General features: G+C 37.5%; 3 protein-coding genes and 1 long non-coding RNA gene across 4 annotated transcripts; all 4 read left to right on the top strand.

Annotated features, from left to right (window-relative positions):
• Nucleotides 1–45,020: 45,020 nt before the first annotated feature.
• On the top strand, nt 45,021–67,524 carry LOC139743746 (uncharacterized). The gene is made up of 10 exons (XM_071654201.1): nt 45,021–45,096; nt 54,329–54,454; nt 60,629–60,730; nt 61,217–61,357; nt 62,846–62,953; nt 64,034–64,324; nt 64,618–64,644; nt 65,569–65,753; nt 66,746–66,901; nt 67,507–67,524. Exons 1-10 carry the CDS (start codon nt 45,021–45,023, stop codon nt 67,522–67,524), a joined length of 1,230 nt encoding a protein of 409 aa, XP_071510302.1.
• A 5,100-nt stretch (nt 67,525–72,624) lies between these two features.
• On the top strand, nt 72,625–78,059 carry LOC139743745 (lactadherin-like). Its single transcript, XM_071654200.1, has 5 exons — nt 72,625–72,655; nt 73,272–73,439; nt 73,972–74,153; nt 75,852–75,999; nt 77,827–78,059. Exons 1-5 carry the CDS (start codon nt 72,625–72,627, stop codon nt 78,057–78,059), a joined length of 762 nt encoding a protein of 253 aa, XP_071510301.1.
• Nucleotides 78,060–78,571: 512 nt separating this feature from the next.
• LOC139743757 (uncharacterized) lies at nt 78,572–79,700 on the top strand. Its single transcript, XR_011711783.1, has 3 exons — nt 78,572–78,647; nt 79,173–79,292; nt 79,606–79,700. It is a non-coding gene; the product is annotated as an uncharacterized lncRNA (long non-coding RNA).
• A 1,161-nt stretch (nt 79,701–80,861) lies between these two features.
• On the top strand, nt 80,862–106,788 carry LOC139743744 (uncharacterized). Its single transcript, XM_071654199.1, has 21 exons — nt 80,862–80,988; nt 82,113–82,275; nt 82,878–83,110; nt 85,242–85,420; nt 86,262–86,457; nt 86,655–87,071; nt 87,985–88,212; nt 91,081–91,257; nt 92,649–92,810; nt 94,842–94,952; nt 96,321–96,431; nt 96,871–96,987; nt 98,053–98,205; nt 98,622–98,765; nt 99,403–99,522; nt 102,206–102,239; nt 102,524–102,595; nt 103,039–103,110; nt 104,877–104,954; nt 105,381–106,169; nt 106,494–106,788. The coding sequence occupies exons 1-21, from the start codon at nt 80,862–80,864 to the stop codon at nt 106,786–106,788; spliced, it is 3,978 nt and encodes a 1,325-aa protein (XP_071510300.1).
• The last annotated feature ends 394 nt before the right edge of the window (nt 106,789–107,182 follow it).

The raw sequence follows: 107,182 nt of genomic DNA, 5'->3' as shown, positions 1-107,182 counted from the left end.
TTTCTCTTTGTATTTTTTTTAACTTTATTTTCCATCCAGCCTTTGGCAGTTGGGGGGCAGATGAACTCCATGTCTTACCCCTGAGCTTCAAGACCCATTCCAACCATGTCATGTTTGGCCAGCTGACCGCTTGCCCACGGGCTGGACAGGAGCTCTCGCCTAACCTGCGCTTTCACATCCAGACCTCGCCACGGGTGAACGTGGTCCTCGTGAATGAAGCGGAAGGATACTTTGTGTACACGTGAGTATGATTGATCGGAGAGGAATATTCTTTTACCTCATCTCATTGAAACATGTATAAATTTATGTAAAAGGTATTGGAATTGCGTGTCAACATGATGACAAGGGTTATACTATAATTGATGTTTCAAGATGCTCAGATTCCGTCAGTGCACCTATAGCTGCGTAGAGATAAACTTTGAAATTTATTGTGTGTGTATTGCAGCTCGGATATGGTAATATGCATTTTTATTCTGATTGTTTATAGTCATGGTGCATGAATTTAAAATTGATGTCAGACTTTAAAGTAGCCATTCTGGAGTGTTGCTTGTATGCTAACTTTATTTGTTGTCATTTTTGCCTGAGCATCAAGCATCTGTTTTACATTCATAGAGAGCAGTTTGCTCAGAGTGGGCAAGCTGTGGATTGCTGCACCATTTTTCCATTATATGTACATTATGGTAGGGCCTACAGAAGACTTGCCAAAGATACATGTAGCTTAACAGTCTGTTGACTAAAGACTCTTCGTGTGAAGTTTACAGATATGTAGGCCTACGTAGCCATGAGCAGATATGGACAGAGCATTGGACCACAAATCAAACTTTGATGACTGTTTTCTCTGTTGCTTCTCATGCCAATCAGACCCCCCGAGGACTTCATTGGCATCGTCGATTTCACATACCAAGTGGACGACAAATTAGGAAGTAGCGATTTCAATACGGTCACCATCTCTGTGGAGCCAGAATCCAGGAGCCTGCCCTCGCTTGACGTCCGCAGCCATATCGTTGGCCTGGAGGCAGAGAACATCTCACTCGACATCGTCATCGATGGGCAGAATCAAGGTACTGGAGAGGACTTGTCGCTGGCCATCTGTAGCTGTGCCCACGACTTGATCTGCGACAGGTCTGATGGTCAGTAATCACACCAATTTTAGTGTTTGTTTGTTTGTGTGATTGTTTTTTCAGCTTCATTGAATTAATGGCCCTGTGCTTGCAAGCCGTAGACTTTCCCCAGCTATTAAGATCTAGCAATGAAAATGAAGAAAATCTTTGCCTCTTTCCTGCAGACTGTGTGAGAAAAAACTCTTTAGTACATATATATACCTCCCTTGGTCTTGTGGAGAATGTGTATTTGCTGCAGTCATTATGGAGCAAAATCAGCATGAAAGTCAAGGGTCAATTGTTTGATCAAAGTGTTTTTAAACATTAATGATATATGACATTTTAGATATGATATGACTATACATCAAACTGCGATACTTAGTTGTCAGTTTATCAGTGGTGCAATCAACTCAAGACATTTGATTTGAAATCTTTTAGAGCATGACCAATTAAAGATGCATGGTTGATCTAACACTTTGACTATTTAGGCAAGGGTATATTTGATGTAATGTCATCAAAATAAATGCATCAAGGTAGCCCAAGCTAATTGACTCGTCATATTTTTGGTCACCATGTGAGATATAAATAATAGCACCCGTAAAGATGCAAGCTTCATGTACAGTTTGGTATGTGCATATCAACCAATATCATGATGTCTTCACATTTTTTGTTTGTGGCTTCATTTCCAAGAAATTAAAGCCAACATGTTGGTCAAGTCAATTTTTCAAACTGGAGACTATTGTTAGTGTGAATCATGGATGTACATACATGTATATTGACATGGTTATTAAAATAGTTTCTCTATTTAAGATGCAACTAGTGATCTTAGTTTTGATTCATCTTTCTATAAAAAAAAAACCAACTTGTTTGATCCGCCAGGTGACTGTCATTGCCACCTCAATCTGCCCGATGGCTGGCAGATCTTTGACGGAGAGCGCCAGCTGTCATTCAATGAATTGCGCTCTTTTAATGTGGACAGAGCGCAGAACTTGATCTTGCGGTGAGTGCCTCATTTTGGCTATATCACATATCCATGTATACCTGAAGTGCAAGTGTTATAAACCTCTTTTTGCTGGATGTTCATAGAAATTTAACCTTAATTCTAGCTATTTGACCTCCCTGTTATTGTGTGGGTACTCGTTCTTGTTTTGTTTTGTTTTTTTGCCACATGGAGAAATGTCATAGAAACATTATAAGCTGTCATTCTAAGTGGCCATACCATTTACTAAAGCTGGGAAAAGTCAGCTGTTGTTATATATATCAGAACTTATTGTAACAGAGAGAAAAAAAGAAATCTTCTATTTGCATATTCAGCATTTGTATGATGTACATTGTACCTCATTGCTATGATCTTAATTGTGTCTGAGAACAATCATAGATTTTTCAGATATGATTTCATTGTCAAGCTCTGATTCAAACCACATTCCTATTCGATTCTTGGTGCTGAAATGTGATGAATATAGCAATCAAGATTTTTTTGTTGTATTATGTTTCTGTACACAATTATGTGTAAGTTATATTAACTGGACGTCCCAGTCAAGCTTTTCATAGCTTTAATATGATGATCCACAGATTATTATGACATATTCCATTTTAATACAAGCTATATGCATATTTGTGTATAATGTATGTATATGCATTTTGTGAATGAATCAAATCAAATCAAATCAAGATCATTTCTCCGTCATCACCACCATTGTCAGCAACATGTTTTCAGTTTTTATAAACATCACTGCCAGTGATCACCATCTCTGTTTTCTATATTACTGGGCAGCAATTATTGGAGGGCGATAATTCTGGTTAATGTTATTGTCTTTGCAGAGCTGCCCCTTCATCAGCTGCAGAGCACTGCCTCAACGTTCACTTGATAAAACCTGAGAGCCATGGCGAGCCAACAACTGTTAAGAAGACAGTTAACTTCCACATCCACCCCCTCCAGAGCGTCGTCATCAACAGGCCAGAGGAGGTCAAAGGGTCCGACACTGTTGGCTCTGAGCTTCCAACAAAACCCATCGTCGACCAAATCCCCAGCCACATCCCCATTGCTCTGAACACCACCCAGAATGCCCCCTTCGTGTTCCATGACCTCCGTGTGGTCGATGTTGATGGCGTCGAGGGGACCTATGTGGTCACTGTGCATTTGGACAAAGGTGGTCAGCTGTTCGTCCGACAAGACCTGACAGAGGATGTCGTCTTCATTCCGAGGGTAAAGTGGTTTCTTAGCCCAGAATCATGATATTTTGCACTACTTCTTTGTGCTTCCTGCTTTCTGTCCAGTTCTGTATAATTATTGTGTTTTACTCCAATTTTTTGGTGATAATGCTTTACGTGTGTATGAGATGGGTTTGAATGTACAGGGGTGCATATTTCTGTATAGATTTCGTCAAATCTGGCTGCAATTGTTGCACCCTTTCCCAGTACACATCTGCTCAGGAAATTTTTGAGGATATCTGTTGTACAAAAAATGCTCAATTTTCATTAATCTTTGCAGTCTGTGTGGTGTTATCCAGCTGGTTGCAGATTGATCACCTGTATCTTTCAGACAAAAAGCTTACAACAAAGAGTGTCTAGAGACAGATCAACAGGCTTAAAACTTCCTCATTTTCAGTTTTGTCAAGAATAACTTAATGTCAGTCAAAGGCAGTTTTTTGAGAACATCTTGTCTTTTTTCTCTCCTTTGCATTTTTCCACCAGACGGTTGAAATCATACCAAAGGACATATCTGCTGACAAAGTCTACAAGTTGCTGTACAGGTTTGGCACCTTCAAGATGCCACATCCTGTTGAGAATGAGGTGAATAACAATGGCGGTCAGCTCATCCAAATGATCGGTAAGTCAGAAAGTGATCTACCTCTCTCTCTCTCTGTCAGACTCATTCTTGTAAGACTTTCACAATGAAATATGTCTCTGTGGCAGAACATAGTGAGAAAAAGGAATAACAATGGATGAATTTTGACATAGCAAGATGGAAACCAAAGACTTTATTTGCTTTGGAATTCTTGCTCACTGGGATTCAGTTAATTGTGATGCTCTGTTGGTTTATTGTGTGTCATGCAGGCTCCCTACAGGGCATCAATCAAGTCCTCTCAACTTTGACCTTTGTGCCATGGTGTGCCGACTGGCCAACCCCGCCCGCCTGGCCCCTCCCAGCCAAGAGCTGGATGAACACCGCTGCCTTGGACCCCACCCTGGATGGGTATCACCCTAACATCTGGCCACAGTGGTAGGGATCATCATCCATCAGATTATTGTACTACTCCATCATTTCCTAGTCCCCTGACTACATTCATTTTGATTTATTATGGACTGATTCTAAATACTGAAGAGGACAGGCTATGTACAAACATTGATTTTGTTGCTTTTATGTAGAATTGATTATTTGTCTTCTTCAACATTGTACGTGTAAGTAGGTCTCCAAATAGCAACCATGTCCTGAATGGAATAAATACAAGCATTTGTTTTTTTTTAACATCAAGCATGCCACTGTACTGTAAAGCAGGCGGCACTATGAATGCAATCCCATAGTTCCCAGTTCATTTCTTGATCTCTCCCTCTCTCTCTCAATTCTGTCTCCTTCTTGTGTAGCACAAAATGATATGAAATCTAATCCTTATGATATCATAATCATACCATTCATACAATATATTTGTTGGCATTCTCATTCAAGGATTGCATTTTCTGTATTTCCCTCCTGCTCATCCAGTATTACATTGCATAGAACCATTCTCCGCTGTCAAAGTTTGCTCTTGACCAAAGGATAAAAAAAGAAGTAAATATAGCCAAAATAGGTTGGATGAGATGAGTGGAAATAGGGCAAGGATCACTGATATTGATATACAAATTACATGACTTACACCTGCACCTTGGCCGCAAACTCCTTGATTCTAGGTATCCTCGCTTCTGGTACCCGTTCCCCACCCATCACTGGTCCTGGTGGCCAAGGGTCATCCCTCCCTGGTGGATGAACACCATGTGCTCCAACTGGACCAGCATGGTCAACCTGACCATCCAGGAGGTTCCGGCCACGTCCTGTCAGCAGACGGAGAAGCAGACGAACGTCCAGTGGTCTGCCAACATCTCGGTCATCACCAGTGGCAAGACACCAGTCAGCCTAGTGACCAGGTGTGTAGACAGTTCATTTTTATCCAGCCATTCATTACAAGCATCTGAATGAAACAAGGAGAGCCAAATTGAATGATAAGAAAAGTATAGAGGCTCAGTGAATGATGATTTTGATGTAACCAATAACCTATTGTATGTATCTATCAATGTCATCAAAATATGCCATGAGAATTGATTGATATCAAGCGTTATCGAGAATGCTAAGAAGGTTAGCTTTACATTAAAGGTACATGAATATATCTAATGATTGTTAGCCATGAAACATAGACAGATATATCCTCTGATGTGAAAAAATCATTTCATTCTGTATGTAAAGTTGACTCTTCAAAATCTCTATTTTCATCCATCTCCACTTTAAAAAACATCTTCTTTTTTCAAATCTGTGTGTTACAACTAACAGCACATTACAAAGAATTTGTGTGATATAAGTTGAAATTGGTTTGCTCCATTACTTGCATGTAGTGTTTCCATGTGGCCTCCTATTCATACAATCAGACTGTTGCCAAAAGCCAGCATGTGCAATTGTGCTCTTGGTAATACAGCCATCTCCAACCGACAGGTTAATTGTAGAGCCACCATGTCTTCATGATTTTTTGGGGGTTCCCTGAAAACCTTGATATCTTGTCATGACTTGACAAGAAAATATATCTCTGTGATTTAGGATTCATTTTTACCCATACAGATGCAAGAACATACAAGTGTTTTCCTGATTTTGATGAGGGAATTGGACAACCCTGGCATTTCTGACTTTTTTCTCTGTCTTCTTCAGCAATTTTTATATTATTGTACACGTGAGATATTTCATGCATAAAGTTGCATAATTTCAGAAAAGTGGGAATGCTGTTGCAGAAAAATTTCCTAACATCTCAAAATTCCGAATCAATTAAACATTTGCTTGCGTACAGACTAAGTGATATGTCTCAATGTAAATAGCCTTAGAAACAGATAATTGTACATTGTAGGTCTTGGCAAATATCCAGGGTAACATCTTCAAACATTTCACAATGTTATGTAATGGAAGCTAAACAGTAGTGTAAATAATCATACACAATCAAGCATTCATTGATGTTTGCTTCATTACAGCTAATGTATTTTGTAGGTTTCAACATGATGCCATAAAGCTGTTAAAAACCCAGGCAATCTGAATGTTTGAAGGTTATTGATTAAGAGCATTGATTATCCAAATGTAAATTGTGGAAACCAAAGAGATAAAGTGAAATACACCAGGTTGTTAAAACCAACTGAAGGTTTCACCAACAGGACCCTATCTTTATAGATAACGCAACTTTACTGTTGTGAACAATCAACAAAAATGTGAGAATAAACATAAATGTGAACTTTTTCAAATAGCCTTCATTTTGAACCAAAGAATTTCAGCCTAAAAACTATTGGTCAATGCAAAAAAGGCAATGGAAGCTGATACTGCACAGTTTGTGTTCTCAGGGCAAATAAAGTTTAGGCAATTGCAGAAGCTTTCATGAGTGCTCCGAACTTTCCACTGAAGACAATGTTTGATATCACAGCATTTGTTGTTGAGTTTTTACTGTAAGTCACATCAGTTGAAAGAATAGTGGAGACAACATACATTATTTTCTCCTAACAGATCCCTGAGAAAATAAAAATCAACAAACCAAGCATAACAATGTTTTATGATCAAAGCTAGAAGTAAACAGCCATTGACAATCAGATATTATTGGCTGATGATGTTGAGACCAATGATTAGTGGGTTTTAATCTCTGGCCATGCCCTGTTTAAAGAAATCTAAGTGTTTATTGTTAAGAAGATTGACAAACCAAACACATATCACAAATTCTAGAAACCAGAGAGATAAAGTGAATTACACTAGGATATCAAAGAGAGGTGAAGGTTTAAACAACATTACCATATCTCATAGATAACACAAATTTGCTGTTGCAAGGAATCGGCATCAGTGTAAAACATGCATGTAAGTGAACTTTTTTAGATAGCCTTCACCCTAGACGGAAACACTTTTGTAAAAAAACAATAACAAAACAAAGAAAGAAAATGACCAAACAAAAACTATTGTTTGAATCTGAAAGCAATCATGGCTGGTAACACAATGCTTGCATTCTCAAGAGAAAGAAACTAAAAGCAAAAGTATTCACAAGCCCCCCCCCCCCCCACAAGTTTTTAGTGATTAGAAGATGACATTAGGTATCAGCAATTTTCACTGAATTCTAACTGAAAATACCATGTGCAGTTGAATGAAAATATGTAGCCGTACATCATTTTTTGTTCTTCACATATCCTCAAAAAGAAAAAGAAAGAAATTGACTACCCAATCCTACCCATTCTTAGGAGAAAGAAACTAAAAGCAGAAGTATTCACATGCTCCACCAAATCTTCAGTGATTTGAAAATGGCATTTTATACACATGTATCAGCATTTTTTTTGTGTGAAATTTTAGCTGAAATTACCATGTGCAGTTGAATGAAAATATGTGCCATACATCATTTTCTCTTCACATATCCTCAAAAAGAAACAGAAAGAAATTGATTACCCAGTCTTAACAACTTTAAATGAATGTTTACTCTTCCCCTCAGTAACCTGTTTACCTACATGGATCCCCAGGCTCGCACCGTGACCATTGACACTCTCCACCTGAGGTCTCTGAAGTACAAGTTTGGAAGGAGCTTCCGCATGAACCTGACCGTCACCGAACCTTCTGTGAGAGCTCTCACCAATCTATGCCTTCACACGTTACCCATACCTTTAACATTCCACAAGAGTGGAGATCGATGTGAATGTTTGTTTGTTTGTTTATTCTCTGATGTGTACGAATTATAGCCTGTGTTGGTATTTGATAGAAAATTATGAGTGCTTTGTATAAAACAGAGAACATGGTTTGGGGTGGGTTTTTTTCCCACTGGGATACTTATTATTCTACATATCTGTAAACACATAATACATCATGATATTTCAAATAAAATACTTTGAAAAACAGACAATGAAATATCGTGACTCAGACAATCATAATACATATCAAGAGAACAGGTGTCTAAACAGACATGCTGTTCATGTATGAACATGCCTGAGCACTAGGTATTCATAATGAAGCAGTGCTTTTAAAAAACAAAACAAAAAAACATACAGATATAAAACAAGAAAGAACAGTAACAGCTAAAAGGCTTTGTAAACAAAAGGTGGTATCATCATTATGCAATGTTGACATCTTACATGCCAAGGTCTCTACCAGATACGATGCCTCAGATAAAGTTAACAAGACAATGCAATGAAACGGGAATCTAAAAAAGGAGAAGAGTAAAGTAGAACCACTACTCGCAGAGCTGCCAAATCTTGCTGATTCTGCAGGAAGCACCCTGAAATCTTGACCATGTCTTTATGTCTTTGCAGGAGAATATAAGATCCTCTTTTGGCACAATTAATAGTAACATCACAATATAAAAAATCACAAATATTTTGATTCTACCATTTGCACTTGACCAAAAAAGTCATTTAATATATGATATTAATATAAATCATTTGGCAGCACTTGCACCAAAAATCATATATGAGTTTCCTGCAACATCAAAATGTTTTTTGTTATTACATGTAGCATGTGTGTGCAATCGCCCTCTCTTCAATTTTAAAATGCAGTACCAATTACAGAAAATAGTTTGAAAAGAAAAGTTATTTTCTCCATCGCTGTATTGCAGTTTCAAAGCCCTGAAGTAAACAGCTGTGGCTGTCCTAATTGTGTGTTCTGACAACAATAAAGGGAGATGATATGAAATGTTGACCATTAATATTATATATTGATGTGATGTTATAAAGAGCTCCACACAAACTTTTTTCTCTGATGGCCCATTCGAGTTACTAAAGTCTTATTCTTGATATTTTGGTTTCAGGAAGATGAAATGCAGTGGCCGGAAATAGAAAAAAGCTAACATAAAAATCCATTGTATCTCTTTATTTTGTACGTAGGAATGTTTTACAATTATATTGTATATCAATGGAAACTGTTACTTTGAATTAGTAATAGTAGATTATAAGGGTCACAAAATCATTGTTATTTGTTGTTTTGTTCACTGGAATCTTTCAGTTAGTTTCCTGATTAGGCTACCAAAAGATGATCTTTTTGGAAGTTTAGTGGCCCAGGGCCACGGGGTTTAAAATACCGCTAATATCAATCCCTACGTTATGACTTCGCTCTTACAGCTAGCCACTGCGAAGTTTGTGTCATCTGGACTGGACTCAGTCGTGTGCAGCACGATAGAGGAGTGTAACGAACAGCTACAACGTGTCAACGTCACCATCGGGGAAGGTGTCCGGGACGAGTGCCGCATTGCTGTCCAGGTGAGTGCAACTGCACTCTTAAAGGGATGGTATAGTTTCGGTTGAGATGGGGGTTAGGTTTTCAACTTTCGGGGAGAGATAATGAGAAACTTCTTATGAAATATGAAAGAGCATATAATTCTAAGAGGAATTCAAAGTTCATTTGGTGAAAATTGGTTTTGAAATGGCTAAGATAACGAAAACAAAGCGAATCTAATAAAAGGTGGGACCCATATTTTATTAGTAATCCTTTGTAATACTTTGCTTTTGGATATCTCAGCCATTACAATACCGATTTTCATCAAATAAACTTTGAATTCCTCTAGAATTGTATGCTCTTTCAACATTTCATTAAGTGGTTTCTCAGTGTCTTGCAGAAAGTTAAAAGCTGAATCCTCATCTCAACCAATACTATACCATTCCTTTAAAGCTTATTCTGAAACACCCAGAAATAGTGGGTGTTGAGATTGGATATTTGCAACTCAAAGCAAAAGTTTATCATTTTTGTGTGTGGACACAGAACACACACTAAAAAAGTCCAAAAACTATCAAGATCAGCATGATAATGCACAAATCAGTCCATCTTTTGTGTTTGTTTGGTGGGGTTTTTTTTCGTCCATGATACAACTTTCCACACTAGGCCCTAGATGAGGGCGCCTAAGGTTATGTCCCCAGGCATTGCTGCCAGTGGACTTGAACCAAGGACCCTCAAGACTATCAAGAGAGTGTGACCTTAACCAGGGCTCGACACTAACGGTGGCCCGGTGGCCCGGGGCCACCAAAATTTCAGAAATGAAGATTTTGGTGGCCCAATCGGGCCACCAAAAAGTCAGATAATTGCCTTTACTTTTGTAGATGGACAGCGGTAACAATCGGCTCCATAAGATGCTAAAATAAATGTCAGATGTTTGCTTTTTATTTTGGAAATGAATAACGGTAATATTCGACTCCGTATGATACTAAAAGAAGTGTTGGATGTTTGGTTTTGCGTTGGGAAATGAATAAGGATAACATTCGGCTCCAGAAGATGCTGAAATAAATGTGGAATGTTAGCTTTGACGTTCGGAAATGAATACTAATAATATTCAACTCCGTATGATGAGAAAATAAATGCCAGATGTTTGCTTTTACGTTGGAAAGTGAATAACAACAACATTCAGCTCCAGAAGATGCTAAAGTAAGTGTCGAATGATCCCTTTGACGTTCGGAAATTAATAAACATGATATTCAACTCCATATAGATAGTAAAATAAATACCGGATGTTCACGTTCAGGTGAATGATAAGAATAATGTCTCATGTTTGCTTTTATGTTCGAATGTACATAGCAACAACATTCAGCTCCGGAAGATGCTAAAATGGATGTCGGATATTAATTTTGCTCTGACGTTCGGAAATGAACAACAATAATATTCAACTCCATATAGATAGTAAAATAAATACCGGATGTTCACGTTCAGGTTTGAAGTAAATAGCAATAACAGATCAGCTGCGGAAGATGCTAAAATAAATGTCGAATGATCCCTTGCCCTTTGACGTTCGGAAATGAATAACAATGATATTCAACCCCGAATGATGATTAAATAAATGTCGGATGTTTGCTTTTACTTTCGAAAGTAAATAGCAATAACATTCGGCTAAGGAAGATGCTAAAATAAATGTCAGATGATTGCTTTTACGTTCGGAAGTGAATAGCAGTAATATTCTGCTCCATACGATGCTAAAATGAATGTCGGATATTTGCTATTACATTTCAAAATGAATAACAGTAACTTTCAGCTGCGTTTGATGGTAAAATATTTAATGTCTGATGTCTGCCTTGACGTTCAAAAATGAAAAACAGTAAAATTCGGCTCCGTACAATGCTAAATTGTCAGATAATTCATTTCACTTTCGGAAGTGGACAGCAGTAACATTCGGCTCTGTACGATAATAAAACAAATGTTGGATGTTTGCTTTTTTTAATTTCAAAATGAATAACGGTAATATTCTGCTCCGTACGATGCTAAAATGAATAACAGATTATTGCTTTTACATTTGGAAATGATTAACGGTATCAGTTGGCTCAGTAAGATGCTAAAATAAATTGGGGATGTTTGCTTTCACGTTCAGAAATGAATAAGGATAACATTCAGCTCCGTAAGATGCTAAAATGAATGTCAGTTCTTTGCTTTTACATTTGAAAAAAAAAAAAATTAATAGTAACATTCGGCTCCGTACGGTGTTAAAATATTAGTAAATGTTGGATAATTGCTTTTACAATCAGAAATGAATAACGGTAACTTCCAGCTCTTTATAATGCCAAAACAGATGTCGGATGTTCACAAATGTCTGCAAATGCTCCCACTCTATCGTTTCAAACGTAAGTTTTGACCACCTAAATAGGCATCAACTTTTAAAATAATCTATAAGCCTATTTGCTAAATCTTAGAACTCAGAATAACGGTAAGATAATTGAATTTTCTCTCATTTATCGTAGACATGGGTACATGTATCACTTCAGTAATACTTAATATTTCATTTTTTATGTTCAGTAGGACCGATTTAGTATTTCTTATGTTTTTCTTAATTTTTTTGCGGGCCACCAGATTTTACTTTGGGGCCACCAGATTTTACTTTGGGGCCACCAAAAAATAAAAATTAATGATTTTGGTGGCCCGATCGGGCCACCAAAAATAAAAGTTAGTGTCGAGCCCTGCCTTAACCACCAAGCCTCTGTAGTTCAGTAAGAATCTGGCCACAGTGTGGAGAGTAAGGTGCATTTTAGGGAGCGCGTGGCAGGTGAATACATTGGTCTGTGCACTCCTTGGTTTTAATTGACAGATTGATATGTACGAGAATGGCACGCAGACACTGGGCGACCGCATGACTGTGTGGGTACTCAACACCACGCGTGACTGCATCGACGTTACGGCATTGCATCCAGAATTCCAGCTTGAGACTGTGGAGGAGACTATTTTCATGGTTCAGGGCTCGGTAGACAATCCTCTCAACCTGATGCTACCCAGCAATGAAGAAATTCACCAAGGTATTTACTTTTTCACACCCCCTCCTTTATGTTTACTGTAATAATATGGATGATTTACATTGTCATATCCTTCAAGATGTTTTCCTCTGTCAATCCTGTTATTAAGCTAGACACCGATATATTCATTCCTTATGTGTATACGTGTATGGGACTGCATTGCATTAGGGCTCACATGCCTATGGGCAGCAGTAAAATTATTACTTTTGTGAGCCTCAGCTCATGTGTTGCTTCTCTTTTCATACTATTTGTGTTATACATCAACTGTGCTGTTTCCATGTGATTGTACATTATGTAACTGTTATTGTCATTTTCATTTGGCTGAAGAAATAGTAGTAGTAGTGATGATGATGATGATGATAATAATAATGATATTAATAATAACAATATATTAGAAATAATAATAATAATAACAATAATAATAATAATAATAATAATGATAATAATAACAACAACAATACTCCATCTACTACTACTACTACTACTACTACTACTACTACTATTACGAATAATAATAATAACTATTATTATAATGTTCTATTCATTCTCGTAAATCTATTATTGTTGTCAAAAAAGAAAAAGAAAAAAAAAAAGAAACCGGGTTTACTTGAATTCATAATGAATTTGACTCAAAGAAGTCAGTTGTTTCTTGCCTTGTAACCTGCAGGCATTCTGCATGTAAAGGTGTATGCGGAGCACGGACTGGTCACCATGAAGATTCCGGATGGTCTGCGAATCTACTCAGACCATATGGGTCAGCAGGAGGGTATCCCGACCTACCTGTGTGTGGCCGGTCCAGTGGACATGGTCGTTCGTGCCCTGGCCACCGCCCGCTTCACGCCATTCAAGCCACTGCTCGGAAGGACCAAGATCACAGTGGACTATGGCATTCCTTCCACAGCCAGCAGGCTCCTCTATGGACAAGGCAAGTTGGCTGAATCTTTGAGTATAACAATGAAATCAAACAAACAGTGAAGGTTGCATTGAAATTTGTGTCGGTGATTACAAAATTCCACAATTTTACATTTCTCATATATTTACGGGACAGAACGTATTCACTGACAAATACAGATTACATGTTAGCTAAGGTGATGAAGTCCTTGCAACATTCAAGAGTATCCCATTTGCTTGTGCTCAGATCTTCACTTCTTCTTGTGATGAAAATAAATTCAGCAGAAAAAATCATATTCCTTAACCAAATTAATTTGAAGTTATATTGATTAAAAGAGATTGTTGTATTTCTATGGAGATCCTTTTCACCTTTGTTTGTTGCCAAAATAATTACCTTTTATTTTGTATGTATGCATCAGTGCAGAAGGTATGAGGGAATGATGTCTTTGCATTATTCAAAATTTGCTTTACATAATATGGTATTGTGACAATTACTGCTCTCATGTGAAATCTTGAGAATCTTGACTAATCTATCTCGGTCAAATTACAATGAGACTTTCACTCTGCTTTAAATCAGTATAAGATCTTTAGTTTTGTTTTTGTGCTGATGAGTCGATGACCCCTTTCAGTGCAGATATGATTAGAAGTTGTATATCCAAGTTTTAACTCTTTATGTGCCACGTTTGCACCTCCGACTCAATCGACGGCGTGCCAACTTCGCATATTCTGCTCAACAAACAAAGCCGCCAAGACCGATCGATAAACCGCTAATTACTGCTAATCCCGCGGCACAATGAAAGCGTTTCTCGTACTTTTGTTCCTCTCATATACGGCTTGCATTCTATGTGGTGATCGACTATCAAGCGATGTTCCCAACTAGATTTGCTTGTACATTCTAACTTGTTTCTGTCACGGTTTAATGTGCAAAAGTCATGCCTTTACAGTAATGTACAGTAGCAACTGGTCATTCAAAAGAAAAATTGAAAATAGAGTGGTCATACAATTTATATCGAAACAAAGCTTGGCATTCCTCTTTAACTTTGCCTAATATTATGCCCATCTTAACAGAAATTTGTAGAAGTTATACAAATTGGAAAAACAGAATTCTTTCTCAAAGCATGACTACCTACGTGTCTCAGAATAACGTGGCACACAGGGGGTTTCCACCATGGCACATAAAGAGGTAATGGTTGAGATGTGTGAGTTGTGCATGACATGTAGCATCAAAGTGAGTGGAATTAGGTTCTCACCATGTGCAATCAAGAGTACTGATGTATTCATTTCAAAGTGTTTGATGGATTTTGGTGCATTCCTCATGCAAAAGATCGAATGTCTGTGTCTCACCTTGTCCTATAATACAGTCATGCCTCTGCGTCGCCTACACATCTACATTGCTGTGAGCCAGGGCGTGGCACCGTACATGCCCATTGTCTTCCGCCCTCAGGAGGTGTGCCTCAGGGACTCGTCCGTTCTCTCCATCAACATGACAACCCTCGTCCAGAGGTTCCAGCAAGACGAGATTGTCACGTTTTACATCAACGAACCGGAATTGGGGTCACTGAGGATCAACAAGGCGGATGAGTCACTCTGTGAGTAACCCTCATTCATGATTACATTGAAGGTGTTTAATCTTCATTTTCTTGACAGAAAATATGTTGCATCTCTGGTACAAATTTTGTGTTAAATTTCAAAATGTTCAGTGTTCAGTTTATGCAAGCTATCTGGAAAATAGTTGTTGATCACAATGTCTTATTTGTTTATGCGATGTTTTGGGCATTTTATTCTAATTGGAATGGAAATACGGTATATTTTGTCATTCTTATTTGATGATATCATGTCTCCTCACTTTGCTCCCTCAAAAGCTCATGCAGCATAATTAATAAGGCACAAATTCAGTGGTCACATATAAATATATCCTCTGATGCCTTTTATTAAAGGGATGTTAAGAAAAATCTGAGAATCTATGAAGACTTTGTTGTAAGTTCTAAATCTACAATATCCATTTCTCTTGTTGGCTGCATGTGTTTATGAATTATCAGCCCAAGACTAGATCAAAATAGAGAAAACAAACAACCACAAATATGACTTTATAACACAATACCGAAGTACATGGGTGAAGCATAAAGTGATGTAAGAAATGGAAGAGCCTGGAACTAATAACAAATAAGCTTCCTACATCTTACTTCTTGTAACTTTTGCTGTTGAATTTTGTAGCATTGTGTGTTTATGCTCCAGCTATTAACACATGCTATCTTTAGAGTTTATTTTCCTCATTATCCTGGTTATAATGCCTTTAAAAGATTAAATACATATACATGTATAATAATTTCACCAGACGAATGTCCAGAGGTCCCCAGTGGAATGGTTAGTATGTGTGCTGAGATGTGTGTCGATCATGACAGCTGCCCCGACACCCAACTGTGCTGCAGTAATGGATGTGGCCATACCTGCCTGGTGCCACAGCTGAGTAAGTGAGACACAAAGATGAGCTGCCTGTAGCATTGCTATAATAAATCAATTCCGTAAATGCTTCTTGAACTTGCTGCGCAATTGGATTGTGTGTATTCATGGTACAACACTGCCGTCAGTGAGCAAAGACATAACCAACCCTTAACCCGTTGAAGACTAGTCCCGAGAATAGTCGGGCAGATATGTCGATGGGAAATATGTATTATAGCAAAATCACCTTGTCCTCAACAGGTTCAGAGGCAACTTCTGTTGTACATTATCTTAGGATGGGTCAGAAATAGTCAAGTTTGGAAATTTATCTCATGTGAACCAAATGCATGCACTTTCTTAGTCATTCAGTTTTTATTGCAATCTCATGGACTTTAAAGTGGTGTGAAAAAATACTTGTGTTCGGAATCAGTATTAACCCGTTGAGGACGGACTGATTTTGATACAACACGCATTACCCATAGACACCTGCCCGAGTATACTCGGGACTTGTCCTCAATGGGTTAATGATCAGCACCCCATTGCGATAATCCTGACTGACTCTGTTGGAGCTGGCGTTAACACATCCATCATGTTTTGATCACTGTGTTGTTAAGAACTGCAGATACATAATCGTAGGCATGTGTGTAGCATTACTTTTTCATATAATACTTAATTACCTAACTAGTTAGGATGTCAAAATCACTAGGAGTTTGGATTCAATAGTTGATTTCTAGTAGACTTGACTGTATTCCACTCTTCTTGGTGCTATTGTTTGTCATGTAGTATTAATGATTTACAAAATGAAATCTATCCATGTGTTTCTGCTCATCATATCTAGAGAAAACCAAAGATAAGCTGGTTAGAGAAAGTGCTCATCTATTTCCCAAATTTGATACTGAGGAGAGCATTCATAATTATTTGTGATTTTGATGTGATAATCCACCCTCAGGGGCCCAGCTACAAAAGCTTACAGACAGCAATCAGCTGTACATGCATGGCTCCGTTTTCGACATCAACCAGGTCATTCTGCGTAACGCCATGGAGTACGTCCCAGAGCCTTGCCTCGACCCGCGTGAGAACTTCTACAACGATCTTCTCGAGATCAGGGTGGGTGTCTGCATGACGCTAAGTCTGTTAAAGAATTATGAACTCAAGAGAACAGAGAAGAATACCTGTGATCTCTCTCCAATGTTGTGATGATTGAGAGAGGGTTTCATGACACTCTTACAGAATAGATTATTTCGTTTTTTTTTAATAAGTTCTCCACAACATTTTAAAATGAGTAATAGACAGGAGTTTTGTTCTGAGAAAGAAAAAATCAATGTAACACAGATGACCTCAGAGAATAATATAATGCAACCCACAATTAAGTCAAAAGCCTGTTACCAAGTTTAAAACTGATTTATTGAAACTTAGTGTTTTTGCCTCTAACTAGGAGTAACCATGATCCTCTTTTTGTCTCCTGTAGGTGATTCCTAGCAGAAACCCCGAGGGAGATAGTGTCAGAGCTGATATTCCCATCCGTGTGACCTGCAACAATGCAATGCAACCAGGTATGTGGTCCCACAGATTAGTTTCTGTGTAGACATTTCGCCCTCTCCAATCAGATGTCTGCTGTGCTCGTCACCATACAGTTACTGGCAATCATGAACACATACAGACACAACCACAAACCATGTCTATCTTGAGATTACTCTCACAGAGGAGGACGAGGGGAAAATGTGTTGGATTTGGTTACAAGATTCACAGGTGGCATGGAGAAAAATGTTGACAACTATGTGGATATAGTTTACATTGCCAATTTCTATCGTAGTACAAACTTATAAAGTAACGACCAAGTCCAGTTACCACAAATTATTAACCCTGCTGCTGTCAAAAAGCATTGACGTGTGCAAACAGGTTGTCAGCAACAGCATGGGCATTAAGCATCAATAGGTAAACAGCAGTTTCTTGAATTCCTTTTTGCAGAAACTTGAAGTTTATGAGCCCCCATGCCTCCTCGTAAACTGAATGGCCAGTATTCACCAAGTGCTTTAAACTTTCTAGTCCATGGGTTATTTCCTGAATGTAATTGTGTGTGACAGATTGTGTACACCAACAAACATCCAATAATACCTGCAAATTGAAAACAAAGTTAACATGTATGAAAGGTACTAATAGTCCATGGACTAAATTCAAACTATGGTTTTGATTTAAACCACCCTTGTGAATACGGGCCTTTGAGTCTCTATTGTTGTATGTGCAACTCTTTGTGATGTTGTGATTGCCTCTTGTAGTTGCTGTGAGTACCGAGGGCTTGATGGATAACTGTATGAGGGAGGATTGGTCCACCTGCCGGTCAGTCGATATCGGTGTCTGTGGTCGGGGCATCCAGTACCGCCGCATGCTCTGTGACTCCGAGGTTACCAGGGAGGTCAGGCCCTGCATGAACTGCTGTAAGTGCTGAACATTGCTGGACATGTAAAATGATGAGGGGGTAATCAAAAGGATGCATTCACAAGAAAGGCTTTACTTGAATTTTTGCATGTAATCTTCTCCTGACTTTGAATGATGTATGCACTCACATGGTGGGGGATGATATCATCTCGAGGGAGTGGAGGGCCTTTTTAGTGTTTGTGGTTAAAGGAAGATAGTGGAGTGAATTGCATTCATCTTAATTATCTGTCCATTTCGTCGGCGTGGATACAGCCGTGTCAAGAGATTCTGCGGAAACCTTCTCTGTTCTCTATAAAACTTTGGAGGGTTTTTGAAAGCTTGTTTTGATCGTTTTGCTTTAATTTCCTCTTTTGGAGACACAAAAGTGTGTAAGAGAATATAAAACAAGATTAAAAAATTCACTCCGTTAATATGTATTTATAGCACTCGAAGGCCCACAAAATCCTTCTACTTCACACTCTCACATACACCCCCCCCCCACACACACACACTATCATTCTACGAAAAAGGCAGGTAAAATAGAAGAAGAACAACTAATATCACCATTGAGTTTGAGTCGCCTTGTGACTGTGTGCCTTTGTTCGTTTCTGTCGCCAGCCTGCCAGCCGGTCGTATCCACCATCCTTGATCCATTCCCCAACATGGGTGGCTGCGCCTCCGTGAACCAGTGGCCACAGTGCCCCGAAGGCTGCCAGCCCTCCACTTACCACACCGACACCGTGGAGTTCAGCTGCCAGCCACACGCTGGCCACGGTGATGCCACGCACATGGTCAGGCGTGAGGCCAACGTCCGCGTCCACGACTCCTGCGTCTGCAGCTCCTGTGTGACCAGCCACCATGACCACCACTAAATGGAGGATCGGTCCCATCTCTGCAGTACCATAACAAAGAAAAACTTCATTTACACCAACTGAGCAATGGATATCTTGATTTCTAAATGGTTCAAGTGAATGTGTGTTACCAAATGCCACATGAAGTAAATTATGGAGGTGTCTTAAGCCTGGAAATCTCAAGTATTAACATCATATGCAGTTTTTGCTGATTTTGTGTCATTTTGTGCTGATTTATTACAATCCATGAGAGGATACCACATTCCTCAGTGTAAATTGGACAAACACACACACACCACACACATACACAGGTACACTATGGTACATGTATATTCATACACCAGGGCTCAACACTTACTTTTTTCTCTAGTGGCCTGTACCATCACAGATCGAAAGTCACTAACATTGATTTTTGGTGGTTCAGACAAAAAACAACAACAATAACAACAACCAAAAACATGTATTTGCCCAAAATTAATTGAAACAAAGCAATTTATCTTGAATCTAAGTTGCCTGATAGGGCCACCAGAAAATAATCTTTTAGGAAAATTTGGTGGCCCAACATCCATCTTTTGTGGCCCAGGGCTACCGCTAATGTCTAGCCCTGTATACATACATGTTGGGAGTGATGCATGTGTTCAAAATGTTTTCTTTAGGGAGTTATGCAAACTTTGAGATAGCAGTCATATTCGAGACTTGATAATAAACAATTATCTCATTCATTGTCTGGCTTAAAGTTACACATGCACATGACACATACATCCATCAAACACCATGGATACACGGACGATCACTCAGACATGTGCTAAATCTTTCATTAAAAAAAAAAAATTGAATGTGATTATTTTTAAAATGTCATAAAGGGAGATTTCACAGCACAATGTTATACGTACATAAGCTATTTTTGATACGTAAAACTTCAATGATGTATTGTCAACCACATTTTAAAGACAAAAATGTGTAAAATGGAAAACAAGAAGGCCTAAAGTGGAGTTGATTGCAGTCAAAACATAATTTCCTGTTACTTGTTTGGTGTTTAACATGCTACCTTAAGTTTTCACACCATAGTCTGTTCAGTGTATTGCACAGTTAATGTTTGCTAGTTTTACCAGAATGAGTTCATATCCACCTTAGATGTAGAATTCTGAGTTACCTGTAAGACTCTTAGTGAATGGCAATGGAAACCAAAGAAGGAAAATCAGGTGTTACATGGAATATGTTTGATGAGACCATGTTTGAAAAACATGTGTATGATTAAATGTCATGTCATGTCAAAATTACAGCTCAGTTTGTCCATTCTGTATCTCTGTGTATGGAGTGATACTATCAGATAGGTTTGTGCAGCATAACCCTGACCAGTGTTGCGTAGTGCTTTGAGGCTTGATAACCAGACAAAATCTGATACTTCTTGCGCTCTTACACCCACCCACATAAAATAAAACACACAAACACACGCACACACACACACACACACATGCATGCATCCTCACACACACACATACATGTATATAGATATGAATATATCCAGACATATGAAATGTGTGTTTACCAGTATATCGATTTTTTATTCTACCTTTATTATTCACACATTTTTTCGTTTTTTGTTTAAAAGTTACGGCCAGACATATATTTCTGGTGGCTATTTTTCTGGCCACTGTTAGTATCGAGTCTTGTACATCTGTAGATTATATACATATGTATACGTATATATATATCTACAGTGCGAGAAGATAGGGCAGTCACGGACATAGCTAGTTCAACGTACATGTACTTTATTTCCAAGCTTTCGGTCTTTTTAAGGCTTCATCAAGGCTGTGAAGTGATACATAAAATGACTCACTGGTATAGCTGCACTCGTCAGCAGTATAAATCTAACTGGTTCTCACTGGTTCTGTACACGATCGGGACCCCTTCTCGCACTCCCTCTTTCTCTCTCTCTCTCTCTCTCTCTCTCTCCATGTATATATATATATATATATATATATATATATATATATATATATATATATACATATATATATATAGGTATATATATATATATATATATATATATATGTATATATATATATATATATATATATATATATACTCCTGGAAGAAACCTTAGGGAGACGTTCGTGAAATACATACCTTACAGCGACAATATGGTAAACCCTGAAAAGAGTGATTTTGTCGTAGTTTCTATTTTTGCATATTACGTTAAAACATTGGAAATGAAGATCTCTTTTTAATCCGAAATATAAATTGGAGCCAAGAAAATTCATTTCAGATATTTATTCTAAAAGTGATAATTTTGTCTCCTTTAGGTTTTCTAACCCAAGAGTCCACCTTAGGGAGACACTTTGAAAAACAAGTATCTCTGGGAGACCTGTTTCCATAATGTGCCAATATCACATTTCATATTTATGTATCACATATTAGGGAGACAGAGTTTAAGTACACACGTATTCATATACATATTGACAGCAATACGTACATTATTTTTTTCTTCCTTCTTTTTCTTATTATTTTAATAGCATTTCTGTTGCTACGCTATTGCTATTGTTCACAAGGAAATATTCAATTCTTATGTTGTTTTAATAATTAAGTACTGGTAACTTAAAGTTTCATACCCTTCCCCATAAGCTTAACCCTTTAAAGCCCATTAAGGGGAGGGGGGCACTGAGCCCGTTCCAGATTTTCATTTGCCTTTCCTTTGCCCTCTATCCAATTTCAACCAGATTTAGTGACTTATCCTAACATCTTATTGCAAACATTTCGATATACATTTAGCTATATTTGATATTGCTGGCTACCATGGCAACCATAAACTGATAACCATGTCAGTCAGATTCATTTTTTTTTTCTGTTCCACTTTCAATTAACAAAATTACAATGAATGGAATGGGCGTTTCTGGGCTGAAATTTGCTGGAGAAGCAACATGTGAAGTGATTATGGTCCTAAAAATGTTTTTCTTATCATGTCCATTGTTTGTATGTGACAAAAGCATCAAACGTTGATAGCGAAAATAAAAAAACCCGCTTTTTACAACGATTGCCCTTCTATAATGAATCATTTTGATTCCTTCACTCTAGTTATGCCTGTAATATCATTACATTATCATAATCAATTATTATCTATCTACAAACTCAAAATTCCAATATCATGCAAATGTGAAATGTGATAACTATACATGTACGCCTACCTATCCCAGGTCACAGGTCTCAAAATGTATTTTTTATGTCATATGAATAGCGCTCCATGTGATGATCTTGAGAAATTTCCACCATAGCCAATAACGAGATTCTACTTACTTATCATTTGTGGCAAATATGAGAATGATTGGTCTATAATAAGACATGTATACCGGGATGAAGATATTACACAGGAAAATCATGTTTTTAGCATATTTCCTATGTATTTCTTTATCGTTTCTCGTAAATAGCGCCCTCCATGGGTGACCATGAGAAAATTCAAATGTACGGTCATGCAGCATGTGAGTTGCTCTATCCATGTGCCAAATATGACGGTGATACATTAAATGATTTAAAAAGTTAGCCCCCCCCCCCCCCCCCCCGTGCTTGGGAAGGGTCAAAATAGCTTGGGCTTTTTTTTTTCTTTTTTTTTTTTGGGGGGGGGGGGGGGGGCTAAATCCTAACAAATCCTAAAATCTGTCAGATGTTGCCACAGACTATAGGTGACCCTGCATCACAAAACGCACAGAAAGTCGCCAGACATGAAATTTTAGTTAAGAGCATAGTCTAAAATAGCAGACTTTAAGTTTTAAAATGATGTATAACTCAAATCAAATGGACTCTCCTAACATATTTTTATCTGAATATTGAAATGAAAACACACACTCAGGAAAAGTGTGAACTGAGAAAAGAGGCTCTGAAGTGCAGTGTCTATTCAAGCGCTAACTAAATCTTTACCAAGCCGCGCTGGCTGTGCAATGAATGGGACAAAAACAGGATGTGAACCACAAAAGTAACAATAATGAAGAGATTATCAGATTAAACTGAAATTGAGCGTGCCTTATCAACATATTTTGTTCATAATTGATGCTAACTTTCAAAGCAGTAGCATCATCCTTTAAAAAGTTATCAGAGTTGAAAGTGAAGAGTACGCACAAGGTTCGTAAGAAATGAAAAAGGGACTCTAAAAACACACCTGATAACACTATTCTACCAAAACATGTTCAAGATAAACTGCTAAAAAACACACTTTTCTACTCGTTTTATGATCCCAAATTTTAGCATAATGTAGAAGAAAACTTGCTCTGTCAGAAAATATGAAAAACTCAAGATCGGTTAAGTTGGCCCATTTCACTTATTTTCAGTCCTCACACAAAATCAGTTTGTACGACTTTTTGTTCGTTTTGTGGTGCACGGTCACATAGTGTCATGGGTGTCAATCGTAAGAAAAAAAAAGCTCGCACATTTGTATTTGTAGTATTTTTTTTTACTATTCTTCCATGATCAGTACGCAAGCTTATACAATTTGCAAAATATCACGATTCAATGTTGCAGAATTTAAGTAGCATGACAATGACCCTACCACGAGTACAAGGCATGGGCGTAAATACTAGGGGATGGGGGTATGAATCCCTCCCCCCCCCCCCCGAAATACAGGTAACAGAACTTAACAGTATTCTATCTTGTAGGATGTTGTGTAAATACATATTTTTCTCAAGCGCTGAAGAAAGTAATAATCGACATACACTGTAAGGAATGGCCCAGACGTTAACAACGTCAATAGATATAGACCTACATGTAAACGTGCTATGACGCGAGCAACTCGGGACCATCTGCAAAATATGTACGAAAAACAAACAAACAAACAATAACAAAAACTATACCGCCATAATTGAACCCTCTCCATTAATTCCTGAATCATTCCTGAGAAACGATGATGACTCTGCTGACTCAGTCAGGATACATCTATGGGTATACTAAGGGATGCAGGGGCGTCGAATCTATCTGGGGGGAGGCAAAGGGGCATTTGCCCCGCCCCTATGGGAGTGTTTGGGCAGACAAATCATCTGTCCCCCACGAATTTTCAAGATGAGGACAAATCTCGAACTTTCTTCATGGAAAATTGACCAAATGCCGCCAGAGCTATGACCCAGATCGTTGAATTGCACTCATAAACCTGCAAAAGCTCCGCTATATACTGGATCCCTTACAATATACTTTGTACACTTTTGAGATTGACGTATATTTCCAAATAATTTATCACAGAGTGTGCAGCAGATCTTTCACTTACAAAGCTCCCTCATATGCAGAGGCGTCGGTGGGGGGGGGGGGGGGGGGGTTCCCCAATAAAAGTATCGTGGACAAACATATCATTTTGCTCCTCCTCGTAACTCCCGAGATGTGGAAATGTTCTTACCTTTTTTTTTCAAAATAGAAAACTGTTTTAATATTTCACCAAAAGATGGCGGAATTTCAATTCTTAAAATACAAAATCTCCTTCGAGTAAGAGGGGGATAGGCCTAGGCCTACCCCCTCCCATACCCTCCCCGTACACTTCAGATTGACAGATTTTAAAATGTTTCATCTAAAGTGTGCACCAGGTCTGTTACTTCAATTAAAAGAAAATGCAAAAGTTCAGTGGGTGGGAGGAGATATCTAGATGCTTTCAATTTTTGAAGGGTCCCCCCCCCCTCAAAAATAAAATATACACTTCTGGGATTGAAATTTTCCCAGATTACCTTATAAATGTGTTTGCGACATATTTTCATCTGAATTCTAAAAATGCAAGGGGGTACCAAACATATAATTTTGATCCCCAATGATTCCCGAAATGAGGAAACTTTTCTTGCGTTTTTGGATAGAAAACTGTCCAAACATCTTATCCAAAGTGTGCAACACATTGCAGAATTTCAATTCTGAAAATGCGAAAAAAAAAATATCTCGCGTGGGAGGGGGATACCCCCTCCCCTTTCGGTCCTTTTCTTTTTTTCTTTTTAGATTACAAGATTCCCAAAAGTTTTATCTTAAGAGTGCACCAGGTCTCTCACTTCAGTTACAAGAGAGAACACGACAGATCCATCGCGGTGGGAGGGGATATCTTCTTTGAATCCATCTTTTCCCCACTTTGTTTCCCATTAAAAACCTTATAGTACATTCTGGGGGTTGACAGCTTTCCAAATTTGCCATCAAAATTTTTTTCATTTGTATCTGTATTCTAAGAACGCAAAAGCCCAGTTCGTATGCAGGGACGTAGATTCTGGACGACGGGGGGGGGGGGGGGGTGGGGGTAAACATGTCATTTTGTCGCCAAATAATTCCCGAAATGAGGAAAATTTTCTTGCGTTTGTCTAAATATCTTTTCCAAAGTATGCACCAGAATGCATGCAATGTAAAATCTCTTGTGCTTACGAGGGGATCGTACCTCTCCTAAACCCTCCCGCTCTGTGTCCCTTTCTTGAGCCTTATAATATGTGACAAAAAAAAAAACTCATTCAAAAATGTTTCATCCAGTAAAACAAACTGGTGACAGAACATTGAGAAATATATTTTTGGAATGCATGTGCAGCTTATCATAATCCTTTCCATATTAGTTCCGACTTCCAGTTGTTTTGCTGGTTAGGAAACATTGATGTGTACACTATACGTAAAAGATTACAGCCGAAATAATTTATGAAATCATCGTGATGTCCATTATTATTTCACACTGTATCTTTACAAATGAATAATTTCATTCTTTCAGAATGGTCCGTTATAATGAGGAAGAGATAGGCGTAAAAAGGATCACGAATTCAACCATGTCGTCTACCTTTCCAGAACGCATGTATAAAATGCGAATAGATTTTGGGGAGAAAAATACAAAACGCATTTTCAACCCCTGCTGATGCAGACATGGAATACAGCATAAATATTTAATGTAATCATCGCGATCCCGCTGGGCGCACACAGCGTAAAATGATTGTGAATAATGCATGTTACTCTGCTTGCACCCATGTTCAGAAAAAAAGTAACAAACGTTTTTAATACAATAATGATTTTGTTTGTTAAAATTTTATACTATGTTTCACAAACGATATTTCTATTCTTTCAGAATGGTTCAAAACAAGAGGAAGAGATAGGTGTCAGTGTAGAAAGGATTACGAGTTCAACCCTGCCGTGCACTTTTCAAGAACGCATACACAACACACGCGAAGAGATTTTTCGGAAGAAAAACAAAGAACGCGTTTTCAACCCCTTCTTTTTTATTCTTTTGGTATCAACTCACAAATGATTCCTTCTTATTCTTTCTCAATAATAATGATACATTTACTTGTGTAATGTAATAACGCAAAGTGCAGACATGGAATACTAAGTGCAGCATAAATAATTAATGTAATCATCGCGATCCCGCTGGGCGCACACAGCGTAAAATGATTTTGAATAATGCATGTTACTCTGCTTGCACCCATGTTCAGAAAAAAAAAAGTAACAAACGTTTTTAATACAATATGACTTTGCTTATTAAAATTTTATACTGTGTTTCACAAATGATATTTTCATTCTTTCAGAATGGTTCAAAACACGAGGAAGAGATAGGTGTAGAAAGGATTACGAATTCAACCCTGCCGTGCACTTTTCAAGAACGCATGCACAACACACGCGAAGAGATTTTTCGGAAGAAAAACAAAGAACACGTTTTCAACCCCTTCTTTTTTATTCTTTTGGCTACGGTATCAACTCACAAATGATTCCTTTTTATTCTTTCTCAATAATAATGATACATTTACTTGTGTAATAACAATACAAAGACTGCTCATAAGTTTGATTCCTTGGTATGCGACTCCACGCTTATGTTTTTCTTTGTTTTTAGTGCGTACGTTGATAACGAGGAACCAGTTACAATTCGGCGGTCCCACGGACCTCGTTATAACGGGGTTTCACTGTATATGTTTCTGGCGACTGGCCTGTCTTGCGAGTGTGACTGCGATATTGATTTCTAAGCTTGAGGAGACAGGTCAAATGATATTTTGCTTCCATTGTAATGACATCTCCTACGACTATTCTGGCCATTAGTAAGGTGTCATTGAGCTCTGTGATCATGTCAATGATATTTTTATCAGCGTCGGATGTTGACACTTCATGGAGGACATCCTCCACCCTCTGCTCCTTTCTCACAGAAGAAACATTTTTGAACATCTCTGCGCTTGGTGAGCCTTTTTTGGTCTTTATTTTGGGTGTGAACTCTCTTTTCTTTGGCTTCTCCACTTTAGATTTATTGAATTGCAAATGGTAAGCTCTGTGCCATTGAGCAGAGTTTAGTTGTAACAAAGCTTTCAACACTTTCTTCGTTCCAAAACAGAGTTAAACTGGAACAGCATTAATGACTCGGAACTGTTCGACATTCGACAGGAAAGACTTGTAGGGATCTGTCTTGTCACCACTTGCCCTTGAACTCTTCAAGGGACACTTCAAGGGTTCATCGGTGTCTTGCTGGCAAATCACGCAACGATCCCACTTTATTACCATGATGGATTACATTCTGAAAAGCAAAAGTATTGGAATTTAATCCAATTATCGTATAAACCTTTGAATTCCATTCAATCATTTCACTTAAGGTGGATTGGAGTAATATTGTCATGTATTTGGCAGCAAAGACATTTTCTGGTGAAAATTGATCTCTAGGTATGTACATTTATGATGCCTTGGGCTGTTACAGCAGAAAACACATGTACATGATAAAGGTAATCCTCTGGGGGGAAAAAGGACAAAGCGACTATGCCAGTCAGCTAGTTTCTTTCGTCTGATGAAACATTCTGCAAAACAAACCTCCCTCATCCCACAAAACTTCAAACATCTGTAAACACAAATATAGATTATGGCCAACACAACTATGACAAGACATCGTGTATATTTTTCTGTCCTCATTTGGTATGATTATCTGATTCAGTGAAATTCCTGGTAAAAGATAAAGTTCACCCATAATCTCAGAAGGGAAGTTTTCGGTTGCTGAGACACGTTTCGGTGGCACAAGAAGAATAATGCAGTAGCTGAATGTAGTCAAACATCCTCACCAGTGGTTTCTAAGATGTCTATCTTTGGCTGTTTCTAGATGAATAACTTATCTCAGCATGACCTTCCGTAGCACAACAGGAAGTTGTTCGTGGTTTAAGTAATTAGTTAATCGATGACCATTCAATTTCATGCAATTTAGACCTTGCTAGATTTACGATGGGAGTCAAAATAATGATGGGAGTCAAAATAATGTTTTCCAAAAGACTGCAGTACAATGCACCCCCATTATAACAAACGTCGTCGGGACCAGCAGTTTTCTTCCCGTAATATCGAAATTTCGTTACAACCGAACAGTAAAGTATTAATAGAAGGATATATGATAGCTTTGGGACCTGGTTTTTAACTTTAAACGAAAACGTTTATAATGACGAAAATTATTACCACGTTCGTTATTACAAGGGTGCACTGTACCTGAAAACAGTTCAAAATCTTACTGCACAATAATTTCAGTGTAAAATAAGTGTCAGATTATGGGAGAAGCAGGGACAGATGCAGGAATTCCACGAGGGGGAGGGGCGCCTTTACAAAAAAAAAAAAAAAAAAAAAGGGGGGGGGTACGTGCTCCCCCTCTATGTTTTTTTTTTTCTATTCATTTATTTTATTTCAACAAAGAAGAGGGGCCGGTGCGCCCCCACCTGGATCCACTATTGAGTATAGGAAAACCGCTTATGTCAGAAACTATTTTCTTTTTAAACTGTATACATATATTTGATTGGTATGTAATATATGTATATCATATTTGATCGGTAATTAATTCCACCAACTCCATGTTTCATATGGTTTGATGTTGATCATGGTTTCAAGTTTACGTTAAATATTTTCAATCCATGAAAACATAAATCAATTCACAACAGATCTGAACCTATATGTCACCATATTCCCCTATATATTACGCAAATACGGTATGTATCTATCATAAATTGAGAAATATTGAAATTCAGCATTTTCACCCTAAAAATCAAAAAAAAAAAAATCCAGAGGGCTCCTGCTCTAATATCAATGAGTAGGTCCTAGGGGATCACCTCTCCAAATTTGGTGATTGTATCCGCCCTGTAACGGTAAGCCCAAATTTTGACATTAAGCGACCTGATTATGGGGGCCGGGGACAATATTCCCCCCCCCCCCCAATATTTTCATTGCCAACTGCCCCCACCCTTCACGAGGAAAAATCAGGCGATTTATTAGGAACACATATATTTTACTATCTCTGAAACCTGCGGGGAATGATTGTGCATACCACCCCCCCCCCCCCCCTGCTATCTACGCCCCTGCTTGGTGGGGAGGGGTGCTCTGGGAGATGGGAACAATATGTTTGCGAAATATGATATTGCTGTAGAAGTAAAGGAACGACCATAATATACATAAATGACAGGTTTATGAACTGAGCTGCCTTCTCCCCCCCCCCCCCCACCTCCGTAAATCGATCTATAAGCTTGACTCTTGTATCTTTTTTTTTTCTAGTTCTTGCAGCTTGTCAAAAAAGTTAGTGCTAGTGGCCGTAGATAAAATCTATGCCCTCTCCCCATTCCGCCCTTGGTAAATCAATGCTATGTGTTGATATCACATTTTGTTGAGAAATGCTTATGATAATACTTGTGTCAATTGTCAACGCTTATTTAATGATTCTATTTTAAATTTCCAGAGTGAATGGCTCAATAGTCCATGTCTTTGATTTGGTTTTAATCCCAATTAGTTGCATAATTTATTTTCAGTTTTTCCACAAAATTTCAAAATGTCAAATGAAGAGGCTTATTTACTGTCGCAATTAATTCCTATAGTTTAATATAATTTCAGATAGTTTCAGATGTTTTAAAGAGCAAGTTGCTGCCTTCCGTCTGTCAAATACGTATTCCAGTACTATTCTTTCCATGATAACAATTCGTGGAATATGGCAAATAGCTTAAAAATCAGGAAGAATGTCAATTTTCCCAGATATTGCTGTCGTGTGGAAGAGAAACTCAGTATGCAAATCCACGACGCAATGAGGTTGCAAATGTCGCAAAGAAATATGTATATTGACTTGAAGAGTTTCAACAACACGGCTCCTTGTCCCCTTGTCCAAACAACTTGTCATCTTGTTTTCTTGTCCTAAACATGTCGACTTGGAGAGTTCCAACAGTTCATCATCTTGTCTTCTTATCCCCCAAAAGTCAAATTCCGAGTTTCAACAACTCGTTATCTTTTTCAACTCGGCCTCTTATCCCAAACAACTTGTTATCTTGAAATCTTGTCCCAAACAAGTCAACTTGCCGAGTTCCAACAACTCGGCTGCTTGTCTTCTTGACCCAAACAAGTCGACTTGCCGAGTTCCAACAACCCGTCATCTTGTATTTTTGTCCAAAGCAAGTCGACTTGCCGAGTTTCGACAGCTCATCATCTTGTCTATTCGTCCCAAACAAATCGACTCAACAACTCGGCTTCTTGTCTTCTTGATCCAAACAAGTCGACTTGCCGAGTTCCAATAACTCGGCTTCTCGGTATTTAACTTGTCTTCTCGTCTTCTTATCTCGTCATCTGGTTGGCGCTTATAAGCTTCCGTAGATCGCCAAACGAGCGTGAAGGTTCGGAAGCGTCGTTAATCGTTCGCGAATGTCGTTTTTACTTCAAACCGCAAACTGTTCGCGTACTTTCTGAGGCATTCTCACGCACGTTTAGCGCTTGTTTGGATGACCTACTTTTTCTACAAATCAGAATTGTAGCATATATCTGAACAACTATTAACAACTATATAGTAAAAAAGAAATTAAAGACCACCAAAGAGAAAGAAATGTTTGATGTACAAAAAATCGCAGAATCTAAAGTATGCCAAAACTACATCTGAAACTAGAGATTATGTGTTGAAGAAACTGCCAAAAAAAAAAAAAAAATCAAATGGTTTACTAGTGGAGATAGGTCCCATGAAAAAACTCTAGGCCAGCACACAATAGAGAAATGAGAGAAAAAGAAAGGAAAATTTCAGGAAAGAAAAAAAAAACTCAAGACAGCTCCCACCAACCCTTGGGTACATTAAATTCTCCCATGATTATTGAAAAATTTGGGTTGTTCGCATTTCCTTCGTGCGTTCTTCGTGCACGTAACATGCTGTACTTTATAGCAATTTCAAGTCGATAAAACACGCAAATATGCATAAAATTGCACAACTTACAACATTAAAATGCAAAAAGTTTTCACCGTGGGAGGAGGACACCCCTCTCCCTCCCACCCACCACCGCCCCCGCCCCCTCGCTCCCTCCGCTCGCTCGTGTTCATGATATTCAGTGTAACGCCCTCCCCACCCCCCACCCCCACCCACCTTCGCTCGCTTCCGCTCGCTCGGGCTCGGTTGCGTTCATGATATTCAGTTGAAGAATTAATACAAGAAGTTTATTTAAATGATGCTATTAAAGGTAAATTGTTCAATAATACTACATCAAAATTCATTGCCACCTTAAACAATTGGGACTATTTGAAGTCGATAAAACACGCAAAAACATGCATCAAATTGCACCATGTTCGAAATCAAAATGCAAAAAGTTCTCACCATGGAAGGGGAGATAGCCCCTCCCACGGTGATGATTAATACAAATGTACAAGAAGTTTATTCAAATGATACAATTTTATAGTTAAAGTTGTTCAATGATAATCTACATCAAAATGTACTGCTACCTTAAACAAAAATGCCTCAAATTGCACCATGCACAACATCATAATGCAAAAAGTTCTCATCGTGGGAGGGGACCCCTCCCCCCCCCCCCCCCCCCCTCGCTCCCTTCGCTCGCTCGGGCTCGGTCGTGTTCATGATATTCAGTGTAATAATTAGTACAAGATGTTTATAAATCATAATATTTTATAGGCAAAAACTTTCAATGATAATCTATATCACAATTAAGTGCTACCTTAATGATGTGGGACTGTTTCAAATCGATAAAACACGCAAAAATTGCATCAAATTGCACCATTTACAGATTGAAAATGCAAAAAGTTCTCACCGTGGGAAGCGGAAGGCCTCCCTACACCCTCCCCCTCGCTCGCTTCGCTCCCTCGCATCCCCCGGCTACGCCGGTGATAGGCCTTCACAGTTATGTCGCACAGGCGGAGCAAGAGCTGAAATACCCCGATTTAGTCATTCAATTATATTCATTTTCTTTTCTTATTTGTATTTTTTTGACAGAAAAATGCACAATTTCACCAAAAGTGTGCACCATATCGCTGGAATTCGGGTCTGAAAATGCAAAATCTTCCTCTTGTGGGATACCCCCCTCCCACACCCTCCTCCCGCTTGGTCGCTCCTCTTCCTCGCACAGATATTACAAACACAGAAAAGGTCTTCATACTTTTAAGGTCTGATTTTCCGCCGAAAGTCATCTGACAAGCAAAAAAAAAAAAAAAAAAAAAACCCAACAACAACAACAACAACAAAAGTATTCATATTTTTGCTGCCACTTTCCTCCCACTTTTTATTTCATACAAAAGAGTGGGACATTCAATCCCTGTAAAGTGTGTGTGTATGGGAGGGGGGCACCAAGCTTCTCTCTCTCTCTCTCTCTCTTTCTCTCTCCCCTCTCTCCCCCCCCCCCCCCTCACTCGTCAGTACAGATTTACGCCGTTGGTACAATGTACAGAATAACGTTAGTAACTGTCTATATTTTAGGTGTTTTCTTTCTTTCTTTCTTTTCTTCTTCACACGTTCTGGGTGCAAGTGTTTTGGTACTGCCGCGACATTATCATGCAACGGCGCGCGCGGGGGAGGCGTACGTAGCGCGCAAGCGGACGAAAAGCCGATCGAAAGCGAACAGTGCGTAAGGGTCAAAACGTGCAATTCCGGGGGCCGTTTTTCAATTAAGTGCATGTTTAATGAACAACTCGGAAGTATATTTGATGATACCAGTACCAGAATGTATAGAAAAGATATATTTGTTGCTGCCACCTTTGTAATGAAGATATAAAGTTTCCTCTTCCCACAATAGGCCAAAAACTAAAAGTCTCCTTTATGTCGCTTTATAACCCCTACAGATATACACGATGAGAACAACTAACCTATCCCGTCTTCCACCTTTAAATCATAACACAAGACCGAGTGGTATTGCAGACTTAGGTTGGTTCCCTCTAAACGAAAAAGAGTGCAAAAGACGCCAACATCCTTTCAGCAAGATGGTACAAGGTGTAAAATCGTTAAGGAGACAGCAAATTGTCTCCTTTGAGAAATTGTCTCCTTAATATCCACATTATAACCCCCATTTGTCTCCCTATTGTGGGCTTCAGGCAAATATATATAATCATATATATATATATATATATATATATATATAATCATATATATATATATATATATATAATCATATATATATATATAATTATATATATATTGAGTAGGTTGTCCACATGTTGGCAAGAAAATAAGATAAAAAACAAAATTGGAACAAAGTTCATGCTGTATTCACCAACGGTTTACTTCTGCACACAAATTTTCGAGCGACTCGCTCGAAAAGCATTGGTAAATACAGCATGAATTTTGTTCCAGTTTTGTTCTGTATCTTATATACATATATATACACACATTTATATGTGTATATATATATATATATATATATATATATGTGTGTGTGTGTGTGTGTGTGTGTATATATATATATATATATTTATATATACATAGTCACATATATATATATATATATATATATGTGTGTGTGTGTATATATATATATATATATTTATATATACATAGTCACACATACATACATACTTACATACATCTAAATGCATGCCCTGAACATGGACAAATATTTGCATGCTATTTCATTACTGCAACTGCTGATTTCTCAAAGAGAGCCCACTATTTTTAATTTTGTGTTTTGTGGTTGGTTTGTGCCTTCTTCTTTTTAGGGGGGGGGGGGGAATTGTGAACTTTCTTATGAACATAGAGACAGAAACCTAGGAAGGCCTTTTAGCTTTTAAGTCAGTCAGCCATTTCTACAACTGCTCGACTAAAATAAAAACAAGTAATCACAGTGAAATACACACACACACACGAATATTCAGACGATAATTACTGTAGATTTCCCGTTCACTCTTTACTCACAGAAACCAAATTAATCTGTAATTAGAAGGTTGGTTCTTTCATAACGAGGTTACATGATTGATGAATGTTTGTATTTCATCATGTGCAAATAAAGGGAGGCGAACTCTCATTTGTGGATATATCAATTTATAGACTTCGCCTAATGGCGCTCTTAGGATATTAAGTGTTCATCAGCAGAAGTCACAAACGTCAAACTATATGATTATTTCTCGAGTTTCACATACGACTGGATGGACTTATGCATGATGTGACAAGGCAAATTATTTGACAAGTCTATACTATGAATCATAATGATACTGTAATAGCAATATGCAGAAATTTTTCGAGGGACGGGGTGGCAAGAATATGCTCAATATTTCGTGTGGGGTGGGGGTGGGGAGGAGACACGCAAACGAGGGAGCGCAGGGGGGGGGGTTATTTGAGAAGGGTTATCCCACCCCATCACACACACACACACACACACACACACACACACATGATAGCTTTTGCATCTTTACAATTAAAATTCAACGATGTGATGCACACTTTTTCTTTTGAAAGTATCTAATACAAAGTAGAAAAATTGAATATTCAGGTTCATGTGAATGGCTACTTTTCGCGCGTGCGTCTTTTACTGTGTATAAAGCCTATGAAAATGGGCTGAGGGTTGGAAGCGGAGCGTGCCCCATCCAACATAAGGAAGCTTTTGCATTTTCACAATAAAAAAAATAAAACGATTTGGTTTACAATTTTTGTGGAATAGCTGGAAAAATTTTAAACAAAAATGTCTAAAAAATACATGTTCAGGGACAATATTAATGTCTAAATTTGGGTATCTGTCACCTCTTTATAGAAACAAAAGGAAACGATTTGATATACACTTTAAGGTTAATGTAAAAGCCTATGCCAATTGAGGGCAGGGGATGCCTCCTTCCACTTGAAGGAGCTTTTGCATTTTGGGAATTAAGATTCAACGATCTGGTACATAAGTTTTGTGGAATATGTTCTGGATAATTTTGAAGAAAACAGTAAGAAAAAGAAACATATTCAGGGATAATTTGAATGGCTAAATCCTGATATCTGCAACCACTTATTCCGCGTGTGAGTCGTTTTACTGTGTACAGTATGATATTAATGGAGGAGTATCGAGCTTGGTGAAACCTTGGGGTATCTCCTCTCCGCTCGAGGGAGTTATGGCATTTCTAGAATTGAAATTCAACGATCTCGTGTACACCCTTGGTGGAGTGCTTAAATAATGAAAAAAATAAATGAAGAATAAAAACTTATAGACAATGTGAATAGCTGAATTGTGGTATCTGTCACTTCTTCTTGCGTGTGTGTCTTCACGGGTCTGGGGCAATCACCCCCTGGGTAATTACCCCGGACCCTTCCCCTGGCCCTAATCCTAATCCTAATCCTGAACCCAATCCTAACCTAAACTCCTAACCCTTAACCTAACCCTAACCATAATCTAAATTCTAACCTTACCACTGACCAGTATTTAGCCGGGGGATAATTACCTTCTGGAGGGTAATACATTGCGGTCTTCATTCTGTACTACTGAGTCTATGGAGGTGAATAGCGTTTACCGGCAATGACAAAATAAACACTATTTCATTAAGTCGTGAAAGATATTAAGACAATGCCGTGTGTCACAACAGGATAACGAGATTCGATAAATGTAAGTTACCCACACAAGAAAATCAAAAGTTATTTCTTCAGTCACTTCGGTCATTTTCTTGTTTACTGTTCAATTATTTGAAAATCTTAAATCCGAGTGAAAATACAAACAAGCAAAAAAACAAACGGGGAGGGGGTTGGCAATTTCGAGGGAGTGCCCCTCTCGCCCCACCCTCCTCCCCCGCAACGTACTGTCATGCATACTGTGTAGACCAACACTGGTCATTCATATTGGTGATTTGATCACGATGATCCATCACGGGTCGATGCGACTGCTTCAGCTAACATGGGATAGATGTCTAATCGGCGTCTATCTTCTTCAAACAGATATAGTATCCGATAACCTTTACACGTTTAGCAGTGTTGCTCATACGTATTGAGCACAGGTCTATCTATGCCTGCTTTAATACTCAGAGCTTCGTACGCCTATTGTATCGTGTGTTTTTGCATATGTATTTTCTGTTGTGGATTCAGCGAAAAGAGGAGACTGATTGTAATAACGTACTGTATTTCAAACAATTTCATGTTCGTATGTTCTCGTGCACGTTTGATTGCATCCAAAGGCTTTCAGCTCTTTCTTTTACAAAATGCTAACATTTAAAGGATACATTTCAAGACATCCAAGAGATCACGTGTCAAGTTTCTCATTATCTAACATTCCCGTAATTTTCCTTGCGTGTCATGCAGCTGCTCTTTTCTTCACTTTCGAAGTCAACAGTGAAGGGAGCGTCAAAATCTTAAAAAGGAAAGCAAACGATCATATTGAAAACAGTCACAGACATGAGTGAACAGTGAAATGTAATTATAGTTGAGGCTATCCCTTCTCTTGACAGATTAATTTCCCCGTCTCTTGAGCGGTCGACAAGCATGGTCAGAGAATCACAAGTCACTTCGCCATGCAGGCGAACAGCAGTTTTTGTCACCCTCTAAAACCTTCTTCAGTTCCGTTGATGATTCCGTTTGCCATTCGGCGGAGGAAATAAAGCCGGCCCAAAGTAAGCAAATAAGTGTCATGAGGCATTTTGAAAGGTATTAATTTGTTTGCTGCCACCATTTCGCTCGTTATGTCATCCAATTTAATAATCTTTTACACAGACGATGACCGAAACGCCTACGACTTTTTAAAGGTTGATGTCAGTGTACACAGTAGATGGTCATCACATTGTGTCAGATTGCACTTGCTCCCTCTCAAATTGTGAAAAATGATACATGCAGTGTGTTTCAGTTAAAAAGGGTCCAATTTCTTTTACTACAAGCCTTTATTACCAAAGTGAGAAACCGTAGTTGCACACCTTCTAATGTATCAATCATAAGACATCAGATTGACTTCAAAGTGACAGGAAAAGAAAAACATAAACGAGAAATGTATAGTCAAAGATTTTTAAATGGCCGCCTCGAAGTGAACGAACCAATAATAAATTTATTCCATTCTTGTTAACTTGATAACTTTGGCAGTATGAGAGAAAAATTGTCCCTCCCACAAAAAAAAAACCCACCCCAACATTGGGGAATTATATTTATATTCACAAGCTGAAGATGGAATATTTAGAAAGTGGTGTCATAGACACTAGATCAGAATGACTACATGATACAGATGCAACACAACATGTCTCTTGACATTAATGGGGTTGTCATTTCTTTGATATTCTTTATAAAGCAGATCTGTAAAGTCATGGATTACGACTGTTTATATCGATTGGATACATGAAGCATAAGTGAATGTCTATATAGGACATATTTTTACAGCATATTTATACTCACAGGTATTGTCATATACCATAAGGCATAACAATGATATATAACCTCAGATGTATCAGAAAAAAAAAACCTTGGTGAGGACAGTATCAAACTAATTTGTCCATGCAGCCATTAATACAATATTAATGTAGACATAATGACGGGTGTTTTATGGGTGACACGACATTTGCTCCTGCGACAGTATTGTTGCTCCGGTTTTATTTTCTCCAAGGACTTATTGTTAGGGTTAGGGTTGTGAGAGGGTAAATTTAGATTTCGTTTGATTTGAGAATAAGGATTAGGATTAGGCTTATATTTGCGGGTATAATTGATGTTTGGCTTAGCGTGCAGATATTCTATGGGAGCAATTGTCACAGGAGCAAATGTCATGGAACCGTTGTATGGAAGCCCTGCGTCGGGCGACTGCTGCGAGTCCGGAAAAAAAATTCTACAAGAATAGGTGAATCTGTAGTAGATCTTTATTATCGAGGATCACTCCTCTTTTGATTGGCATTCTCCCCCTGTCATTTTCCCCTAACATATTTTTACTCATGATGTATTTACCCTTGACATTTTCATCCTTGGCATTTTCCCCTAACATCTGTACCCCTGACACTTTTACCTGGCACAAGTGTATACAAGATGTGATAAATCTTGACCAGGAGGAAATCTCGTGCACTGACAGTTTTAGAAATTACTATTACAAAACACTAATCTGAAGGATGAACATGATAAAGAAATTCATCACCCCTTTCATCAAATTGATGTTGCCAACATTTCAAATATACAAGTATCGTATATTTGTTCAATGCTAATATTACTGCAATACATATAGATTAGATTGCATTTCATAAGCTGTCACTCAGTTCATAGTCAGTTATTTTATATTTTGGAGCTTTACTGCGTCAGATCAGGGAGGTGGAAGAGATAAGTCATTTACAAATTGTTGACGTTATCATATCTACATAGAGTCAAAACATTGACAGATGTGCGTTACTTTCATTAGAGTGGAAGAGGCGCATCTAATATGGTGGAGACAGCGATTGAGCCCTGGAGGAGTTGATTCAGGGATTAAGGGACACGTACAAGATACTTTCATTTAATAATATGAAATTATTCTCGCTTGGACAAATCAAAAGTTGATCTGTGATGATTACATACTGGTAATCGAGAAACTCTGCACCAACACGAGGCTTGAATATTACTTTATTTTCATGGGACTTGCCGTACAAACATCAGTTCGTCAAGAATTTGAACTTCTGAAGGCAGAAAACAGTAAAAGTATAAGTGTTGGTTCGAGGGTTGACAACAGATGCCAAAACCTTATATATCCTGTTGTAAAACAGTGTCGATTCAAATAAACATAAAAATTAATAAACTCTTCTCAATCGCTTTTCTGAAAACAATATCAAGTCATTTACCTATCTTTTCAATAAGATATTAAAATTGTGATGTCACAGTAGGGATAGTTTTACTTGTGCCATTGGACCATGGACTATAGATATAGGCAGGGGTGCCTGTTGGTAGGCCTTCAACAACTGAGTGCATCGGAAATTACCCGCGTCATTACCGAATTAAAAAGAGACACATTACATCTGAACATCCATCGGTCGTCATGGAAATTGATGGCCTGTCACAGTTCCTTGTCAGGGATATTGATCAATTAATTTCTCGAGGTGGATGATTATATATAATCATTGTAGGGAAGTGCTCCGTCCGGCCATTTTGCAGCGAAATGTATATTATTGATATCCAGGCAGAGAGGCCGTAATTAGAACGCATGTAATTAGTCTCAAGGTGTTATGCACTACTGATCCTGGCACAGATTTGCAAGGTCGCTCGGTAAACTACCATCTAGGTATATTAGATAGGATTCGATATATTCATTGCCCTTTCACATATTTTTTCATTTTTTTTAAACAACTGGATTCCAGAATCATATCACAGTAGACTAATATACATGTACAGTACATCAGTGTCATATGAGATAATTGTTAGAGTAAACATATTAATCACAAACATAAAAATGAGCAAAGAAAATGGGATTCCATGAGGATTAGAACCCGAGACATCCGGACGGCTTGACTAGTGCTCTTACTGACTGAGCCATAGAAAGCCCTGTATAGTACTAGTATACAGTGTTCTCTGAAACCCCTCAATTTTCATTGCTCGGTCAGATGCAAATACACGTACATGTAAATGTATTACGTATGTAATAACATAGGTCTAGCAGTCCGAAGGTCTAGGGTTCGAAATAATGATGGAATCCCATTTTCTCATTTTCATTCATACAATAGATTATTATTATTATTATTTCTGGTCAGTTTCCCATTTAGGTCCTAATATGACATTCTAAACAAATAAACTGCGAATAGATTATTTCATCAAAACACAAAATATAACATGTTAATGGAAATGTTCACTGTTTGATGATAAAAGGAGAGTTCCCCAATCCAGAAACAAACTCAGAACTTATCGTAATTTAAAACATTCTATGAATACTTCTAATTATGTTATTCAGTGTCAGAATAGATCTAACAGGCGAGCATTAGCTCTGTTCAGAAGTGGTTGTGCCCCTATTGCCCTTGAAACCGGACGTTATAAAAATGTCCCACACGATGAAAGATTTTGTAAAATCTGTAATTCTGGTGATGTAGAAGATGAGTTTCATTGTTTAATGATTTGTTCGGCATATGATGATATCAGATCACAATTATTCAGTATTATATCAGGGAGAGATCCTACCTTCCCTCAGTTACCTATTTACAATTCCTTTTTTTTTTAAGTCATCAGAGTCACTGTGCTGTCCAGTAGTCAGTTTTGCCAACCTTATTTTAACGTGCCGTAACAATTTATCATATTCCCACAACTGAATATCTCTCTTATGTATTATTTAGCCCACCATATTCTCTCTTTTGTTATGTTAAATTATTTTTTATTGTCTGTATGTCTTACATGATACATTTATATATTTTGTATTACTTATCATGTTTGATGTACATGTATCACTCATAGGCCTTTTTAGGCCGGCCGTCCGTGTGACGGGTGTGATTTTTAAAGAATAAACTACTACTACTACTACTACTGTTACCTTATTTACATATTCTTATGTACAGTGCCCTTCTGTGATACTGTTGTATAGTGTATGGGGTGTGTGCAATGTAACAAGTGAGTGTAAATGTGCGTGCGCTGTATAGGAATGGTTCCCTTACTTTTAATGAGATATAATCATGTTAAATGTCTTGTGTGTAAATATGAATTTAGGTAGGCCTATAGATATTTCTAAGTATGTCTATGTCTAAGTAGGCCTAATCAATTTCAATGAAACTGAAGTGCCGTGTATATTTGACAAGCTACAACTCTGTTAAATGAAGTTGATTTTTAAGGCGATTGTATTTCATCACCCAGTGCATAAGTGGGCGGAGACCTGGGGCGTATTTTCATGAAGCCTTCTGTCCGACAAATTTGTCGGACAAATTTGTCGGACAAATTTTCTCTCAGCCAGTCAGATGCAAAGATTTCAGTAGCTTATAACAGTTTGTCAGAAAAAAAATATAACAAAGCGCTCCATGAAGTGTAATGCCCCCCTCTCCCGATCTGTTTAAATTTGAAAGTGAGTGTGAGTGACGCTCTCCTACACGTGAATGGTACAAGTTCTCAGGAAATAATGAAACCCAAATATGTATGTCAAATGAGAAAATGCAGCAACATTAGTAAAAGACATCAGGCAGGAAAATCGGACAATCGGTTGAAAGTTGTGATTTTTTTTTTCTGGTGCCGCCATCACATGATGAGAAAACAACAAAATTGTGTGACGTCAGACATGGACAACAATATGAAGAATATAATGACGGACTTCAAGAACAGAACAGTTATACTAGCGCATTATCCATTTTTAGTGTCTTCCTATACAAAATAACTATTATCTTTGGTTTGCGTTATTCTGAATTGATTAAACAGTCATTGTCAACTTAAACCCATGAGTCACCTATTGTCGTTTCGACATTTTCCAAAGTAATAGCAGTCTTCTGCTTGTTCTTCTCCTGAACAAGACGTGGTTTGCATGTGCACAGCTGAACTTCGTCGAAAATCTGTAATTATAATTTTGGTTATTTTCCATTTCAGGAGTTGTTCGTCGCACTATCTGACTATACCGCTTATAGCACAAATTTTTGCAACTGTCGAATCTAGCGCATGAATAGCCATTTAAATCGGTAATGACGGTGTCGTCAGTGTATGTATTTATTAATTCAAAAGTCGCCTCGCATTGACACTACTGGCGAGAGAATAATCGCAACCCGTTGGTGCTTTGATATTTCAAATTCGCAGCTTGTTTAAAAGTCTCCCGTTATGTTGATGTTGTTATTTTTATATACGGCAATTCTTTTGCCTCTCTCTCCCATCGCAATTCGCACACACGGTGTACTATTGCATAGGTAGGTCCTAGTAAATGCAAATGAGATATATTACACACATTAAGTGAAGCTCAATATCGTGTTTGTCTAGAGGTTTAATACATTATTATAGCTTCTTTGAATGAAAATTATCGCGATATGAAATATTGCAACATTATACGAAGAATGTTACTTACTTATAGGCCTACTTGTGATGATTGATTCTGTGTATTTCATGCAGAAAGACCTTTGCTGAATCATATATTCTTATAAGTTCGCGCATGTGGAATACAATGATACCCAGCAGTGTTGCAGTGGGCCTCAAATATCCCATTTCTATAGAGGTGAAAAGAGTAACATGTTTGCCAGATACCTGATCTGGATGCTTTGTTAATACGACGAAGGTCGGACAACGTTCTATGAATTCTTCATGTGTAGATAATGTAATGAAAGGCTACAATATTCACGAACATCCGAAGCCGATATAATGTATATTGACTTCGAAACTCACGTAGGGGAAAATGTCAGCGTCAGTTGCATTAATGTTTCAACAAGAAGTTGAATATGTCCCTGCCTTTTCAAGTGAAAAAGAAATCGTGAAAACCGTGTAGGCCCTACAGTACGAAATCATAAAAGTCAAGTAAGACATATGGTTCAGAATAAATTGACGCGATGAATACATTAAACCGATTCTTAGTAATGGAAAAAAATTGACATCTACAACCCTATGTTGTTTTAGAGGAAGTATTCATTCTGCAGGTTGTCTCGTTGTGGAAGGTTCGGATTTTTGTATGAGCTCTTTTGTTGTTGTCAGGATTGCATAACATTAATAAAAAAAAATCCAGTAAGTCTGTTTCAAAGGCAACCATCTGCACTATTTCAGCCGAATATAGCATTATATCGACAAGCGTTTATCTAGTTTATCAAATGCTTCGTCGGCTTTTCGAAATATCTGTAAAGTTTCTCATGTAAAAATACTATTAGCAGCGATATAGAGTGATAATCATGATATTTAAACAAACATAACAAAAATTACAAATAACAAAAACTATTAAGAAAATAACAATGATAAATACAGCATTTAGAACGATATCGATATTTGTTTGTTGTGCCTTGTCAGTAGACCGTTGTAGAACTGAAAACTTGTTAACATAATCCTTTCCCCACTCACTAGAATCAATGTCTAAAGACTGTGATAGATTGCACGTGACAACTACAGGAATTTATGAAGATCATTTCGGGCGGGGGGGGGGGGGGGGGGAACCTTGCTCCGAACTATAAAAAAAAATCAAACACCAAACAGAAAAATATGAGAGTATAACTTATAATTATTATTCTTGTGACGCTCTTCTTTTCATTTTCTTTGTCACATTGGAACAAACAAACAAACAAAAAATCATCTTTCCGAACGCTTTGTTTTATCCCCAGTATTATTTTAAGATAACGTAAGAAAGCAGAACACAAGCTGCTTTCAGAATATGTGAGAAACATAAAATCATTTACATGCACGTGTGTATGTATAGTATATACGTATAAACCCATACAATCATGCAGATATACTGCTGCTGAATCATTCAAAACCACACATTACCACTTGAACACCCGATCATTCCATTCCCATGATTATGGAGTCAGTCATTTATACGGTATGACTATTATGTCTCTTAAATGAAATTTGGTTAACAGATCTGAAGTTCCCTCATTCGTCGATTCTGATCACGCATCCATTATCGGCGCTCGCTCTTACAGCATCCTCGAATGGGTAGAGAGAAAATTAATGGTACCTCTGCGATCAGAGAGTCAACCATTGGACGCAAGGTAGCCGTATAAAAGCAGGATTCCAAGTGCGGCGCTTCTTCACATTGCTGTTGGAAAGCTAAACACGTACTTACCTACCAGTATAAGCACAATCGTAGTTACCCCCAACAAAGGCGGTGAGGATCTATAGGTCCAGGATCAAGAAATCATGCCAGAATGATCTTGGATCCGTGTTTGTGTGGCGTTGTTTTGCTAAGCTTCTTCGGAATCGGTAAAAATTGAAATTTTTGTCTTTACTTTCGTAGTCTGGTAAAATTGATTTCACAGAATATAGAACGTTTTCCTTCTTTAAGTAGCTCAGTAGTGACTATACTAACTTTCAAGTAATATCATATTGTTTTGAGTGCCTTACTTCTCTTACTTCGTTGAATTTTTATTTTGCCATTCAAGATATTTGCACATCGGGGAGCATATGTTGAGTGAAATACTGCTGTATAAAACTCTTTTTAGTCATCGTTTTACATTGCATTGGATTTTTTATTTTTTTGGTATTTTATACAGCTGTCAGACAGAAGTATATGTATTGAATGGTGTAAAACGTTGCTTGCTAAATAGAGAGATTACTAGTGGTAAGAAAATCCGCCATATGGAAGGAAATGAAAGATACGATAGACATGGAAATTATAATGTCAACAAGGATTCATTGACAAAAACGAATACAATCGAGTCTATTGTGATCGGTTACACAAATTATCATTCTAAGAACAATGGATTTCGAAGTGGTTTTTATTAGGAACAGAATGGTACATATAAAACCAATATTATGACTAAGCAACAGACCTGTTGTCCATCTGATTTAAATGAAAGGTGTATATGTTGGTATGAAGCTAGAATTATAGTCAAATCTGAGGTACCGAAGAGACCTGAAGATGTATAAGTGGTTTGGGAATATTGGGTCCTTATATTCATCGCAAGGTAAAGAAACGACATGATTTCCTTGCAAGCCATAAGCCGTGTTTACACATCATGTTTGCGACAAAGAAACTAGTTAGCACTACAGATAACTTGCAACTAAAGAGCAACTTAACTAGAATTTGAAAGAAACTACGCACGCACTAAAACCTACCCGACATCATTTAACTGTACTTTGATTTCATGAGTTCAATGTTCCGATTAATGTTGCTATTTTTCCAGTACGGTTATGCGCGACCTTTAAAAATGATACCTGTCTGGTGAACATAATATTCGATCTGTAACAAAAAATGTATAGATTATGACTGTGACGTCTGGCTCACGCAACGGCTTGACAGGACCAGCCATCGGAGTACATCACCATGATTACGATAATGGTTTGTTCGATGTCATTAACCCAAGCTGGCATGATAACATTTCGGAAGCAGAAGAAATTGAGCTTTTGTTAAAAGTTGTTAATGTTTCATTATCTGTCAAATGGTGTCCGGATGGAGTGCTCCGTAGGTAGTGCAGAGTGAGCACTATCAGTGCTAGTTGGAAATAATGCATCCAGTTACACAAACAACTAGCTATCATTGTCATTATTATTATTACTCTCTACATTCTTTAGATTGAGAAGAGGGACAAATCCAAAATTATATCGAAAATCTCAGTCTAATAGATTTAGAAGTTTTACTTTACTCAATATATGTTTGGACTGGTCCATCACCACAATCTTACAGATTTCCAATCTAAGGAACTTAGAGAGTATCATTGTTCATGTCGCTGATGTAAACATATTCTGTTACCTTTATGGTGTCACCAGTTTCATTGAGTTCGCCCACAAATCTGGCTGATTTTCCACACCTTGCCGGAGAGAACGGATTAAGGTGACATTAAATAAATTATGAAGGTGGCATGAGAGGGTAAAGGAATCGATCCGGTCTCTTCCTTCCCCTCTCCCCCTCCCTCACATTCTCTTTTTCCCATTTTGCCAACCCTCCTCATAGAGTCTGTTCTCTCCTCTATCTCACCTTTTGTCTGTCTGTCTGTCTGTCTGTCTGTCCCTGTCCCTCTCTCTCTCTCTCTCTCTCCTTTTGTTAGCCATTTTTGTTTCCCCTTTCGTCCTATATATTTCTTTCTCTCTAAATTCATTCGATTGAGATGAGGGACTAATCCAAAATTAGATTGAAAATCTCAATCTTTTAGATTAGAATTCAATCTATTTTCGCAATCTAATTCTGGATTTGTCCCTAACCACAATGTTACAGATTGATTTACAATCTAAGTAATTTAGAGATTTCCATTGTCTTCATGTCTTTCTCTCTCTCTACCAGCCATTCTATATATATATTTCTCTTTTTTGTCTGTCTATCTATCTGTCTGTTTGTATCTGTCCTCTTCTCTCTCTCTCTCTCTCTCATCTATCAAACACTCTTCACTTTGTTGCATTGTCTCTAAACTCTCTTTTCCGATCTCATCATTCACTTTTTGTTTCTAAGAAAAAGAAATGATGTCATGATAATGGGTTCAAGGTATACAGCGCCATGAACTTTGTGAGGTGATTTTCAACCCAGGCCTTCACTCATAATCATTATTGTGCATGAAAATCAGATTTTATCGTATAGAAAACTGTACCTCCCTTTTTATGTTGCATTTTAGTGCTTACTATACTACTCTTAAACTCAGATGACATGATAATTTGTGAGTGATTAGCATTCTTAGTAGGCTTATTGATGCTTGGTTTGAATGATTCTTGATGGCGTGAAGTAATATACTTGTTTCATTCTCTATGCGTACAAATCTTAAATCACGTTTGACGTCAATAACTTCATGTACATACTTGCTGGATGTCTTTTTGTGTAATATATCAGCTCGTCAGAGACAGCAATCATTATTGACAACTCGTATCTAAGCATCTCGCTCCACGTTCGATATTTTTGTTATTTTTTTTTTGCTCAAAGACATGAAAGCAACTATCAGTGGATTGATAAAACGCAAACTTGCCATGCTTTTTAATTGCATTTCCCCATTTTTTAGCAGTCTTGTAGTGTTTGCCATACAACTTTTTCGTTTATATCTAAAATGAATTAATATGTTCATTGATTGGGAATCTGAGGAAATGTAAGGTCAATGGATAAGTACAAAAAAAAAAGGACACCGAGAGGAAATTTTTTCTTGTTTCAGATTGCACACTTCATGAAACAAAATATTGGCAAAAAAAAAAATCATCAAAGTGAAATTTGATACATACCCCCCAAATGAATTTTCACCCGACCCGTGTGGGTCCCGATACCAGCCAAAATCAACCTTATGTTTTGCACTTTTTAACAGACAACTTAAATCTTCGTTATCTTGAGGGGTTTTTTTTTTTGCGCACGATATATACAAAATTTTGAAGTAAATGCATCAATAGCTCATTCATTTACATATTTCTATCAATAATTGTGCGAGAACTGTCTCGCAAAAATTAGAGAAAGCCACTAGTGTCGAATAGAGATATACAGCGTGATGTAAATGTGTACTACTCTTCTTTGTCTGCATAACCCCAACCCCCGCAGTATCAACGTATTTTTATATCAGATACGCTGTTAAGATGATGATTATGACAGGTTTACACTTTTTGAATCCGTTTTAGTGCTGAATACAAATTGCAGCGCTGGTAACTATTTACAATAACCTGAAAATAAACACCAATTCCTTGGAGGTCATGCTCAAAAGCACATTATTTATTTTAAAAAAAACAGGAAAAGGACAGAAATAAACAGTGCATTAAATCTTTGAGAAAAGAGAAAAACACGAATGTTGCGGGCTAATGAAATGATTTTTCATTGGACAAATCAAAAGTTGATCTGTGATGATTACATAATGGTGATCATAATGGTGATCGATAAACTTTTCACCGACATGACGCTTGAATAAGACTTTATTTTCAATGATGTCGCCGTACAAATATCAGTTTGTCAAGAATTCAACAATTAAACTCTTCTTAAGCACTGTCTTGAAAATAATATCAAGTCATTTATCCATCTTATGCGGTAGGGATAGTTTTAATTGTGTCATTGAACCATGCACTATAATAGGCAGCGATGCCTGTTGGTATGTACAGTATAGACCTTAACAACCGAGTGCATCGGAAATTAGCCGTGTCATTACCGAATACATCTGAACATCCATTGGTTGTTATGGTGATCGATAGCCTGTCACAGTTACTTGACAGGGACTGATTAATTCATTTCTCAAATGGAATATATATATATATATATATATATATATATATATATATATATATATATATATATATATATATATATATTGTGATATGCGCAGTTAGATGCTGATTATGACATGTTTACACTTTTTGTTCTGTTTTAGTGCTGAGTACAAATTAAAGTTCATCATGCTTATGGTATCTACTTGCAATACCCTAGATATAAACATCAGTTCTTTGAAGGATACGCTCAAAAGCACATTACTTTTTAAAACAGGAAAAAAAAACATATACGGTGCATTAAATCTTTACGAAAAGAGAAATACACGAATGTGGCGGGCAAATGAATTGCTTCATAATCAGTATGCCAAACTGAGATCAGATGAAAGTTGCGCTCTTTGTTGTTATTATTGTTTTTAAAATCGTTTTCTTTTCTCTGATGTACCCAGCGATGGTGGTGATGCTTTTAAAAGACAGCTCTATCTCTTCACATTGACGCAGTGATATTATTGCTCATAGTGTATTGTTCTGCACTGTTCTTCCGATTCAACATTTTGATTCTCTTCACCCATCCTTTAGTTCGTTTGTATTTACTTCATCTCCGTTATCATCTCTGTTATTACAGACTTCATTAACCACTGTAAACGTGGTAAGGTGAAAATGTTCGGTTTGTTTTTGTGAACTCATTTGATTTCCATTATATCATTTTAGTGCTACCTCGATTTGCTTTAAGTGGTTCCACGAACATCAAGATGTTTGCATATTACGTGTATATTCATGTGTATGTACATGGAGGAGGTGTATATGCAATGCACATGCATGTCGTTGGTTGTTTGGTATCTATTTCATGTACATATTCGTATTTACTCTGTTGTTTTATGTCAGTATGTCTTTCACGCGCTTGCGCAAATGAGTATTGTTACTTTGCAAAAAGTTTTGTATTAATTGGACGGGGGATCGAATGCAAACGTTCCACAGAATATGCAAAGATCCATTAGTGAATGACAACTTATAACTTACATGGCTGTCAAAACTTCAGATATGAACAATGATATGATTGCAACTGATTGACAGGTAGAGGGGGTAGATTGACAGGTAGAGGGGGAGGGGTAGCCCTATATATATATAACGAATTGCGAGTAAAAATAAGAACTGATATTGATATTGAAGGTTGTGAAAGCCTGTTTGTGGAAATCATTAATGATAAAATGAAAAATAAGATAATTGGTGTTATATACAGGCCACCAAATCATAAAACCGAAATGTTTTTAGAAAATTTTGATGAATGCCTCAACACGATTACACAAGAAAATAAGGAAATTTATATTATGGGCGACTATAATATTGACATGACGAAAATAGATACTTTAGCGGTAAAATTAAAAACTATTCTTTTTTCATATGCTTTCCATTCCCATATTGATAACCCAACAAGAATATCCCAAACATCTAAAACCTTGTTGGATAATATTTTTTCTAATAACTTTTCTGTAAATAAATTCATTAATGGTATTTTATATTATGATATATCTGATCATTTACCGATATTCATTATTCTTCGTTATTCTGAAAACGTCAAAAGTATTTCAAAACCCAGGCCGATAATGTACAGAAAAGAATCAGACGAGAATATTGAATTACTTAATCTTGATTTAGTGAAGGAAGAATGGCAAGAAGTGTATCTTCAAAATAACGCCGATAAAGCTTATGATATTTTCCTAGATAAACTTTTATATTATTATCGAAAAAACATTCCTTTAGTTAAGAAATAAACACGCAGAAAGAACAAACATCCCTGGATTACAAAGGGAATCATCAATTCAATAAAAACCCGTAATAAATTGTATAAACTGGCGATTACTACCCACAATACAAAACATTTTACAGATTACAAAAAGTATAGAAATATACTCAGTAATTTGATTCGTATTTCTCGTAAAATGTATTATTCTGATAAGTTTGATAATCAAAAGGATAACGTAAATGGTTTATGGGAAACTATATATGAAATAACAGGTAAAAATAATAAGGAAACATCGTCCGTTTTTTATAATGACAATAAAGAACTCATAAACCCTGATGAAATATCTGATGCTTTTAACTCATACTTCGTAAATATTGGCCCCCAATTAGCTTCAAAAATAAAAAACAAACATGTTCATTCAAACTTTACTGAATTTCTTCCACCAAACTGCGACAAATCCCTTTTCTTTACCCCAACAGATGAGGAAGAAATACTGGAGATTGTTAACAGATTAAAGCCAAGTAGATCTAGTGGCCATGATGAAATAAGTGTTTATATACTGAAGAAAATCATCAAACAAATAACCACACCTTTATCTTACATTTTCAATCTTTCACTGTCTTCTGGAATATGCCCAAACTCATTAAAAATTGCGAAAGTAGTTCCAATTTTCAAAAGAAAAGACGACCCTTCTCTTTTAACAAATTATAGACCAATATCGTTATTACCTAGTATTTCTAAAATTCTGGAAAAAAAATATTCATAAACGCCTGTACATTTTTCTTCATGTAAATGACCTACTTATACCTAATCAGTTTGGATTTAGAAAGGGCCATTCCACCGATTTAGCTATAATTCAATTGTTAGATAAGATTACTGAATCTTTTGCAAATAAAAAACATTTTATAGGAATTTTCATGGATTTATCAAAGGCTTTTGATACCATAGATCATGATATATTAATTTACAAATTAAAAAGATATGGTATTCGTGGTTTAGCACTTTCTTGGATTATTGATTATTTATCCAACAGAAAGCAATATGTACTATTTAAGTCATCTAAATCTCCGAATTCTAATATTGTATGTGGTGTTCCCCAGGGATCAATTCTTGGCCCCCTACTGTTCCTTGTATATATTAATGATATAATAAATACATCAAAAACTCTTAAATTTATACTTTTTGCGGATGATACTAATATTTTTTACTCCCATGAGAACCTTGAAACACTGTTTAATACTCTGAACACGGAAATAGACAAAGTCTCCCGATGGTTTATATGTAATAAATTATCCCTTAATGTCTCTAAAACAAATTTTATACGTTTCAAACCTACTGCTTCACAGAACATTAACAGCAGTTATAATATCAATATTGATGGATTATCTTTAACTGAAGTAAGATTTACTAAATTCTTAGGAATCACAATTGACTCGAGTTTAACTTGGAACGATCACATTCATAATATCCACACGTCTGTCTCAAGAACTGTAGGAATTTTATATCGACTGAAAAACTTCATTTCTCAAAATTCCCTGACTATTCTATACAATGCATTGATCTTACCACATATCACATACTGCAATATCGCTTGGGGAAACTGTGGCTCAACTAAAATTAATCCAATTTTTACTCTCCAAAAACGTGCTGTACGTTTGATTACCAATTCCCGTTACTTATCCCCATCCAATCCCCTATTTCGTCAACTAAAAACATTGAAAATTGAGGATCTTCACACCTTTCAAACTGCTGTTTTTATGTATAAATATACATTTAATTGTCTTCCAAAAATTTTTGATGGCTTCTTCACTCCAAACTTCACCGTTCATTCATATCCAACACGTCAGTCGTCCGATTACCATCTCGAAAACCCCAGAATCATTTTAGCTCAAAAATCATTAAAGCACAATGGACCAGATATTTGGAATTTTTTACCCCCTAATTTAAAACAACGTACGTCGTTGAACATTTTCAAACGAGAACTAAAAAACACCCTCATAATCCAGTATACTTCTGACACATAAATATTCATACCACCTGGTCAACAAACACCCTAAACAATGAGTTCACGGCCATAACTGAAGTAACATTCACCTCATCACACTGATACACAAAATAACACTCAACGTACAAACCAAGATTCATCCCAACACAATGCACACCGCACTGCACCGCACGCCCTTCGCACAATTACTTCCCACTCAGTGAGTGGCAAGATTTTCTTTATGTATCTCTTCGTTGAGCCCATTGCACAATTACCCCCCACTCAGTGAGTGGCAAGATTTTCTTTATGTATCTCTTTACCTGGGGCCATCATCCTCGTCAAGCTTAGCTTATGATGATGGTCCCCTGCATTTCATTTTTATCATTTCCTATTGCTTCCTTTCATATATGATATTCGTTCTTGAAAAAAGAAAGAAAATGTATGTAAGATCCAAACGTTACGAATATTAGCTGTGTTAATGACTATGTAAGTATTTTGTTGATTTGTTGATTTGTATTGATTTTGAAATGCAGAAATAAAAACTGAACTGAACTGAACTGAACTGAACTGAACAAATTACCCGACATCGACGTAACATCGACAAAACATCTCGACGGAAGAATTTCGTGAATTTTGATAAAATAATGATATGAACACTTGTAATGCGCCGGTATCCATCATGAATAGATGCTCATGGCGCAAGAAAGAAAGGCAGAAAGAAAATACCAGTTAAAAAGAGGTATGAGAAAAGGAATAAAGGAAATGTTTACAAAAAAGCTTGTCTAAATAACCAGGTTTTAAGTGAGCTCTTAAACTCACTTAGAGAGAACAGATTACGAATGATTTGTGGGAGTCTATTCCATAGGAAAGGGCCAGCATACAGAAATGTATGATTGTTGTCATTTTCGAAAGGAGAGGCCTTTGGGATATGCGACATGCGAAAAAAAACCCGCCAATTAGATATGAGGCTATTGTTTGAAGTTTTCAAAACAACCTCTTTGAGTTAAAGGGACTGTACAGTACTGGTTGAGACCTAATTTCAGGTTTCTAACATTTTTAGGTGAGATAATAAGAAATCTCATTCAAAATATGAAAGAGCATGCAATTCTATGAGAAATTCAATGTTTATTTGATAAAAATTGGTTTTGAAATGGCTGAGATATCCCAAAAAGAGCGATTCTAATAAAGTGTGGGACCCACACTTTGTAACGATCGCTTTGTTTTACTTTGTTTTTGGATGTTTCAGTTATTACAAACCCGATTTTCATCAAATAAACTTTGAAATGCTCTTAAAATGGTATGCTCTGTGCTATATCATAAGTGTTTTCTGGTATCTTGCAAAAATTTAAAAGCCCAAATTCTCATCTCAACCAATACTGTACTATCCCTATAACCTCTGAAAAGTACATTTCGAGATAATTGATTTAGTGATGACATTATGCCGCTTTTACAGCTCACATTAATTATGCATAATGCTCGCTTGTACTGTCTCTGCCAATGACCGCTAAAAGGAGAGGCCCATTTATGGGATGGGTGTTTGAAACAGTGTTCTCCAAACTCGTCTGTATTGCGAGGTGTCCATCTGGATTCTCGCTATTAGAAGACGACTGTTATGTTGGTAATAAACTATTATTTTATCCTTTGTCAAATTCCCTGTTAAACCCCTCTATGCCCGTCGATTCCAACAAGAATAAATGCAAATGTAAATGGAACCAAATATACTGATAATAATGAACACCGAATGAAAGGAACAAATTTTACAATGTTAAATCTACTACGTTTTCTTGTATAACATTGTGTACCACGTGGCTTGAAGAACATATAGGCCTAGGCGAGAGATAATTGTCCGCAGAACTCAAGCTAGGACTCAACCAGTTTTCATCAACCTATGCAGTCTAAATGTTCAGCGACGATGTTATAAAATCACATTTCCATCTACGACTGGTTATTGTCAAAGACGATGTTTCATGACATCATCATTGACAGTCCAGTGCAAATTAAAGAAATTTTGTTCTCACATGAAGTAATACTGCATGACGTGAACCATTTTTAAAAAGGTGCAATGAGGGAAAACGAGACCTTGAAATTGAACTTGCGTCATTTTTACGTCGGCGAGGATAAGCAAGATAGACCGCTTTCAAAGACCGGACGTAGTCGTAGTGATGAATAACTGACAGAATGAGATAAACGAATACCTAAAAACATTAAGATATATTACATTAATTCGTTTTAAAATGAAAATTATTAAGTTACAGCATTTCAATTTCTCTGTGCTCTTCATGCATATCTCGTCTCTGGTCCTGTCATGACAGGCAACTTCATGTAGACGGAATTAGCTCTCTTCTCTTACAACGTGTGCGTAAACAACTAGTCGTTTTTAAAAATAATATTAGTTTTGTTGAAAATGTTGTGCTTTTCACATTCTTCATTACAAAAAGAAGAAGATGAAGGAAGCGAAAATCTGGTTCGTTTTACAACAGTTACCACCTTATCAATGCCAGGGGCCGAGGAATATCTTTAAGTGTGCATATATGTGTGCATGGGGGGGGGGGGGCACTCTGGGGGAGGGGGGAGGTGAGCTATTACCCCCTCCTTCCCGTTTCCCTCTCTATGTGATACTATTTCTCCGTATTGCCCTTTTTTTAAAAGAAAAGCCCTGAATGTTGCTTATCTTCCATCATTTCCTTGCAGTTTCTGCTCAGTGGGACTGCATCAGTGTTCTCAATGCAACGGAATACTACGGTAATGTTTCCGAGTACTGCACGTATTCCAGCTGCGGCCATTCCTGCGTAAATGGACCACCGTGGGCCGGTATAGGTTGGTGCACTTTCTTCTATCCTGAAAGAACATTATCGTACTACATATTGTAAGAAACACAAAAATATCGAACCAAGGCTCGAACCGATGATTTCAGGTGTGTTGGGCAGGCCTAAAATGTAAGTCAAAGTGAACAGCACTCTATTTGCACTGGAAATGGACTCCTCTCACAGTATACCACAAAGTTCGAGTGTGAGTGGAATACGTTTGGAAGCACTACAACCCTTTGTTAAACGCACGCACTTTAAGAATGATCGAAACGGTATAATGTGCTCTCATATTTCCCACGGTAATCACTGTTTAAACAACCAGGCTGAAGGTAGAACATTTTTCTGTGTCTTGGGATGACTCTCGTAAAGCTCTGCACATGTAAGCAGACGTGCAAAATGCATGAAAAGAAACATATCTTCACCTATCATTGTTTTAGAAAAAGCTGTACCACTTGGTAAAATAATCATTGAGATCATGTTTACGAGGTAAGCGTAACATTGCATGATCATGGTTGCTTGAATAACAATACCCGGCTGATTGTTCATGTAAAGATGTAGTAAAGTGTGGCGTCACATCCCGAAGTTGGCACAATATGGCCATACGAATACGGAATTTTTCAATTTCGCACGAAGTTGTACCACAACAGCCGAAGCAAATACGATGCCTACAGAAGGTCACACGATGACATCCGAGCCACACAATAAGGCTACACGAAGATGCATTTTTTTTTATAAATTACAAAATACATCTTCGCAAGATCTTCGAGCAATTTTATGGCTTGCCAAAGATTTTGCTGCCGCTTACGACATTGCTGCCTGAGCCTGAGAAACTCCATCGGTGGGTGTCAGACAATGGCTCAAAATGCCCTCATGAATGAATATTTCCATTATTGTGTGTCCGTTTTTGATCAATTTCGGGACAGTGTGACGCCTAGGCTAGAGTTGGCTTGCATCACACTGTTGGGACTGCCCTGAAATTGACAGAAGATGGTCATACGGATATGGAATTTTCAATTACGCGAGAAGTTACCCCCGAACTTGATTAAAAACCGATCAAAAGCGATTTCAAGCAAGTAGATGTTTTGGTAGTAGCCTGAGAAGCTCATCGGCAATTATACGATGGCTTGAAGATGCCCTCATGCATAACAACTGCATAACCCAATGTGTATACGATCAGAGCAGAATTTGAAGATTTCTTTTCGTATGTCCATCTTTGCTCGAATTCGGGACACTGTGACGCCGGCGTTGATACAATACTCGCCGGAGACAAATCTAGTCTTCACTTGCTCCGTGCCTTCACCTAGCCTGTAAATGACACTTACGCTCGGAAACGAGGGATTTCTCTGTCTAGTCCTCAAGTATCATGTCAGGAATATCAGTCTGAAGTGCTCTTTAAAATGTTTAGTCCAAGCGAGGGAGCGCAGCGACTATGATCATGCAGGGGGAGGATTAGGTATGGGAGTATTACCCCTCCCCATTGCACGAGCGATCCTTCTCACTTTTAGAATTGGAATTCAATGATTTGGTACACATTTTTGGTGGAATATTTGAAAAATGTTTAGTCAAGAAAAGTTCGACGTTCTTTATTTCTTATCAAATTGAAAAGAAAACTGTCAAAAAAAACAACCTGTATTCATTACTTTGCTTGGTGATTTTCACATCTACTGTTGAAATCATTTAGAACAGCTAAGTGCAGAGACCGAGAGGGGGAGGGTACCAAGAGGGAGATTTTGCATTAAAAAAAAAGAAATTAAAAAAATCTGGTGCACAATTTTGATTGCATATGGGAAATATGAATTGTTGATGAAAATGCTTTACGTTGAGTATCTATATTAATATGCACCCAAAGGAAAAAAAATTGGTTTGTGATATTTTTTGTGTTCTTTATTTCTTATTAAATCAAAAAGAAAAATTATACAAAAACCCTGTATTCCTTAATTTGTTTGGTGATTTTCACATCTTCTGTTTAGATTATTGAAAACAGCTAAGCGCAGCGACCGAGCGGGCGAGGGTACTAACTCCAACACGAGGGTGATTTTGCATTTCTATAAAAAAAGAGAAATTAAAACATCTGGTTTACAAGTTAGATTGCATAATGTGTATACGGGAAAATTGTTAATGAAAATGCTATACGTTGATTATTTATATTAATGTGCACCCAGAGAAAAAATATTTTGTTGTTGTGTGATATTCACATCTAATACTGAAAATATTTGAAATTCTAACATCGACCAAGCGAAGGATGGGATAGGATATTTCTCTATTCACAGGAAGGAGTTTCTGCAATTTTAGAATTTATGTTTAATAATCTGCTTCATAATTTGGCGGGGCGGGGATATATGGAAAATATAAAAAGGATAATACGATACGTTGGTGATTTATTTGATTTCCACTAAACAACAACAAAGTAGATTTAAAAGACTGGAAAAAGTGGAAACAAAAAAAATTGTTAAAGCCGACCTGCGTGCCAGCGGGACCTGCTGATGTAAATACCCAGCAGGACGTGCTAATGTACTAAAACGGAGATCACAACAACAATGACGAGACAGTTTACGGGAGTGCTGCAAATATTCTTAGCTTCATATTCCCTTAGGTGAAATAAGTGTTAATGACAAAGAGATATCGTCAAAGACATCCACTACTTTAAGAACGGACGATGACCAGTCAACATTAATACCGTTAATGTGTATGTGTGTGTATGTGTGTGTGTGTGTGTGTGTGTGTGTGTGTGTGTGTGTGCGTGTGTCTGTATGTGTGTACAATGGTGTAGGTATGTGGGTGGGTATGTGTGCGTAACAGTTAATTACGGGATGAATCACCTCACCAAGCCCATTAGTCGTCAATAGTGATAATGATTTGATCCTCCGTTAGGGCTGACTGATTGCATTTTGAGCATTTTGTGTGTTAGGCTGGCTTCGAGGCTTTGAAAACCATCCTGATTTTTTTTTTGGTAACCTTTTTTTGTTTCAGTTTATTTTTTTCTTTCGTATGCTGCTAAAAAAATTAAAAAAAACTTTCACTTGTCAATATAACAACTAAAATATACAACTCAATAAATGTTCCTAACATAAATGTAAATGGGAAAGACGAAGATATGGTTCAAATACAGCAGTGCACGGAGGAGATGAGAACTGAAGAGATCTCTCCAGACAATTGCCAGGCTAGCAGAATTTGCTAACTAGCAATACAAAGGGGGAAAAACCCAAATAACACAAGTAATTATGGATAAGAGAAGGATAATGTGCATGCACTTTCCGAACTGAATAATGGAGTACCTATTGAGATGGAACTGTGTTTATGAAGTGCTGTAGAACAATGCAGAAAGCATTGTTCTATAAAGTGAATGAATGAATTAAATGAATGATTGAATGTTATCATTCGCCCTGGTGTGTGAAGACATTGTTGCAGCATAACCTTGATAAAGGAATTAAAGGTCATCACCATGAGCTATGCGATACATTAAATGACTCGTATCTATTTTAAGAAATGAAAGCATGAGTGTCATATAACATGGATGTAGAACAGACGTGGCAAACCTTTGAAGCTAGGTAGCATACTAGAAAACACTGACAAAAACCCCCTGATACATGTACCTATACAAGTTTTAATTTTTTTTTCCAGTCGCAGCCATAGATTGCAGGCATTCATAGCTAAAAAAGGACATTATCTTGGCAGGTTGAATCAGTTAAATCCACTTTACCCATAGCTAACATCGCATGTTTGTTTCAAGTTACATTTTGTTCCACTTTTTGTTTTTGCTATTTCTTTTCTTGTCTAGAGATAAGACAGTAAAATCTTACATTAAAAAAAAACAATCATGATTTGTTTCTGTCAGTTTTTCATGTTGTGCCCTTGAATAGTTGGATACAGATGGCCCGTAATGGATTCCGTTATTTGATGATCTATTTGTAGATGGAATGCTTCATCTCTTTAATCGATTGTAATGAACTGTAAACGTTTCGATAAGGTAGTGGAACAATGAAGTTACATCAGATTTGGACAGGATCTTAGTTGCACAGGCAAAGGCTTCGATAAAACTTCAACGCATGAATGCTCATTCAAGACTGAAAATTCTATATTATATACTAGTATATTGTTATAATATTCGTTCGATGGGTCGTTTGCGACAATCTCGTATATGACAAAGTTACATTGATAAGAGGACACTTAAACGTACACTCGTCATGTGCAGTGGAGAAGATTAATGTCATTATGTCACGAAGCATGGTGCCGCTGCGCTTCTGATTCGATGTTTTCTCTTACGACTAAATGAATTTGTCGAATGGCTAATGGTGTAATGTTTGCTCTTTAGAATTGGTCCGTCAAACAGCCAATAGTCCATTTCGAGCGAGATGTCAGATCATTACTTTCAAGAGACGGAGGGAGAAGCAAGAGAGAGAGAGACAGATTCAGATTCAGAGAGAGAAAGAGAGAGGGAGAGAGACCACACACACACACACACACACACACACACACACACACACACACACACACACATACACGTACATACATTAATACATCGAGATTGGAAACACAGCGCCTGAAAAATATAAACTTTGGAATAGAATCTCGGTGTACGACGGAGAGCAAACTTTGTGGTACAGTAATTGTATAGCTAATAACGACTATTACGATTGTGGCAAAACTGTCACCTAGAGCCGTTAGGTACACAAATGGAGAATACGTTGTTTATCAAGTGGTTTGTATTTAAAATGACGATAATGCCTTTCTTGAAATGGACGTGATTGTCGAGCTTTTTCAAATTACAGAGGTCGATTAAAAAATCCGAATACATTTTAGTAGTATTCCACTGTATATTGACATCATAATCATGTTGTGTTTTATATCTTTTCTCGAAATCCTGTCGTTTTGCGTACAACCTTTCACTATGGTTACCTACTCTAAAATTCCTTACCAGCTCGAATATTGTGTCCTTGTAAGATATAGTATCAATAGTATCAAGTCATATTTTCTATGCCTGTGAAGCCCTCTCCATTAAACGTGAGAGATGTAGTTTCCTCTCCTTAACCACTTTTGATGTAATCACGAAGACAAGCGAATATTTGAATTGTCATAATGTTATGTCAACATTATGAACAGATGTATCTGCATCACACAAAGTATTATATATCGCATCTTAAGGATTAACGATGGGAAATAGAGAAAACGGGTTTTTAAAAACGTAATGGTCTTTGTGATCTTCTGTCTTAGTGTTCATATAAATAGAGGAAAATCTAATTTAAGAGGAGAGAAAATATTGATAAAGTCAACAACGATCGAAGACACTGAAGAAAGACATCGATGAAGACTGCTCTATAATTTGAGAAATGATGGAAAATGACTTTCGAATGTCGACGGCAGTGATTAATCTTAAGCTTTATTACATAAATGAGCCCTATGGTTCTTTAAGCACAGTTATTCCCGGTAGGAACATTGGTTTTGAACGAATATACTGAGTTCATCTGTGGCTATCAAATTTCTTTATATTTTTGAAAATGTAATGATCTTTGTTTCACGCAAGTGAATGAGAATAATTCCTTTTTAAACTTTTTGATCTGCATTATAATGAGAATGATTATTTTTGTTGCTGTTGTAATACATCAAAAGGAAGTTAAAAACCATATTCATGTCCCGTTTTTATATGTATCTTAATATTTCTACATGGTAATTAAATTTCTAGGCTGTATATACGATTAGTTCCATATTCATTGTTTCAAATCTATACACTTAGAGTTTTCAGTGTGTAATTCAGTCCAATTTTGAAGCATTGTAAAGTATAAACAGCAATTCAGCCTGTTGGCTGCTATGTTTAACTGTATAATGTTTTTATCAATAACAGCTACTTAAATTCAATTCAATTCAATATCGAATCACTAACAAGATTGAATCCAGAGAAAGTGAAATGCATGATGCAATGTTTGATCACCTTGACCAAGAAGCCACACCATCAACCCATAAAGCCTAGAAAAGCGACCTTAAAGTCATGAAATAACCAGCAGAGCTTCCTTGTGAACCTTTGTGATGCTGATTAAATATTGTAGATAACCATCAGTGCGGTCGAATAATGGCTCAATTCAGCAAAATATCTGTCAGATCTCTCATGGTTATTTTCAAGTTGATTTCATTATACCTCCAAGCATCCGAAGGGTTTACTTTTCGTCGTCTCTCTCCTTTATTTCAGCAGAATCTCAAGACGCAAAATGTCGATTCTACGATGGCTGGATTTTGCCTCAGTGTTATTCAAGCTACGGTTGGAGAGAGAATTGTGATATTCCATTGTGTAATGGTAATGATCTCTAATTTCAATGCATTTCAATAAAATCCATTTTTATGATAATCATTTTAATGGAACTATCCTGATCGTTGATGAAAATTGATAGCGACACAAATAAGAAGACAAAAGACATAATAAATCTATCGTCACAAAGTATAAAGTTGATTTGAAAAGACGGGATCATGACAGTTTGGTTCAATATATCATTTCAGCCAACATCACACTGATCTAAACACTTGTAGTTTTTTTTCGTATTATCGTTGCAGCAATTCATGTTTCATTGTATTTGATGTTTAATTTTGGATATTTTTTTCTTCTTGTTTAGATTTTCCACTAATTGAGTCACTTTTGGTCTCGATTCGGGGCACCACCGTTTAACTCTCTTTGCAAATTTGATGATATTATGTGTGATTTCTATTTTTATTGTGTGTGTGTGTGTGTGTGTGTGTGTGCGTGTGTATGTTGTCCAATTATTTTTCTTTCTTGTTTTTGACGCAGAAAGATCAGGCTGCTATTTTGAAGACACCAATGGCACGGATTATAGGGGAACTGCGCAGTACACAGAAAATGGTTACAGATGTCTGCACTGGAAGGACGTTGACTTGGAAGAGTTAGAGGACGGCTCCTTCTTGGAATACGGTGAACATTTCTTACTTACAGTGATGCGCTATAAAGATATCTTTAAGTGAATCTCAAGATAGATGCTTACAATCAGATGTTCCGCATATACTGCATAGCAATGCTTATATTTGGATTTCAGATTTTGAAGAAATGAAACCATGGTGACAGGAAATAAAATTCGAAAAATTGTAAAGAAGAAGGGGTGTGGGGAAATCTCCACCATTGCATAGCAGAATAGCCATTCGATACTCTTTTTCCTTAAAACAAAAACTGTCATTTTGGAATCATTTTTTTTAAGACGACGAATAAACACCAACTTCACGAATTTCATAAGGATGTCTTTAATGACCATGTCGCTTATCCTTTATAACAACAAACTAAAGGCTTACATGACCTCCGGCTCTATACAAGCTTGCTTCTACGCAGGCCCCATCATATTTTTTCGCATTATGATCTCAGCCTGTTCAACTCGCATGTATACAGACCTTGTGTTTGTACCAAGACAAACTTTTGATCATTCCGGTGAAGTTCTATTTTGAATTATGTTATGTATAATTTTCGTATCAATATACTTTATATTGTGATATAAGTGAGAAATATGAACATAAATTGAAATGAACAAAAAATGAAATGAAAAATGTGCAATGAAAAAATAATTCAACAATACGAAATCTTGCTAAGATGTGAATTTCGGAATTAAAATTTTGCTTTTGAAAATATCCTGAAATAGTGCTGACTGATGTATGCAAAACAAGCTGAACACATGACATGATGGTAAAAAAAAAGATACATATATCTTGTGGAAATTAAGGGTTTAAGCCAACAAAACACTTGTAGGACAAAGGAAACACTACTTATGACACCAATGATTTTCAAATGTGTTTGCAGTCAACGTTGCATGTTTTTGTGTCAGAACGTGTAAAGCCTCAACATCCCACTGCTCCCTGTATGGTAATGTTCGTTATTTCAAAGGTAAGTTAATCCATAAGTGAAATAAGATTCGCTATTCCGAAACAACGAATAACACAACTTATTTCAATTTAGGAATTGCGAACATGATTTTGGAGTAACAAACCTTCGGAATAACAAACTTTCGAAATATCTGCAGCCGGCTTTGTGATATCCTGTTTTATGACAATTCTAAAAATAAAATAATTTTAGTAAGTAAAAGCACAACAATAAATGGGTCATCAATATCTGATTGAAAATAAAGACGTTTATTAAATGTTACAGATTAGCTAATTTCTGTTGAACAATTTATCAACAGTTGATATGAATTTTGCAAATGAGTGAGTTGGTGATACCATCTTGATCACGTTTTCAATATTTTTGGTGCTGATAAATTCCACCCTTGCAGACTAACTTTTAATTGGTCCAGAGTTGTCATAGTGATGTGAATTAGACTTAATTGTTTCCTTGTTTAGACTTAATATTGAACATCATTGCACTTTGAAAGATTCACTCATTAATTAGTTTAATACATAGACATATTTCTTTTCGTTCAAGATCTGACGGAAAATTACTGCCGAAACCCTTTGGGCCTCGACCGACCATGGTGTGTATACGAGGATTGGAACGGAGAAGTGGACTGGAGCTACTGTCTCATACCAAAATGTACGTAAACTTTAATGAAACATTGTTAATTGAGGTGTCGCTTTTGTAAAATGGCAAAATGGTTTTCTATCTGTTATGCTATTCTTTGCATCTCCATAAGACATGTAAGAAGATGGACCTTGAAACCTGGCAATTTCATAGTTCTGTGGAAACATTCCATTGCTGCTATAGTCATACTCATCAGACTTTTATTATAACTGCGTAGAATAACCATTGGTATCATAATATATCATATAATTCATCAGGGCCTACTTTCAGACAATCATCTTTATTGGTGCTATCATCGTAAATGTTACGTAAGCTTCAAATTTCAAAAATGACTTTAAAATCGTGATTGTAAACATGGAGAAAACTCAGATCATATTACATGACAATAGAAATCTACGGTATCTAGCATAATTCTTTTTTTTTCCATTGCAGAACCTTTGATTGTTGGGTTAACTGCAGTTTTTGCTCGAATTTTGAAGTTTGATTAGAGATCACTTTACGTGAACACTGAAAGAAGCAATCAAATGCCCATAAGAACTCGGCTACAAAGGACCACCAGTTCCCTCTGGATGACTGGGCAGTGTAGAAAAGAGCCTTGCCTGAAGAAACTACCGTTGTTATCTGCTAACTCGGACCTTGGACATAATTTTGTCACAGGATAGTCATATTCTCTGATAGGCCATCATTTAAAATCATATTTTATTTCGCAAATCAGTAATACCAAAATATCAATACAATGAATATATTTATCAGTCTCACACTTACACTCATGCTTACACTTGACCAATGCTTCTTAAGTAATTCATTACAACATTTTCCAACTTACAATTCGCTAAAAACCTGAACCTCCTTTACAAGAGCTAATTCTTTTTTAAATTTTATTATCATCATTTTCATCGTTATTACTATTATCATTGTTATTATTATTGTCATTTTTATTTAGTATTGTTATTATTGTCATTATTATTATTATTATTATTATTATTATTATTATTATTATCATTATCATTATTGTCATTATCATTATCACCATCATCATCATTATTATTAGGTACAGTATTTCGTAATCAAAATCATCACTCTCCATTACAGGTAACTCCAGCGTGCTGGACGAGTTCGTCCGTTTCCCGGACCTGTACATTCGACAGGTGTTGGGTCGCTCTTTGCAAGTTCACTACCACTTCTTCGACGACTTCGAGCTGGATTTAGAAGAACGATGCATGCGCGAGTGCGTCGAGCGCACCGATTTTGTGTGCCGGCAAGTGTTCATTTCGTTCCAGTGGAAGCAGTGCGTGTTCGCGGAAGTTGGCGAATATTACGAAGGTGACTTGGTGAACGGTTATACTCTCACCCACAGTGATCTCTTCGTCAGGAAATCCACACGTAAGTCCTCAATTTGTAATAGTGCAATTGGTAACATTGTTAGAAAATGTTTACTTCATGGTAATCGCGGGAATGACAAAAAGCATAATCATATTGTAAAAGTAACTTAAAGACGGCACTATACACTGTACTGAGAAAAGGATGAGTGCAATTATGTTTGCGAGCATGTGCGTGTGCCTGTGTATTGATGAAGTGGGATAATAATCATTACCCTCGCCTTGAAAATCATTCGCTCTGCATAATATAAACATTCATTTCTTTCTATGTTTTCCCCTCCTGATTGTAATTTACAGATTGTGACGGGTTTCTACCGGATTTTGGTGAGTGATGAATCTTTTCTGTTCATTCTCTTTGTTATGTAAGGTTTTATTATCTCAAACAGAGGTTTTCTTTTTATAAGTAGTGACTAGCGAGACTAGCATTATACGTAGGTTGCCTAGTGGATCAACACGTTTAATGTCCATATTGTAATATTGACTATACAGACCAGGTCTGTAAAGTCAAAATTACAATGGGGACATGCCTGTAAAGGGAAATGTACAAGATTCAAACATACATTATTTTTGTTTGTCTACCTTTATAACATAAATTGCCCTGACAAGATGCTTGTCTGACTTTGAGTGACACATGAGTGTCTTAACAACAAACTATTGGATGTAGAGTGCATTCCAAGTGTGGGAATATATTGAGTATAATTATAAACAGGTTGAAAAAATGAAAGAAATGGGGTTCGTTGTTCCTGAGGTTCGTTAAATTTAGATTTACGTAAGTCCATTAGAAACTCTAAGTAGAATTATTGACGTTTAAATTTATTTATTTTTCAAAGAAAGCCCTTCTTCTAATATTCAATACTGTTTGGTTATTACCAGGTAACAATATCATTTTGATATGAATGGAAGTACTAATTCTCGTTGAATTTACGTTCAAAAATACAAGAATCACCCCCACATAAAATCTGTATATGTGCTTTGCCTTGCATTTTTCCATTGTATTGAGTATTCGTGGATATCATGAAAATGAGGAAAGGAAATTGACTCCGAACGAGATATATAGCTTCTTTAAAGCATGTAAGGGGCACATTCTTTTGCGACGCTTTATCAGCATATGAAAATTAGTATGACATACACAGTACATGCCGTGTATCGGTGTGTGTGCGCGACACATGGTATTTGGGCGTATATATTTTGGTGTATACACTGTACTTGACCTGTTGACACGAATTCTGCTTCGTCTCTTTCACAAAGAAAACAACAACAAGTGGGCTGCAAGCAAATGCGTGTTTCCTCTTGGAATGGAGGCGGGTTGGATAGGCGATGATGACATCGTAGCTTCGAGTTTTCTGGACGAGGACCACGCCCCACATAATGCGCGTCTCTATGGCAACTCCTCCTGGATACCCGACCCTAAGGAAGAGACACCGTATATCAAGGTAATTCATTGCAATAATGATAATGATAATGATGGTAATAATTTTAGACGATACGAATCTCGTGGCATAAAACAAAATATATCATATGAGTTCAACCTAATATTTTAAAATTTCTACGTGTATTTTTTCAACAAGTGCTTAAGTGTTTTGTTAGGGTAATTTGACAAATACTATTTCATAAAGATGTCCCTCATGATAAGGTTCATTACAAGAATCAAACAAGAATTTCGAATAACCATGACATGTTTTAATATCTTAAAACACACATACAAACACACACACACAAATGTTTCGTCTCATGAACCAATTCTCATGAAGCACAATGACGAGGTATAACGACAAACCTCTTACACGTATGATAACTGAATATTAGATTGACAACCATGACGATTGACAACCACGACATCATTTAATATCGTTAAAACACACATACAAACACACACACAAATGTTTCGTCTCATGAACCAATTCTCATGACGCACAATGACGAGGTATAACGAAAAACCTCTTACATGTATGATAACTGAATATTACATTGACAACCATGACGATTGACAACCATGACATGTTTTAATATCGTTAAAACAGACATACAAACACACACTCATATGTTTCGTCTCATGAACCAATTCTCATGACGCACAATGACGAGGTATATCGAAAAACCTCTTACATGTATGATTACTAAGTATTAGATTGATACTACATATGCGATAATCATAAAATCCGAAGGAAAACAGATACAGAAACAGCAATATTACTGGTGATCAAAAAAAAAAAGAAGAAAGAAAGAAAGAGAAAAAAACAGGGCTTTACCTTTATAGCCTGCCAGTTCATGAAAGTATCTGAAAGTTAGATCTCAAGAATATCAGAGGTACATATCTGGCTATTATGTGCTCATGAAAACTTTAGATTTTATTTTCCAACTTACTGTCTTAATGCATATCATCGATAAGATCCAAGTGGTTTGGGGTTTTTTTTTTCTGCCACAGGTTTCCTTTCCTGAGCGCATGGTTCTTGTTGGTCTCCTACTCCAAGATGGCAGACACCATGATAGTTTGTATACACTGCAGTTTCAACTGGCCTTCCGATTAATGGGCTATGACACTCCAAAGCTGTATTCCGTTCAAGGACGACGAGAACCGAAGGTAAACAAGCACACAAAAGCACACATTCTTTCTTTATATTGGCGAAATATTGCATTACCGGTTTATTCTTCGTTATATATATATATATATATATATATATATATATATATATAAAGAAATCCTGTACTATCTATATCAATTTAGTGATGTGGTACCGACAGCTTTTATTGCATCCCCTTGATGACTTTTGCCATGGTAATTTCTTTCCTATAATAATATACGATATATATATATATATATATATACAAATATATATATATATATATATATATATATATATATATATATATATAATCATACATATATATATATATATATATATATATATATATATAATCATACATATATATATCAGGGCTCGACACTAACGGTGGCCCGGTGGCCCGGGGCCACCAAAAATGAAAGTCGGGCCACCAAATTTCAAAAAAGGGCAAATTTGGTGGCCCGCCTCGGGCCACCAAAATTTTTTGAAAAGTATGTCAATAAACTCGCAACTTTTTGCGCCGGAAATTAGCAGTTAAATTTGTTTAAAGGATGGATGAAAAGGACTGAATGAGTGCCTGAGAGTGAGTGTTGCAAGTTTGTTGAAGTTTATTTATGAGTAGATTACGTCCAACTTCTAACTCTTACTATCATAAAACTTAAATATTTGACTCCTTAAAAAAAAAAGACTTTTAATGTTTTTTATTTTTTTTTCGGGACACCAAATTTTTCTCTCGGGCCACCAAAAATTTGAAATTTAGGATTTTGGTGGCCCCATCGGGCCACCAAACAAAAAAGCTAGTGTCGAGCCATGTATATATATTATATATATATATATATATATATATATATATATATATATATAATATATTACTCACGCTTGTATTAAAATGGAATATTGGAAGTAAATGAAGTGTCAAAACAAACAAGCAAAGAACCAGAGAGGTTTATATCATCTCTTTGGTGTTTCATCTCGTCAGTAATTGTTCTCCAGAGGTTATCTCAAGTTTTGTTGTGTGAAGAAGTGCTCTTAATTATTAAAAAAAAACACCTCTATATGAGGGTATATATATGTACACTAAAATCCCTTCTGGAATAGTTGTACAATCATAAAAACACAAAAGAAACGTATTCACAGTCGGGTATTCCTTTACAACAACAAAAAAAAGGTCAACGAAAACTGAAGTCTTTGCAGTAACTCGTCATTTTATGTTTCTCCAGAATTTCACTGTTAACATGGATCCATCGTGCGTAACTTTTGTTGAATTCCCAACACCAATCTGGACAACCGAGTTACAACTGTTCCCAAGCACATCAGGGAATGAATCCATCGCTCTGAGACTGGAATTCCTTGGTTGCAAAGACAATGGTAATAACGCCCTATTAGATAATAGAAACTTTAAAGAGGAAGTTCTGAACAAAAAGCATACTTTACTTATTTGAAACAAGAAATTACTTACGTTCTCTAAGTAAAGATAATGGTAATAATGCCCTGTTAGATAACAGACACTTTAAAAAGGAAATTCTGAACAAAAAGCATACTTTACTAATTTGAAACAAAAAATTACTTACGTTCCGTATATAAAATTGCAAGTAGGCGAAGAAGCTAATTTCAGCTTATAGGGCGGAGAGGTTGCTCAGTTGGTAGTGTATCTGCCTTGCAATCGAATGTCACGAGTGCGGGCGCACTTTCGAATTCTAGTAAGTCTTGCTGAGCAATGGTGTGTAACATCATGTCGTCCCTTCTAATAGAAACAAAACACTCTGTCCCTCGGATAAGACACTAAATAGAGGTCCCGTGTGTGAGAGAGTCACAACTTACGCACCCATATATGGCAAGCCCAATGTCCTAAATCGAAAAAAACTCGAAAGTAACTTAGCTTTTCGGAGATAAAGTAAGTTTATCCCTTTTATGGGACATTATTTGGATTGTTTATCCACCAATAAACCTGTTTTATTGCCAGAAATCCGTCGACAGTTTTTTTTTCCGAATAAAAAGACAGTTGACACTTGCCATACAAGTAAAAGATCCCCCTTAAAGGGTGGTACAGTCTTGGTGGAGATGAGAATTGGGCTTTTAACTTTTTGCGAGATACCAAGAAAACACTTATGATATAGTACAGGGCATACCTTTTTCATAAGAGGAATTCAAAGTTTATTTGATGAAATTCGGGTTTGGAATATCTCAAACATCCAAAAACAAAGTGCAAAGTAAAACAAAGCGATCGTGATAAAGTGTGGGTCCCACACTTTACAAGAATTGCTCTTTTTTGGATATCTCAGCCATTTCAAAACCAATTTTCATCAAATAAACATTGAATTCCTTATAGAATCACACGCTTTTTCATATTCTATAAGAGGTTTCTTATTATCTCACAAAAAAATGTTAGAAACCTGAAATTAGGTCTCAACCAAAACTTTATGATCCCTTTAATTCATTCATTCATTCATATGACTATGAGTTACAAAATGATGTGATAGTTTTTAAAGTGTGTATTAAGTAGCATTATGACCTTAGATTCCAATGAAAGTAAATGGAAAAAAATTATGTTAATGAAAAACTGAGTCTGAATTAAACAGACTTTCTTGTTGACTCTCTTCAGAATGCGATAGCAGACTGGGCGTCGGCGGAAATCAGATACTAAACGACCAGATGACGTCATCTAGTTACGTTGATATGGAGCACCATCCAGCCTACGCAGGATTTAACCCATTCCGAAGAGGTGGAGACGGGTGGATGCCCCGCCGTAAGGATCTGGACCCATGGTGGAAGGTAAAAAAAAGAGAGCTAAACAAAACAACCGCCCCCCCCCCAAAAAAAAAAAACAAACAAACAAACAAACAAACAAACAAACAAACAAACCAATGCTGTTTTGTAGCATTTTCCTTTTTCTTTTGCGACTCGCCTCACCGCTTAACTTTTAATGTAGGGATGTGATGCGAAGACGACGTTTTCAAATAAAGTTTCAATCGTTTTCTTTCTCATAATGTATATACAGGACTGTGTATATGCATGTGAAAGGGTATATAATTATGGTCACCTTTTATATCAAAGAAATTGCTACACATTAAAATTCTAGGGCATCTGGTCTAAGAAATGAGTTTTAAAACAAATTGAAAAGGCATATCATTCATTTTGACTGTGACTACAACATTGCATTCGTTTATGGTTAGTGTACCACATGTTGCTTTAAAAATGCATGGTCGTGAAATATTGTAATGTTTAACTCGCATCAATAATGTATTCTTATAAAACTTATCATATTGCAATGTTTAACTCGCATCAATAATGTATTCTTTTGACACTAAATCAACAAGGTTAAGATGTAAAGAAGATACTTTATTGAACAAATACTTGTAGAAAATTAGAATGTCAAAATGAGTATGCTGCATTGAAGTGAATCAGTTATGGGCTAGCCATGGAAATGCGATGGCAATATGTTTTTTCCACAAGAGACGAATCATCTTCATTTTTATGATTCTTTTTTTGGGGGGCTGTACTAGAGTAATTGAAGAGTTTTATAGCAAATCGATTTATCTCCATTCTTGTTAATTTGAGATATTTGCGATTAAAGCTGCTAAAAAAAAAGGAAGATGAAACAGAAAAATATTATAAGAAATTATAAAAAGTTGTACAATCATAACTTCAAGGATGTTCCTTTTAGTTCATACAAGTGAGGTATCAATGGAAAAGGTTTAATTTTGCTCCATTATCTGATGGACTTTATTTCGGGATGTTTAAAAATGGCACAACCCGTGTTGCGATCAAACTTTTCAAATTTTGATGAAAGGTAGTTATCATCGAGATATGGTACCCCTTTTTCGTAAGAAGACGTAGGTCATGGGGCCTGTGCAAAGTCTTTACGAAATTAAAAACCTTGTAGATAAAGGGTTAAGTTAGGGATCGAGAGGTTATGACATCTCAAAAGAATTTTTCTGAATATCACTTGATTCTTGAGCTTTGATATCTGCTCTCTGTTGTGCTCTTCATCTCAAGCTTTTTGCATCTAGGACAACAACAATTATCACTATTCAACACAGATACGGAGGAAACTTCACCAGCAATATTGTCGTATTATCTCAACTCTATGTAGGCATTGTCCGCGTTGCAAATGGATTAGTTTCACTATTCCATTAACATGCTTTTTTCCGGGATATTTCTATAGTACAAAACTAGTCCTATTACTTTAGCAAAATTTCAAAAGATATCTAATTCAATATGTCACAAAAGCATCAGTGATAAAATGAGGCTTAATTCAATGCCATAATGTAGACTAAGGCAACGAAAAGAGACCAACAGAATAGGATATACATTTATGATGAAAATAGATAAATAATCGACTCAAATAGAGTGAAATTGGAGCAGACTCAAAGAGAAGCCTGAATTCACTTACCCACTACGAAGTGCACGGATCCCTGGTATGACGTCAATCCGTGAGAAACTCACATAACGATTGCTTTTATTTGGCACCATGTCTATACAACTCATCAGGATATCAAAGTACAATCGCACCCATCAACCGTAGGCATAGTTTAGTCAGTTTACTTGTAACCTCAGCCTGTATGCAACTCAACATAAAATATCAAATTGACTACAAAGTGATGCGTCCATGTTAATCACTTGGAAGACGCTGTAAAGTAATGATATATTCTAGGGAAGTTCTTGAATCCTTACTGAGCGGTAGTATTAGCTGAGCTAGTGACCGTGAAACATGGAATATAAAGAATGTCTTTTCAAGATGATTGTTTCCCTTGAATAATCGAATACATTATTTAGTAATCGTTGATGGATAATCTGTATACGTCTATTATAAGTTAGGTGTTTGATTTTATGGAGTTGAATAGTTCAATGCTTCTTCTTGTTCCAGTGATCATCTCACTAGAGTCAGACCAGTAATACTGATATCTTTTGCTTTCCCCGCATCCAAGCTGACTGTTCGATCCGACCATAAGATTATGGGTATCATCACTCGAAAATGCTTTGACCAAAATGGTCGCCAGGGGTGGATGGACCGCTTTGACTTGTCATGGACGCCACTTGGAAACACCACACTGAACCGCCTTAACAATGTAAGTTCAAGGCAAAACATGATGATAGTACTAATGACATAAAGTACAATACATCAAGACATACGCATACATACGTATATCTGTATAGATGTAATACATATGTAAATTTTGATATTATTTCTTTTCATCCTTTTTCTCATACATTCTTGTTGAAACAAAAAATCGGTGTCTCGAGATGCGAACTCCTGAACTCTTCTCCATCTCCACATTCTTTTTGTTGTTGTTTTGTTTCATTTCCTTCATGAGTTGTGACTCTCTCATACTGCACGGGACCTCCATTTTGATTTTGATGATTTGATTTTGATTTTCTGTCCTATCCGAGGGACATAGTGTTTTGCCTCTTACTAGAGGGGACGGACGGCATGCACGCAACAGTATTAGAGTCACCACACAACATAATTATTTCATTTTGAAAAATCTAAACAAAATCCAGTAAAGCGACTTTTGACCAACAACATCTTTCCAGTTAATAAAGACTTTTCTAGTCCCCCCCCCAAAAAAAAAGAAAAATTAATTGAAACGGACAATACTAATCTTTTCACATGGAATAGCTCACCCTCACATATGAAGGAAATAGTTCCTTGGCTCGGCTCTACCTTGATCCAGTAATAACGCGAACAAGAGTGGTTCAAATTTATCCAACCAGCTGGGGTGGAGACTATCGTTGCATGATGCTGGAGCTTATTGGTTGCGAGTTCTCAGGTGAGTGCAAGAAAGAAACGCAATGATTCTTGGTCACTCAGCAAAGTGTATGGTAAAGGAAATATTATTTTTTGCACGGCATGCGACTGGTTGAAAAAGAACCACAAGTTATGTACGAATGTGGTTAACGGTCATGTGTTAGGGTATGTGGACATGAATTGTTGCGTGAAGAATCATTGCTATGACTATCAATACACTATCAAGTTGATGTAAAAGATGGTTCTGTGGCGCACTGTTCTAGATAAGGGACGACCTCGAATGCGTAGCTGACCCGTCAAGCAATCGTATTTCTTCTAAGCCTTTGCACAGTGTAATAAGACTACACTTGGTCTCTATATGCCTTCTTCGTGTATACGATTTATAGGACTATACCTCATGTGCTATCAGTTAAAAATAACAAAAACAACAGCCAATGGAGTGCAATGCGCAGTATTCTTGTTGAACCATCATTATTTGTGTGGTATATCAGAAACATATATCCATGTACTGTAAACCTTTTGGCGTGGCTACCAGGCAGGCAACAAAGTGGTATTCTAGATGTTTCATATTACGCATTTACATTTGTCTTGCAGAGTAAAAACAGTGAACTATATGCTTTCTATTCAATCTGACGTAGAATGTTCTAGTCCTTTACATCCCGTGGGAGCAGCGAACGACATCTTGAATATATCTTGCAAGGGGTGCACAAGAGGGACAGAATCGAGATGGCGTCTCCACGTCTACAATGTTAATGGGTCAAGTGGTGTTCAGTTCTTGAGGGGTTCCAGCGACGGCGTTGGCATAAGTAAGACACAAAAAGATTCCACACGTGTCTGTCCGTAAAAAAGTGTGCATGTGTAATTTTGACTGCCATCACCAAAAAACTAATATCGTGTAAAAGGTGATGAGTTAAAGAAGTTATACAAAGGGTATTGGTGCTTGATTGCATTGGCATAACGTGACAATCGATATTTTCGCTTGATCATTAGCAGACAATTCTTTCATCGGAAATCCTGTTTTCAGTTGAATCATAAACGATGTTGTACATTCATCTTGCAAGACATGATAACTGTTGCATGATCTGCTATGCAATATTCTAGAAAATAAGCTCTTGGAATACATAATCAGACGTCATCGTCATACAAATTCTCTTCCTGCTGTTGGGATAACAATTAGTGGTTCTGTGTGTATAATCTCAATACTAGTGAATTGTACTTGAAATCGGGTTCGATATTGGTGAAGAGTTCAAAACGTTTATGTTAACATTCTTCGAGGTAACTTTACAAACTTTACAAAGTTGAAGTATATGGAACATATTATTATTGATATTTTTTCAGAGTGGCTCCAAGTGGACTTCGCGAGCCTTCAAATCATCACAGGTATAATCAACCAGGGTGGGACATCTAATGGCTCTCTCCTCTTTGAGGAAGACGGGGATTTTGACGAGTTTGTCATCGAATACCAGGCCGAGGAGAGCGAGACGTGGCGTACCTATCTCTCTGACTCAGGAAAACAAAAGGTGTGATATGTTCATCACTTACACACACACACACACAAACGCACACACACACATGCAATATAAACCTAAAATGGCATAAGACGCTTGGAACATCCTGGCGGGGAAGTGCATATACATATATATATATATACAGTCAAACCTGTCTATAGCGGCCACCCAAGGGATATGGAAAAAGTGGCCGTTATAGACAGGTGGCCGCTATAGACAGGTAATCCAACTTTGTGTGCATTGCCTACGTGTACATGTATCATCGTTGTATATACATGTACATTTATGTGTGTACGTATGCACACGTGTGTATCATGCATAGAACAATGCCGGTGTTTATGGAATTGTTGCACAGTACATAGATGTAGCATGTGCACAGTCATGAATTAGTGCATTATTGTGACTGAATAAGTGATGAATGCAACGGTGGCGATCACTGAATGTTGCCCAGAAATGACTGGCACAGCTAAAAAGCAGAAAAACACCCTGAATTATCAGCTCGGCTACGGCTCCATCGGGTTTTTGACCGCTATAGACAGGTTAAAATCTACCGCGGGAAACAAAATTTGTGGCCGGTGGCCGCGTTAGACAGGTGGCCGCTATACACAGGGTCTTTAACATGGCTTTTCTCTCGGGGGGATTTTTCAGTGACCGCTATAGACAGGTGGCCGCTATAGAGAGGTGGCCGCTAAGGCAGGTTTGACTGTATATATATATATATGTGTGTGTGTGTGTGTGTATACATATATATGCATATATATATATGTATATATGTATATATTATATATGTATATCGTAACGTTATATACAAGAATTGTATACACAAGTGCGTTTGTCATGTTTGTTGAATAGATGAGTACAGCGAAAGATCACCTGTTGATATGCAAATTAGTAACAATAACAACTGATATAACTTTGTGTGTGTGTGTGTGTGTGTGTGTGTGTTCTTCTTCTTCACCCCAAAGGTCCTTGGAGACATCAATCCTTTTACAATTTTAAAGGAGACCTTCGGATGATTTTCATACTTTTACATCTGAACAATGATGAATTACTTACACTGAGTACAGAGTTTCAGAATTTATAGTGATTGGGATGAGGAATAAGAATTTTTTCAAAATTTATAACAAATTGCAATGAACAAGGATGATGACATGGCAGCCTCACCATAAGAATGCATGAGTTGGGGCTCAAGGAAAAAGAACAAAATAAAAAGATATGCATACATTCTACACAGGTGAACATGGCGGTCAAGCAGTATTATAATGGAATTACACTGCTACATTTCTGAAATAGGTGAGGCTCCTAAGTCACCAATACTGTTCAGTGTAATTTGTTTAATATTTTTCAGAGTATTGGTTTCTCTACTCAAAGACCACAATATATTCCACAAATATATACATGGAGCTGTCGATTTATGTATTTCACGATGTGAAATTATGAAAATTGCCTGGAATATCCCTTTAAGATGCCCTTGTCCTAAACTCATGACAACAAATGTGAATATACATAGAATTTAATTTCTATGTCGGTGTTATATATTTCTCATGCAGTCAGTTACTGTAGATGCCCTTGCTGCTTTGGCGAAATAGGTAAACACAATATCTTACCCCCAAAAAAATGCTGAAATAATTTCGCGTTTACCAAGAGATAAGTTATAATTGTAACGATTTTTCTCACACCATTTTGGGTCTTTTTTTAAATCACACACAGATATTTAATGGGCTAAAGGACCCGTTTTCTCTGACAATCAACAATTTGCCACGTCCCATCTTGGCCACTAAACTCAGGATCGTCTTTCAGCGTGGAATAGATGATTCCGGTGGAATCCGGTTTCAACTACTCGGCTGTAGGCTAGGTGGTAAGTCGTAGAAATACAAATATGCTATAGATTTGCTCAATTTTTCTATTTCTTCAACAATTACTGCATTAATATGATATTACCTTGATATTGGATAACGGTACGATGCGATGAACAAGTCTCGGCTAATGACATGAAGTTACCTTTCAAAGAATAAAACACCTTTCCTTTTTTATGCCTCCGCCACGAAGTGGTGCCGGAGGCATTATGTTTTCGGGTTGTCCGTCCGTCCGTCCGTCTGTCCGTCCGTCCTTCCGTCCGTAATGAATTTTGTGGACAGCGTAACTAAAAACCCTTTTGAGGTATCCTAATGAAACTTGGCATGTATGTGTATTAGGGGGTGAAGTTGTGCCTTTCAACTTTTGGGTGCACATGCTCAAGGTCAAAGGTCAAAAGGTCAAGGTCAAATACGTAAAATGTCACTATTTCCACCATATCTATGCAATGCCTGAAGATATCTTCTTGAAACTTAGTGTATACGTGTATTACCCAATTAAGATTCTCTGGTGAAAATTTGGGGTCATGAGGTCAAAGGTCAAAGGTCAAAAGGTCAAGTAAAAATATTAAAACTTCACTTTTTTTTCGTATCTTGGAAATTGTTCAAGGTATCTTCATGGAACATAGTATATATACATGTACTGACTGGCAGTGATTATCTAGAGAATTCAGGGTTCATGGGTCAAAGGTCAGGGGTCAAAGGTCAAGGGCAACACTTCAAAATTTTACCATTTCCCTCATATTTATGCAATGCCAGCAGGATTATTGTTATTTTTTTACACTTGGTGTATGCAAGTATAACCTAATAGAGATTCTCTGGAAGCTTTCTTTTTTCTTCTTTTTTGGGGGTTTGCCTCAAAGGTCAAAAGGTCAAAGATCAAGGGAAAGTGCTGAACTATCCTTTTCCTCCATATCTCAGAAGTGGCTCAAGTTATCTTGAAACTTACTGCATATTTATGCATGTTGTGCCTGACAGTGATTATCCTATGAATTTTAGGGTCAAAGGCCAGATGAAAATGGTAACAATGAACTTTTTAATACAGAAATTGCACTTTTTCTCCATACCTTGAAAATTACTCAATGCATTAACTTATGAATGGGTCAAAGTCAAATTAAAGTCCTTAAATCCCCAAATACATGCTCTCCTATTCATCCAATTAAACCTAGGTCAAGGAAGGTGAACATTCAACACATTTGTGACAAACTTGTCATTTTAATATTTTGCCAATTTTGTGAAAATGTAATCACACATTGTCTACATGTACTATAGACCTATTAGGAGAATCATGCATTATGGCGGAGGCATACCAGTCGCCTTAGCGACATTTCTAGTTATTTGTAAAGAAGAAGGTGATATAGGAAAGTATCTATATACCAAGACATACTTATGTAAATACTTAGGCACTCCGATTAATCTTGAAAATAACAACATCATTATTGACATCGCTGTTATTATAAGAGTGATACTTTTATAAAAACTAATCACAGCAATTGCCGAAAATAAATAACATTTGTAGAAATATCACGATGACACATAAATATGTGTCCATGTTGGTACGGTGGCGATATGGAATCTGAATGTTGAAAAGCGCGGAATTTGACTAAAATTCATTACCTTCTCATCTCTTTGAATTAATTACCGGAGCGATGTAACAATTTTATTGATTAATCACTTTCAATCTGATTTCGCTGACAAAGTTTAAGTAAGTACCGTAAGGCTTTTCATACCATCATTATTGTTATGGCTTTTATTCCGTACTCTCGCGAAATCTCTTAGGCGATTGTTATTGTGTGCGACTTCTCTGTATTGTCTGAATGCTTTGTCCCAAGCTCCGGAGACCATGTGTGTATCGAATGAAGTCTTCTATGCTGGTTACTGTCTGGGAGTCATTAACAATGACACGCAGGGGGCATGTGACAAGATATTCCGACCGGGCAGCTACGCGGTGGCTGTCAAGACGAGGAAAGTCCAAGAGTTCTTGGACAGTCATCAAAACACGCTGGCAGCGAGCGCTTCGAATTTGGTCATTGGTCTCACGGTCACGGCAAACAACTTGAGGTGATTTCCGGTCAGAGCTACAGTCGACAGAATCGTTTTTAATCACACTTCTCAACTTTAACGACACTGAAAATTATGAAAGACTCTTTTTGGGTGTTACTTGTTTGCTGGCAATATGTTCGAGAACACGAGAGTGTGGAAACTGCTTAATGAAGTATGCATTCAATAAGCTGGTAGGTGTCAAAACTATTACAAAGTCCCTGTCGTTGCATTTGACTAATTTAATCAATTGGTCTACTTGCGCATGATTTAGCGTCGTCATGACAACCCCTGACACTTTACCAGTTCGTATTATATCAATAAAACATAACATTCAAACCTGATGACGTATTACAGTAAATGGCAAAGACTCACTTCGGCTGTGTTCTTGGTTAATTTATTAGTTGGCTTGCCCTTTTTGTTCATCTGCGTTCTGTTTACAGATGGCCAGACAATACGCCAGCTCTATACACTAATTTTGCATCCGAAAATGTTTCTGAAGAGAACGTGAATAATACCACAGAGCATTGTGCGTATATCAACGTGTTTTCCTGCTCCAAATGGGAGCTGTACAACTGCCTGCCGGCCGGACGGTCAACAATTTGTCAAGCTGGTGTGTACGCTTTCAGGCGTTTACATTCTAAATGTTTTTATCATTGCGTCTTGCACAAGGCTGTAGAACGCAAGATCCTAAAAAAGAAAGAATGTATATTTATATGCGTGTTTATGTATTCACATCGATTAGTGTATTCAGAACAAGATTAATGTGATTGGTCGGATTGGTGCCGTCTGCAATTCATTGATTTCGTTATAGCTCACTGTCATCGACTATATACTTTTTGACTTACACAGGAAATCTAATGTTAAACAATCAGTATGTTATAAATCGATGTTATGATACACCTCATTTAAGATGACAAATGGCACATGCTCTTTAATTCATTACTTAGTATTCCATAGACGATACAAACACTCCGAATGCATACTGCAATTAGCCCTTGTGCAATTTTAACACTGCCTCAGTGAAATGAAACTGCATATGACTTAGGCTAATCATGCATTGTGAAATTGAGATGTCGATATCCTCAGCGAACCTGTTAAAATTGTGTCTATTTCATAATATTTTCAATTGTGTCAGATATAAACGAATGCGCAACGGACACTCCGAAATGTGAACACACTTGCGTGAATCATGATGGAGGTTACCACTGCGCATGCTCGGAGGGATATCGCATTGAAAGCGAGTTTGCATGTAAAGGTGAGCACTGTGTTTTGATCTCTCCTTTTTACCCATTCATTGATTCGTTCACATGCAGTAGAAATTGCAGTAGAATTTTCACTCTAAAAATGGTGTCATGAAATAGTATAGATGGACAAATTGAAAAATTGTTAATGATATCTGCCAAAGCAGAATTTTGGAAGTAAAAAAACAAGATGCTTGTATATCGCAAAGGTACACTTTCTACATAACAGAGAGCATAATAATAACGTGATAAAAAGGATCACGATTATGATTTACGATACTTCTGAATGGCGCTGATCTGATCAGACATTCTTTGATATTTTGCAAGATGTCTGTGCGAGTGCCAGGCAAGAAGGACATGAGTGGACTATAGAGGGCGGCAGAAAATGTGTGTCCGAGTACAGATCGGCTGACAAGTTGGAGGATGCTCTCGAGAACTGCTTGGCCTCGGAGGCACGTCTACCGACGATACATGAGAATGCCGGTTTGCAGGTTTGAAAAAAAAAGAATCCTTTTGACTGTCCCTTAATATTTCTGTCCATGGCGATCTCCGACAGAATACTTGTAGACAGGGAGTCCCTAAGCCTGGTGATCGTTATCCGAAGATTCATGAATCCGAAGGTTCGTTATTCCGAAACACAACAATTCCCTGTAACCTATATAGAGATTTGTTAATCCGAAAATGAGAAAGAGTTCACTTACTCGAATATTTTGGCGTTTTTACGAAGGTTCGTTATTCCGAAGTGTCATCAAATCGCAAATGAAATGAAGTTTTTTATTTCGAAGCTTCGGGTGGATGTGCGTGTTTTTATCTAATTTCATTGCTTAATATCTTCTTCTTTTTTTGAACTAACACACCTGCATTTCTTGTTTGTAAATGAACTTTATTTCAATGTCAGAATTACAAACTTAATCTCATGTCCGGATAATCGAACATTATTTCATTTTCTGATAATCGGACCTTCGGAATAACTAACCTCAATTAATTGTCGGAATCACGAATCTTCGGAATAAAGAACTTCAATTCGGTTTTTTTATTATATTGATCGTCGGTTCAACCAACCTCTGAAAAAACGAACCCCATTTCATTCTAGAATTATCGAACCTTCGGAATAACGGTCTTCGGAATAACGAACACAAAGACTCGTAGAGTGTTGAGGAATAGGATTATGTAAAAATGAACACAAACGATTAGTTCACAAGGAGTCATGTAACAGATCTTTACAGGATTAATTAATTCTTAATCGCTTTTGACTTTAACTTCAGACTATCCACTCCAAATCACTATTGACTGTATTTCTGAAGTACACCTATAGCTGTTTATCCCTGAATCATCAATGTCTGGACAGTAACTCTCCAACTTCATTTCAAACAGAAATAAACATGGTGAAAAACACACAGCAGCAGCGTCGTATCTCATCGAATCTACTCACACCACTTGTAGAACACATTAATCATACCTCTGTATCTGTCGAGCTTTTACCATTCTACACTGTATTTGTGTTTAACCTTTTCATTTACCCAACACGATAGGAGTCATTACGCCTTCCAATGGGGAACCCATGTGTTGCGTGTGCTGCGGAGATGGTAGAGGCGACATCTACACCAGATGGGAGTTCGTCCGACTCTGTGGTCCTGTGTTCTCAAAACGGGAGCTCCTCTGCTCACTGGCAACACTGTGATGGCCCACTCAATTACGTCTGTATAAAAGGTTATACATGTTTATAGGCATATTAGCAGAAAAGGAAGGGAAAACATAACGTATCAGTCCGTCGTCAAATCGAAAGCAAAAGTAAGCGTGAGCTTTGACGCTGGAACCAGAAGTAAGTCACAACGTTAGCATGACAGTTGATGCCTTGGGCCTTAATGTTAACAAGGCTCTTGCCGCTGATACAAAATTATATATTGTTCTAGAGGCCTGAATGTCGTCGGATAAATGAATTTGTAGCAACGTTGCTTCTGCTGATCTTATCAAATGTTATGTGACACCCAATTGGACTCCTGTATTTACACTAATTTCAGGTATATTTGACCATGTCATTGTAAGAAAGAAGACCTTTAAAAATCTCCAGGTTCATGAATATCTAAATATACTGAGCCTAACTCTCCTGACTTGATTTCATCCACACTTTCAATCTGGAAATCGCAAACCACTGGTATTGATCTACGCTTTTGATGTCAGTGCCGTTTAATCTATTCCTAATCTTTTCCTTCCCGTTGATCATTATAATCGTTTATGCAACAAATTATTGACATCCGTCTGAATGACGAAATTAGAAAAAAAATATATATACGGCCCAGCTGTATACCATGCACTAAGAAGCTCAAGTTGAAATTACAAAAAGAACTCTTTTCTTTTTCGCTATTATGCCTTTCTGCCTCAGATGAATCTATAATTTCACTAATTGCAAAACATTGCATCCGGTATATTTTCTTTTATATCCCTACAATGAATCTTTAAAAGCACAATAAACTTGCTAAATCACTGGAGATCGGGCATATATGATGCAGGGCACTATACCATGGATGGCGTGACGAAATAGCACATTTTTGTCCTTTGTTATTTTGTTTTCAACATCATCAACATCATTATGATTGGTCACATGACATGATGAATCACTGGGAAAGAGTCTAATTAATGAGAAATATATTACCATATTATCCTGTTCGCATTCTTCCGGCCACTGTGAAATAACAATACATGAGATCTGTATACCAATCATACGTTCAAGTAGTGTTATTTCTATAACAAGATATATAATGTATTATATAATTAGTACGGCTGCAATGATTTAAAGAGTGTTCTGCATGTCCATGTGTTCTCATTCCCGCCAGATATGTCTTACATCCTGATTGAGGAACTGCAGAAGCAGGGTGAACACTCAGTAAAAGTTACCGAAAAGTTTGGTTACATCGCCCTACACCAGTACCCTCCGTGGTTTGAAACGAACTCACATTTTCATGTATCTTTCCTGATGAAAGAAGACTTGAGCATTTGGTAAGAATATATCCCTTATCAGCTATATTCAAAAGAAATTGTCTGTACAGCTTTTGCCTTCCTTTTTCTTATATGCAGCATTCTTTTGTCTGTATGTAGATTATATCAAACAATGTAAAATGAAGTGTGAATATAGATGTATTTTGGTGTTGATGCATTGGTTTTACAAATTCTATGAGGTATCATGATAAAGGATATATTCATAAAGGTATTTAGAACAGTTGTAGAAGTAGTATCAATATGGACGAATCTCATAACGTGAATTCATCGTTTAAACGTTTTGCTTGCATTAGTCATTTCAGTGACCACGCTTATGACTGCTACTCAAGATACTCATTTCCTCAAGATAATGAATGACGTATTGATTTCATTTCATCATTCATCTTGAGGATCCAAAATTGCAATTTATATGCAACTTTTTTCAAATGCCTCCCGTATTTCTTCACAAACTTTTTGAATTTATCAGACTGACAGAAGAGTGCAATTAAGAACATTGTAATCAGAAAATCAGAAAAGATTTGTGTGGGGTTGACATTTTTTAGGTAATCTTGAAATAAATGTAGAAAATTGTCATGTGTACCCAATCTAATAATCTGTTTCAGGCTGAGTGTTCTTTGGATCAACCTCTTGTCTGATGAAGAGGGCGGATGCATCGACCATCTCCAAATATATGACCCTGACCCCTCATCAGATATTTACGTTGACATCTGCGGCTCTCCGCCAGGATTTAACCTCTTTCTCTCCCGTCACGTGAGCATGAACGTCAGCATTGGCGTCTTGCGAGCTGATCGAGCGCAGGACACGACGGGGTTCAGTATGGTTTTTGAGGCAGTTGGTAAGTTATAGAGAATTGTATTTCCTTTGTCGTTTTTTTTTTGTATTGGCAAAAACATGCTTCATTACTGTTCTTTGCGTGACATTTCAGGAAGGTGTTACAATTGGAATTGTGGCATATACCTTTAAAGGGCATTCATATACCAGTGGGTTATTACATCAAGGTCGAAATCGTTTTGAAACTCAGGCGGACGTCAAAATTCATCGGGGACTGTGTCTTAATCCGTCTCTGTTTCTACCAGCCAAAATTGTGAATTCATGATGTGAAGTCTTGTAATCAGTTCATATATCATTCAATCAGGTAACTAATACGTATATCATTACCAACTTTCCCTCTCTTCTGAAGACACTAAATGTATGATTTTCTAAAACTGTTTAAACCGTATACCGTTGTCATTAAACATTGATTCACAATTGTTATTATTGCCAAAATGATAACGGCTCATCCGCTTATCCGACCCCAAAACCTGCATGAGAGAAGAATTTGCAATATACCTATATATTTGTTTTGTTTTGTTTGTTTTGTTTTGTTTTGTTTTGTTTTTTTTTGTTTTTTTTTTTTTGGGGGGGGGGGGCATTTCTTTTTCTCTATGTTTCGGTCATTTGCTGCACCCATGCTCCTCATCTCAATCTGTAGCTCGAATTTTATTGGCTCCACAAGCTTGCTTTTTAGTAGGTTCCTTTATATTTCTTTAGCATTCATTCCCATATTCCAACTTTTATCTATCGACCACTGTGTTTTATATGTTTGCAGTATTCTATGTATGTCTCCTAGCTGATGGATATTATGTATAGGCCCTATTTCATTTTGTAACATCATGCCTCCTAGCTGGATATCATGCATTATTCAATTTTGTTACATTTGATGTATTTTTCACTATTTTCACCATATCTATTGAATGCCTAAAGATATTTTCTTGAAACTTAGTGTATACATGTATTACCCAATTAATATTCTCTGGTGAAAGTTTGGGTCATGAGGTCAAAGGTCAAAGGTCAAAAGGTAAGGGTCAAATACATAAAATTTCACTATTTCCACCATATCTATTGAACGTCTGAAGATATTTTCTTGAAACTTAGTGTATACATGTATTACCCAATTAAGATTCTCTGGTGAAAGTTTGGGTCATGAGGTCAAAGGTCAAAGGTCAAAAGGTCAAGTAAAAATATTAAAACTTCTTTTTTTTCTCCGTACCTTGGAAAATTGTTCAAGGTATCTTCATGGAACATAGTATATACATGTACTGACTGGAAGTGATTATCTAGAGAATGTAGAGTTCATGGGGTCAAAGGTCAGGGGTCAAAGGTCAAGTGCAACACTTCAAAATTTTACTATTTCCCTCATATTTATGCAGTGCCAGCAGGGTTTTTTTTTTTTTTTACACTTGGTGTATGCATGTGTAACCTAATAGACATTCTCTGGAAAATTTTTTTTTCTTCTTTTTTTGCCTCAAAGGTCAAAAGGTCAAAGATCAAGTGAAAGTGCTGAATTAACTTTTTCCTCCATATCTCGGAAGTGGCTAAAGTTATCTTGAAACTTAGTACATATTATTCATGTTCTACCTGAAAGTGATTATCTTTTGAATTTTAGGGTCAAGGGCCAGATGAAAATGGTAACAATTTACTATTCAATTCAGAAATTGCACGTTTTCTCCACACCTGTACCTTGAAAATTACTCAATGCCTAAATGTATGAATGGGGCAAAGTCAAGTTAAAGTCCTTAAATCCCTAGATACATGCTCTCCTATTCATCCAATTAAACCTAGGTCAAGGAAGGTGAACATTCAACACATTTGTGACAAACTTGTCATTTCAATATTTTGCCAATTTTGTGAAAATGTAATCACACATTGTCCACATGTACTATCTAGACCTATTATTCATTGAGAAATATGAAAATAAATGTAATGAAATGAAACGAAAGGAAGTGAACATAAGCGTGTATTTCAAAGCTTTTTTATTATTAACAATGCTGTTGAAATGATCAAAGAATGAAGATGAAATAATGAAACATCATTACATGATAATGGACAAAACCGGAGTTTGGTAAAGTGAGTTTTGTAAAGTGCGTTGATCATTCACCACCGTTCATCGTAATCTCGTGTGTTCATTTTCGGTTATCCAACGTTAGATTGTTCACAGATTGAGTGCACTCCTGGCTGCGGTTCGACTTCGCTAGAGTACACTCCATCAGAAAAGGTTCTACGTACCATGAACTTTCCCTCCAAGTTACAAGCCTTTAGTGACTGTAATACTACCATCGATGCTCCACAAGATACATTCATAGCGATAAAGTTCCTTGGATATCAGGTAAAATGGCGTGCATTGAAGGTAATGTTCGCTGATATCGAGGGAAAAATGACGATTTCTACGTATTGTCAGAAGAGACGTTGTCTTCGTAACTGCTATCGAAGCAGTTTCCCTGCGTTGGTCATGTCAGGCGGAGAGAATCAGTTTATCATCATAAGTTCAGGCAAAAGCTTTTTTTCCTGTTTCTTTGACGACTGAGCTGTAAGCTGAACGTTTAAGTTCAATTCCAGACTACAGTGATTATTCAAGTTGACTGGAGCCATGCAGATCAAAGAAACAGAAAAAAGACAGCACAGGTGGACTTAAAATGGCCCGAATTCACGAAGGTGGCACAAATGAAACCATGGTTTAAACCATGGATAAAAACCATGGAGCGCCAAGTGTCGCATGGAATATCTCGTTACGAAATCAGTCCTTTTTTCCATGAAATGATTATTTTGTAACGAAATGACAACATTTTGTAACTACATGAACATTTCATCCACGAAATTATGATTTCGTTAACGAAACGGTCATTTTGTCGACGAAATGACCAATTTCGTTACGATATATTCCGTGCGACACTTGGCGCTCCATGGTTTTTGTCCATGGTTTAAACCATGGTGTCATTTGTACCACCTTCGTGAATTCGGGCCAATATGAGACCGTCTATATTTTGTTTGTCTCTTTTAACAGCATAAACGTAGGCGTTGTAAACGAAGCGAAACAAGACCACACTTGACCCTATATAAGATGAAACACGTGCTATTTACAACTAAGTTATCTTGGTGACTATATAGGCTCGGACTGTATAGGCCTGTGTAAATTATGAGGTTATTCTCTTTTGTTTTCGTACCATCAGATTCGTGATCCCACTTCGGGTAAATGTGAAGATAGGATCATCTTCACCTCCCCAGTTTGGAGCCATCCTATCGAGTTCTTGTGTCGGGACGATATCCCGCCTGTCTTCTTTACCAACGCCAGCAGGATCTCCGTAGAGCTTGTCACTGGTTTCGAGATGGTATCATCTGGCTTTACCGCTGACGTCGAATTTTTCAGTGAGTCTGTGAGCTTTTGTTAGTAGACAAAACATAAATTTCGATAGAAGCGTGTAGGAAAGAAAAATCTTCAAATGCTGTTTGTGAATGGGCTTGAACATAGAGTTAAAAACAATAACGTCTCACTAGATATATGGAATTATTTAATTTAAGGACTAGGACCAACTCTGTCTGCTACATATTTTTGTGTATTTCAGAGAAGCCTGCGTGTGTTGTCAAACCAATGGAGACCTGTGACTCATCACCTTACGACTGTGAGGGAACTTCTGGTGTTATTACCTCACCGAATTACCCGTGGCCCACCCACAACCACGCTTCCTGCCACTGGAATGTTCGTACACCAAAGGGTTCTTTCATCCGTTTCTGGGTCACCAACAGCACTTTCTCTGACACGTCTTCATGCGAGGAGTCGTATCTTCGCATTTCTGAAGACATCGAAGGCGACTCTTTCGTTCACGGCGACTTTTGCCGGGATAGGAGACCGAATTCCACTGTCGTGGTTGAGAGCTTCCTAAACGAAGTGGATGTTGAGCTGAGAACCAATGGCGATGCGGTGGTGATGCTTGAGTTCGAAGCTGCATTTTGCGAGGAACCCAGCGACTACACATTTGAGGGTAAAATAAAAAACAACTCTTATCGATCATCATAATGATAACGGTAGTCCAATCTAGTCTTGTCTCTTCAGTGTTTGTACTGCTCTCCCAAAAGGCCCTATCATTATCAGTGCCCAGTACGAAAAAAAAAAATATTTTTACATCAGGGTCGAGAAAGACGTCGTGAGTAAAAAAATCTCGCCCACGGACGTAAGCATGGTTGGTATTCGAACTCGAAACCTTCCGTTTAAGAATGGGAGGCCTTTTTAACTACTAGTATATGACAGTGTTTTATAGACTTTTTTTGCGGGGGGGGGGGGGGAGGGGGTTCGGGCGTTGGTGATATTTAACAAATCCATGCATAATCCAATAAGCCTTATCAGAGGTATGTAATTATCATGGAATGAAAACATGAATTCCCAGAGAAGTAGCTATCTGATGATTAGTATTTACTCGTGGACGACTGCATATAATGGGTTATTCTTATCTGTACTGTTTTTTAATGGATATACCAAGGGTTATGGATAAGGGCTATACTTATTTCCTTCTAATTTAAGGGAAAAGCTTCTTACCGGTTTTAAAATGATTGCTTATGAATGGAATTAGGCGTTACAAAGGTGACTGCTGTGCACAGGGTCTTTAACGTGGTTTTCCTGTTTATTGGTCATGTACGGCAGGGTGCTGCTACATACACACCATTAATTTTTTACTTTAATCATGTGCATCAAGTTGAGCATTTACACAAGTTTTGGCAAAACTTAACTGCCTGAAACGACGAGCCAATTTCTAACCATTGTAACTTGAGAGGGAAACATCATAACATGTCATAATGTGTGATTTTATTTTCTACTGCGACAGCATGGCGTTTCATTAATTTTACACTACCTGTGATGATTTCACGGAACTCCTTTTGACAATTGTTTACCTTTTAAAGATTGGTCTTGTCCCGACGCCGATGGACCCAGCTGGATGAAGTTTGCAGATTCGTGTTATCGATTTGTAAACCATTCTCAGAAGTTGACATGGGAGGCTGCCGATCGGTACTGCCGGAGTTTGGCACCCGGATGTCACCTCGTTAGCATTGGGCACGAGAAAGAGATGAAATTCATCCACGCCAATATGGTCAAGAAATGGACACAAGGCGGGACGAGCACGTACATCGGTCAGAAATAATATGTCACATCATGGTCAAGTTGGTTTACATGAATAGTGTATATAGAATCAAACGACTTGAACTTTAGAATGTTAAGCTTCCTTTTTTCCCCTTAGCATCAGTGGTATGAGTTCCGATCGCATACTAAAATTGTCAAAAGTGATGATGTTATCACCTCACAAATCTACCACCGAACTACACCAAGATCTCCATAAAATGTTCCTCCTACTGTAATATGATATCAATATGAACTACAGGATTATTTTGTTTCAAATTATTGCAGCTTATCATAGCCAGCAACCAAAATAACAAAGTAACGAAAACTATCAAAAGAACTGAGGTTGCAGTTGCTAAATCATTGATTAAAAGATGGTTTTACAACATCTGGTGTACTAGCGATTGGGAAGATTTTCAGGCGATGATTATGATCGCCTCGTCGAATTCATCATTATTTATGAAAACATCTGAAACTTTAAAATTCATTAACGTCATTGTTTTCGGCCACGATTTTGATGAAACTGCTATCATTCTATTTGTAAGAATCTAATCAATCTACAAAGGTTAACATCATTGTGGTATGGAATTATAGATAACGACAATTTCTCTCTGTAGCTATAGTAAGAAGCAGCTAAAAGTGTGAAAAGGTAGCATATCACATTCAATTTTGGCACGTAGCATATCTGTGCATATCCAAGTAATAGTTTTTGTTTTGAACATGCAGGAAATATAACACGCCATCTGATATCCGATCATAATGTACACAGCTGTCTTCATTCTGCAGGCAATGGTTTTCCTTGTTACAATTAGGTAATAGATATTTTCATCATTAGTGAAACGTGATGTGTAACTCCAACGTTTTCTATGATAGATCATTAGCAGATTACGGTTACGTTTGTTGCACGCGCGTTTAAATAGGAATAATTCATATAGAAGTGTATATTACTATTAATGATGTACATAATACATCTTCATATGACTCCTGTATACCACTTGTCGTCTGGTATATAGGTCTTGGAAGTCGGGATGAAAAAGGTATATTTCACTGGACGGATGACTCCCCTATGACCTATACGGATTGGTTCATACCTTCAATAAGGTACTGAGTAGTAGCCACATACTGTGTAGGTTGGAAAAATGTCTTTAATGTAGTCTAAATCTAAACCTTCTTACATATAATAGATAGATAGATACATAGATACATAGATACATAGATACATACATATTATATCTCTTTGTATGTGTATATATATATCCGTACGTGTGTGCATGTTTTTATTTATAAAAAAGGAACGATATATCGTAGCACTTGCCAAGAGGATTATGAGAGGGTTGAGAAATCGAGCAAAAAAGGGGTCACTTGTAGTTAACAATCACAATCTAAGCGATTAGCATGCCATGATATTAAATTCGTTGTCACACTGCAGCATATACCCGTAATTAATTCGTAGGCCATATCGCTGTAAACTTCAAAAGTAAAATGCCTGCAAAACGTACAGATATAGATTCAGTACTCAGAATGTGCGTATAAAAACTAAGACGATGTTCCTCCGTTTGCTTTGTTTTCCTTCCAGACCAATATTAAATGTTTTAACTTATTCCAACACTTGGTGGAGTCATGGGCTGCGTTTATCAACTTTCCCCTGTTTAAACGGCTTTCGAAAGCCCTTTCCAAAGCCCTTTTGAAGCCCTTTCCAAAGCCCTTTCGAAAGCCCTTTCCATAGCCCTTTCCAAAGCCCTTTCCAAAGCCCTGTACTATTAATGTTCCGCTTGTTTTCTGAGAAGGGACGGCGAAAAGCAACTAACATCATAAAGACATATCTTCCTTTGAGAGTGACGAGTCATGATGCAATGCCACATGAATCAATTGTCTTCCTATCTGTGAGGCAGCTCCAGTTTAGCACATACTTCAAATATTTCTGAGTGGCGGCATGAGACTTTGGCTGCGTTTATCAACTGTCCCCTGTTTAAACGGCCTTCAAAAGCCCTTTCCAAAGCCCTTTCAAAAGCCCTTTCCAAAGCCCTTTAGAAACGGCTTCCAAAATAGTTGCGTTTATCAACTCTCTTCGCGAACACGATAACTGGCCTGTCACAGCACAGCTGCATTGCGCAGTTCGACCCGAGGAGAAGAGGTCATATAAGGCGTGCATTGTTCGTGACTGCAGTACAATACTACAAAGCCGTTTCAAAACAGCTTTGCATTTATCAACTTCAAAAGGCTTTTACAAACAGGTTTCTGAAAACCTGTTTAGGAAACCTGTTTGGAAAGCCACAAATTTGCGGCTTTCGAAAAGGCTTTCCGAAAGGGCTTTCAAAACAGCTTTGCGTTTATCAACTCGTGAAAATTCCTTGAAAGCTGTTTGGAAAACCTGTTTCTGCCGAGAAAAAGAGTTGATAAAATCACCCATGGTGATGTGGGCCTACCTATGCCCGAATAAGCCAAGTGGGCCTACACTCTGAATTAGGTACGGCACCCGCAAACTAATACATTTGTATTTGTGTTGGCGTTATGGACACTCAAGACGACGTATCCAAAGGAAGCACGCCTATACAGTACATCCTCTGTCTTATAGAGAATATTACGTAGATGAACCGTTCCGTAACGTTATCATGACCACATAGGCCTTTGTACAAGATCCATCAGTTGCCACAGCCAGTATGGGTGAACTTCACAGATAGGTGATCTTCATACCAAGAACATATTAAACTGCTGCCGCCGTGCTTGCTGTTATGCCATACTTAGATCAGGATCACAGATTGTTTGTACCTGGCGGCTATCCGGAGAGGCTGTTAAATCTGTGAGAGGATACTGACTTTGTAAGATCCCTGACTTCCCTGCCCCCTTACTCTTCTTGTTTCTTCGAAGCGATCGTTGGTCAGCTGACGGTACAGACGAGCGGCCGGTCAATGAGCCAGATGGAGGACGCTTGGACGGCTGTGTGACCATCAAATTGACCAGCATTCGGTCAACCGCCTTGTGGAGTGATATTCCTTGCCTTTCGAAGGATACTGACCAGTTCATATGCGAGCTGCCTGCAACTTCGGCCTCAACGTCCGGTTCGTACACAAAGTCACCGAGCAACGTTAGGAATGGAATAAAGTCATCTACATAAAATTATGTCGTTAAAGATTAATACAACTTTTATTTTTAAGTACAATGACGTTTCCCTTTGACCTCTGCCCTTTCACCACTGAAATTTTATTCAGATTATTTACTTATTTTCTAGCATTGATAACGTGGAAAATTCCTAGATAACGCTGCAACTGAAAAATTTATTTTTTATACAATGAAGTGGTGACCTTCCAAGTTTATTCTCCGAGGATTTTGCTCAAAATCTTGTCAGCGCAGCTACACCTCAACTAGCGTATACCTGTTTCTGGTAACGAGAAAATCCAATGAACTGTGCTTCTTAAATCGCGTGTGGTACGGATGGAGAACGCGGAAACAGGACTCGGCACCCTTCGGTGGTAGGGCATAGAAACCTTAGATATCATTACAAAATTTGGTACAGCTCCTTTTTGTTTTACATAAGAAAGTGGCACCACTTTTTGTTGAATAATTTTTATCATTGTTGATAATTCGTTGCAGCAATGTCGTGATTGCAAAGCATCATTATACTGTGCTTCTTAAATTGCGTGTGGTACGGACGGAGAACACGGAAGCATGACTCGGCACCCTTTGGTGCTAGGGCATAGAAACCTTAGATATCATTACAAAATTTGGTAAATTACAGTTCATTTTTTTACATAAGAAAGTGGCACCACATTTTGTTGAATAATCTTTTTCACTGTTGATAATTCGTTGCAACAATGTCGTCATTGCATAGCATCATTATGTGTATGTGTGTATGTATCGATCAGTTTCGATCAGCAATGTTTATGAATGTACAATAACACAAATTTGTATTCTATGTGCACGTGATTCAGCATCTGTCATGTCATGCTGAACGGGGGGGGGGGGGTGTTTCATAAAGCTGTTCGTAAAGTTACGAACAACTTACAAGCGACTGGTGATCAGTTCTGATGTGCTATACTATATAGCACATCAATACTTATTTCAATAATTCAGCACAAGAACTGATCACCAGTTGCTCGTAGGTCATTCGTAACTTTACGAACAGCTTTATGAAACAGGGCCCTGGACTTCTATGATTTCGAAAGCTAAAGAACGTCATCCGAAGGACAGGGAAAAAAAAAACACTTAGCGGACTGTTCTCGATATGGCTTCTCTGTGATCAATTTTTAAAAGATTATTTATGATAAAAGCTGTGGAACAAACCAGGGGCCCAACTCACTGAACAAACAGAATAAATCAGTGTTCTTGTTTTATATATATATATATATATATATATATATATATATATATATATTAAAGGCTCCTGTATGATTCAAGTCAGATATTCACAAATTAATAGTGATATCTGAATATTGTGGAATTCGCTTTGCAGAACACGTGCAAAAGATGATAAACGTCACACAGCCGACTAGCATTCCGGCATGTCCACCGTCGATGTTTAGCTGCGACTCGGGAGAATGTGTTCACCTTTTCTATCAATGTGACAATATCTTGGACTGTCGTGATGGTAGCGATGAACAATCATGCGAGAATGGTAAAGATTGACAACTCTTGACAGGCCAGGTGGAAAGTAATGTGGCAGATAGCTACGATCTTAATGGGCCAGAAATCACACAGGCAATGAAAACCCAATGGAGAGATTATTCAAATTTCGTCATTCCATGGACTGAACATTTACTTGACCTTGAATTTTTAGCTCACCTGAGCCAAAGGCTCAAGTGAGCTATTGCGATCGCCCTTCGTCCGGCGTCCGTCGTGCGTCGTGCGTCGTGCGTCGTGCGTCGTGCGTCGTGCGTCGTCCGTCGTCCGTCGTCCGTCGTCCGTCGTGCGTCGTGCGTAAACTTTTTACATTTTCATCTTCTTCTTGAAAACCCCAAGACCGATTTTCATCAAACTTGGCAGGTAGCATCCCTAGGGGGTTAGGAACTCAATTTGTTAAAATGGGCACCATGCCCCACCCAGGGGGCCCCCAGGGGGGCCCAAACCCCCCAAAATTAAGGAATCTGTAAAAATCTTCTTCTCTAGAACCAGAAGTGATAGAGCTAAGTTAATACTATGAGTTAGTACATTGATGACTGTAGTTTCAAGTTTGTTCATGGCAGAATCAGGGGTGCCCCCCTTGGGACCCAGGGGAGGGGGGTGGGGAAGGGGTTCTAATGGGGCCTAAATTGTACATTTTCATCGTCTTCTTGAGAACCCCATGACCCATTTTCACCAAACTTGGCAGGTAGCATCCCTAGGGGGTTAGGAAATCAATTTGTGAAAATGGGCACCATGCCCCACCCAGGGGGCCCCCAGGGGGCCCAAACCCCCCAAAATTAAGGAATATCCGCAAAAATCTTCTTCTCTAGAACCAGAAGTGATAGAGCTAAGTTAATACTATGAGTTAGTACATTGATGACTGTAGTTTCAAGTTTGTTCATGGCAGAATCAGGGGTGCCCCCCTTGGGACCCAGGGGAGGGAGGGGGTGAGGAGGGGTCCTAATGGGGCCTAAATTGTACATTTTTATCTTCTTCTTGAGAACCCCATGACCTATTTTCACCAAACTTGGCAGGTAGCATCCCTAGGGGGTTAGGATCTCAATTTGTTAAAATGGGCACCATGCCCCACCCAGGGGGCCCCCAGGGGTCCCAAATCCCCCAAATGAAGGAATCTTTATAAATCTTCTCTAGAATCAGAAGTTATATATAGAGCTGAGATAATACTATGAGTGAGTACATTAATGACTGTAGTTTCAAGTTTGTTCATAGGAGATCCAGGGGTGCCCCTCTTGGGTAGGGGGGGGGGGGTGGTGGTTGGAAGGGTCCAAATGGGGGCCTGAATTGTACATTTTCATCTTCTTCCTGAAAACCTCATGATGGATTTTTGTCAAACTTGGCAGGTAGCATCCCTAGGGGGTCAGGATCTCAATTTATCAAAATGGGCACCATGCCCCACCCAGAGGGCCCCAGGGGGCCCCAATCCCCCCAAATTAAGGAATCTTTAAAAAATTGGGCCCTTATTGTACATTTTCATCTTCTACTTGAGAATGCCTGGTCAAATTTTGGTAGAGCTGTGAATAATTTAGATTAGTGACTGCGTGAAAGGTGAACTTGCGATACTCAGGTGAGCGCTAGACCCGCGGGTCTCTTGTTATGAATTCCAGCACAATATTGTGCCATGAATATGAATTTGTGTACTCCTTTCATAACACATGATCAGAGCTCCATGGTGGTACTGTTCATAGTTGCCCTTATAACTGACCCGTAACTTGCGACTCCTACACAAACCACAATTTTGTATGTTCCTCCACACGAACTTTTTTGTTCTCTGATTGCGCATTTTGGTAACTAAAATCTTTAATTAAAAAAGGAAATAACAAAGTCTAATGTAGCCCGAAGGAAAGCTGTGGCTACGCAGATTTGTAGAAATTAACTGTTGAACGTGTTGTACGTTTTTCTTGAAACTTTGCTGATGTGTCCTAACAATATTTCTGCAATCAGTGAACCCATAACCAATGATAAACCGTATGATGCTGTAAAATAGTTTGCCATAACTGACCTCTTGTTTATCTCTCCTTTACAGTGACGACCTCAGACACACTGTTCTTCTGTAACGATGGCACCAACATATCAATATCACACTATTGCGACAATGTGACGCACTGCGCAGATAACTCGGACGAACACAATTGTAGTAAGTTGTGACGAGAGTCTGCTCTTTTCAAGCGAGAGCACTATTTTGAACCCCTACCCCCCCAAAAAAAAATGCAAAAAGAAGATTTCCAGCATGATGAAGAGAAACATAATGCCATGACGCGGCAAAATCTGGTCGCTTGAATTTGGACTTATAGATTCTTGTCAACAAGTAAACGTAAAGCCCGCCGCACACTACACGATTTTGCCCCGATTAATCGGTCTAAGACCTTAAGACTAGAAGTGTGACGTCACAGTCTTGCCGTACGACTGGGTCTTAGCGCCAGTCGTAGAGATTTCACATGTTGAATTTCTACGACCGGTCGTAGGCTTTCAGCCATTCACAATGCAGTAAAAATGCAAGCGCACGCAGTGCGCACTGCGCGCGCTTTACAATCGTAAGCCTGCTCGTAAGGTTCGGTCGTATAGTGTGCGGTGTCCGGTCGTACGACTGGTCTTAAGACCCAGCTTGGCTTAAGACTTTAAGACCAGTCTGATCATGTAGTGTGCGGTGGCCTTAAGAACCCCTCAATGCCAAAATCCTTGGTGTAATATTTTGACGTGTTTCGGTTTTAAGAAGGTCTTTGCTATCATACGACAGAAGTACGACAATATTTCATGCTTGGATGAGCACCAATTTGGCAAGGGGCGTGAAAATTAGGTTACACAGGAGTTCACTACCCATTTTTGCTGAGAGGAGAACGTCTCAGACAGACTTTCCATTTTTTAGTCATCCACATGACCCGCCGGGTGCACGTCACGAGACCGACACCCACGAGTCATACAGCCCACAAGTCATACAGCTCACGAGTCATACAGCCCACGAGTCATACAGCTCACAAGTCTTACAGCCCATGAGTTCGACACTAAGCCAACAAGGCCCATGAGAGCGACACATTACGCGCTGTGTTGTATCTGTCGAACTCGTGGCCTGGTTTTACTTAGTGTCGAACTCACGGGCTTTATTTGCCTAGTGTCGAAAACATGGGCTTTATGACTCGTGAAATGTATGACTCATGAATCTGTTTTCAATGTCGAACTCGTGGGCTGTATGACTCGCGGGTGTCGGTCTCGTGGGATGACCCCGACCCGCCTTCCCTTCCCATGCAGAGTCTCGTTCTTTATGCATGTCACTTACTGCTTTATATACCGAGCCACCCGCTTTATTGCATGAGCTCTTCCATCTCTCTGGTAATTCTTCTCCATATTATGTGGTCTATGTTGGCTGGTGGCCGTAGAGTTTGGTGTACTGCGATGATAACATTGTTCACATCGTCGAGTTACTTTTTGACACAGTACGGTCCCCTGAGTTTTGCTTTCAGTAATTTGTTTTCTTAGGCTTTTCTGTATGTTTCTTCCTTTATGTCAGAACCGTACAACTGCAGCGGGTTTGGGTGTGACAATGGTCGTTGTATCCCGTTCAATCAACATTGTGACTTGGTGGATAACTGTTTTGACGGTTCAGACGAAGCTAACTGCGGTAATTTTCTCCTTGCACTTGTAGTATGTAGTTGCTTTTGAATCATAAAAGCCGTCTAGTTTCTACCTCAAGAATGCTGCCGTTAACCCACAGGAAACACAACGTGGATTCATTACATACATAGATGTATAGGTACAAATGGGTTTGATAACGCATCGATATCAACATTGTTGATGAAAATAATGCTCTCATCGAAAGTGAAATTGTGCAGCATTCTTATAATTAGCGGAGGATCCCTTTTCTTCCAAACCAACTTAACTTTTGGGCTCCCCTATTAGGTTTGGATTGTGTAATTCCACGATATATCGATATAGGCAGCCTTTGCTATTTGTTGACATGATTTAGTCACTTTCGATTTGTGATTTTTATAACATAGTTATCATGAATTTGATAAAGCGATGAATGACACGAACTCTCAAATCCTTCATATGCACATCAGAAGCGTCAAACGTTTCCTTCACATGCTACAACGGTGATATTCATCCGCGATGGGCCAAGTGCGACGGTATTGTAGACTGTATCGGTGGCTCGTTTGAAGATGAGCCGGAAATTTGCGGTAAGCACCTTCACCAACTAGGCCTATCCCAATTTCGTATTTTTTCAGACAAAATGTATATTCTATCTTATAATGTTGGTCTGATGTATGAATAATCTCGTCAAAGATTTTGTAAGGTGATTGAATATTGCGAACTACAGCGACAAAAATTCCTTTGCTTTTGGCAAGGACTATTTTGAAACGTAGTTTTATCAACAAATATTGACACTCCCTCCTGCAGTGCAAACAGTGTTAAACTTTTTGCGTCGTGACTCAGAAAACGAGGAATAATTCGTTTCTAGGCATTTAGGAAAAAAAAGTAGCATGCTTTCCTTTCTCTTGAACTATGATTATGCAACTGTGAGCTACGGCATACAACTACCTCGTATTTTTTTTAAAATCTTATTGGCTCGGAGAGGTTTATAATTTGGTGGTAGTAGTAGTGTTAGCAGTAGGAGTAGTATTAGTAGAAGTAGTAGGAGGAGGAGTGGTAGTAGAAGTCGATAGGTAAAGGAGTAGTAGTAGTAGTAGTACTAGTGCTAGTATACTGTAGTATAGTAGCCGTAGTAGTAGTGGTAGTAATGGAAGTAGAGGTAGGCCTATCATCATACAGTAGTAGTAGTAGTAGTAGTAGTAGTAGTAGTAGTAGTAGTAGTAGTAGTAATAGTACTAGAGGTAGGCCTATCATCATACAGTAGTAGTAGTAGTAGTAGTAGTAGTAATAGTACTAGAAATATAACAGCAATACTGTTGACAAAAGGAAATAGCTTAGGAAAAATTAATCCACATTTATCAACAATGTCTGTACTTGAGAATTCTTATAAGTTCACCTTCAAATTTATTGCTTTAAATGGTCCCTGGATATCAATCCATTACACCGCTCCGTATCAAATGCTAGATAAACCTTGCGTTAGGCATATTGCTATTTCATTGATATTTTATGAGAGGGAATGTAATCTAGGCGCACATCTGAATGTATACAGTAGTATATGAAACAAACAAGAGTTCAGCTAGGGTGTCCGTAATTGTGTCTTGACAAATTACACTCTTCGTTTGTATTCTGTGGTCACGCCTTGTTCCCCACAGGCTATCGAAAGAAGAATCATTCGTGCAATGTGGAAGGCGAACTGCAATGCAATAACGGCGCTTGTGTGAGTGCAGATATCCTCTGCATCTACGATATCAGTCAGAGTGGCTACGTCAAAGGCTGCCGGGACCTTTCTCACCTCAGATCATGTGGCAAGTAAAGTAGCATTCTATATCCGTGACAACACGCTTTGAGCGAGCCTTCTTGCTTGCAGCAAGAGTAGCAAGAGTGGAAACTGTTACGAGAACTAGAATAGTCTTGCATATTGCATGAATTTCATTTACAAATTTCCAAAATAATTATTTTCCAGAGAGCGGGTACAGTAAAGAGAAAGAAGAATAAGGGGACGGGTTATTACGTTGTGTTGAATTATGAAAAATGTCTTGACAATTAGTTTGACTCTGATGTCACATGCTTAGGTGTTACTGTCCCCCGGTACTTTACACGGCTGCGGTAGTGGTGATGACGATGATTGTGACGAAGACGATAGTTAGAAATTCTGATAATTAATGATGATGATGTTGGTTAAAATCTTTCAGACTTCGTCTTAAATCCGTATTTCTTTCAGAGGATTTCCAGTGTCCGGAGTACACGCTGAAATGTCCAAACTCGTACTGCATACCTCTGCGCTTCAGATGCAACGGTCGCTGGGACTGCATCGCAGGGCAAGATGAGCTGAACTGTGATACGTCATCACCCTCATTGGCTGCCGGCGAGTATTCCCTACTATTCCCAAGCACCCAGAGAAACTAACTTTACTTTTGATTCACATCTATGCGATGAAAACATAATGCAGAAGTGATAATTTTGATAATAATGATAATGATAACAGTCATGAAATGATGAGAATGATACAGCTGAGATAATGGTACATAGAGATCATAAAATATTGGTATAAAATTTGTCACGGTTAACATCATTCCAGGCATGAATAAAAGCAATATCGTCGTTTTACACTACCCCCGCTTTAGTATCAAGGAACTGAAGTCAATACAAAAGTTGATAATTGGATACAAACCTGGGTTTTCAGCTCACACTTAAAATTGAAAAATATTTTTTTAAAAATTGATGACGCTGTAAGTCGTGCAGTTGATTCCTCATCATTAAGTCAAAATTATGGCATTGCATTGAATCTTTTTTTCTTATCATGAAACATAACCTAGTGTATGATGAACATGGGATACATTGTATATTCTGTAATTACCTGTATATCAAGTTGATGCTCGTTACTGAAGCTTTTGAATCCATTTCTGTTCGTATCTGTGTTATGGACCAACTGAGAAGATATTGCTCTTATGTATGTACTGTAACTAACCGTCTAATGTGAAATGTCCATATTGTACCTTCAGACCATGTGGCGTGTCCGAAGGGCACGTACAAATGCCACTCGTCCAAAGTCTGTCTGCCGCAGAGCGAGGTGTGCGACGGTTTCGCCCACTGCCCTGACAAGGATGACGAACAGTTCTGTGGTAAACAATTGTTGAGAAATATTATTAGTAAAAAAAAAAATCAATTCAATTCAGTCATGTTGCCAGTGCCTTTTTCTATTTTTTTTTATTCCTAAATTGTAATCTTTTCGACATTATTCAGAGCTGTTTATTTGCATTTTTTACAGTGCCTGTTAAAGGGTTTTCAAACTTGATACGTTGATATGATATCAGAGAAGGGATGTTAAATAGCAGTAACGAGCTGGTAATTCCACTTATCGTCCAATGTGACTATTGTTGCAAATCAGGATAGAGGACAACTTTATTTCATAAAAGTGAATGATTTTTAGTAGGATGAAGCACTCATAAACGGGTGCGCATTCACCACCGCAGAAGATATAGGCTTACTATTTACCATAGACGTGATAAGGAAGCAGGCATTTATTTCGACATTTTCTCCACTTGACGATTTTCATTTTTCATGTACACTGCTATGAATTTCTCAATTAACAGATGTGTCCATATATTTTGATACGGTATATTGAAATTTACTGAACAATATGCATTTATCTAAATTCATGTATATATATATATATATATATATGATATATATAATATATATATATATATATATTACATATACATCACATATATATATAATATATATAATATATATATGTATATTATATATATCATATATATATATATATATATAATACAAACATACGTATATGACCATGTGTGCGTTTGTTTGTGTGTTTATTAAGATGTGGACTGCCCTCCAGATTGCATTTGCATTGGTCTAGCGTTCATCTGCATCAGTCCAAGAAGCTCGAACATCGACAAAGAAATACGCTTGCCAGAATCTGCAAAGAAAATGTAAGTTCCTTCCCTCCCCCTCCTCTTCGTTTATATACTCGTCCTCTTGTACGCGTTTTGTAGGAGAAACTTCCAATATCTACTTATGTGAACAACAAAGGAGGCCTTGAAATTATTCAATTGCTTCTCTCTGAGTTGGTCTGGATATATGCAGCTATGTTTAACATTCAAAGGACAAGAACCCAAGAACTTAAGGGTGAATGAATCATCTACATGTGGATTGAGTGAATGCAAAAATATCATAACACATCATTGAACGTTGAGGAAAATCGGATAATTCATGTAAAGCTTATCAAATCTTATACGTGTTATAGTTTCGGTGCAGCCATCGGTGGATGAGAAGACTATACAACATTATTGTGATGTCACATATGGAAGATGACATGAAGAGAATATAAAGAAAATTCAACAAGTTTTTACTTTTCCAGCGTAATAACGGAGCACTTGACTTCTGTCGAAAAGAGGGGTAATACTAATTCTCTATTACTCTTATCTCATATCAGTAACAAATCGAGGAAGTGTGAACTTTTCATTAAAGATATCTAATTTTGGAAATGTGGAAACCAAAGAGTGAATTGTAACATCGCAATGACAATTCTTTAGACACGACCTTTTAGTAGAATTGACCATCTTGTTTTTCTTAATTGGACAAAATGTTGTGATCACCAGTTGTCATTATGGCTAGAGACCCCAGCTTTGATAACTATGAATTTGGAGCTATGCAGTAAACTAAATTACAATTGATATATCATTATATTTACAATCGTGCTTTCTTCACGGAGGTGGTTCTTGGGGCTGCAGTCCCTATAAAGATTTAAACTTTTAATTCAATAAAAAGTTGTGAAAATAAATTTACATGTAATGAAATCAAAATAACACATTTCACTGTCAGATATTTTATTTTTAACATGTACCACACGCGAGGCAAGTTCATTTCCATTAATTCTATCGAGTTGGGCACCAGGTCGATTAAGTCCAACCTGCAATGAAATATAAAGTAAGAAATTATATTAATGTTAGATATACATTTGGGGAATTGAAAATCCCATTATGTTCACATGTCACAGAAATTGCGGAATTGTTTGTTATTTTTTATATCTATTTTTTAAATGAATGTTTTTTTCCCAAGTAAACGGAAAATAGAGATGGAATAACACAATAATCACTTCTTTATAGTAAGTTCTTTCTTCTATATCGGGTAGTGACACTATCAAGCTGTGTTCACAGTAATCTCCTATAGCTTATTAAACTATGCATACACGATTATAGGAATCTTTTTCCCCTACGATTTTGTTCTATCAGTATTGCTATTTCTTCTGCTTGAAGAATGATTCTGTGCATTATGTTATTATGTTCATTTGTAACAGAAATTGCGGCAGTGTTTGTTGTTTTGCAATATATGTTAAATGAACATTAAATGTTTTTTGCAAATAATTAGAAAACAAGTGAAATAACACCATGATCACTTTTAATTTCATAACAAAAGAACATGAAAATGCCTACTGCGCATGATAAAATACATACTGTCTAAGAGCAAAACGTTTTCTGAAATACATTTTCTATGAATCCTAGGATACACTCGTTTTGCTTATCTCATTAATGACGGGCTGTATATATTACATGCGTGTACAGAGCTTATGCTTGGGTCACATCGCGAGATACTCTTGTTTCTGTGGAAGAAATCTCTTATAACGAGATAATTAATTATAGCTTACATATCTCCTCGCCAGCATCATTAGGTCTGCATTCTTGCAATTTCTGACGAACGAATCCTCAGCCTACGGAAGCACAACCCCAATCCAGGCTGTCGATGAAGGCATTGTGTCCGTTGTTGGCACATCCGGATTTTCACCCACGAGCTACCCTTTCCTTGCCGAGCTGTGAGTGTTTTTCTTTTGAAAGGGAAATCGATTGAAACTTTTGACTATTAAATAAAGAAAAAATGAAATGGGAAAAAAATTGCCTGCTACTATAGGTAAAGCATTTTCCTTCATTAAATAAGATGTTTGCACGAGTGTAGCTCTGTGTCAATGATCATCTCTTCTTGTTTGTAATTTCTTGACTTATTTTACAAAAGTGATTTAAATTGTTTGTAGATTGTTATAAGTATTTTTTTTTCTAATCACCCGTGACAGCGATGTTCATATCCTTTATCAATCGACAGGGAACTTGTGTCCTCTAACATCGAACTTATACCAGCTGCGGCATTTAGCAACAATGGAGATCTGTACAGTTTGTGAGTATCATATTGACTGTTATCGATTGTGATAAGGGAGATCAAAGTTTCGAACTTAATTTCTTCTGTCTACCTCTATTTTCTCTCGGATTTGTTCAAAACAAGCTTATAAGATTTTTAGTAAAATTCCAGTAAAATGAATAAGATTGAAGAGATTTTTATAGACACTTTATTTTCAGTTACTACCCCCCCCCCCCCATTATGTACCTATAGGTTGCATGTTGTACTTATCTTTATGATAAGACTAGTAATCTCTACTTTTACATGATGTTTACAAGTGTATCGTTGTGTGCTTTTCATTGCCATGATTGCCGGGTGTGATTCAAATTTCAGTATATTGATATGGTGTCATTTCTATACGTAATACAGCCCTGTAGTGGAAATAAACGTGAATTGAATCCATTGTCAAAAACGTTTACTTTGATTCTTATTTCTCTTTTCAGATCATTACTCGGAAACCCCATATCGAAAATCGAGAAAGGCGCATTTAGCAACCTTAAGAATCTGCGGAAACTGTAAGATTTACACAATTGACTGGGAAGATTGATGATGGTGTATAAATGATTACGTACTCCAGCATCATGCAATTGTACTTCAGTTCAATACATTGTTTTATTTTATTCGTACAAGGAAAATAAAATAGATATGAGTATTATCATAATAAATACATCGAGAATGTTGAATGAAATGCAGGAATGTGGTCGACTGTAGTCTTCTTCTCATCATTGTCACGTTATTGTCGCTGCTCTTCCGAAGGAGTTCTGATTACTGACGCCTTGTGGCTGGAAGTATTTGTTTGATTTGATTTATTTCCGCATTCAATCACATACAAATTGAATGCAAATTTCAAAAGCACAAAAAAAAAAGAATAGCAAGTGCAGTGAAATCAATCGATAACAGTACTCATATAGATACACATAAGTGGCTGCATTGAGCAGTATACATACACAGAAACAAAAAAATAAAATATACAGCATTTTTCAGTAAATAACAGAGATAATTGATTGCAGGAGATCACCATCGTAAGCGATTAAGCTTGAAATAGATGGGGCCTCATCATTTCTTTTTCATAATGAAAAACAATGAGTGTGGATTGAGTTGATTTTTTTATACATTTCAGATTTTGATGTGAGAATTAGTTTTTCTGATGAACATATTTTTGTGATATGCAGGCCTAAAATATATGTTTCATTTATGTTAAATGATGAGTTGTCATGATGATAGTTACAGTGTATGAAAATAGAAATATTGTGGACTGAGTTAAGTTATTCAGTTTTTTATTGCACTTTTTTGAAATTTGACACATGTGATGAATGTGATGTGCAGGTGTGTAAATTATATTTTTTGTTAAAATTAAACTCAATAAACGTAGTTGAAATGGTAACGGTATTTTTTATGATTAGCTGTGTAATGATATGTTGACAGTGATTTTTTTCTTGTCCCCCATTTTTCTGTTTCTTTTTGTTGTTGATAAAGTAATCTGAGTATGGATTGGGCTGGTACCCTCATTGATAAAGTGTCATCATTAATGGAATAGTAACGATATGTTCTTTTTTATCAATTGTTGAGCAGTGTGTTGCCATGTTGACAAGATATTTTTTTTTCTCTTTTTTTCTCGTTTTTGTTAAAGCAATTTTAGAATTGATTGGGCTGGTACCCTTATTGATTAATCACTTCTTGTGATTTGCCACATGTGACCACCGTGAAGTTTATATATATATATATATATATATATATATATATATATATATATATTGTTTGTACATAGCACTGAAATAATCTGTTTTTATGATTATGATTGTAAAACATGTGCAATTCAGCCTTTGGCTACCAGACATGATTTTTAATAAAACCTCTTCAATTCAATTCAAAATTTGTGAATAGAAAAAAAATAACAGCTGAATTAATTCGAGGAATTATCAGCCATGGCTGTAAAACCTTCATCGAACACGACGCTATGATGAATTTGTAGTGCCCATCAAAAAGACAAGCTCGAGCTCGGGAGGTGTTACAGACTTTGTTTAAGACATAACCCTGCCGTTGGCTTTCCGTCATTTCTTCTGTGAAGCAATCATGTTCTATATCGAGAAGGACAACACATCTGTCACATTTATAAAAGACAAATCAAGCCATTACCTCCACCCCCAGGAAAAAAAGACGAATCGCTAACTTTTGTAGTGAGAGTTGTCATAATCAAAATCAATATTCTATATAAAGTAGATTACGCTCTTGTCTAGGTTTTAATCCTGTTCCCTAATTACGGTTGTATCTTTTACATTAGGGACCTTCGGGACACCGACCTACCGATAAACAGCGACATACGTGAAGCTCTGCAGGAAATAAAATCTTTGCATACAATGTAAGTTGATTTTTGAAGACCTCTGCTTTGAGCAAATTTTTGGCAATTTCCAAGAAGTTGAGATGAATCGTATAATCGTACTCCCATGATTGTGTGCATAATTATAATAAATTTAATGCAAGCAGCAATTGAATTTTGACGTTGACAAATCTTTGTCAACGGTTAACTCCACACTAAGTCACCTCAAATATGAATCTAGGAGAATATAAAGCAATGAAATAAGATGATTCGTTGTGAATCCAAATGGGAAATTGAATGAAAAGTAGGAATGCTTCAAAATATTCGCAAATGAGATGTAGTGGTGAAATCTTAAAGGGTCATGAGAACTCTGACTTTGTTTTCAAAATCTTTTCAAACCGCTATTTATTCTTTAGCGGATAGAATGTGAAAGAAGAGTAAATTCATTTTGTTTAATTCTTTATTCAGTTATGCAGATACTTTCACCATGTGCTGCATCATGGAACTGACACCGGCTGATTCGGATGACACAACCGGCTGTTTCGCACCGGCAGACGAATTTTCGTCATGTAGTGACCTTCTGAAGGACACTGTGCTCCGTATTTCCATGTGGATATTGGGCATCAGCGCCATGGCGGGGAATATCTTCGTTATCGGACTGCGCGCAATCCGTAGACATCAGGTTGAAACCAGTCGAATCCAGTCACGACTGATCACTCATCTAGCCATATCCGACTTTTTCATGGGCTGCTACATGATGGCCATAGCGGGGGCAGATTTTTACTTCCGAGGCGACTACGCAGTCCATGCTGATGCATGGCGAGCCAGCCTCCTGTGTCGTCTGGCAGGGTTCATCTCCACCTTGTCCAGCGAAGTATCCGTCTTCATCATCATGCTAATCAGTCTAGATCGGATCCTGTGTATCGTGTTTGTCCATCATCCGGATATCCAATTCTCTAATAAATCTTGCAAGATATGGCTCGTAGTTGTTTGGGTAATTTCGCTTGTCATATCAATTATTCCAGCAGTGGTCCCCATCCCTTATTTTCAGCAATTCTACGGCAAATCCAGCGTGTGCCTAGGGCTCCCTCTAACGACAGAACGACTGCCTGGATGGGAATATTCGATTAGTCTGTTTCTTGGTCTGAACTTAGTATGCTTCGTTGTGACAGCATTCTGCTATGTCGCTATCTTCGTGGCTGTTCGCAGATCCGCCGCTAATTTTTCGAAGAGCAAAGATCATGGGAGACATACCAAGTAAGCTGATTTGCTTCATCCGTACAGAGTCGTCATCTTTATCGTCATTTATTAATTGACCAATGTAACATTGAATAGAGAAAGAAGCGTTTCAATGAATATTCATAATCTGAATACATTTCTTCCCTGAGTTGTAGTCTCTAAAAGAGCTCATAAAATCGAAATCTAATCGACGCCTGTAGGCCTATACTAGAGTGGTGATCTTTTCGTGAGATAAGAAAGAGTAAGCGTAACAATTTAATGTGTAACGAATTTCATATGCTCGTTCTTTAATCAGTATTTTATTAATTTATTTTATGTACTTTTACTCTCTTTTTTTTGTAGGCGTGGTATGCAAGTACAGGTCAAATTGGCAGCCAAAATGGCGCTGATCGTAGGCACTGACTTCATCTGCTGGATGCCTATCATTATCATGGGGTTCCTGTCGGCCATCAGAGTTGTCGAAATCCCTGCAGATGTCTACGCCTGGACAGCTGTTTTCATTCTCCCTCTGAATTCGTCGCTAAATCCCTATCTTTATACTCTATCCACTGTTTGGCAACGCCATCGAGCGCGTCAGCGTGCAAACGCGAAAACTGATTCGGATGGCGTTATGGAGACACGTACGTATTCTAGCTAACAAAACAAACAAACAAACAAACCCCAAAAACAAATAGTAACGGTTACAGGATTAGACATAACGTGTTTCATCTTTGAACCATCGAAGCCTAGTAGGCAGTACACTCCGGAGTCATTTGCAGTTCTTTGTTAGTAGCAGGATATAGACCGGATGGAGGCATCATTGGTAAGCCTTGATGAAAAACAAACCTTAAATATAAGCTACTCCAATGAATAAACACGTCTCAAGAAATCACAAATCTTATTTGATGATATCATTCGACGAATGTGCAATTACTGCTCAGACTTTAAACAGTCCATATTAGGAATATCAAGAAACAAGGTTGGTGAGAGAGAATCGTACAACCTGTCCGTTTTGGGGATGTAAGAAGAGAGACGGAGCTCGGTGACATATA

The sequence above is a fragment of the Diadema antillarum genome, unplaced genomic scaffold, assembly GCF_040938485.1.
Source record: "Diadema antillarum isolate AM-2024a unplaced genomic scaffold, OU_Dant_1.0 seq00001105_RagTag, whole genome shotgun sequence".
In the NCBI taxonomy this organism is placed as follows: Eukaryota; Metazoa; Echinodermata; class Echinoidea; order Diadematoida; family Diadematidae; genus Diadema; species Diadema antillarum.
The sequence above is the reverse complement of the archived record's forward strand: the minus strand, read 5'-3'. Positions and strand labels throughout refer to the sequence as shown.

Bases quoted from the DNA above. Each gene is read 5' to 3' on its own strand.
- LOC139743746 (XM_071654201.1), top strand. From the start codon at position 45,021: ATGACTGTGACGTCTGGCTCACGCAACGGCTTGACAGGACCAGCCATC. The intron at 54,455-60,628 runs GTTGGTGCACTT...TTATTTCAGCAG, and splicing joins ACCACCGTGGGCCGGTATAG to AATCTCAAGACGCAAAATGT. The intron at 64,325-64,617 runs GTAAGTCCTCAA...TGTAATTTACAG, and splicing joins CTTCGTCAGGAAATCCACAC to ATTGTGACGGGTTTCTACCG.
- LOC139743745 (XM_071654200.1), top strand. From the start codon at position 72,625: ATGCTGGAGCTTATTGGTTGCGAGTTCTCAG. The intron at 73,440-73,971 runs GTAAGACACAAA...ATATTTTTTCAG, and splicing joins CAGCGACGGCGTTGGCATAA to AGTGGCTCCAAGTGGACTTC. The intron at 76,000-77,826 runs GTAAGTCGTAGA...CTTTGTCCCAAG, and splicing joins ACTCGGCTGTAGGCTAGGTG to CTCCGGAGACCATGTGTGTA.
- LOC139743744 (XM_071654199.1), top strand. From the start codon at position 80,862: ATGGTAGAGGCGACATCTACACCAGATGGGAGTTCGTCCGACTCTGTG. The intron at 91,258-92,648 runs GTTCGTACACAA...TTCGCTTTGCAG, and splicing joins AACTTCGGCCTCAACGTCCG to AACACGTGCAAAAGATGATA. The intron at 102,596-103,038 runs GTGAGTATCATA...TTCTCTTTTCAG, and splicing joins AATGGAGATCTGTACAGTTT to ATCATTACTCGGAAACCCCA.